This window comes from Pavona decussata, unplaced genomic scaffold, assembly GCF_977016875.1.
Source record: "Pavona decussata unplaced genomic scaffold, jaPavDecu1.1 SCAFFOLD_28, whole genome shotgun sequence".
In the NCBI taxonomy this organism is placed as follows: Eukaryota; Metazoa; Cnidaria; class Anthozoa; order Scleractinia; family Agariciidae; genus Pavona; species Pavona decussata.
In genome coordinates, this window is record NW_028145451.1 from 2,867,501 (window position 1) to 2,992,174 (window position 124,674).

The following is a 124,674-nucleotide window of genomic DNA, read 5'->3' on the forward strand; positions in this document are numbered from 1 at the left end:
TCCCAAATATCCCGTATCCCTACAATATTTTGTCTCAAATCTCATCGTTTATTCTCATCATTCATTCTTGAATAGTTCATTAGACAACCGTATGATATCCATGATTATAATAATTTGTGGTGAGCAATTTTATTAAAAATCCTTGGGGTTCTTTTTTTAAGGAAAAAAAAAAAATATACTCATGGCTTAGAAATACAAACAGTAGTTCACCTTGGTTCTGCATGTTTGGTTTCCGTTCGGATTTGACACAATTTTATTTACTTTTACTTTCTTTGTTTCTAGCCCTTAGACAACAACTAAAAGTATATAAGATTGTTTCATGGGATGAAATCCGCTTTTAGTGTTAGCCGAATTAAGTTCAATTAATTAAATTAACCTGGATTTCGCGTACGAGTTGTATGGAATAGTCTTGCTTTTCCGACCGATCTTTACATCGTTAACCGTTTCATTGAAGTTTAATAATGAATGACATTTGTGTCTAAACTCCACGAACTTTGACAGTTGAAACAAAGAAACAACTTGAGCTCAAAAAATAGTTTATAGAAAGACCCAATTGCCGCAACATAATTTAACATAATGAAGTTTAAGAGTAAAATACGTTACAGATCCAAAACATATTCATTTCGGACACGTGTAATTCTTATAATAACTTGATACCGTCTGTATACATATCGTAAGTAAGGCCCGAGCTCAATAGCCAGTTTTGAGAGCAACAACTTTAATTTAAGGAGCAATCTAAACATTGAAGTCTTCAGTGCTTAGCATTAGCATATTTCTGTTTATAGGTCTCGAAAAAATTCTTGAATGTTAAATTAAATTAACATCGTGATAACATATCGCTAGGATTGCAGTCTTAGTTAAGGACTTCAAACAGTCAACATGTTCGCGACAAATGCGTTTTGGCTTTATGTGTTTATCGCTGTACCACAAGTTATCTCGTTCACCCGAATGAACACAACTGGCTCGGCTGGGAAGGTCATTATCTCTGGAGATCGCAACAATGTTGTTGTGTCTTCAGCTCAAGAATCGACGGTCACGCTCGGGGATATCAAAAGTGGATTGGATTCGGTGGATAATAAAAACAAAGAGATCTCGACGAAATTGAAGGACCAACAAGTGCTGTCCTTAGATACGATTCGAGGAAATTTCAACATGATGAACCGTACCATCCAAGCATTGTCCCGAATGATTGAGAAAAAAGAAAGAATGGTTTCGAAAAAACTCCGCGCCTTTGATAAGCGAATCTTGGCTCTCGGGAAGATTAAAGGATTTCTGAACGAAACTACCCAAAACGTCGAGAGTGCGGTTAACAGGTCTATTGCCGGGCTGTTTGCGAAGATTCAGACAATCTCTCAGAGATTATTGGCTTTGGATAGACATGGTATATATTGCGTTTTTTCGTAGTTCGGAAGGCGTATCAGTTATCGGCGACTTTTTCCCGTTGCTTTGCCGTTAATATGGTTAATTCTTACGTATCCTCAAAGCCTTGATTACTTTCACTTTTTCTATTTTGCAGTGAATAATTACGCTCTGCAATTCCCGCGAAAAGGAACTAGTGATTACGTCATTACGCGTCGCATGCCTGGCCTAAAAGCTGTGACGGCTTGTCTTTGGATGAAAACCACTGACACGGGAAATGACGGAACGCCGTTGCACTATGCCGTGCCAAGAACAAACAATGAGCTGGTGCTGTTCGACTACAGAAAGTTTACGTTGTATGTGGGAAATACCGGCAGGTACAAACATTGTGGAAAAAAAATAATTTTAACGCCAGACAACTAACAAAAATGACAAAATTGTATCTACCTAGGAACGGCTTTGTCTGCTCTTTTTTACCTGAGGAAGGTCATTACAACCAATTTTTCAATTCTTATAAGGATTAAAAGGTAACTAAACTGCATTCAAAACGAATGTGGCAGCGGATATCTTTCTAGGCTTAATGTTTAGTGGGAAATGGTTATGTTTTAACTTCGGGAGTCTGCATCATACAGGACTGTTTTTATTCATTTCAACAGGCGGACTTCTGTTTCAGCCAATGATGGAAAGTGGCACCACATTTGCGCAACATGGGAGAACATCGCCGGGTCATGGAAGTTGTATAAAGATGGCAAGGTTGGAGCTGCTGGTAAAGGTCTAAAAACAGGTAATTATGACACAAACTTTCACGCGTATATTTGTTGGATAACCATTATGCTTAAACGCTCTCATAGCCTCAAAGAAGACTGCTACAATTTGTTTTCAGAACTATTTAGTCAGCATGGCGTTTTTTTCCCTGGAGTATTCTGATAGCGGAGGTCTGCTGTATTGGATTTTTTCTCCTACGTTTGAACTCATTTATTAAAATCTTCTGGCTCCTGAAAAGTGGTTGCAGCTGTTGTCGGTGGACGGCTTGTAGTAATTTCTGACCCTTAAAAATGGACACCAGTGGATAGTTTCAGGTGGTGTGAAAAATTGAAGAGATGGTTGCGTTTTGAAGCCTAAAGCGGTCTTTTACTTTGATAATATTTTCTGCTTTATCTTAAAAGTTAAAGATTTAGTGTTTTACGTCGCACTTGATCACTGTACTTTGAACTTGAAGAGATCTAAGGGCTGTTCACTTTTCAAACAAGCTTTGCTGCTCATCATGAGCCGATTTTTAACTCATAGGTCATGTGATCCGTGGTGGTGGAGCCCTGGTACTAGGCCAAGAGCAAGATTCATTCGCAGGGGGCTTTGACGCACATCAGTGTTTCATCGGTGAAATGACAGGTGTCAACATCTGGGATCACGTGATAAAAGAGCAAGAGATCACGCGCATGTCAAACTCGTGCTTTGCAGGGGTGGGGAACGTGTTCCAGTGGCGTGACTTTAAACGTCTCCTGAAAGGCTCAGTAAAGATAATTAAACCGTCATGTTAGGGTGGCTTGTAAGACCCCCAAACTAAGTAAAGTACAGTAGACTGGTGATATGACATGTAACCATCACTGAGCAAGAATCAATAAAGATGAATTTTAAAACGTCACTTACTTTTGCTTGATAATTGAAACCCAGTTCAAGACTGTTAAAATTATCCTGGCGGAGCAAACGGTCCAAGGCCATGGAACTGACCCCCAATTGGCCCCAAACAGGAACGGAAATGATCCTCGCACCAAAAATGATTCCTTCACGAAAAATTGATCTTCTTTTACACTGCAAAGACGCGACGTTATTGTTAAGGCAAGGTTCATGCAAGTTGGAGCGAAAGTCCCGAAACGAACGAATCCATACATACATAGTTGGTATCTAGAAGTTACATCTACAAGAAACCGTTTTTATTGAGAGTGAAAGTTTTCCCTTCCTCACAAAATGAGAAGCTACTCAAAAAGTCATGGTAGCGAGCGGAGAAAAATAACCCACTATTTAGTTTCTGGAGAAAAGAGGGAGGGGGTCGTATGTTTCCCTTAAGGGAAGGTTCATGCAAGTTGGAGAGAAAAGTCCCGAAACGAACGAATCCATACATACATAGTTGGTATCTAGAATTTACATCTGCAAGAAACCATTTTTATTGAGAGTAGAAGTTTTTTCCTCGTCACAAAATGAGAAGCTACTCTAAAAGTCATGGTAGCAAACGGAGGAAAATAACTGGCTATTTAGTTTCTGGAGAAAACAAAAGTAGGGGGTCATATGTTTCAACACAACTGTAACTTGTTATTGAACCCTAATTCACCGCGTCGCAATGGGAGAATCTTTGTTGTCGTCATTGTTTACATTTTGCCTCATTAGATATATAGCTTCCCTCCCCGATTTTTTTGGAGGGGAGGAGGCGGATTTACAGAGGCTAAAAATAAGCGTCGCCGACTGGAATTATTTACTCTTTCTGTCTTCATCTTCCTGAATAACAATGAGGCGTCAGACGCCGCATTTTGCGTCTTCATAATACAGTTATCAGTTTCCCCGGAAGACTTTATCATTTATTTCTTAACTCTGTTTGAAAAAACAACAAAAGTAACTCACCAATGAGGTTCGTAAACCAACTGGTCTCTTGAGTCATCACCTTGGGCGTTTCTGGTTAGCAAAATTTCTGGCTCAACCGGTTGAAATTAAACGCACAACTCTAAATTTCACGAAAAAAGTGAACTATCTACCGAGCTACTCCACTTTCTCCGTTCCAACTCGTTTGGAGAAATATTTGCGTTCCATTTGCGCAGCATTTGCATTTCTGTTACCCGCGCTGTTAAAAAATTCAACTTGACATTGAAAATAACGGATTAAAGCCACACCCTTTAAAGTAGACTTTGGCACCATTTCGGTATCCCTTTCAAAACTTCTATTGCCAAATCCTGGCGCTAACACCTAGCGACGCGAGCACTAGCACAATCATAAGGGTGCTCATTTCACCGTGAAAACGGCCTCGACGCAAGCGCAAGCCAAAGAAAATTTCCTTTCCTGAGTTTGTGCTTGCGTCGCGTTCGTTTTAACTTGAAATAAAGCTCTTAATTTTTATGCTTTTGTGTTGTGCTTGCGCTTGTACTTACGTCGCTAATTAAAACCAGGCTTAAGAGCTCAGGTGGAAGCAAATGCCACCCTTGTGATCTAAGGGTTTGTGGATTATAATAGAAGCTCTTCACACCTTTAACTTTTCCATTAAAACTACGCAGCTGGTTTTTGTCCATTCTTTATCTCCAGAGGATGGGGTTGGGATATGGCGACAGGTTTGAGGTCTTCTCAACACAAAAATTATAACAATAGGAAGCGCTTTAAAATAAGGTCAAAGCCCAAAGTCCAGCGGTACTGGAACTTAATATTGAAACTTAAAAGCACGTTATGATAATACAAATTCAAGGTTAAATAAATAAACAATAATGATATTTGAGTTTTAAGAGAGGCTTTGACCAATTTTAATTTGTGTAGGAAAGTATTTCCAGGATTTTTCATAGCTGTGAATGAAGAAGGTCTAAAACCACAGATGTCTAAACTTTATTTCACTATAAAATCAGCACATTTTTGTGACACTGACCACTAATCGACAGTTTTATTGCACTAAAAATTATAATTATGATAACAAAACTAGACAATCATTTCTTTGTTTCTGTTGGCAGAGAAGACATTTTTGGGTTTTGAAATGACATAAAATTCGTGTGATACTTCCCCTTAAAATATTTAGTTACAGAATAACCACAGTTACTTATGCTGTATTAACTACAAAATGAATTTACACTGACCATGAATGTATATTTTTCTGCTTAATTTGAGTACTGTAGTTCACCTCTGTCTACAGTACATTGCGGGTCTGCTTGTTATCCCATGGATGGGCATCTTCTGTGTCAAGACTGCAATGCTAAACGAATACAGAAGACAACAGAAAACCGCTACGACTCTAAACTCTGAAGTATGAGATGTGAACACTCGGAGTTATTCACGATCGATGAAAGAGGGAAGACGACGTTGCAAAAGCAAAGTTATAAATTATCGTAGTTATGTTGTTCAGAAACTGTATTTGTAAATTATTGTCCTTTAATTTTTTTTACAGAAACTCTCTGACAGCCAGAGATGTAGTCGGTAATGATTCGTGTCGGACAGTTTTCTAGCTATTTGCCATTATTGCCAAGAAGACTACAGGCGTTTCGTACACTGATATGGTGGTCAGTCGTGTCTTTTGAAAATATCATTAATGCATGTTATTCTACTAGCTAGCAATGTGACAGAAAGGTTCAATTCAGGTGTGAACCGGACCAGTCCGGCTAGCCACCACTGACATGTTGTTAGGCTGTATTTTTGGCAGGAACCAACACGACAGGCCAGAATCTGTCTGCCTGCCTGTCGTCTGTTGAACATTTGGACGATCTCTTGAGCTCGAATTGCCGCTATTCTATGTATTGTAACTGTTTTTCGTAGTGCCAACCTCCCCTTCATTAGGAATTTTAAACATTTCTAAGATTTTTCCTCATCGATTAATATGTGAAGACTTTTGCGAATACTCATTATCCCTTACTTAATTTTGTAAATTCGAATATTTCAATATTATTGTCCCATTGTAGTTATAGTACTCTGTAGTTATACATCTTGTTTGCCCGGAATCCAGTTGAACTTGATACACTTATTATTGACGGAAAAGAAGTAGAAGTTGTGAGTACCGCCAAGTTACTGGGACTTACTATAAGCGCTAACCTAACTTTAAGAAGTGGTTAAGAAAGCTAGAAAGCGACTGTTTTTCCTAGTACAGATCAAACGCGCGAAATTATCGCCAACAGATTTAATGCTTTTCTACAATACGTGCGTGAGGTCCGTAATTAATTACGCCGTTCAGGTATTTTACAACGTCTTGCCGCAGTATCTCATTAACGAACTCATCCACATCGAGAAAAGGGCGATCTCAATCATTATGCCCGACACAAGCTACAATAATGCATACGAAATTCTTGGCGAATCACCCATAGTGAATCATATTGATTCATTATGTGATAAGCTTTTTTATAGCATTACATCCGATAAAGACCATAGGCTGAACAGCTTACTTCCGCCATTATATAAGAATCCAAGGTAGATATATGATATACCACATGTCCGCACCAACAGGGCAAAGAACTCGTTTATCCTCGCAATGGCCCGCCGAACGAAACAATTTTAGAATCAATTTTTTAGAAACGTGATTAAGGTATTATTAAATTGATTATTATTTATTAGATTCCTTTTAGACATAGCTAACATTTGTATTATATTTTAATCATTATTGTGAAATTTTTGATGTAAATATTATTACGTAATCATTACGTAATTCAGCCTACGGGCTGCGATGTAATTTTAATAAATCTTACCTTTACCTTTACCTGACTTTATTATTGTGCATATGTTGTATGTATTTATTCCTCTTATTTTGAGGACCGTAAGCTAGAAAACTGTAATCCCTCTTTAAATATAGTCATTATATTGTATTGTGTTGTATTGTGAAGGTTTATTCGATGGAAAATTCATGTTAGGAAGGCCTTAATCGTATGAGGTCATGTAAATCCAAAATGGCGGCGCGTAGAAAGTGTTAATTAAAGCGAAAATGGGCGATAACAAAATCCAATATTGATTTAGAACACTGATAAGAGTAGCTATCTCCACTTTTAAAATCAAGCTGCGAAATTTAGACCGTCGTTAACAACAATCCTACGTCAAGAAGAGGTTCCCTTTAAGAGAGTTACCTCAAATTACTGCTAAGAATCTGAACCAAACATTCAAGTGAAAGAGTTCGAGTAAACAGACAGAAAGAAACTTGATCCGTCACATGACTATTGAAAAGCACGTCAATATTAGTATGCCGCGGCCATAAGAGCAATGTTTTACTTGCAAAGATAACGCGATCTGCTTTGAAAATAGAATTCGCTTAAATATAAATCGCATACAAGCCACCCCGCATTGGCGAAGCGACACCTAACTAACAAATTGCAGAAAAATGAACACGTGAAATGGGCGCGCCCTGTAAGGGGATTCTGTGTAGCCCATATCCTATTAATATTTGGCGTATATATATTTCGTATTCATTTTGTCCCAAATCTGTCCCAAATATCCCGTATCCCTACAATATTTTGTTCCAAATCTCATCGTTTATTCTCATCATTTATTCTTGAATAGTTCATTAGACAACGTATGATATCCATGATTATAATAATTTGTGGTGAACAATTTTATTAAAAATCCTTGGGCTTCTTTTTTTAAAGAAAAAAAAAAATAAATATACTCATGGCTTAGAAATACAAACAGTAGTTCAACTTGGTTCTGCATATTTGGTTTCCGTTCGGATTTGAGGCAACTTTATTTACTTTTAGTTCCTTTGTTTCTAGCCCTTAGACAACAACTAAAAGTACATACGATTGCTTCATGGGATGAAATCCGTTTTTAGTGCTAGCCGAATTACGTGCAATTAATTTAATTAACCTGGACTTCGCGTACGAGTTGTATGGAATAGTCTTGCTTTTCCGACCGATCTTTGATATCGCTAACCGTTTCATTGAAGTTTAATAATGAATGACATTTGTGTCTAAACTCCACGAACTTTGACAGTTGAAATAAAGAAACAACTTGAGTTCAAAAAATAGTTAATAGAAAGACCCAATTGTCGCAGCATAATTTAACATAATGAAGTTTAAGAGTAAAATACGTTACAGATCCAAAACATATTCATTTCGGACACGTGTAATTCTTATAGTAACTCGATACTCTCTGTATACATATCGTAACTAAGGCCCGAGCTCAATAGCCAGTTTTGAGAACAACAACTTTAATTTAAGGAGCAATCTAAACATTGAAGTCTTCAGTGCTTAGCATTAGCATATTTCTGTTTATAGGTCTCGAAAAAATTCTTGAATGTTAAGTTAACATCGTGATAACATATCGCTAGGATTGCAGTCTTAGTTAAGGACTTCAAACAGTCAACATGTTTGCGACAAATGTGTTTTGGTTTTATGTCTGTATTGCTGTACCACAAGTTATCTCGTTCACCCGAATGAACACAACTAGCTCGGCTGGGAAAGTCATTATCTCTGGAGATCGCAACAATGTTGTTGTGTCTTCAGCTCAAGAATCGACGGTCACGCTCGGGGATATCAAAAGCGGATTGGATTCGGGGGATAATAAAAACAAAGAGATTTCGACCAAATTGAAGGACCAACAAGTGCTGTCGTCAGATACGATTCGAGGAAATTTCAACATGATGAACCGTACCATCCAAGCATTGTCCCGAATGATTGAGAAAAAAATAGAATGGTTTCGAAAAAACTCCATGCCTTTGATAAGCGAATCTTGGCTCTCGGGAAGATTAAAGGATTTCTGAAAGAAACCAACCAAAACGTCGAGAGTGCAGTTAACAGGTCTATTGCTGGGATGTTTGCGAAGATTCAGACAATCTCTCAGAGATTATCGGCTTTGGATAGACATGGTATATATTGCATTATTCTGTAGTTCGGAAGGTGTATCAGTTATCGGCGACTTTTCCCCGTTGCTTTCCCGTTAACATGGTTAATTCTCACGTATCTTCAAAGCCTTGATTACTCTCACTTTTTCTATTTTGCAGTAAATAATTACGCTCTGCAATTCCCGCGAAAAGGAACTCGTGATTACGTCATTACGCGTCGCATGCCTAGCCTAAAAGCTGTGACGGCTTGTCTTTGGATGAAAACCACTGACAAAGGAAATCAGGGAACGCCGCTGAGCTATGCCGTGCCAGGAAGAGACGATGAACTGGTGCTGTTCGACTACAGAAAGTTTATGTTGTTTGTGGGAAATACCGGCAGGTACAAACATTGTGGAAAAAATAAATTTTAACACCAGACAACTAACAAAAATGACAAAATTGTATCTACCTAGGAATGGCTTTGCCTGCTCTTTTTTACCCGGAAGAAGGTCATTACAACCAATTTTCTTCAATTCTTCCAAGGGTTGAAGGGTAACTAAACTGCATTCGAAACGAATGTGGCAGCGGATATCTTTCTAGGCTTAATGTTTAGTGGAAAATGGTTAAGTTTTAACTTTGTGAGTCTGCATCATTCAGGACGGTTCTTATAAATTTCAACAGGCGGACTTCAGTTTCAGCCAATGATGGAAAGTGGCACCACATTTGCACAACATGGGAGAACACTGCTGGATCATGGAAGTTGTATAAAGATGGCAAGGTTGGAGCTGCTGGTAAAGGTCTAAAAACAGGTAATTATGACACAAACTTTCACGCGTATATTTGTTGGATAACCATTATGCTTAAACGCTCGCATAGCCTCATGAGAAGACTGCTACAATTTGTTTCCAGAGCTATTTAGTCAACATGGCGTTTTTTTCCCCTGGAGTATTCTGATAGCGGAGGTCTGCTGTACTTGATTTTTTTTCTCCTACGTTTTAACTCATTTATTAAAATCTTCTTGCTTCTGAAAAGTGGTTGCAGCTGTTGCCGGTGGACGGCTTGTAGTAATTTCTGACCCTTAAAAATGGACACCGGTGGATAATTTCAGGTGATGTGAAAAATTGAAGAGATGGTTGCGTTTTGAAGCCTAAAGCCGGCGGTCTTTCACTTTGATAATATTTTCTGTTTTATCTTAACAGTTTTTAATTTCATGTTTTACATAGCACTTGATCACTGTACTTTCAACTTGAAGAGATCTAAGCGCTGAGTGTTCACTTTTCAAACAAGCTTTGCTGCTCATCATAAGCCGATTTTAACTCATAGGTCATGTAATCCGTGGTGGTGGAGCCCTGGTACTAGGTCAAGAGCAAGATTCAGTGGGAGGAAGCTTTGACGCCAATAAGTGTTTCATCGGTGAAATGACAGGTGTCAACATCTGGGATCACGTGATTAAAGAGCAAGAGATCACGCGCATGTCAAACTCGTGCTTTGCAGGAGTGGGGAACGTGTTCCAGTGGCGTGACTTTAAACGTCTCCTGAAAGGCTCAGTGAAGATAATTAAACCGTCATGTTAGGGTAGCTCGTAAGACCCCCAAACTAAGTTAACATGACATGTAACCATCACTGAACAAGAATCAATAAAGTTGAACTTTAAAACCTCTGACTTACTTTTGCTTGATAATTGAAACCCAGGCAAGACTGTTAAAATTATCCTGGCGGAGCAAACGGTCCAAGGCCATGGAACTGACCCCCACTGTTGGCCCCAAACAGGAACGGAAATGATCCTCGCACCAAAAATGATTCCTTCACGAAAAATTCATCTTCTTTTACACTGCAAAGACGCAACGTTATTGTTAAGGGAAGGTTCATGCAAGTTGGAGCGAAAAGTCCCGAAACGAACGCGTCCATACATACAAAGTTGGTATCTAGAATTTATATCTACAAGGAACCGTTTTTTTGAGAGTGAAAGTTTTCACCTCCTCACAAAATGAGAAGCTACTCAAAAAGTCGTGGTGGCAAACGGAGGAAAATAACTTGCTATTTAGTTTCTGGAGAAAACAAGTAGGGGGTCATATGTTTCAACACAGCTGTGACTTGTTATTGAACCCTAATTCACTGCGCCACAATGGGAGAATCTTTGTTGACGTCATTGTTTACATTTTGCCTCATTAGATATATAGCTTCCTTTCCCGATTTTTTGGAGCGAAGTAGGAGGATTTACACAGGCTAAAAATAAGCGTCACCGACTGAAATTATTCACTTTTTCTGTACTCATCTTGCCGAATAAAACTGAGGAGTCAGGCCGCATTTTACGTTTTCATAATACAGTTATCAGTTTCCTGGAAGACTTTATCATTTATTTCTTAACTCTGTTTGAAAAACAACAAAAGTAACTCACTAATGAGGTTCGTAAACCATCTTTGAGTCATCACCTTTGGCGTTTCTAATAAGCAAAAAACTTCTGGTTCAACCGGTTGAAATTGAACGCGCTGCTCTAAATTTCTCGAAAAAAGCGAACTGTCTACCGAGCTACTCCACCTTCTCCGTTCCAATCCGTTGGGAGAAATATTAGCGTTTCATTTGCACAGGAGTTTCCATTATCTGCTACCCGCGCTGGTAAAAAATTCAACTTGACATTGAAAATAATTTTACACGCCTTCTTCTGCCAAAACTGACCTAAAAATGTCACTGCTATTGACACACAGAGTCCAAATTATTCCCACTACTCAAAATAATCTGAATTTTGTCGTCATAGTTGTCCACAAAGTACGTAGTAGCAATCTACTAGCTTTCTGTGTCGATTTATAGAGTTGAAACACAACAACAACGTATTCACATACCGCACAGGCAATCACGGGTTAATTAAATTTATCGAAGATTAATATTTATTATCTAGTCAATGACAGACGGCTTAGCTCACTTTCTTAACTGTTTGACTGTTAGGTTATATTATAAAGCGACAAGATTATTTGCATTTCTACTAAAGATTGTACCATCCATAATCGAATCCTAGCCTGAAGGTAGTAATTATAGAACAGGATACTCTGACTGATTACTACCACTAAACAGGAACGTATTCGTTTCCTTTGATCGATTTTATGACTCTTGAACCACATTTTACACTGCTGAAAATCTCTTAGTTATGCTTATCTGTAGGTTAAATCAGCACATGGCACGGTCGTTTTCATTTGATGCCGTTTGTGATCAGGAGCGTGACACAAAGAGCACTTCCGGTAGTGTGGGGAAATCCGAGTAAAACTGCAATAAAATTTCCTTTCACCAGTGAACTATCCCCTAACCGAAAAACAGTTTTTGAGTTTAAAAATCTACGTATCTGTTATTTTATCTTCCATCAGTGTGATCTTCTGTTCTCTTTTTGCCCCTTTAATTACGGGCTCAGTAAACGGAAGTAAAGGGGACTGAGGTGGAGGGGGGTGAATATAAGCGGGTGTTTCTTCTTATTGACCCTTATTTATGGGACAATTTTGGATTTCGTTCCGAGTTTCATAATAGGAGTCTCCAGTTCGAAGTTCTCTGATACGTAACTGAAGATTTCCAAGTCAGTTCCAGGCCTATGCCGTTCTTCACCATGGCGCAGATGCCGCGCTGGTCATTTTCTATGCGGGTCGGCAAGCAAGAGCCATGAAAGGATCTATTGTCAGGCCGTGGTATTTGCTTCTTCTTGAGATGCCTGGATGTTGTCATCCAGAGGATGAATCGTTTCGCGGGTTCTTATTGCAAGCAGGATGCAAAAAGAAGGAACTGATTTGCTGCGCTGTAAGAAATTCACATAACCGGCCCCATCTCCTAAGCTACAGCTTCCGGATATTTGCGGTCTTGAAAAAAATACCCACCACCAACACCCCCGCCTCCTTCTCGGTTCAAATGGAGACTGAGGACGAGTTTTAAGGTTTCCATTTAATCAGGAAATTAGAGACCATCACAAGAATTAGTCAGTTTAAAACAGATGCTCGAAATTACTAAGAACGTTGTTCAAAAGTTGCTCCTAAATCTTGTATGATTTTTCGATTTTTTGGAAACCTTAAAAAGCTTGGTTACTGTTGCTGATGTTGTCAATGTCATTAACTTTAAAAAGTTGCTAAGTACTCAACTAAACAAAGGTTCATTTTATTTTCACTGTTCCTGGGCTCCTGAGCTGTTCATGACTTGCTAAAACGAGATACATTTTCTCATTCAAGACCAATTGCAATAGCCAAATATACCCACAAGCTGACAACTATAACCCCCATCCCCTTCCAAGAGAAAATGTTACTCAATTTTCTGCCCTAAATCCTCCGACAACAAAAGAACAAACAAAAGCCAATGAAATAACAAATGACACCCGCTAATTTTCGACTAGCAAAAAGCAATGCCCCCTGATGCGCTATAAGCGTGAAAAATGCTACGCTTCTGTGCATTGGTCTTTACTTCCGGTGAGACGCTTGAAATCGTGCTATATAAAAGAAACAAATAATGTAAACATTTTGTCGATAGATGGAAAGCACTTTCTGTTTAGCGCAAAGAATTAGCGATTTGGATAAGATTCATCAAAGGAGACGCCTGAAATATTTTCGGAAACTGGATGTTGAAATATTGTTCTAGGTGTTTCAATTTTTCCAAATAAGCTAGCTAGCGCCAAGGTGATCATTGGGATCTCAGACGAAGAACTGAACGAAGAGTAAACCATACTCTTTGTACTATCACAAGTCAGGAGTGATGTAGCTCTCAATTTCGAAGCTAAGTGCCTCTGACTCGGCTTTATTCCGTTGCCCAGAAACACGCTTACGGCCAAACAGACACAACATTTCGATTTATAATATTCGGAAGTACTGTACACAGTCCCATACAAATAAAAAAATGCTAAGAAAAATTGAAGTTTCCCTTTTTGGTAATAATACAAGTAACTATCTGTGATTGATTAGGCGGTTTATTCCAAGGAAGCTCATATTCTGTTTTAAGCTGACCACAGATTCATTGGATTGTCCTGTGCAAAGTAATGTAATTTGGAATTGATTTCATTAATAAAAATAAAATATATAAGTCCAAACCTTATAGAAGCTCTACCAAATCACCGATCAGAGGCTAAGCAAACAGAAGCTAAAAGGCAAATTAAAGATTTGTTCTTGATTAAATGTTCTTCTCGCTTCCACTGGTTCACCCACTTAGTGCACTATTTGCTTTTAAAGAATGAATATGAGTTCTAATTGGTTTTGTTGAAGGGAATAAGAATAGGGACTAAGAGACTTGTGTACGTCGTATTTAATACTGAATTTGTATGGACAATCCATTAACTTCCAATTAAATAACCACCTTCAATCAACAGCTCACATGAGAACTGCACCCTTTCTGAGTCACATGGAAATGATGGCATCCCATTTTTCTGTTGAGAATTAAAAGCAACGTAACTGAACTGATAACCTCCTCAAATCACAACCCCTGATGGCCTGTTTACATGGAGGAAGGGTACATTTGTGGCTTTTCCGGATTCACCGCAGAGGTAGGATAGAGGAAGGATACATCCGTGGCTTTGCCACTGCAAGGGTCACCTGGCTTTAATTTGTTTCTTTTTATTGTTGTTGTTGTTGTTGTCTTTTGACATGTGCTTTACATGTATATGACACCTACCCACTTATTAGAGTACATCCCATCTGTTTGCCTCTTTTTCTGTGAGTTATCCTTCTTACTTGTTTTAAATGTTGTTTTTAGGAGAAGAATTTTCTCCCCTTGTTTAACAGTTACTACACTCAAGTGACACCCATCTCAGAATGAAAACTGTCCTAGAATTGAAAGGTTCTCGGTTCTTTTTTATTCAAGCCTGTTACTAATTTTAGTTGGTTCTGTCCTTAAATATTTTAATTGATGCTTCTTAGACACTTTTTAAGACATCTGAATTTGTTTTTCAATATTATTACTCATTGTATGTTATAACAATTTTTAAAGTTTGCAAGTATAAATAAATTTGCTTTGAGTTATTTATCTAAGTACATAACATTTTGTTCACATTTTAAAGCTCACATGGACTAGCAAAGCCCCAATGGTAGGTCTCATATTTTTTTGTAGTAATGTGGGGAACTTCTCTGACCCTATGTGCCTGTTACATGAAGTGGTTTTTAGTGCTCTCCGAGAGTCCTTAGGGACAGGAATTAAAAGCAAGGCTTTGTTTATCGTCGTTCGTTGTTACTCGTCTCCTTGAGTACTGCCACCTTTCATAGCGATAAACATGGTGTCAGAAGTGGGATTCGAACCCACGACTCTATTCGGAGACCAGATTCTGACCGCTTTAGGCAACCATTTCATGCCTCAAAAACATTTGTTGTTTGAAAGAGTCAAGTTTGGATTTACCAATCAAACTGAGCATGAAACTATTGATCAGTATGTTGTGCGATTGCGCCAGCTGGCAGAACCTTGTGAATTTGAGGGTCTCTGTGAAAGTTTAATTCGCGATAGATTAGTTATCGGTACCCGAGACTCAGCTACTCGTGACAGGCTACTTCGGAAACGCCCAGTCCCTGGTTTAACAAGATGCATAGAGGCCCTGAGAACAAGTAAATTGTCTAGAAAAACACAAAGAGCAGCTCAAAGATGCAGTGAGTGATCCGCAAAATACCGTACATGCAACAGACAAACAAAGTCCTGGAAAAAGAAAGCAAAGCCGTCGCAATCGTGGACATGAATCAAAGCAAGGTAAACAAGAAAAAGCAAGTGCAAAGCAATGCAAGTTCTGTGGTACCAATCACCCTTACGATAGAGCCAAATGTCCAGCTTCTGGCAAGACTTGTCTCAAGTGTGGCAAACAAGGACACTTTGCCATTAAGTGTCAGGAAAAGAATCGTGTCTCAAGTGCGCCAGCAAACAAGGTACATCACACACGTACAACGCCAGGATATACAGAAGGTGGCGAATTAGCATGTGAGTCAGCATCTGACTCTGATGAGTCTATCTTTGTCACTGAACGTGTTGGAGTTGTTAGCAGTAACATGGGCAAATTCTCTTTCATGGTACCACTCACATTTCACACTGAGTACAGCCCTATCATCACAACCCGACTAGACACGGGGGCAACATGTAGTGCTATGTCTTATACCGATCTCCTAAATATATTGCAGAGTAAGGAAGTCAAGTTGGACCCCCCTGGTGGGAAGATAAGACTTTACGATGGACGCGTGGTTGACCCATTGGGATCTTACATCTTCACAGTCAGCTTGAACAGTGGCTCAAAATGCAAGATATCCTTTGACATCTTGGAAAACGCCCCTTGGCCCATCGTCGATGGCAACACTTGCATCAAGCAAGGTTGGATATCTCTGGGATCAGACCAGTTCATTCACTCATTAAACAGTGAAACTTACGAACCCCTATCATTTGACAAGCTTATGAGAGATTTTGAAGATTTGTTCACTGGTCTGGGTTGAGATGGAAAAGCAATGGATCATCATCCACGAAACCAAGCCGACCGACTGGATAAGCAGCTTAGTAGCGGTGCAGAAACTCGGAAAGTTGAGAGTATGCATAGACCCTCGAGATTTAAATCGAGCTATCAAGAGGCCAAAATACCAAATGCCTACAGTCGATGAAGTTTTGCCAAAGCTAGCCAAAGCTAAAGTATTTACTGTCTTGGATACGAAGGATGGTTTTCATCAAGTAAAGCTAGACGAAAAAAGCTCCTTGCTTACTACATTCTGGACCCCATTTGGCAGCTACCGGTACTTACGAATGCCACAAGGTATCAGCAGCGTACCCGAAGAATATCAGCGTTGTCAGAATGAAGCACTTGCAGGTCTCAATGGTGTAGAAGTAATTGCAGACGGTATTCTGTGTTATGGCAGTGGAGAAAATATTGAAGATCCCCTAAAGGATCACGACAGCAATTTACTGAACTTGCTGGACCGTGCTCGCAGTATGAATTTGAAGTTTAACAAGAAGAAGTTGATGTTGAGGCTAGACCAAGTCACCTATGTGGGCCATTCGTTCACATCTGAAGGACTCGGGCCAGATCCCAAGAAAGTGGAGGATATTGCAAGCATGCTCGACCAGACGACAAGAAAGCAGCTCAACGCCTTCTAGGATGTGTCAACTATCTTTCCAGGTTTATGCCAACAATTTCAAAAGTGTCTGAACCACTACGGAAATTAACCGAGAAGAATGCTATGTTTGTGTGGGAAAGTCAGCAAGAAGAAGCATTCCAAACCATCAAGAATATAATCAGCTCGACACCAGTGCTCAAATACTATGACGTAGCCAGTGAAACCACCATCCAATGCGACGCATCACAGTCTGGCCTGGGAGCCACGCTTCTTCCGAACGGGCAGCCTGTGGCGTTTGCGTTAAGGTCATTGTCAGCTGTAGAGCGCCAATATGCACAAATAGAAAGAGAGTGCTTCGCGATAGTTTTCGCATGCAGCCGTTTCAATTAGTACCTGCATGGAAGAGAATCAACGACAGTGGAGACAGACCACAAGCCACTGGTACTAATATTCCAGAAGTCATTACACTCCGCACCAAAAAGGCTGCAACGAATGCTCCTTAGATTACAGAAGTACAATCTTCATGTAAAGTACCTTCCTGGATCACAGATGTATATTGCTGATATGCTAAGTAGAGCTTACCTCCAAGCTGATCACAGCCAACACGGAAACATCCCAGAGTATCAGATCTTCCATTTCAGCCAGGAAAAATTGTTGTTTCAAGAGATTGCTGACATCAATCAAGCTGATTACATGCGCTTATTACAAGGGACTCATCAGCAAATCATGAACATGATTATGACAGGTTGGCCAAGAGGAAGTTCCAGTTTGTATCCGCGAGTATTGGAACTACAAAGAATAGTCAACAGTTCAAGATGGAGTCTTGTACAAAGAAATGAAAGTGATTGTCCCTGCTTTTACGAGACCTCAGATGATTGCAAGAGCTAACTCATCCACCTTGGGCCTGATGCTTGAGTACGTCGAGCGCGTGATATGATGTGCTATTTTGGCCGAGCATGGCAGACCAAATCAAAAATCAAGTTCACAATAGTGAAGTTTGCAATGACTTCTTATCTAGACAACAAAAAGAACCATTGATGACCCACAAGATTCCTGGAACTCCTTGGTCAAAGGTTGGACAAGATCTCTTCACCCTTGGTAATGAGAACTACTCTGAGTGACTGTTGATTACTACAGTGATTATTTTGAGCTTGATCTCCTGTCAGATACTACTGCAGAATCAGTGTTAAATGCAACCAAACGCCACTTTGCACGTCACGGCATTGCTGACATGGTTACATATAATGGTCAACAGTATTCCAGTTCACATTTTGCCAAGTTCTCTTATGAATGGGAATTTCAGCACACTACCAGTTCACCTTTACATAGCCAAAGGAAAAGCTGAGTCGGCCGTCGAAATTGCAAAGAATCTAGTAAAGAAGGCCAAACGACGCAACAAAGATCTTCAGATGTCCTTGCTGGAGTGGCGTAACACACCTGACAGCAATGGATTAAGCCCAGTCAAAAAATTGATGTCTCGAAGGACGAGGACCACCATTCCAACAACTGAAGCATTACCAAAGCCAGAGGTTATAGAGGAAGTGTATGACAACATCAAAAGGAGGAGACAACAGACCAAAGCCGCATATGACAAGCATGCAAAACCATTGCCCGAGCTTCAAGTGGGAGAACCAGTTAGGCTTCAGCTCATCAATCCTAAAGCACCTTGGGAGAAAGGTTCGTGTGTGGCAAAAGTTGGACCACGTACCTTTCTTATCGAAACAGAGAACGGAAACCTGTACAGACGGAATCCGGAATCGCAAGTTCATTCGTCAAGATCCTAGCCTAAAGCAGCCCTTACCAGACATCAGTGGCACAGATCCGTCGGGTCAGACTTCACCCGATGCAGGGTCACCAGCTAAGGTAGATCTTCCTGTGAAAGAGGCACCAACAATGAGACAGACTCATGAAAGCCCTCAGCCAAAGTGTACTGCAGTAGAAGATTTTGACTTTGCAACCACAACAGACTGTGTGCGTCCTTCCATATTTGATGATTTTGTGACCTAGAGACAATGAACTTTGAACTCTAACATTTGTTGAGTTTACAGCACGGAAGGAAACAAGATGTTGAACTATGAACATTTTAAGAAGTGGAACTTTGAACATTGGTTGAGTTACTGCTAGAGAACAGTTTAAAATAAAAAAAAGTTTTAATTTTTCATGTTTAAGTCAGCTTTGCATGATTTTGATTTAACATTTTATTTCTGTTACTTGTTCGCTCCTTATCTTTTATTGTTACAGAAAAAGGCATCTTCGGAGACCCAGGGGCAGTTAGTCGGGTAGCAGGGAAGGGAGATGTTATATGACTGTAGTTTTTAGGGCTTTTGCAGAGTCCTTAGGGGCAGGCATTAAAAGCATGGTTTTGTTTACTGTCGTTCGTTGTTACTCGTCTCCTGGAGTACTGCCACCTTTCATAGCGATAAACACTATGAAAGACTCAGATCAAGTGCTTGGCACTGTAAAGGATACTATCAAAATGCCTCTGTGGCAAATAGACCTGTTTGATTTTGTTTAACCTACCTGTAGCTGCCAATGCCACATTAGCAGGTTTTATTTTATTCTTTATGAGAGCAACAATGGAAATTAATGGTGTTATTCGGTGGTAATCATTTCAGTTTTAAACATCTTAAGGAACCAAATGCTAAAATGTATTAGAATCACCCTCATCACTGTGAGTAAGTTTCTCTCCCCATCCACCTTTACCCTTTGGTTTCTGAGAGAGAGTAAAAATGACTGGGGTCCTTAAATTGGGTAACCAGAAACAAAACTATACTGCAGTTTGTTTGACCACTGAAAAAAAAATAATCATTTGCATCTGATCTTTAGGGATTTTAAAATAAAAACAGTGTGCCATTGTTGATCTTTACTCATATTTTACAGACGTTACAAAGCTGGTAAGCTTTTTATCTAAGATAATATATCTCAGAACACGAAGATGTAAGACAAATTAAGATACCCGAGCCATTCACTGAATGGCAATGGTTGGTCTTTGAACTAATATAGCAGCATTGTGGGTTCAATTTTCCCCCTTTCATATAAACAACACACAGATTTTTCGACATCAACAATCTGCCTCAGTTAATTATGGAACGTATTTTAAACATTACTTTAATGACACAAGGCGTAATTCGATAACAATATTCCACAACAGAGGTACATGAAACATGTACAAGAAACCACTAAAACATATTTTCTTGCCACGTTTCGTTTCCAATAATTTAACCGATAGATGAGACAAACTAATTCGGCTTTTGAGTTCCACTTCTGAGTAATTTTTCCTTAATTCTTCGGAAATCTGGTTGACTTTTTCGCATTACAAGGCGTAATAGATCAAGACCATAGTAAAAAGTACTAACTGGACGTGTGTAAACATACAACCACGACTGTATCCACAACGAAAAAGTTGTTGAATTATTTTAAAAGAACGCCTGAAAGCCGTTAATCGAAGACCTAGGCTGTGTTTCTTCAGAGTAGCGGCGGGTAGGGTAGTTAAAATCTTTTTTAAATTGGCCATGAAAACACTCTGACAACCTTCTATCGTTGTGTTGACAATCCTTCGACAAAATGTTTCCGGTTTCCTAATACTGAGCAAGCGCAATAGTGATTTATCACACTGAGCGTGCGTTACCGGATGGATGTCCATTCTCGTCCCCAGAGCCCCAACGTTTTTCTTTTAATTAATGAACGAGTGGCTCTGGGTTCATCCAAAAATATCTTTTTTTTCATTGGGTGTCGAAAACCTGATGCGCTATAAGGTGAAAAATGCTACGCTTCTGCGCATTTGTCTTTACTTCCTAATACTGAGGAGTACTGAGCAATAATAATACTGAGCAAGCGCAATGGTAATTTATCACACTGAGCGTGCGCTACCGGATGTCTTGAAATTCACGACATCCGGTAACGGCTGTTACCAGGGCCTACGATCCAACCGCTGACCAAAAGATCGTAGCCTCTGGGAACGAGGATGGTTGTATTCCCCCGCGCTACCCGAACTGTCCTTTGTATCACGCTAATCACAAATGGTATCAAATGAAAACGACCGTGCCATGTGCCGATTTAACCTGCAGATTTTAAAGCATAACTAACAGATTTTCAGCATTGTGGAATGGGGTTCAAGAGTCATAAAATCGACCAAAGGAAACGAATACGTTCCTGTTTAGTGGTGAGCCATTCCTGTTCTATAATTAGTACCTTCAGGGTGTTATGGATGGTATATTCTTTAGTAGAAATGCAAATAATTTTGTCGCTTTATAATATAACCTTACAGTCAAGCAGTTAAGAAAGTGAAGGTAAGCCGTCTGTCATTGACTAGATAAAATAAATACTAATAACAGCACGTAGGGTACAAAGCTCTTTTCGTATTTTCGGATAAATTTAATTAACCCGTGATTGCCTGTCGGTATGTGAATACGTTGTTGTGTTTCAACTCTATAAATCAATACAGAAAGCTAGTAGATCGATCTAGCTAGATGCTAGATGTCTTGAAAATGAGCCATTAATCTTTTGAAATATTTTTTTTATGTAGATAGCAAGAGTATAATAGTTAATTTGGTTAGGTTTGACAGTGAGTTTGTATAGTACAGTGCGTCATCAGCTGTTACTCCCGGGCGCTTAAAATCATGTAGATCGAGTCCGACGGTGGATCGGTTTCTAATATTTATTGCTTTCAAAATTTGAAATAATGACGTAAATTTGTAAAGGAACTAAAAATACCTGCCTTCGAGATTTGTCGTTGAGAACAAAAAACGTTTACTTTTGATGAATGGATTGTTTTAGTTATGTGGTTTGCGTGACGGTAATCGTGACAGGGAGCCATCGAACTAGTACACTTTTAATTCTGGATGCTTCGCTTTTAGCGGGCCAAAAAAGGCACTTTGAGGGAGTGAAAAGGAAGGACTAAGGTTAGACTTCACCTATAGTTCTGCTCCAGAAAACATATGCTAGGACAGATATGGGCCTCTGAAATCTGCCCTAATTTCAATTCGAAATTTAACCCTCGAAGATCGCTATCTTCAACTAGTGAATTAGCACACTACTAACAAGGCTTGCGACTTCATTTTTACACTTAACGAGAGATAATAGAAAGATTTACTTGCAGTCGAGATAGAAAAACGGGAGTAGTTCTCGTTGCTGTGTGCTGGCATGTTAAAGATGCATGATTTTCCCGTTTTTCCGATGGGCTGAATCGGGCGTGAAGCCGTAAATTCAACTTTTCTAATTTTTAGAAAAACGAAAGAGCGGTGGAACTTTACATGTAAATTGGTTTTTTTGAAAATAGTTCACCAAAGGGGACATTTAGGTGAAATAAAATGAAATCTGAAATTTCCTATTTGTCGTGGGATTTTTGATATTTACAGTCAGTAGTTCTTCAGTGCTTAGCATTAGCATATTTCTGTTTATAATAGGTCTCGAAAAAATTCTTGAATGTTAAATTAACATAGTGATAACATTTCTTATCGCTAGTATCGCAGTCTTACGTGAGGACTTCAAACAGTCAACATGTTCGCGGCAAATGTGTTTTGGTTTTATGTGTGTATTGCTGTACCACAAGTTATCTCGTTCACCCGAATGAACACAACTGGCTCGGCTGGGAAAGTCATTATCTCTGGAGATCGCAACAATGTTGTTGTGTCTTCAGCTCAAGAATCGACGGTCACGCTCGGGGATATCAAAAGCGGATTGGATTCGGTGGACAATAAAAACAAAGAAATCTCGACGAAATTGAAGGACCAACGAGTGCTGTCCTCAGATACGATTCGAAGAAATTTCAACATGATGAACCGTACCATCCAAGCATTGTCCCGAATGATTGAGAAAAAAGAAAGAATGGTTTCGAAAAAACTCCGCGCCTTTGATAAGCGAATCTTGGCTCTCGGAAAGATTAAAGGATTTCTGAACGAAACCATCCAAAACGTCGCCGGGCTGTTTGAGAAGATTCAGACAATCTCTCAGAGATTATCGGCTTTGGATAGACATGGTACATATAAATATATTAATATTGCGTTATGCTGTAGTTCGGAAGGGGTATCAGTTATCGGCGACTTTTCCCCCTTGCTTTGCAGTTAACATGGTTAATTCTCACGTATCCTAAAATCCTTGATTACGTTTCACTTTTTCTATTTTGCAGTGAATAATTACGCTCTGCAATTCCCGCGAAAAGGAACTAGTGATTACGTCATTACACGAGGCATGCCTAGCCTAAAAGCTTTGACGGCTTGTCTTTGGATGAAAACCACTGACAAAGGAAATTCTGGAACGCCGCTGGGCTATGCCGTGGCAGGAAAAATCAATGAGGTGGTGCTGTTCAACTACAGACAGTTTTCGTTGTTTGTGGGAAAGACCGGCAGGTACAAATATTGTGGAAAAAATTTATTTTTAACGACAGGCAACAACAAGAATAAGTAAGACGACTGATACTGACAAAATTGTATCTACCTAAGAACGGCTTTGCCAAATCTTTTTTAGTTGAAGAAGGTCATTACAACCAATTCTCTTCAATTCTTCCAAGGGTTGAAGGGTAACTAAACTGCATTCAAAACGAATGTGGCAGCGGATATCTTTCTAGGCTTAATGTTTAGTGGAAAATGGTTAAGTTTTAACTTCGGGAGTCTGCATCATTCAGCACTGTTCTTATTAATTTCAACAGGCGGACTTCAGTTTCAGCCAATGATGGAAAGTGGCACCACATTTGCGCAACATGGGAGAACACTGCTGGATCATGGAAGTTGTATAAAGATGGCAAGGTTGGAGCTGCTGGTAAAGGTCTAAGAACAGGTAATTATGACACAAACTTTCACGCGTATGTTTGTCGGATAACCATTACGCTTGAACGCTCTCATTGACTCAAAGAAGACCGCTACAATTTGTTTTCAGAGCTATTTAGTCAACATGGCGTTTTTTCTCCTGGAGTATTCTGATAGCGGAGGTCTGCTGTATTGGATTTTTTTTTCTCCTACGTCTTAACTAATTTATTAAAATCTTCTGGCTTCTGAAAAGTGGTTGCAGCTGTTGCCGGTGGACGGCTTGTAGTAAATTCTTACCCTCAAAAATGGACACCAGTGGATAATTTCAGTTGGTGTGAAAAATTGAAGAGATGGTTGCGGTCTTTCACTTTGATAATATTTTCTGTTTTATCTTAACAGTTAATAATTTCATGTTTTACATAGCACTTGATCACTGTACTTTCAACTTGAAGAGATCTAAGCGCTGAGTGTTCACTTTTCAAACAAGCTTTGCTGCTCATCATAAGCCGATTTTAATTCATAGGCCATGTAATCCGTGGTGGTGGAGCCCTGGTACTAGGCCAAGAGCAAGATTCAGTGGGAGGAGGCTTTGACGCCAATCAGTGTTTCATCGGTGAAATGACAGGTGTCAACATCTGGGATCACGTGATAAAAGAGCAAGAAATCACGCGCATGTCAAACTCGTGCTTTGCAGGAGTGGGGAACGTGTTCCAGTGGCGTGACTTTAAACGTCATTTGAAAGGCTCAGTGAAGATAATTAAACCGTCATGTTAGGGTAGCTTGTAAGACCCCCAAACTAAGTTAAGTACAGTAGACTGGTGATATGACATGTAACCATCACTGAGCAAGAATCAATAAAGATGAATTTTAAAAGCTCACTTACTTTTGCTTGATAATTGAAACCCAGTTCAAGACTGTTAAAATTATCCTGGCGGAGCAAACGGTCCAAGACCACGGAACTGACCACCAATTGGCCGCAAAGAGGAACGGAAATGTTCGTCGCACCAAAAATGATTCCTTCACGAAAATTTGATCTTCTTTTACACTGCAAAGACGCAACGTTATTGTTAAGGGAAGTTTCACGCAAGTTGGAGCTAAAAGTCCCGAAACAAACAAATCCATACATACATAGTTGGTATCTAGAATTTACATGTTCAAGGAACCGTTTTTATTGTGAGTGGAAGTTTTTTCCTCCTCACAAAGTGAGAAGCTACTGACCCAAAAAGTCATGATAGCAAACGGAGGAAAATAACTAGTTATTTAGTTTCAACAAAGCTGTGACTTGTAATTGAACCCTAATTCACTGCGCCGCAATGGGAGAATCTTTGTTGACGTCACTGTTTACATTTTGACTCATTTGATATATAGCTTTCCTTCCCAATTTTTTTGGAGGGGAGGAGGCGGATTTACACAGGCTGAAAATAAGCGTCACCGACTGGAATTATTCACTTTTTCTGTACTCATCTTTCTGAATAACACTGAGGGGTTAGACGTCGCATTTGCGTCTTCACAATACAGTTATCAGTTTCCCGGAAGACTTTATCATTTATTTCTTAACTCTGTTTGAAAAACAGCAATTGTAATTCACCAGTAAGGGTCGTAAAGCATTTGGTCCCTTGAGTCAACACCTTGGGCGTTTTTAGTTAGTTAGCAAGAATTTCTGGTTCAATCGGTTGAAATTGAACGCGCTGCTCCAAATTTCTCAAAATTAGCGAAGGATCTTCCGAGGTACTCTAGTTTCTCCGTTCCAACCCGTTGAGAGAAAAACTAGCGTTCCATTTGCACAACATTTCCATTTCTGCTACCCGCGCAGGTAAAAAAAAATATATTTTTTTACAATCCTTCTTCTGCCGAGACTGACAAGGAAAAGTCACTCCTATTGATACAGAGTAAATATTATTCCTACTACTCGACATAATTTGAATTTCCTCTTCATAACTGTTCACAGAGTACGTAGTAGTAAAGGGTTCATATTGATGGATATATGTTTTCAGTATATCAGACACAGGCATAGTGGGCGGAAAAAGAAAATCAGACATAACATCACGTTTCTTTCAATATCAATTTTGTTGGCGTCCTGCACACCTTCCCGGAAGCCTTTTAAAGGCTAAGAGCTTAATACCACCGCTCATTGACGCGCTCATTTAATTTAGACAAAAGGTGCTTTCAATTTAATTAAAATCAGTTTGAACTTTTTTGGAAACTCTCCACGTCTCGTGGAAAGGCTTTTTGCACCTGGCAAAAATCCTCTCATTCGCGAGTCGTTATATCAAATATTTAAATGATATAACGACTCGTGAATGAGAGGATTTTTGCCAGGTGCAAAAAGTCTTTCCACGAGACGTGGAGAGTTTCCCAGAATTTCAAACTGGTTTTAACTAAATTGAAAGCGCCCTTTGTCTAAATTAAATGAGCGCGTCAATGAGCGGTGGTATTAAGCTCTTAGCCTTTCCTCCTACATCCCTCTCCATTTTCTACTACATGCAGTTAAAATTTCATCTAATAGGCCAGGGAACGTTAAAGAACCCACATCACCGAATACGTCAACAAAACTATCACTTTGTACTTTGTACGGACCTATGAATTTTAATGCCGAGTTCTGCGAGAGACTAGCACTAGAATGGTTACGTAGCAACAAGAGACCGCCATTTTTGTTTTGGAACAGGTCTTCGATCGAAAAAGCTACCAAGGAATTCAGAAATTCAGAATTCATCATGGCCCATACTGTAATTTCCGTAAAGCTTCCTCCAAATATAGATCCAACGAAAGCTAGGCTTGCATATGGAGACCGTGCACTTCCAAAATTGGTGAGTATTGTAGATTCTGCTTGGCGCGCGGTCAGAAGTTCGAATTTTTTAATATCCGAGTGCCGATCTTTTTTTTATGTTGTCATAAGAAATTGAGTTACTTTCATGATGTGAAGCTGATGTGAAGCTGATCACATGATTATTTTGATTCTATTCTAAACTTCAGCACCATTCTGGTGAAGTTTATATAGCACAGTGCTGTGGAGTCAACCAGTATTTGATAACAATAAAAAATTATTGGTTTAATATAATTTCTTATTATTAATTCAAGCTCGTTGTTATTTGATACATCTAGAACCGTGAGCTAAACAGCTTAGACCTTTTAACACGCCAGAGAGCACTGATGTCTCTTTGCGATGTGATGCACAATCCAGAATATATATCGGAGGGACTGCGAGTTGGTAAGCACAAGATAATCAAATTTTATTTCTATTGTATGAATTCCACAAAATATTAATCCTTATAAAGCTGAGCTGCAAGGCTTGGATGCAAGGTGCAACATTACACCTGGTATTGTGGAAAACTTATAAATTTCACCATTTGTCCACCCCAGAATTACATGGTGCAACACAAAAAGGAAGTCAATTTACATGTAATGCATTATCAATAGTGAACTTACACAACAGGATGGCTGGTGTAGGAAGTTGGGATATTGTCTGTGTGCCAACCAGCGTGACTGATAAACGTACAAAATTCCTGATTGTAACTTCCCACCTCTTGCTAGTATGCATTCAATGATCAGAAGGTGACTAACATGTCATTACGGCACCTTTCAATAACATACAGGCTCTGAACTTCAACACCAGCTAACAATTTACATGTTTTACTGCTGTCAATCATAAATATGGTGACAACCGACTGACCACAAAAATACAGAAAACCAATAACATGGATTGAAATCCAGTCCAATCACAGCACACGAACGTGACCTTTTTGACCCTGTTGAGCCAAATGTTTTTGTTTTCAAAGAGCTGGCTGCAACGATTGACAGCAGTGAAAAGCGTAACGGTTTTTATGTTATTGAAAAAGGCGGAGAGGTTACTGTTGAAAGAGGTTACTGTTGAAAGGCGCAGTCATGGGAAGATTTCCTTAGAAATGCATTGGTAATCAGGTGTCACTTTGGGTCAACAATGATATTTTGCTGTCTTCTCACCACAATCATAATAATTATGTTGCATAAGTTGGCTCATGCAGGCTGTATTAGCTGCTATGAGGAGGGTCAGGCCACTGCCATACAACTTGTAGTTGGAATCTTTGGCAACAATTTTTGGCCCACAGTCAATACTTTTGACCCCCCTCCCCCATGCTTGTCTTCCCCTCAACAAGTAAAAATTCATTCAAGAAAGTGAAACTTCAAGATAGACAGTGGTAATTTAAAAATTACTGTTAACAGAATCCAAGCCAAATGTAGTTTTTGTTTGCGATACAGAGGTTACTGTAGAATGGTGAATTTAATTACTGAGAATGTCTGCATACTAAGTTTGTTATTTGTTGCTCAATAAATCAAGTTAAATTTTTTTCTTGCGACATGATCATGATAGTACTTCTCATTGAGAATTAGGTAAAGTCACACTTACACGCCACATTGCAAAGGGGCTGACACGGCTGGAGCTACATGTATTTATATGTAACCCTGGGTTGCTGAAGCATGAAGCAACTAGGGGTATTGCTTAACCCCTTCCCCAACCCCGGATGGGATGCTAGTCCATCATACGGTTATCCCCAGCAGTATGTCACTGGTACCTATTTATACACCTGTGTGAAGAGAGACATTTGTGGAGTAAAGTTTCTTTTGTAAGGAAACCACACAGCAATGAAGAGACCAATCTTAAGCCTCGAACCAGTCCAACTCTCCAATTTTCCGACTGTAAGATCAAAAGACTGATGTGCTACACCACCACACCATCACAGTACCTCCAGAAATGGGGCATTTATTGAGATCATGCAGTCACACCTTTTTAGAGATACAGATTCCACTGAGTACCTATAAGCGAGGAGATAATTTGAGATATTGACAGTTTGATATTTTAGTTACCTTTCTGTATGTTGTTAAATTCCAGGTGTTGGTGCAAGTTTAAAGTCTCTGCTTAAAGACCCTGATGCTACAGTGAGACATAAAACAACTGAAGTGCTCAGTATAATTGCAGGTATGTACATGTATGCAGTCAATCCAAGTTCATGCACCAGTAAATGTAATCTCCTGTATCCCACCACCCCACCTGACTGATGGCTGGGACAATTGGTTGGGTTTAAGCAAGGAAAGGTTTCTGTGATTTTTTTCCTGAATTCTTGGTTCAACAAAGTTAGTCTTTTATTGCCAAATTGAGGACAGGGATTTTAGTGGGGTAATATTCACTTCAATTTTTTAAATTATTCTGATTGTGGAACAGAACAATGCTTCCTGGCTACACTCACATCTGACAGCTTTTGAAGTATGTGCCAGACAATTATGGCACACTTAATGTTCCAGCTGTGAAGAGGAGTTGGGGGTTATGGGGTTTAGACTGACGGGTTCATAAAAGTCTTCCATCAGCAAACAGTTAAGCCTATAAAGAATGCAAGGATAATTTTAACCCTGTAGTGAAACATCAGACCCCCTGGGGAGATTGCATATAAAAGTCTTGCATATACCTTTTAGAAGTTAAAATTTGTGGTTTGGTACCGCTTATGGTGTTAAAATCTAAAATAACTTTCGTCAGAGATATGGTGGTACCCTTTAAGGTACTGAGCCGAAAAAGATTTTAGGAAGTAAATGTCAGTCAACCAAATTGGTACCCCTTATGAGTAAAACATTGTTTGGACCACACCCACAATATAGAATTCTGGTACGTTTAGGGGTTCTTTTCAAAATTACCCCCCCCCCCCCCCCATCCTAGCCTAATTACATCCAATTGTTTACTGATGATACATGTATTGGAAGCTGAAGCTTACTGTAAACAATAGCTGCTATAACTAGGCTTTTACATGTATTAGTCTACCTACATGTATGGATAACAGCAACAGTGTTTTGACACTGAGTCATAGGAGGTGGACCATACCATGGGTAATACCACTATTCATCAAGCCAGTGAATAACCAAGTCCCATTTAGTCACTTTATCTCGGAGAAATTGGTGAAAACCTAACTTTTCTGGAAAATAATCCAAGACAGTGCTAGGAAGTGAATAGCAATATTGCTCTATGGGATTTGAGTAGCCAATTATTCAAGTTTGGTATTTATAGAATTATAATGTTTTAACATATATGTGAAATTTAAAACGTTCTGTTATCGCGATTGTAGGCCATGCAGTTGGTCGAGATGCATTTCTGGATCACAAAATGATTGTTCCATTGTCAGAGCTGGTAAGCTTAAAGAAAAAAGTTTGACTCTACAGTTCCAGAAAAATGTCCATCATGCCCTTAAAGAGGTTTCACCTTCCAGTGCCCCCGACCCCCCCCCCCCCCCCCCAAAAAAAAAAAAAAAAGAAAACAACAACAACAACAACTCTAATTTAGCATCATACTTTCCTAAAAAAATTTTGGCTTGTCCAGTTTACTAGCCTGCGAATGCAGACATATTTCCGGCTGTCACTTCTAGGCGGAGAGAAGCGACAGCCGGAAATACGTCTGCATTTGCATGCTACTAGTTTATATTTCCACCAACAAGTCCAGCCATCAAATATCGCATGGGTGCGATATTTGCACTTTAGCTCTTAAGAGGATTCTTTCCAAAGTTTCCTAGTGCTTTTCTGAGGTATTTGGTCCCTCTTGTCAATTGACTGCCTGTTTAAAAAATAGCTCTCTATGTACAATAACCTTCTCTTAGACTCGCTTACAAGTCAAGTTCAGAAATTTGTTTTCTTGCTCTGGTAGGAAAAAAAAAACAAGTTTTATTTCCTTTAGACAAGTTCTTGTACAGCTGTATGAGAAGATAAATTGCGCATATTTCATGAAATAGAATTTTGTTCAGAACAAGTGTTCTCCTGTTTGATTTCACTCTAATTTGTTCTTGCAAAATACAGTTTGATGACAATGTCTATCAGGCAAGAAGGAATTCGCACAGAGCAATTGAGATGTGTGTACACATGAGTCCAGGAACGGAAGGCGTGGTTGATGCTAAGCTTGTACCTGTGTTGGTTGGAAAACTCTTAAAAGAGGAAGATGAAATAAAGGTAACATAAATTATAGAAGTACAGTCAGCTGTACCTCCAAATTTGGGTGTCTGTCTACAAATGTCAGACTTTTTATCCCTTTCATTCCCATGGGAAATGTCGCAGTTTTGTTAAACTGTAAAGTCTGTGAACCCCTATACTAAATGACTTATAATAATAATTATTATACCAATTAAAAGGTTTTGTCTTGGGCATTTTATAAATCATTTCAGCAAAGATAAAGGAAGTAACAGATAACATTGAAAAGTGTCCAAAACTCACTTCTCATATACGTATACTCAACCTCGTTCCCAGGGTCTCTCCTCTTCGCGTCCCAGGGACGTGAAGAGGAGAGACCCTGGGAACGAGGTTGACGTATACTGGGTATTAACCCCTAAACTTTAGCTTAATTTGCAGATCTCAGTACATGCAGGTTTCTTCTTAAGTGTTGATTAATGGTCTTAAAAGAGTAAGACGAAAAAGTTACTAAAATATGTGGTTAATCATGTCTCGTACCATGCATGTACATGTATAGGAGGGGATAAGATTTATACTTCCAATGTGCAGATCTCTCCAAAATATACAGGATTATGTTTACAGATTGGCCCAATATTGAGCGCAATATTGGCCCAATATTGTGCTATATGGCACACTTGGGAGTGAAAGGGGAAGGATCCATGTCACGTTTCACAGAAATAAAAAAAACTTCACTAAATTTTAAAACGGTTATTTTACTAATGACAGCAAGGAGCAACAGAACATTTGTTCTGAAGGCAAAGGCATTTCGATGATTAAGGTGTTGCCAGAGACTTAACTTTACTGGGCCCAGTTGTTCGAAAGGCGATTAACGCTAATCCCCGATTAAAAGTTAACCGAAGTTTGTATCTCGCTCGTTAAAAGTGTTTTTAAAGGCTGATTTTTGGCATAAGTTAAAGATTAGTAATTAAACTCGGATCAAACTTCACGTTAACCCAGGATTATCTTAATCGGGCTTTGAACAACTGGGCCCAGGAGTGGGTGTTAATGTGCTATTAATACATGGAGAAGTTGATTTTGTCACTTTTATCACAGGAGCTGATCTTAGACACTCTTCATTACTGCATGACGATAGAAACCCAGTCGGCACTAGAAAGCGGGGCCATGGAAAGTTTCACAAAATTACTCGCTCACAAATCAGCCACTATTAGAGCTAAAGCCGCTAGAGATGTCATGGACTTAAGGTGAATACTTGTGATGCGGTACATTTTAACATTGTCTTGTTTTTGATAAGACAGTAGTTTGTGTGTTAAACAGTGGTGCGCAACGAGAACATTAATTTTATGCAAAATACTTAAAATGTTGTCTCCAGTGTTCCTAGATCGTAGCCTGTGAACAGGCAGAAGCGACGACGACGATGGCAGCGAAAACGTCAGCAAACAATAGTTTGCTCTGCACGTGCATTATAAACTTTGATATATTTCTTTGCCGTCCTCTGCAAAACACCAACGTGAAATGACCACATTTAAGGTTTTATAGGGAACGTGAACGCGTGATGATTAATTTTCATTTGTCTTTCTGAAGGTTAAAGCCGCCCCTACGACGTTAGCTTCTTGATAGTTCGGCCACATTGCACAAACTAAATGATGAGAAATTATTTCGAATTTATCGAGAAAACGAGAGTGTAATTTTTAAGTTCCGTTTTCGTTGGCGTCGTCGTCGTCTCCCTAAAGAAAGGAAGCTCCCTCCCTCCCTTTCTTTCTCATCCCCAGACCGCGCTTGGCTCGCTCCGCTTGCCGATTTTTCTCTTCCCGTATACCCCATTTTGGGAGCCTGTTCACAGGGTACCAAATTGTTGAGTATATGTTATAAGCTGTTACAATCGGAGCTGCTCGGATGCTTTAGCTTAGCAAGTTTTAGGAAACGGAATTTTATTTCTCAAATTAATAGAAGCTGTTGTTGGTTTTACGAATTTTTCGCATTTTTAAGGACACATTTGCCCCTTCGAAAACGAAAGGAATTAGTTTTCCAGTGTTAGGAAATTTTGAACTGACATTGCGCCGGAGAAAACTTTAGATTTCTGTGACACTAAATCCGAATTTCTTAGGCGATTATTAGGGTATCCGAACTATTCGTTGAGTGCCGTCGGGTAATGGAATAACTCGTTTATTTGCCGAATCTCGAAAAGAGTTTGAAGAACTTTGCAACAGTTCGAGTTAAGAATTTGAAAATAATTTAAATACTCAGGGGCTAGACAGCTGGCTAGACCATTAAGGACCTAAAATTTTCCAACCTGGAGATTCAATCGGATGCGTTGCGTTAGCGTCATAGCTTGAAAAGGTTAAGAACTCTGGTTGGACGATTGCGGAGCCTTTGTTGTTTATCAGATAGATTTATGCCGCAATTTCTTCAAACAACATTGCGATAAGTAACGTGTGCATGTAATGGCGTCGAGGGGGTCAAACTGTCTGACCCGTTTAAATGCTGCAATACCACAGGCAATCTTTGGCCAGTTTATCGAACGAGTATGTACTTTACAGGGCAAGTATTAGAAATAGTTATTATTACCACGTACGCTTTACGTCGATCTGCACAGACTAACTGCCTCTGGGCCACCGAAGATGGAGAGATCAATTTTTATTCCTGTTTTGTTTTATGCAGTTTTCCTTTGGATGGTAAGGACAAGGCAGTGGATGTAGGGGCCATGCCCGAACTGGTATCACTTCTGAAAGATGACGATACTGACGTCAGAGCGCAGGCTGCTGGTGCCATTATGACGTATGTGGAAAATAAATTATCATAAATTACCTTAGGGCCTGACTAAACCAAGAAACGTTGTTGAGAAAAAAGGGTTGCTTTGGATAGACTGTTTACAGTGCTTTTTCTGATGGTTGAGAGGCCTAGTTATGAACGCGTGTCACGTACATAGTGACTTGAGGATTTTTCTTTTTTTTTAGGATTACGATAACGACCAAAGGAAAGTATTCTGCAATTGAGGCAGAAGCAATTCCAAACCTCGTCAAGTTGTTAGGTGACCCTGAGAGTGAAGTTCGGCTAAACGCACTTAAGGTACGTGAACATTTGAAACAGTGGAAGAGTCAGTGAAACTATCGAATTTTTTCGGGACGCGCGTGGCGGGAGTAAGTGTGTACTCCTTCCGCGCGCTTTCCTGAAAGCTCACACCTTCGCTCAACGTGAAAGGAAAGACATTTTTGGGGTGTCAAATAAAGTTCAACTTTCTTTCATTAACATCGAAATTTTCCCTGTGTTATATTTTAAGGCCATCACAACACTAGCAGAAGCTCCAGTAGGCAGAACAACGTTATTGGCTTCAGTGAATGAGGTAATGTACATATGGGAATTAGTATACATATAGCGGCGGGGGAGTGGGGTGGGATATATTTATTTGCAGCATAAAATTATGCGTGTAGTTGTCGTACTTGCCCATACGTAGAGCTAGGCTCAAGGCTCAAGGCTAGTTTCCTCACTATCCGTAACGATCACTTCTGTTTTAAAGAAACGTACGGAAACTAGGTCATACAAGTTTGTTCAGTGAGCGACGGATGTTTTAGGATCAAATGGAGACCAACCTTATTACGAAAAAATTCAGATGCCTTAAAGAAGGGAGTAGCAGGCGTATGCGGAGAGGGTCCCCTCTTTTTTCTCAATTTTCTCGCTCCCCCCTCCCCCTCCCCCTCCCCCTCCCCCTCCCCGATTACGTCTGCTTACTGTGGTGCTGCTTCGGTGGGGAGTGGAAATGACTGTATGTTTTTTTTCAACAGAGTTGATAAGATAACTTGGCCACCGTAAAGAGATTCGAGAGCCAACGTTTCGAGCGTTAGTCCTTCCTCAGAGCGGGTTCGCTAACGCTCGAAACGTTCGCTCTCCTCACGGTGGCCAAAAGTTATCTTATCAACTCCGATGAAAAAACAAACAAACAAACAAACAAAAAAAAACAAAAAAAAAAAACAAGCAAACATATATTCGTTATCTAGAAGAGACCGTCTTAAAGCAATTCGCATGTCAAATTTTCTTATAATTATTTCTCGTCAGGTTAAGAAGCTTATTCATGATGACAACAGTCCAGCTGTCCGAAAGGCTGCCCAGATTGCTGTCCAAGTGATTACCTGGAAACCATGATCGGAATCTGACAAGCAATATTTTAAAAATAATAGGAAAAAAATCTGTATTTTGTAATATAGTTTCATCGTACAATCCAATAAATTCTCCTTGTATTAAAAATATTATACTGTAACTGGAAGTGAAACTTGTCAAAGTACTGATACAACGGACTGAAGGAAACGGCTTCACCCGAAACATAGCCTAATGTGAGCTACTGGCAAGGAAACATGTGACACAATGTAAATACAATTGATATAAACGAGGAAACATTCAGTGTTGTAAATAAGGATTGTTTTATTAGTTACAAGTACATTGTACTTAATTGTAGTATTACACAATACGTGAGATGGCAGCTGACAGCTAACCATTTTGAAATCAATGCTTTGCCCTAACTAATGTAGATCAGTGCTTAACCCGAAAACGCTGTTCCCTGCCAAAATGGAGCTTTATTCTCTCAGTTCTCTACCTATCAAATAATCTTCTGTTCTCGTCCACGTCAGGACTATGAGAGATTTAGAATATTAAATTGTGTAAACATCATAAGGTGCACAACCCTCGTTCTCTGACGACGCTGTCCGCCACCCAAAGTTCTATTTGCTTGGACCGTTGAAATGAAAACCACTGGAAAGTTTCCAAAGGATTCTAAAACGTTCTCAATCTAAAGCAGTTTAAAACAAATAAACACTGTCAATAGCTCGTTTCGCAGCCCTGCAAGTAAAGCCATGCAGATAAGACTGCCCTTTTTGACTTGGGTCACCCTTTTCTCTATGAATGAATTTTTTTTTTTTTTGAATGAATGAATGTTAGTTACTCGGGATGCCCTGAGGGCAGCCCGTATCTAAAATTGGTCTCGGCAGAGTTTAGAATAAATTAATGTGCAGATTTGAAGCTACCATGAAGAAAAACAAAAGATACCGCTCTCTCCCAGAAGGGATCAATTGTTCTGATTGTCTTCAACACAAACGGCCCAATCAAAATCTATTATCGGCGCGTATATCACGAGGGAGGGGACCCCCTCATCCCTACCTGTGTGACGTCAAATCATAATTTGATTTATTCATTAAACCTGGATTAAATTCTGCTCTCTCTTAGAAGGGATGTTTTTGTCCTATATTGTTTTTGTCCTAACATGTTTTACACTCAACTATACCGTTTTCAAAAAGAAAATTAACCCTTTTGGAGTGGTAATAGAAATAACAACTTCTAAGAAGCACTTGACAGTTAAAACGATGGAAATTGGAGAGTTCCTGGCGAAGGAATCGTGCTTCGTTTGACAGTTGTAGAACCACAATGCGAGGAGGAAAGGTCATTGATAAGCTAAAACACACATCACATCACTTTGTAGAATTGATGCTTAAACCTTACTGGAAATCCACTTCACAAAAAGATTAAAGGTTTGATTGTCAAATTTTACTAATAGTTTTCACTTAGGAAAACTTTTTGCCTGTTTCTCTTTCTGTTTTTTTTTGGGTGAAACGAAAACAATTTGTAATCTTACACTTTTATTGAAATTACTTAACCAGAATCGGAAAACATGAGTCAGGCGATGTGTGTAGTCATTACGTCGTAATGTCATTTCCGGTATAACGATAAGTAGCGTAACACAAGGGAATACTGCGACAACATCACGCTATATTTGTGACTCAAACTATTCCATTAGCTAGGATAATTTTAAAAACCTTCGAAGATAGAATGGGAATAAATGAGGCCACATCACGCATCTTCCATCAGGGGCATCTTGTATGTATATATAAAAAGAGTATACTACCCAACAGCGACGGTGGCGCAGGGGTGGTTCTCCCTTATGTATGCTCCAGGGGAGAGTTGATGACCAAAGGTAAATTGGCCACCGTAAAAGAGATTCGTCCGGTGCTGACGTCCCTTCGTCAGACCGAAGGGCTAGCGCTCAGGACGAAAGGCTGAAGCTCTAAACGTCAGCACGTACCCGAATCTCTTTACGATGACCAGCTTACCTTAAGTTATCAACTCCGTTAATAAATCCAACATTCCCAATAAAATGGTTTTCGACCTGTTTTGGTCTGGAAATAGTATCAAGGGATTTATGGGAGAGTGTTGAAAATAGGCATTCATTTGGTATTTAGGTTGAAAAATATGGACATCCGTTTGGGCGTCAGGTCTGAAAATCGTTAGTGGAAGGCACATATTTAAAGCTGTCCATATTTTTTTATTTATTCATAACTCCCAGCGAACCTGTTCACTCTCAACGTTTTCAGTACCTGAGAGCGTTTTGGCGACCAAGTCCGAGTTTCTACTATTCATTTTATTCGTGCTGAATCCGATTCAAAACGCAAAAAAACCTGGCCGCCTTTGCGCCTTTTGAGCTTTATTGTTTCGTAAGTGGCAAAAATCTCAGCATTTTAGATTATGCTAATCGATACTGAACTGTAAAACACTTCAATGTAAAGATATTTACTTACACAATGGTTATTCATGATTTTCGTGACAGATGAACTGTACCAAAAATTTATTCACCCATGCGCACCTCAGCTCAATCGGGTTTTTAAATTCTTAACGGACATTTCGTTTGCTGCTTTACGAACCGAAAGAACTTAAATTTGGAACGAAAGTTGGTCTCTGAAAAGTTAACCCATGCACAAGTCTCCCAAGTGTTTACCAGACTTTGCCTGGAACTTTAGCGGACAGTTTGAAAGATTTACCTGAAAGGTTTGAGGCATAAAGTAACAGTGAAGGCCGCGCGTAAGTGCAAGTCCAAGAGTTGTACAGTTGAATCCCGCCTGAGAATATTGGAATAGATCATGGCAATGTCTATTTAATAAGGGAGGAGGCTTCGATTTGGTTGATTAATCCAATATAGAGGTAAGTTGCTAACGCCGGGATGTCAACAGTTGGATTGCAAAGTTTTGCTGCTGTCCATAGCTCGTTTTAATTTTCTATCATGCTCTAAAGCCACGGAATTTGCTTCCCCCCTCCGTCTCCCCACAAGTATATCAGTTGCGCACCATGCACCGAGTAGCTTCAAGGTAAATTAAAAAGAGACGAACACAGGAAATCGGCCAGAACTCAGAACTCAGCGCGACATTCAAAGGCCCTAATGGTTTATAAATCCCTGAACGGCCTCTCTCGATCCTCGCTCCTCGCTCCATACACTTTCCGAGATTCTGTGAATAAACTAGCTATTCCATTGCCACGAACTAATTATCTTGGTAATAGTTTTCGCTATAGCGGTGCTGTTCTGTGGACTAGTCTGGGGTCCCTCAAAATGTGAGGCAAGCAGGATCTCTGGGTGAATTTAAGAGACTTTGTTATAATTACTATATTTTAACTAACTAAAGGCACGGCATTCATGGAAAACAGGCGTTTTATTAGTAAGCGATTGACATGATATGTGGTGATAGCAATTAGAATATTTCAGTTAGAATGTTTTTTTTGCATTGGGTTATATATCTGTAACCTGATTGAATCAGTCCGTGGATAAATAAAGATTATATTATGTTTATTTAAAATAATTTCATTGTTTACTGTTTAACTTGTTCTTAGACAGTCAAAGTCGTTTTTGAAAACGCCGATTATAGGGAAAGATTAATTAACTACAGTGTGTTCACCGCCAATTGCTTGTATTAACGTGTACTTTGGGTATCTTGATTAAAGATTCAGTAACGATTGAAACTTCCAATTTTCCAGAACCTATATTTATAAAGTTACAGTTAGTAGTCAGCACCAAGAAATGATATTCGTTAATATGGAACCATATACTCTTAAAGAAGATTATTTCTTCATGTTTCTTATAGTCGTTTATTTACTCTTTGCTTTAGATAATACGCTGCTGTAAATCTCGAATCAAACAACCTCGTCCACCTACAAAACAATAAAAAAGTACCGTGATTTTACACTCGGAAGAGACTTGAGTGATGGCAAAGGTAAGTAAATTAATTTAAGTAAGTAAGTAACTTAATTTGGGTGGTTTCAGTTGTTTGTTCAGTTATTCTTAACCAAGGAAAATGCCTTTTGCTAGGCCAGCTCCGAAAACTTTTTACTCCACGATGATTTCACTAATAGTATCTTAAAACCCATTCACTCATGCTGCCGCCTCTAACCGCTCGGGACCAGGCTTCTTGCGCTTTTGTGGGATCATCAATTTTAAGATCCTCAAAGACTCAGGGGCAGCTAGTCGGGAGGAAGAAATTTTCGTTGTTTACAACAACAACAACCGCTGTTGTGTAAACTTTCGCCCACGGAAATCCTTTCCTGTCCACTTACTGCCCCTGGGTTTCCGAGGATGCAATTTTAACTACATGACCAACAAGGTTCAAGCCTGAATTTTTTTCAGGCTTCCTTTTCGCAACTGCTGCGGTTGCGTACTAACTGTGAGGATCTTTCTTCTATTTGATCTTTCATCCGCAGTTCAAAATATATGTTTCATATATTTACATTCAAAGTTAACCAGTTGATACAAACCATGCTTAGATGAGAGCGATCATCGGATGGATCAGACCAGGACTACATCCGAAGAATTTATTTAGCCCCTCCATGGACCCTTGTTCTTGCCAAAAATGTACTCTTTCTTTTTAGACACAAGGGACATTCATACGAGATATAGATGTATAAAGAGGGTCTCAGTGGGGGAGGGAGGGGGTAGCTTTGACGGTTGACGGTTAAACAGTTTTACCGATTTCGACGGTTAACGGTTAAAGTTTGGGGAACATGTATCTGGGAACATGGAAATTGGAAATTGGAAATTGGGAGGTAGAAGTCCGGGATGGGCAGCTAAAATAGTGAAATTTGAAAGACCTTGAAACTATTTGATGGCTAACAATATCTGCTTTTAATTTGACGGTTGACGGTAAAAATTGCCCTTTTTGACGGTTGGCGGTTAAATTTAGGCTGTTTGACGGCTGACGGGTAACTCCATTGAGGCCCTCCCTAAATGCATCGAAAAATTAACAGTTAGACCATGGCTTATCTTAGCTGAGGTAATTAGGGCGTCTTTCTTAAGCCACGACTTAATTTAGTTGCTCGTAAAAATGACAAAAAACTTCGCAACTTACCAAAACATCATAAGAGAGATTTAGAGTCGCTTTTATACGAAACGTCAAACGAGAGATTCGCGTTTATGTTTTCTTGGAAAAATGAGTACACCAATGACAGTAGCAGTGTAAAATATTTTGGCCTTTGATGCTAACGCAGTTATTTTATTGAGAAACTGAAAATAGCGAGTGATAAATGTGAACAAACATGGTCTAGTGGTCATTTTTGACGTAATTCTAATTCTCTCCATTATTACTATACTGCGCGTACGTAAATGTTTACCGTGATGACCTGGTAACCAGTTTTTTTGGCGGGAAAAACGCCAGCGAGCGCGCCGCACTGCTCGCGCTCCAAAAAAAAAAAAAAAAATTAACAACAACAACAAAAGACCGTTAACGATTCACGTTTACCTCAACAACCAAGGACCAATTAATGGCAAAGACAAGCAAACAGAACCAAATGGGTGCAAATGGTCTTTTTTTGCAAAGAAAACCATACAATGTAAAATGTTCGATGATCCAAAAACATCTACGGTGGTAAGTTTTTTTTTCCTTTCTGAGACGGTGTGTTTTCCGTCGTTTTCCTGCAAACAATGGCACATTTTGATATTCTTGGCGGCCTTAATAACTTAATTTCCCTTGTGAAAATGGCCAAAATGAGCGTTTTATTGATACCTCGCAAAGATCCCAGCAAAAAAGGGGGAAAAAAGGCGAAACGGGAAACGGTACTGAATACGAAAAATCCAACAGTAACTGTGGTGTCGCAGTTTTTGATATCCATAATTTACCTCAAAAAATGGTTTGTGCGAATGCCCGAAAAACGACAGCAAAACAAGAAGATGGCATTTGTCGCTTGAAAAACAAAGGCTGTACATAGTTGAAGTGAGCACCACAATTAGAACTAGAGAAAGTGTTGCCTTTGTAATGACATCTACAAACGGTTAGACTTCTAGTTTTCTCGTATAAGGACAATAAACCACATGCAGGTCCCGTTACCCACACACACACTGCTCGAAAAGATTAAGGGACGTAGTCCCTGGTGTGGTGGTGGTCTATCTCTATATCTGATTTCATCTTTCTTTCACATTCACGCGTGGGTTGGGTGGGTGGATGAGACCAGAACGTGGATTAATATCAGCTGCCAGTGGCGGCTTTACATGCTGACGTCCGATCTCACTCCACAGAAGAATTCTAAACCGCCATCAGATTATGTGATATGTGCGGTCTGTTTGTATATATATCTGAGAGTTTGTTTACCAAAAGAGGTGGAATCTGACTTAGATTAATCAAATCTTCAGTTTTCGTGGGTAGGGAAATACGCTATCAGAAACTGTCTCAGGAGTGACGCCCAGCTTCCAGGGATAATGCTGAAAAGAGTGCGCAGACGTACTATTTTGAAACTGGGACTAAGCAATAAACTTTCATTGCTGATTGAATTATTTTTCTTTTAGCTGAAAAGAAATGAGCAAAGGATTCCGAAATCCAGACTATGTTGACAGACTACGTTGGCATAATGCATATACAAATGTAAGTCCTTTTTGCCTTATTGCTAGACTGTTAATTGTCAGTTTTCATTCACTGCCTCAACCGATGATAAAGCTACATACCAGACTATAATGTAGATTTCTCTATTATGATTGTTAATGTTATTAATCCTTGAATTGTAATCGGTCAAGAACTCAGTCATTGACTGCAAATGACTAGAATAAACTATATTATTATTATTATCATTATTATTACCACTATTTCTATTATTATTTTACATGTATACATACCTATAGGGCCGAGGCGGCGTTGCATAGTGTTTAGGGCGCCGGACTTCCCATCCGGAGGTCCCGGGTTCAAGTCCCGCTCTGACCACTTGGATTTATTTCACGGTAGCTCCGTTTTCAAATCCAAGACCACGCTTTGTAAACAGGACGAGTTCTTAACAAATGTTATGTTCTGTTTGTGTATTTATTTAACAGACTTATAGTTTCCCCGATTGGCGTTACAGTGCTGAATACTTCGACTCTAAAATAAACTAATTAATTAATTAATTAATTAATTTGTTTATTCATGTTTCCCTAACACGTCGTCTTTTCGTTATCCTGGGGCCTTACTGTATCGTATCTCTATCCTGCACGACCACTTGTCCAAATTTGTCGTGAGCTATCCTGTCAGCATTTCGTCTATGATCATCTTGTGTGGGCAGGGTGCTTGCAGACCCCCTTTTCGCTTAAGATCCCTCATGGGTTAATCAATCCGTCGAAGGCGAGCTACAATAGGGGTATGGAGTAGGGATTGGGTCGAGACGCTTTCGCCTGGTCCCAATCTTCCTCGTCCCAATTTTCCGATGCGTGTTACCACTACACAAACTTCGAGAGCAATTAAAATAATAATAACAATAATAATTATAATAATAATAATAATAATAATAATAATAATAATAATAATAATAATAATAATTATCATGATCATCGTCACTAGCTATATATTGATTTACGTATTTATTCATTTATTCTTTATTATTTTGCTTTCCGAAGGTACTCAAGTATTAACCCAGGGGAAACGAACTTGTGATGACGCATATATAGCATGAGAAGAAACACCAAGAATCCATATGGATGAGCCATATATGAAGTGGGATTCAAAACAGGTATACTATTCTTATTTTAGTGCTGCTTTTAACCGAGCTCGGGAAATTTAGCATAAACTAAGGCAACAAACAACCCCCAAGATCTTTATTAACCAATAATTTTTACCTTTTCAGGTTGACCTTCACGAAAAAGGGCTACTTTCCACAACACTTGCAAGGTAGATATTAGAGGTCAGTATTAATGTTTTGCGGAGAACAACCACTAAATCACTGTATCTTAAGTGCGCAATACACTGAAGGAGGAAGGAATAACGAAAAGTCTTTTCAAAAGAACCACGGCTGGACCGGCGAAACACATGAAACCAACGGCACGTTTTTACCTAGCACAGTAAGTTTAAGGCTGCAACATCTCTTTCGACGGAGCCAAACTCCATAAATAAACTATAACTAAAAAAAAAAAAATAGTATCAAATACGAAAAGGTGGCCAATAGTTGCCAATCACGTGACCCCAAGCTGGGTGGAGGGTTTCGCGCGTTCCACTTGGTGCTTGTCTTACTTTCGCGCTTCCCGAGGCCCGTATAGTTGTGATGATCAACCCATCCCGGTCTGCCGTATGCACTCAACAGGCATTGCACACAGGTACAGTAGTCAACTCAGTTGAATACAGGCCGGATTATACCGGCAACTAACTGTACCGTGACCTGTTAGGGTGACAGGCAATATACTGGGTCGCTGTGTGAGAGTTCATGGCTGGTTCCAGAGGACCGTCTGTATTCAAGCGGGGGTCAAAATTGTTTTCAATTTTCGCGGAAACCAAATTACCTAAGCATTAGTTTTAAATTCATCTTGCGGTTCTTGAGAAGGAGTTGTTGCTTTGCAATAGAAGGGACTAAAAAACACTATTTATGGAACACGGGATATCAAATGAATTCCATTGATCCACGAAAATATGTGATACCATTTTAATAGCCTCACTCAAAGCCACAAAAAAAACTGCTTAACGTAAACGAAATTTATTTATGGATAAACGAGTTCCACTGATCTGCAGAAAAATGCGATACAGTTCAAATGGCTTTACTTAAAAGGCCAGGATGTTAACTAAAACAAGTTTCGTTATGACGTAGAACCCGTTCTCGACTGACTGGGCTATAGAGCCCCATGATTTATTAACAGCCTGCCTTTACAGATTATAGATATATTGGGGGATATCTAATGCTTCACAGGTATGTCTACCAAAATTAATAAAACTAATTACGCGGCTGCAAGAGTCTTAATCAATAGTATTTAATTTCCTTTGCAAAGAAGGAATTTCCTTTACAAGGTTCATGTCGACATAATTTTAGGAAATACGAATCACATTAACTCTCAAGAGTATTAATGAAATTGAATTACGGAAAATTATTGTACTATGCAGAAGAATAAAAAGAAAAAGAATTGAAAAATTAAAAAAGCTCAAATAAAAAAACCCGCCAAGGTTATATTAAGAATTATGTATTATTCAGTCAAAGACACTGAACTATACTCGAAAAAAGGATAACCGAGGGGCCCCAGTAAGTCGGTCGACACTCACACTTTCCGATTTCTAGTTCGATGATTTGCAGCAAGGCTAAATGTGATTAAATCTGACGGCATACTTTAATCCTGGTGAATGAATGAGAATGATGTATTATTCAGTGAATAACACTGACCTATACTCGGAAATAGGATATCCGAGTCCTCCTATGAGGAATCGAACTTAAGCCCCTACGATTACTTATTCGAAAACTCTACCACAGAGCTACATGTGATTAAATCTGATAGTATACTATAATCCTGGTGTCTGAATGAAAATGATGTATTATTCAGTGAATGACACTAAGCTATACTCGGAAACAGGATATCCGAGTCCCCCTATGACGAATCGAACTTAAGCCCCTACGATTACTTATTCGAAAGCTCTACCACAGAGCTACATGTGATTAAGTCTGATGGTATACTATAATCCTGGTGTATGAATGAAAATGGTGTATTATTCAGTGAATGACACTGACCCATACTCGGAAACAACATATCCGAGTCCTCTTATAAGGAGTAGAACTGAAGCCCCTCTGATTGCTGTTACTCAAGTTTTACAACGGAGCTACATATGATTAAATCTGATGGTATACTATAATAATGGTGAATGAATGACATTGATGTATTATTCAAACAGGATATCCGAGTCCTTCTATAAGGAGCCGAACTGAAGCCCCTCCGATTACTCGTTCGGAAGCTCAACAACAGAGCTACACGTGTTTAAATGTGATGGTATATTAGAATCCTGGTAAATAAATGAGAATGTTGTCTTATTCAGTGAATGACAGTAAGCTATACTCGGAAACAAGATATCGGAGTCCTCCACTGAGGAGTCGAAGTTTAGCCCCTCCCATTAATTGTTTGGACGCGCTACTACAGAACTACATGTGATTAAATCTGACGGTATAATACAATCTTGGTAAATTAAAGAGAGAATGGTGTGTTGTTAAGTGAATAACACTGAGCAATACTCGGAAACAGGATATCCGAGTCCTCCTTTGAGGAGTCGAAGTTTAGATTACTTGTTCGGAAGCTATACCACAGAGCTACAAGTGATTAAATCTGACGGGATGCTAGAGTCCTGGTGAATAAAAGAGAAGAATGCATAATTCAGTTAATGACACTAAGCTACACTCGGAAATAGGATATCCGAAAGCTCCTATGAAAAGTCGAATTTCTACCACAGAGCTACACATGATTAAATCTGATGGCATGGTATAATCCTGGTGAAAATGAATAGCAATGATGTATTATTCAGTGAAAGACATCCACACTGACGTATACTTGGACAAGGGACATCCAAGTCCTCCTATAAGGAGTCGAACTGAAGCCCTTCCGATTAATGACACTGAGCTAAACTCGCAAATAGAATATTCGAGTACTCCTATGAAGAGTCGAACTTAAGCCCCTCCGATTACTTGTTCGGAAGCTCTACCACAGAGCTACACATGATTAAATCTGATGGTATATTATAATCCTGGTGAATGGATAGCGATGATGTATTATTCAGTGAAAGACATCCACACTGACCTATACTCGGAAACAGGATATCCGAGTCCTCCTATAAAAAGTCGAACTGAAGCCCTTTCGATTACCGACACTGAACTACACTCGGAAAAAGGACATCCGAGTCCTCCTATAAGGAGTCGAACTGAAGCCCTTCCGATTAATGACACTGAGCTACACTCGGAAAAAGGATATCCGAGTCCTCCTATAAGCAGTCGAACTGGAGTCCATCCGATTACTAACACTGAGCTACAGTCGGAAAAAGGATATCCGAGTCCTCCTATAAGGAGTCGAACTGGAGCCCATCCGATTACTAACACTGAACTACACTCGGAAATAGGATATCCGAGTCCTCCTATAGGGAGTCGAACTGGAGCCCATTCGATTACTAACACTGAGTTAGACTCGGACAAAGGTCATCCGAGTCCTCCTATAAGGAGTCGAACTGGAGCCCATCCGATTAATGACACTGAACTACACTCGGAAATAGGATATCCGAGTCCTCCTATAAGGAGTCCAACTGAAGCCCATCCGATTACTAACACTGAGCTACACTCGGAAAAAGGATATCCGAGTCCTCCTATAAGGAGTCGAACTGGAGCCCATTCGATTACTAACACTGAACTACACTCGGAAATAGGATATCCGAGTCCTCCTATAAGGAGTCGAACTGGAGCCCATCCGATTAATGACACTGAGCTACACTCCGAAAAAGGACATACAAGTCCTCATATAAGGACTCCAACTGAAGCCCATGCGATTACTAACGTTGAGCTACACTCGGAAATAGGATATCCGAGTCCTCCTATAGGGAGTCGAACTTGAGCCCATCCGATTAATGACACTGAGCTACACTCCGAAAAAGGACATACAAGTCCTCATATAAGGACTCCAACTGAGTCTAACACTGAACTACTAACGTTGAGCTACACTCGGAAATAGGATATCCGAGTCCTCCTATAGGGAGTCGAACTTGAGCCCATCCGATTACTAACGCTGAGCTACACTGGGAAATAGGATATCCGAGTCCTCCTATAACTGGGAGTCGAATTGGAGCCCATCCGATTACTAACACTGAGCTACACTCGGAAATAGGACATACAAGTCCTCCTATAAGGAGTCCAACTGAAGCCCATCCGATTACTAACATTGGGCTACACTTGGAAATAGGATATCCGAGTTCTCCTATAAGGAGTCAAACTGAAGCCTTTCCGTCCGATTTACTGACACTGAACTACCGCTCGGTTATAGGACATTTGAGTACTCCTATGAATTGTCGAACTTAAGGCTCTCCGATTACTTTTTCGGAAGCTCAACGACAGAGCTACATTTGATTAATTCTGATGGTATACTATAATCCTGGTGAATGAATGGTAATGATGTATTATTCAGTGAAAGACATCCACACTGCCCTTTACTCGGAGACAGGATATCCGAGTCCTCCTATAAGGAATCAAACTGAAGCCCTTCCGATTACTGGCATTGAGCTACACTCGGAAATATGTTACTCCTATAAAGAGTCGAATTCGACTTGTTCGGAAGCTCAACGACAGAGCTACATATGATTAAATCTGATGGTATACTATAAGACTTGTGAGAAAATGAAAACGATGTATTATTCAGTGAGAGACACTGAGGCATACTCTGAAAAATGAAATCGGAGTCGATTTCTACGTTCATATTTTCTACCACTGAGCTTTACAGGAGACGCACAATAGCTAAGGCTATTAAACTACTGAAGTTTATTGGACAAACATCCCGTATACTGCCTTGGATTTGAATGTTAATTTGTGGCATATCCGTAATGGAATAAATATGATGGTCTACTTTAAGGCTTTTGAATGAATGAGAATGATGTATTAATCTGTGAGTGACTCATTTTGTCCGGATTCTAGCTTGGGACACAAGTATGGAAAGCTGTACTTTCGTTAGTCGATTACTTTGTAATTCTTGCATTTCTTCACAGTGTCACTTAGTACCCGAAATATTAAGGCAGCAGCATGTCTTTTTATGGAAGGAAACGCTAAACTGTGATAGGGAGGTTGGACAATAGTTGCCAATCACGTGAGCTCAAACTGGGGGGATATATTCTTACAATTTCTTCACCCATCTGAGTTAACAAGCCCGGAGCTGATTAAATGGCACGTTTCCTGCTGTTTTTTTTCTTCTGTACGTCATTTATTTGCTGTTGTAAGTCTTAAGTGTTAACGATCAAGTATGCACTCGTTCGTAATTTACTGACGGAAGTCTGATTGTTTTGTAGGTTTGTAGAGTATCACGTTTCCTTTACAGTAACACTGAGTGAGATGCCTCTATCCATCATTAGTAGACATATCTCCTGAGATAACAAACAAGATTTGCAAGGTATGTTGCTATGGTTTGCTGTCATCTTCCGGCCGTTGAGTCGACCATGGATCTGCGCTATGTACCCTGGACTTTCTGAGCGGCACATTTTCTTAGCTTGTTGAACTTGATATTCAACCAAATAGTTTTCTTGTAGTTCTTGAGTTGGTAGTTCCTATTCTGAAGTGTGTTTAATGAATACAAGCCTATCAGTCTTAGTCGTAGTATCAAAATCTCTTAACGTATTAACAGTATATCCCCACTTAATTCTTCCATAACCGCCCTATTTAATGGGAAATTTATTGGGAAAATATAGACTATTCTCCTCCTCTTCAGGGAAGACTACTCCAGATAGGTATGACTACCTCAACTATCCGCGGAGTTACTATCATAGAAATCCGAGGGAAAGCTGACGAAGGATGGATGAGTGTTTTCTTCTGATCAGTGTGAACTATCATGAAGGAGTCACTGTTAGTAAGCAGTTATCGCCATCGGCTCTCTTGAAGGTTAGTTGGGGTTAAGTGTACTTCCTCACTTATTTAACTATAAGGTATGCACAGCTCAAAAGAGTGTGACTCTTGTTTCGTTGGATTTTGAGAAGAGTATTATAGCAAGTTTAGATACCGTTTTTTCTCGATTAAACGCCCCGAGGTTTATTACAAAATCAGCAGTTTTGGTCCTGCCTTTGAAAACAGGCATTCCTGAATCGAGGTCCGGCGTTTATTGATAAAGTGCAGTCTTCTGACGTTTTTTCAGGCTAATTTCTTATTACCCTCCTCGGAGACCGAGCGGCAGGTAGCCAAGAGGTAGGACGATTTTTCCCTTCGTCCCGCCTTGACAAACTTCCCGTTGGTCTCCGAGGATGATTATTACCCAAACTTACAGCATTACATACGGCGAGTGTATGTTGCAATCAAGATTTGTAACAAACAGAAAATAAACAAGAAGGATCTTCAAGGCACAGCTGTGTTGAAAGAACATCGGCCTGGGAAAGCTTCCCAAAGGACGCATAACACAAGAAGGAGCGTTTTTCATGCGATCAGCAATACCACGTGAACGAAGATTGCTATGTTTTATTTTTGTACAACATCCATCCTAGCTATGCCAATGCAGCATAACGTACTGGTATGCTGTAGCAGTGCTATTCAAGAGAATATACTGGACCGCAAATAAACAACGGGACCTCGATCAAACGCTCCCGGCGTTTATTTAAAAACTATCAGTTTTGACCCGACGTTTATACGAGGCCGGCGTTCTGAATCGAGAAAATACGCGCGTAATTTTAGTGTTAAAAGAGGTTTTTTTTCCAGTGAGCGAGTATTGGAGAAGGGTAGAGATTTGTGCCGTTTTTCGTCTCAATTGGGAGAGGGTCTGGAAAATGGTCTAAAACAGTTTCATGGTTTGGCAGAACATGTTTGTAAGAAATAAGATCTCATGTTATAAGCCTGGTGAATAAATGATGTATTAATTTTTCAGTCAGTGACACAGGCATACTATCAGTCTAATAAAACTCTTGATCGTCTTATACTCGTATGCTGTATAGCAATAAAGTTAAACGTTAATGGATGCATTAATTATCAATTAACAATAATCAGACTTACAAATCAATTCCGATTCTACTTCTTACCTTTTAGGGTGTTTTCTGTGGTTGAAGTCTCACGAAGTTTTTGAAGCTGGAGTTTATCCGAGTGAAAACGGAACAGCAAGAATCTTCAGCCAGCCTTCACTCTACATCATTGGTTAAGAATCAACACCGAATGTCTTTAAATCTCAAGACGAAAATGGCGTAGCCTGAACATTGATATTCCATAATCAGATTATTTCCCATCACTGCGAAATAACATTGCGTGAAGACCACCGAGTGGTGATTACGACTGCTACGATTACTTTGGCCGTGAGGCGTTTGGCTACAACGACAGTGAGCAAACATCGATAAAGGGACTTTTTTTCCTCTTTGAAAATGAAACAACTTTAGTTACTTTGCTATACAGTAGATCTATAGGTGAAACTTTTGGTTACCTGACAACAGTTTGTGCCTCGATCATTCGTTGGCACCCTGAATTCGCGTAAATATTTCATGAATTTAAAAAGAAAGGCCTTTTTATTAGGCTGAGTTAGCGTAATTTCCTGGACCCTATTTTCCTGTATCTCACTGAACCATTGTAGGATTTAACGTACATCCATGTTTTACAATGATCTCGCCTATCGATAAGCGTTTTCACCACTAGATTTAGTTCGTCTTAGGCTACCAATTTTTCGACTGAATTCAAAACATAAAATGAAGGGCAAGAAAATATTTACAGAAATCCTCATTATTTAAGTTCAAACACTAAATTTTAAAGGGATTAAAATGAAATAAACATTAAACTAACACTAAAAATGAAAAGTATGATAAAAATAATAATTTAAAACTAATTTTAAAAGTCTAATTTCAAAATTAAAATGTCCATTTATCCTGCCGAGCCCGGCACACCTTTGTATATTAATGGTTCTTTTAAGTATGGGGTCTTAAAGTTTAATGTGGATTCCTGTAAAAATTGGTTGTCCTGTGTCTTGCTGATTTAGCTGACTTGTTAAATACTGTACCAGTTAAAAAGGTTTACTGCGTTGGCCTATTTCCGAAGAAATCAGTCAGCCTTTGAACTCGTTGATTGATATGGTGACACTTCAAAAAGTTTCGGTTGTTGTTGCTAACGAGAAATTATATGTACGTAGAGCTATACAACTAAAATAGAATAATGTACTTGTTAACTTTCGTGATATTATTCTGTGTAAGGTAGATGTGCAACATTTTTAATGAAGTGAATTTAAAATTAATAAAAATGTTTTCGACCACTGTAACTTGGGTAGCAGTCATTTCCGGGAGCACACATGCGATCAGTCAATATCAAATAAAATGCAGCTATTTAGCAACACTAGCCTGCAGAACAGGCGTTATTTTTATTTTTTTTTTGCGTTTTTCAAGCGAACGGCAAGCTTGCCTCTAATCGCTTGAATAATGCAAAACAAAAAAAACATTAGGATAAAATAACCCTTGTTCTACAGACCATAGCTTGCCAGTGGAACCTATTTTCCTGTGGCAATATTTTGGGCAATAATTCTTCTTGTGCCCGTTTTGATCTTAAATAGTCCATACTCCCTGGCTTCTGATCGCTTTCCTTTGCTCTCTGGAATGACTGTAACGCAGGTTACACCAGCCTCGTCTTATGTTGTTCTGCTATTTAGTATATTTAAAAATAACGACATTCGAAGCCCGGTAGAGATGTTCAATTCTGATGTTGGACAAATTGTAAAGATTGGATGCAACGAGAGCAGAAATGAAAAGGGGTTGTGTTTGATCTAAGCCCTCGTCCAAGCTAAATGATATGCGTCCGAGTCAATAACAACTTAGTGGACGTCCAACACCAAATTCTTATACGCTCCCATTCGAGCAATCTGTTGATCTATCTGAAACGGGTTATGTCGCCGGGGATTTTCAAGTGTTTTTCAGCGGAAACCTGATACCTCTTCTCATTTGCGAAATGCTTGTAGAACACAAATGGAAACATACCAAGTGATTTTCTCAAAGGGAGGACAAACCATTATCCGCTATTTATCAACTTTTCAAAACACAGGGGTAGGATTAAAAAATTGGCCTTTTCGTTTAACTTGCAATCTCACCATCCGTGGCTAAATTAAATTAAAAGACACTTAAATATACGTTTTAATACACTGGTATGATTACTTTTAACAACCCCCCCCCCCCCTCCAAAAAAAAAAAAAAATGACAATTATTTTGAGGTTTCCATTGGTGTAAGAGTTTATTCGTTACAAATCTCACAAAACTAAAATTGAAAACGACGCTTAGGTTGCATCCGGAGTCCCATCAGAAACCTCTGCAATCATTAAAACGATAGAGCCGCGTTTTTTCGCCTCAAATTGTTTCTGCTTTTTCAGAGCTGGAAAAAAAAGTAAATGTGGTCAAAGTCTCAACGCCAAATACAGTGTTCCGACGAACCAAGTTTAACTCATCTCACAACTGACTTGCTGGACTGGCAAACTGATAAACGGTATGAAAAATTGCGGAAGCCTGAATGGTTCAACAAGCCCTTCAATCTCCTTTGAAACTTCAACACCATTTGGAGAAATGTGCCATTTTGCCAATATAATATATTTTGCTCTCTCCTAGAAGGGATCTATTGTTCTGATTGTCTTCAACAAAAACGGCCCAATCAAAATCCATTATCGGCGCGTATAATAATTATCACGAGGGAGGGGACCCACTCATCCCTACCTGTGTGACGTTAAAGCAAATCATCATTTGAAAGGTTTTTTTTTCAATGGCGGCCACATGTATGAATTTAAGACCCTTATCTGCCGTTTTCAGAAAATGCCCTTAGGGGCATCTTATTTAGCATAGAACAGAGCGAGGCGTTTCCCTGTTTGTTCAAAGAGTTGGTAAACCGTATTACATGTAGCTTTCTCTAAGCGTGGTTTAGACACCCATTCAAATCCATGGATGGCACCTCACGGGAGAAGAATCAGTCTTACTGATGTTGCGAATGCCTTAAGTCAGTATCAGCCAGTGTTCGCAAACTTCACGATTTAATACCCTTGAATTATTACAGCACAATTTTTCTCTCTAGTAGCTAGTCTCAAATCTCAAGTCTCTTGTAAAATTACATTGTTTATCTGATCCTTTTGTACGTACTCACGCGCGACACACCCCTAGCGATAATTGATATGATACAAGTAACTCGATTCTATTGTCTTATCAAAATACCGGAAACGGAAGTCACATAACACAATCGCTGTCACACAATATAGCTGAAATATCGCAACACACTCCCCTATTTGTTTCCGTCACGGAAGCAAATACAGTTCGAGTAAAGTTCCTAATTTCTTTCGTTAATACCTTATATTCTGAAATCAATGTTCAAATCATAAAATCAATGTTCCTCTCTTTAACGGTCTAAACAAAACAGTATTCGTGTAAACAAAGTTTCTTAGTCGTCTTGGTCACGTTCAGCAATCTCTTGGACTCGTAGTCTAGCTGCAACTGCAGCATCTCGCCTTGGTCTGAACACGGTCGCTTCAGCATTCAAAGGAGGTCTCTCTGCTTCTTGAGACCTGTCAAAGGACAGCTCTAGCGGGTACAACTGCTGTACAGCTCGCTCCAGATGGTTCCTCCCCGCGCGCAGCTTCACAGCTCTTACGACGCCATCACGGCCTGTTATGAGCTCCTCCACAATTCCAAGTTTCCACTTATTTCTATCCTTGTTTTCATCTTTGATGATGCACACATCTCCTTTCTTAACTCCACAAGAGACGTCTTTATGCTTTAGGGCGTGACGTTCTCGCAGCCCACGAAGATACTCTCTTGTCCACCTGTTCCACATCGCGTCTTTGCACTTCCTCAGGTATTTCGCTCGCTGTCTGAGTTGCTGGTCTTCTTCGTGGTATGGCTCCCTTTCAGGTAGAATATTTGGCTGGGTGTAAAGCATTGAGTTTGGTGTTAAGACTGGCAACTGCGCGTCTTCTTCGACGTAGGACAGTGGACGACCGTTCAACGCTATCTCCACATCCAGTAGGACTTCTTTCAATTCGTTAAAGGTTAGGTAGGCGTTTCCGATAGTTTTCCTCATAGCTACCTTGACCAGCCCCACCATGCGCTCAAACTGGCCTCCCCACCAGGGAGCTCGGCTTAAATTGAACTTCCATGCGATCTGGTGTCGTGCTAGGTAATCGTTAAGCCTCTCGTCGTTCGTCACTTGTTTCATCCATGCTGCTGCTCCAATGAAAGTACTGCCGTTGTCTGAGTAGATCGTACTTGGCCTCCCGCGCCTTGCTATTAATCCCTTTAAGCTTAGCAGGAACTCGTTGGTCTCCATGCTCCTTGCAAGGTCTAGATATAGTGCTCTGGTCAAACTGCAGGCGTACAGGATAAGGTAGGCCTTCCCTTCGCGCTTGTCTGTGGCTTTAAACTTGATTGGCCCAGCATAGTCAACCCCCACAACTTGAAAGGGAGATGATCCTTCGGTTCGAGTCCAGGGGGTGGTACTGCAAGGGCTGTTGCCTGGAAACGTTTACATCCTGGGCATCCTTTCACGATGCGCTTCACTAGTCGCCTTTGGCGCGGGACCCAGTGCTCTTCTCGTACCTTAGCCATTGTCAACTGCGTCCCGCCGTGTAGAGTAGATTCATGAGCTTCTTCTACAAATTTCTCGGTGTAGACTGCTGTATCTGGGAGATACACGGGATAGACGCCTTGTATCCTTCCTCGACATTCAAGGAGATTCTCGTCGTTTAGCTGCAGGTTGAGCTGCAGGCGATCTCTTTCGTAGTTCTCCGATTTCGCGCCTTCCAGCTGTGCTCTCTTCTCCCAGAATCTTCTTTGATTGTTCAGTTCTTCAGTGGTCAGTGGTCCCGCTTTCCTCTCACGGGGTGGACTCCTTGAGTTACGGACAAATCTCGCGACCCATCCGCTGATACGCAGCACGCGCCAGAACCCATACTTGTGTAGCACTGCATCAAGTTTATCTGCCTCATGGTCGGTAGCGAGCTTGAGTATCTCTCGTACCGTCTTTGCTTCTGCTAGAGTTTCGGCTGTCGCGGTTGTGGTTACATCAACTGGCCAAGCACTTGGGTCTGACAGCCATTTCGGACCATGCCACCAGAGGTCGTTGTCTTGTGCTACATGGCCTCCACGACTCCCTAGGTCAGCTGGATTCTCTTTAGTGGGCACGTATCGCCACGTGATCCAATTCTTCTCTTGAATCTTTTGCACCCGGTTGTGCACAAATTGCTTGTATTCGCCTTCTCCTCTAATCCAGTGGAGCGCAACTGTACTGTCCGACCAACAGTAAACTTCTTCAACTGGGTAACCTTCCAGAGTTTCTCTTACGTTAGTGGCCAGATTTGCTGCCATGTGGCCGGCGACCAACTCCAGGCGCGGTATGGTAAGGCCCTGTTTGGCCAAACGAGCTTTAGCAGCGACAATGCCTTGTGTGATGCCAGAGGGTTGAGATACGACAGTAAACGCTCCTGCTGCTACGCCCTGTCCACTTGCATCTCCAAAGACATGTATAGATATGCTGTTGATTGGTTCCTGGTACTTGACCAGCGCCCTCTCGAATGTGACTCTCTCTGGTAATCTCGATTCCCATTTGGCCCACTTCTCAGCAAGGTCAGGAGGCAGCTTCTCGTCCCACCCGACCTTAAGGTTGCAGGCGTCTCGGTAAAGTAACTTTCCACATAGCGTGAGGGGGGACGCTACTCCGAGTGGATCGTAAATCCTGGCTACCTTGGCTAGAATTCCTCTCTTAGTGTTGTCGGCTTTCTCACCAGGCACAGCGACACTTAACACATCTCTTCGTTTGTCCCACTTCAGCCCGAGTATCGCTCCACCTCCTCCTTCTGGTGTCCCCAGCTCTGCTGTTGCTTAGCAAACGTTTGTTCTCCGGCATTCTGTTCCGTTTCAGCGGATTCTAGCTCAGGCACGTTAGAATGCCACTTGTGCAGTTCAAACGCAGCGTCAGCGAAAATCTCTGTGGCTGCCGTCTTGCTTTCTCTGGCCTTGGCAATTGAGGTTCCCCCACTGATTAGGTCATCGACGTATAGGTTCTTCTTTATTTCACTCACGATATCAGGACGCCTCTCGCTCCATGTGTCCAAGTGTTGGTCAATTACTCCCGCTAACAGGAAGGGTGAAGGGGCCAATCCGAACAGCGCTCTTGTAAAACGCAGTGTCTCGACTTCTTTCTTCTCTATGTCCTTCAACCAGTGAAACCTGAGCGCATCTCTTTCTTCAGATTTGATTCGAACTTGCAAGAAGGCCTTCTTGATGTCTCCAGTAACAGCAACTGGGTTGAATCGTCCACGAACTAACACGCTCCAAAGTTTGTTCTGCAGTGGTGGACCGGTGTTTAGGCATTCATTAAGTGATGGCGCGCCGTTCCAGGCCCGTGCGGAGGCATCGTATACAATTCTCAGCTTCGTGCTTTCTGCTGTCTCACGCACGACGCCCTTGTGCGGAATATAGAACTCTCTTCCTTCAACAGTGTTTGGGGCGCGCTCAACTATCCCTAGTGCTAACTGCTCCTGGATCACTGCGTTGTAATCGTTGAGGGTGTTGGTCTTTTCCAGTTTCCGTACAAGGCTAGCCAGTCTGCGTAGGCTCCCGTCTTTGTTAGTTGGCAAGGGAGGGTGGTCTCCTTTCCATGGGAGGCCGGTTTCGTACCACCCTTCTTCACTCCTTCGCAGCTGCTCCTTGAATTCATCATAAACCACGCTCTGATCCCCTGAAGGTGAGTCTGCCAACCCGAGAACATCCAATTTGCAGAGATCTTCATAGTCGACTCTTGACGTTTGTGTGAGGAGCATACTGGTAGTGTCGACTTCTTTGCCTGGCGAGGTGATGGTCCACCCCAACTTAGTGTAATTCGCTACGGGATCCCATTCTCCTCCTACTCGCTGAGGTTCGGTAGTACTGATTCTGGGGCACTCACTGTTCCCTAGGATGAGGTGCACGGGTAGGCGGGGTCTCTCATCGTTGTCATCCATTGACACGCCCTTTAGGTGAGGGTGTTTCTCTACGAGCTTCTTGTACCGAGGGTTGTCTATCAGCCTGAGGTGAGGTTTCTCTACTTTAGTGACTTCTGCTTCTATCTCAAAGTTTCCCTTCACTGAGTTTAGTTTGATGCGAAAGACTTCCATCACTCGACTGGTCGCGCCCAGCATCATCTCAATCTTGCGCAGCCCAGAATGATGCGGTTTCGCTCTAATTCTATCGAGAAGTGCAGCTGAAGCGTAAGAACTTCCTGCTCCTGAATCTAAAAGTGCACGACATTTAATTCCTGCGACTTCCACAACAACCACTGGGTACACAACAGGACCATCGCCGATTTGCGTAGCTGTCATGGAGTTATCGGTGTTTCCTCTGTCACAGATGGAGGTGTGGTGTCTTCTTTTGCAAAATAAACACGTTTTCTTGCTTCTGCATTCCGACGCCCTGTGATCATCACCAGCACAGTTAAAGCAGAGGCGCTTTCTCAGAAAGAACTTTCTTCTCTCGTTTGGATCAGGAACTTTGGTACATTCGTGTGGCTTGTGATCAGTGCTGTCGCAATAAACACATCCACTGGCACGAGGAGGGCGCGCGTCATCTAATTGGGTGTTGAAAGCATTGGAGTCACGCCAGGGCTTGTCACTTGATCTCATTGTACACACAGGATTTCGTTCTGTCCATCCTTGCAAAGCGTAAACAAACTTCGGGAAATCCCACTCTTGCCAGTTTTCGTCCATTCGGACCAAATCGCCTCGAATCCCTGGTAGTTTGTCGATTGACATGCGAACATAACCATTAACTTCTCTTAGTTTGCCCAGCGTCTCGAGAGCTTGAACATTGAAGGAGAGCGCTTCATAAAATTGATTGATTTTCGCTGGGTTTGCGCCGCTGATTACTGGTAACCCCATTATGTTCTGGACGTATCCATTTACTATCTCTGACATTTTCCCATACTTGTCCTTAAGAATGTTCTTGGCCCGTTCATACCCCTCGCTTGAGAATGGGAGGCCATCTATCCCCGCTCTTACTTTAGGCTCTAGCAGATCCTTAAGATAAGCGAATTTCGTCACCGCCGCCATGTTGCTGCATTTATCGATTTCTGCTTCGTAAAAGTTCCAAAAACGGAGCCAATCTGTATGAGTACCGTTGAACTTAGTGTTAGTTAGCTTAGGTAATTTCGTGCGCACTCCCTCGCTGGGGGCGGGGCTGGCTTTAGCTTCGCTCTTTGTTGTGTAATTCTTCTTTGCTTCTTCAATTTTCTGTTCAAACTCCAGTTTTTGTTCTAGTTGCGCGCGTTCAAATCGCAGCTGCTCTTCGCGATCCCTCGCCTTAATCTCCTTCTCGCTCTCTTGTGTTTTAGTGTCTTGTTCTAATTTTAAGCTAGACAAGCGCTCATTAATATAAGTTACGCGAGTGTCTACTTCGCCGATTTGCTTCTCAATTTCGTCGCTCCAGTCTCCGATATTTTCTTCTGAATCACTAGATTTGAACATCTCTTCGACTACTTGTAGCTTTAAAGCGTCGATCTGGTCAGCGATAGAACTAAGCGCCTCCCGATGGCGTTTGATAGTTTGTACATTTCCCGTTCCAAGGACGCTCTCCGATTTACCCAATGTAAACAACAGAAGATTACGTTTACCTTTTAAGTCTTCTTTCAGTTTCTCCATTTCCAGACGAGTCCCGTCGGAGGTGCCACTGTGTTGCGAATGCCTTAAGTCAGTATCAGCCAGTGTTCGCAAACTTCACGATTTAATACCCTTGAATTATTACAGCACAATTTTTCTCTCTAGTAGCTAGTCTCAAATCTCAAGTCTCTTGTAAAATTACATTGTTTATCTGATCCTTTTGTACGTACTCACGCGCGACACACCCCTAGCGATAATTGATATGATACAAGTAACTCGATTCTATTGTCTTATCAAAATACCGGAAACGGAAGTCACATAACACAATCGCTGTCACACAATATAGCTGAAATATCGCAACACTGACGAAAGACTTAGAACAACATTTGGTGAAGACGAAACGTTGATTTTCCGTTACTGCATGTTCTTTAGCTTAAGAAACTTTGTCACCTCTGATATATCAAGGTGGCATTGGTGGTTCATCTTCGTCGGAATCAAACTCCGCATTCTCGTCTTTGTACCATTTTCCATCCAAACCCATGATCCAACCCGCTTGTCTCAGTCGAGAAAAATGTTCTCTCCTCGCCTTTTCACCGGGACTAAGCTCTTTCTTCTGATTACTTGAGTCTTTGGAAAGTCTACCTGACAACGGAGCAAGTTGGTTGAAGCCTGAAGCGTTCGACTGGTTAGATTCACTCGCGGCTTTCGTTGAATCATCCGACCTTGATGAGGTTTCATTCGATTCCGTATCCTTTCGCTGTGAGTTGAAAGACCTTTTAGCCTGGAAGAACGACTGTTTTGGTCTTATTTTCATTGGATTTAAACAAGAGGATTCACTTGATCCTACAATTTTTGCATCGCCTGTTTTTGTTTCGCTCGGATCAAAATTAATAGGTTTTCTAGACTGGAAGAAAGGCAAGTTGTTTGGTTTTCTTCCTGTCTCAGCTATAGACTGAGTCTTAAATTTTCTTGATCCTTGCAGTGCACGCTCTGTTTGCTGTTGCGTGATTTTCAGTAGTGGCGCTTCATCTGTGTTGGAATCGTCCACGAGAGTCTCGATGTATTTCATTTGCTGTCTCTTTTGCCGTAATTCAGCGTCTTCCCGTAACTTTTCTAGTCTCACCTTTGCATCTGGAAATGGGAAAAAAAAGCAATCACTTTCAGAGCTTATGAGACCCTTGGATGTCAAGTTTTTGGCCTTATATGCAAATAGTCAAGAAGAGGATAATTATATATGAACCGTTAATCCTCGAATAAGAAACCGAGGCCTTGGTTTGCCGGGATGGAACACGCTCATCGAGGGGGGTGCTAACAGTGGGACCTCTAGTTTGAAACACCTCCCGTCCCAGAAAAACGTTTATAAAATCTTTCTATCAGTGACCACTATGAAAGGGACACCCCTATTAAGGGGACGGGGACAGTTTGTGGACGTCCCAAAATAATGCTATTGAAACCTCCATTGAGGGGAAGACAAGAAGAAACAAAATCGGCCCAACCTGTTTTCAAGGGACACTTCTCTCTGTCCCGAGGGTGTCCCCTTAATTGATGTTCCACTGCATTTACCTTTTCCGAAATCGTGGACAGATGGTCATTTACTATCTACTTGAACTTCTTGTTTATGAACATTAATCCAATATATTAGTCCAAAACAACAGTGTATATCTAGTGTAATAGGATGAAAAAAACCATAGTGTATATTAGGATGAAAATTAGACAAAAAACAAGAGTGTATAGTATTAGGATGAAAATTAGACCAAAAATCAGAGTGTATAGGATTAGTATGAAAATAAGTCCAAAACCCAGTGTATAGTATTAAGATGAAAAATAGACCAAAAACTGGAGGGTATGGTATTAGAATGAAAATAAGTTAGGCCAAAAACCATAGTGTATAGTATTAGGATGAAAATTAGACCAAAGACCAAAGTGTCTAAAAATTAGGCCGAAAACTACAGTCTACAGTATTAGGATAAGATTTACGCCGAGAACTAGAGTGAAAAGTATTAGGATGAAAATTAAGCAGAAAACTAGAGTGTGTAGTGTTATGATGAAAATTAGTCCAAAAACCAGTGTATAGCATTAGGATGAAATTTAGGCCAAAAACCAGAGTGTATAGCATTAGGATAAAAATTAGACCAAAACGCAGAGAGTATAGTATTAAGATAAAAATTAGTCCGAAAACCATAGTGTATAGTATTAGGATAAAAAAAATTAGGTGAAGAGTGTATAAAATGAGGATGAAAATTGGTTAAAAAAAACCAGTGCATGTATTAGGATGAAAATTAGACCAAAAATCAGAGTATAGTATTAGGATGAAAATTAGTCCAATCAGTTGTGCTGATTTGCAATGTTTGATTTTAGTACATTTAAATCATAGCTGGGCAGCATCAAGCAATATGCTTTACGAACTGAATTTTAATTGAGAATGATGTATTAATTCAGTGAGTGACACAGGCAAACTTGGAAAAAGGAAATCCGAGTGCAACTATCAGGAGTGGAACCTAAGACCTTCTGATGACTAGTTCAGATACTCTACCACTGAGCATATTTATATGTTCGACATATAAATGCTACTCAGGTTATTTAACTCTTGAGGCTACCAAATGGTGAAGTAATCGATGTGTTGTTCAGGAAGCTTTACTGGGTTTTATCCAACTAGCTCCAGTTTCTCTGCTATGATGACTTGCTAGGAGCATAACTAGAAACACTACAGTGCACTATAAAGGATGGTAGCTACCCCCTCCCCCTTCCCCACATACACACACGCCGGCAGCTGTTTTATTCCCCCCCCCCCCCCGTCCCCCAAATGGTTATTGGCACGTGCTGGCTAACTGACCTAGCCAGACGTTTGTCACTGCACAGGACAAAATGAACAAAGGGAAGAGTCCTTAGATGGTTATCATGAAGGGGATCAGAGCCACAGGGTCCCTGGGTTCTTTTATACCCTCTCTCTGATGGAAGAAATGACTGCCACTTGCCCCTGTGATGACAGATGTTTCAGGTGGAAATTAATGCTCTTAAGGACATCAGAATTTTACCACCTGCTGGTGAGAACACTCCAAACAAGGTGCTCTGAACAAGGGTTAAGTATTAGATTCTTTGGAATGTTTACAATGTTGAAAGCACCCATAAAGACTTTTTTCATAATGATGACGATTAGTTCAAAACAAGATGATATACTGGTTCATGTATCGCCAACTAAAGGTTAAAACATTTGAGAAAAAAAAGTTGCTCCTTTGGTGTTTAAATAGAACTTTTAACATGGAGGGCATTCATGCATTCAATGAGAAGTTCTATCCAAGAACATTTTGATGACACAAAATCAAATCCACTTTCTTTGAAAAAAGCTGTAAGTTTGCTTTCCATGACCTAAACATTACTTTTGGCCTTTCAAAATCCTGTTAAATGCTTTGGTCTTATTACACAAAACTTACTTGCTAAATGCTTCTTTCCCTGCCTGTGGATACTGAGTACTGCCACAGTGTCAAAGACAGGACAATGTTTGCACACCAAACAAGCAAGTCTGCCATAATTTGGAAAACAAAGAATAAAGTCAGCTGATGATGGATTATTAAAAAAAACAAAAACAAAAAACAACAACAACAACAACAACAAAAAAAAAACAAGGCAATAATCACTAATTGATGAGGTAGTCATTTGAGGGATTTGGTTGAAAACAATACTAAGATGGTGAAATCCAAATTCCTCCAAATTACCTCTAATTAACTTGTTAACTTGTTATAATATAAGAAACATAATTCTGTGTCTACCATTTAAGCTGAGGCTTTAAATTGGTAGAATTGACCTAGGGCTTTTTCCTGATTTAAATTTACAAAGTTAATTATTAAATCAGTGAAGGAAAGCAAAGCAATAAAAAAATTACTATAAGCCAATATTATTCTTAACATTTCAGCCTGAACTGAAAAAAATAAACATAGAACTATGATTTGCATCTTCAAACTCAAACTCTAACTAAAAAAAAGGCTCCACTTATGCCTAGGTTAGGGGGAGGGGATGAGGGGAGGATTGGGATGCAGTGGAATTGATGTATGCACTTTGTCAGTCAAAGAAGCGATACAGTTTCATAATAGCCCTTACTCACTTTGTCTTTTGTTACCTCACTACAGATCATGTGCCGGGACTCTAGGGAGTAGTCTCTTTTAGAATTGGTCATATTCATGCTGGCATGCATTCTTTTCTTCCAAAAATACGAATGATCGATTCTGCTAAGAATACCGCATGGTTTGTAATGGGCAATTAGCATATAGAGCGAATAAAGTCTATTGATGGTTTGCATGTGATGCCATGGCGGCCATGTTGGTGTACAGGTTTACCTAAATCCAGGAATCCGGAATCCGGAATTAAAAAACAAAAATGAAAATTCAATGACATGAAAATTTCAACCAAGGTTAAAGTCACTTGGGAAACAGTTTTTATAGCTCTTGAAAAATTATAGTATCAGTCAGTAGGCCAGTGAAATTTTCAAAAGTTTGCCTAAGATTTCAATTGCTGCAGTTAAGCCTATGGTGTTAGTATTCTAAGGCAGTCCCCTTAAAGCGTAAAACTTTAAAACACACCAGAACGACACCTATCTATGTTTATAAAATCAAATACACGGAATCCATATATCAGGAAAGGCTTTCTTTTCTTTCTATTTTTCTTTTTCTGTGTAACTTGCCATATGCTGATTGGCTTGTGAGTAGGGGATTTTCTTTCTTTCAGAAGAGCTAGGGGAGAGAGATGTGTACGATTGGTGGTGTTTTGACAGGTACAGTAGGCAAATTAATGCATTCACAATGGTGACGATGGAAATATATCTTTACACATGTCATAACATTGTGACTAACATATATTACGGCTCAACAAATTGTGTGGGCATAAGGGTGGGAATAGGGCTTAATATGTAAACTTATTAGCTCTAAATCAAAATCAATAGATCTACGGCTTCCAAAGTATCTGGAATTAGAGAATATAAAATACTTTGTTATCTACATCCTGCTACTGTGATTACTAAATTATGGGAAATCGTTCACAGGCTCCTGAAGTTCTTACTGTTTTTCAAAAAAAGGCCATCGACATTAAACGTTTCCTTTGTACCGGCAACTCGACACTCTTTTGTAAAAAGGTACATAAATGAATACGTGCATACATCCACGGCTGAACGTACGAATGACTATGCCAGCAGGCATGACAGGACCACGAGTGATCGCGAGTGACTGAGTGAGCGAAGGAATGAAGGGAATGAATGAATGAACGAATGAACCAACGAATGGATGAGTTGATAAATGAATAAATAACTTTGCCCGCTGTCTATCCAGGGTCGGTGCCAATTCGAAACTTTTTTTTTTAAATGAAATCTAAGCCACCCCCCATACCTACTTGTTTCAAGACTTTTTATATTATTATGCAAAGGCAGTGAGTCTTGCGAAGAGTTGATGAGTGATAAACGCAACACTGTCTCTTTTCTCTAGTTACCTTTCATTGTCTCTCTACGTGCTATGGCAGTAGGAAACGTTGCAAGTAGGAAGAGGTGTGGGGGTATTTAAGAGTACGTTTGATGATTAGGAACCTTTTATTCCAAATGAGTGGCTCAACTGCCCAAGCAATTGAAATCTAAGGGAAACTTTTGAAAATTTCACTGGGATCCTGACTGATATTATCATTTTTCAAAGCTATAAAAACTGTTTCCCAAGTGACTTTAATCTTCGTTGAAATTTTCATGTTGACGATTTTTTTATGATTATTATCATTCCGGATTCCGGATTCCGTATTTTAGGTAAACCCTCTCGTGTACAGGAACAATAAGATTTTTCTCCTCTGGGACTTAACTTCCATTTTTATGCAAACTATGTGAACAAATTTTCTTTTGTTTTGTACACCAACATGGCGGCAATGCAAGCCACCTATTAGACGTTATGAGTTAAAATGGTCGTTTTTCTTGTTGTTGTTATTATTATTGTTTTTTGTTTGCTTATTTTTGGCCTGGACTCCCTCCCCCTAAGACCTGTAATTGTATTCAATATTCTCGAAGCTTAAGTTTACATGTTACACAGAAAAATTAGAGTATTTCTGTACCTTCCGTTCTTCAGAAGTTTGGCTTCGTCCTCTGGAATGTCTTCTAACAAAAGTTCAGATACTCGTTGTTTCTAAAAGTTTAAAACGTAAGCTTTACTTCTGTGTAAGAGTGTTTCGTATACCGCGTATACGTAAGCTTATGTTTACGTACGATTTGGAGAAAACAATAAGGAATAAAAACTAAAATCACCAACACAATTGACAAAAAAAATAAAGCAACCGATTTCTAGATAATCAAATGTTGACTTTTGACCCTTTCCGAAGAACGTACAAACCTTCTGTACTCTTAAAGCAGTAGGATCATCACCGACTCTTTTGAAAGACATATTTGTCCACCATGTTGGCTACTGCGGGCGCAACTCTGTCAGCAGCTGCCGTATCCTCGCCCCAGTCTCTTATGCTTAGTGGACCACGGTTATGAACGAATTCTAGGTCTAAAGGTCGTCCAAGTATTTCGATTCTGCACTGTTTTTGTATGGACGTTCTTTTTATCTTATCTGCTTTGGGAATACTAGGCCAGCAAAATATTAGCCTGTTACTGTGGCAAGTGGCACGGAGTAATTGCGATACGTGCGCTCCCCACTTTCTGAACGCCTAGCAAACAGGCTAGCAAAATATTTACATGTAAAACTGATGCGAGGCTTCGTGTTACTGTATTGGGTGGGTAAAATTAGAAAATCATTGATAACGCTATTATTGGAAACTTGACAACTATTACAGCTATTAATTCCTACTGAAAAAAATAAGGAAAATTCGAGACGCAGCACATTTGAACTGTCTGCCAAAAGATACCTGTAAAAACTGAGCGAAGATTTAACTTTCAAAGTGTCTCTTCGAGGGATTGTCGTTATCCATGTTCTCATTTATCATCAAAGCAATATTAAGAGCGACAACATTTCAAAGCAAGACTAGAAAATAATATCATCAACAACAGCAAATCTTGCGAAGATCAGTTGAAGTGCTAATTTGATCAATCTACGCGATCGAAGGGCTTTGTGGAGAGAGCACGGAGAGACATACGCGCATGCACTTCTTATAAAATTGGCAAGTAGAACTTTGAAAAATAACTTGTAGAGAAATGAGGTCAGAAAGTCCAGATGTTCTCAGAGGATAATGCAAAGGTAAATAGCGACAATTCCGCAAAGCTTTAAAGACACTCAGACACTCAGACCGCGCGCCTTAACTGGAAGGCACAAGAACTGAACTGAGTTTCGCGCTTATATAGTTCCAGATTGAAGTAGCTGGAGCAATTTGTTTGGCCTGTCTCTAGAGCCAGCTGAAAGTAAATTGTGATCTCAAGTAAAGTGACTTAATTTTTTTTTTGATTTTTTTGGATTATAGCCCACACTTTGGTAAAGTGTGGGCTATAATCTTTAATTACCAATCAAACAATTTTAATTAAATCTAAGTGGAATTAAGGTATCACAGATTCATTGCATTTCGCAATTTCCTCTTATGCTAAAACACCAAAACTAATTGCTTTCATCACTTGACTTCCTTGCCGATGTATAACACGTCCCTTTCACCTTTAAAGGGCCTGATTCAGTTATAAAATAAAGAGTTAGTTTATTTCACACGCCTGGTAGTTCCGTATCGTAAAATTTGTCCAAAAGATCCCAATGGAAAGGGGTTAAAAAAAATTCCCACTGCTAAGTTTAGTAAACTTTTCTTATTACGTTAGATGATATTTACCGAACCAACCGGCGTTGCTCAGTGATCAATCTGGCTAGTTGCAATTGCCAAAGAAAACTGTGGTGCTGCGTCGCTGGGGAGCGAAAACGAATGTCTTGTTTTATCAACTGAGTTGATACGGTAACTGATTCGCTCTGACGAAGGGCTAACGCTCGAAATATCAGCGCTCGAACCTCTTTACGGTGGACAAATTTCCTTGTCAACAATGTTGATAAAACCAAACGGTTATTTCCGAGGTTCGATGCGTTACAATTACAAACTGTATCATGAGTTGCACACTGATGTCAAGGAAAAGAGAGGTTTCTCTAAACTTCTTTCATCAGTCAGCATGTTCTAGAAAATATTTTTGGGTCAAAAGACCGCATGAACTTTGTACATCATTAAATCGGAAAAAGCGTTATCGCAACTACTTGCGAATTACCGTCCTTTTTACAGTTAACCATAAGCCATAGGTAGATTCATAGATCTACCCTTAGCCTAATTTTTGCATATATTTTTTTGACGTCTTTAGACGGCGCCCTGGCGAAGATTTGAAATGGTAATCCGATTATTTGAACTACTCTGGTCACTCTAAGCGATCGAATTAAGGACTTACGGCACAGAGAGCAGGGAGTCACCAGGGAAAGACACGACTGCGAGAACGGCGTGTATGCACTCCTCATGTGTTTGTCAAGTAGAGCGTTCAAACAAACCTTATATAAATGGAGAAAGGCGGTCAGGAACGGTCCGGACGTTCTCAGAGGATAGAACAAAGGTAAATAGCGGCAATTCTGCAAGCTTTAAAATTAAAAGACAGACCGCCTTAATGAAGGTTCAAAAGTGAAAGTTTTGCATTTAGTCGGTAGAGGCATCCTCTTTTCAGAAGTAACTGGAACAATTTGTTTGATCTGTCTCTAAAGCCAAACTGAGAGTACGCGGTACAGATCAGAAGAAGATGATTGATGTTTGGATCCTCTTTAGTGAACTATGCGCTATGAACTTTAATTACGATCAAGCACTTTAAAATCGAAGCGGAATTACGTTATCATAGATTCATTGCATGTCCTAAATTCCTCTTATGTTAAAACTCCATTGAAATCTCAGTAGGATTCTCTCGGGAAAATTGCTGATTCTTAACTAACACTCAATTTCCAGCAAAGAGACTAATTCTACCGGTTAAAAACATTCTTGAAGAATTTGAAGAATCAAAGATCAAATAATTCATTAAAACCAATGCGATTTTGCTTAGAAGACTTTTCACAGACATAGTTTCCGAAGTAAAAATAAAGACCACCGAGGTCCCATGAGGAGTTCTAACATAATTTATTACTTTTTAAAAGAAAACTATTTTGATAAACGAGAAGAACCTGAATCAAAAGCTCCACAATGTCTCAGCGAGCAGGACTGATCTGGATACTCAGAAAGAGAAGAGTAAAAGCATTGGAACAGAAATATTCTCTACTCCTTCTTCTACTTCCGACTTTTTGAAATAATATTTCCTTTTAAAAATATGCTGCACAGTGGTCGATGTCGTTTCCGAAATAGCACTGCTATTTCGGAAACGACATCGACCACTGTGCAGCATATTTTTAAAAGGAAAATATTTCTCATGTCGTCCGTTTGTTCCAATTATGTTTTCCGGCGTCAGTAAAAGGGATATTTGTGTACGGTAGCACAGTTTGAACTTTGAACGCTGAATTTTTAAGCCACAGAACTGAAATTCTAGGGAACAGAATTCCTTTACCTGAATTTACGGGACTGTTGTTGGCTTGTTTCGCACTACTGTAACAACATTTGTTTTGCCTACTAAACAAAAGTAGAATTAACTCACGCAGAAAACGCTAGTTTATCTTCACAGTTATTGAGTACGAATTTCTAAGCAGATTTACTGAGTGTTTAAAACAGATACTCACAGAACTGAACCGTTGGGTCTCCTGTCATATTGATTGGGATAAAGAAAAGGCCTCTTTTTTTAGTGACAAAGGCTCTAATCATTTTATTTATGTGCGGTGTAAGAATGTAAAGAAAAGCGTGTTTGCCACCCGAAACGGAAATATCATCTAATATTTTTATTTATGTGCGGTGTTAGAATGTAAAAAAAGTGCAGTTTGCCACCCGAAACGGAAATATAACAACGAGCCTGATCGCGGCGACTTTTTGGTTAGGTAGTTATTTAGATTTAGTCGATGACACAGGCATACTGATCGGAAAAAAATGTGAGCTCTCCCAAGAGGAGTCGAACCTATGATCTACCCGGTGATTACCAGTTCGATCCCTGAGCTACAGGAGACTCATGAGAGCCAAGGCCATTAAACTGCGTTCAGAAGAAGAAGAAGAAGAAGAAGAAGAAGAAGAAGAAGAAGAAGAAGAAGAAGAAGAAGAAGAAGAAGAAGAAGAAGAAGAAGAAGAAGAAGAAGAAGAAGAAGAAGAAGAAGAAGAAGAAGAAGAAGAAGAAGAAGAAGAAGATCAGCGATTCTCGCTTTGCCCTTCTCATGATTGGCCACTTTTGAATTACTAGCTTGAAACTGTCGTGTTTAGCACTCCATTTTTTCGTTGTTACTATACGTGCAGACCAGCAAACGCTTTTTAGCTTTTTCCGAACATGTCTCAAAAGACAACAAATCGGATTATCATCTATTCCGAGCATTTTGTCTGAGATATTCCTAGAGGGACTCTCCCTAAGGCGCAGAAAGGATGCGAAAAGGAGGTATTCAAGTGGAAAGGGAATTGGGAAACAACAGATTAAAAATAATTACAAACGACAAATCTGAAATTGTAGGCAAACGTTTTTTTAAGATGTGCCAGCCCTGTTACGCAGCCGGATAGCTTGATTACACGGAAGCGGTTTAAACTGTGGACAACTTCAGACCAAAGGGATAAAAACGTTGTTTTTCCTCGTCATTTTCACCAAAATTAAAAGGGTGTTTGTGGTCTGTATTTTTTTTACATACCCTGGTTAACACCCAATCAAAGCATCCAATCTCATTTGCGTTTCGGCTACTAACTCAAGCCTCAGGAAAGAATAGTGAAATATCGGGCGCTAAAAATAAGTCCAACAACTACACCATAACGTGCATACTTCTTGAGAATGGCTTAATTTAAGTCGAACATACCGCAGATTTGATTGTTATCTGTGATTTTAATTGTATTGGACGCGACGTCTTGCGTGCAACTGCATAGACGATTTTTCCGAAAAATCAGTCAAAAACCGGAAACCGCAAGCCACGACGGCATCTTTCTCAAATTGGTTCCGTGGCTCGCGTGTCCGTTTCGTCCAGCGAGAAGTAATTGGTAACTTTCAGCGTTAACAGCCTTATTGGAGAACGAAATGACAGAATAAACAGAGCTATTAAATAGCGGATGTGAATAATAGCAATCAGAGAATTGAACTGTTCGCTCTGTACATCGTCTCCGCCCTTTCAGAAGCACGCCGATAATTAATCGCCTTTCAATTCAGTTTTCTAAGTGCCAAGTGTTAGAATCTTAGTTGCTTAACTGACTAGTTTCTAGCTATAATAAGTTTAAAGGAGTTGTGAATATTTTAATTTGAATTAAACTCACATCTGCTGAACTTGGGATTTGAACTCGATTGTCGGACATTGTCCTCAACCAGGTATCCAACAAACAGTTTCGGCACAAGAGGCAATCGGAAGAATTAGAGCAGTATGACAAAGAATCCAAACTTTCCAAATCCGATTATACGATTATAATTAAAGCTTAATGTTTATCCCCTGAGAATCACCGAGGGGTCATTCTAGAACGCACAAAGAGTTTTGACGAGACGTATGGAAACAGGCTCATGTTTGAATCTATTCAGTTTTTTTGTTTTTACTCTCCAGTTCAACTCCTTTAGTGCTCCAAAAACAACAAACGATATAGGCGGATTCTTTCTTCTTCTTTCTTTTCTCCTTAGTATCAGTCACGGGGTAGACCGATAAATGTGTCATAAACAGTTCAAAGTGAGAAAATGTGCAGTTCTAAGTAAAAATCCAAGATGATGGAGCATTTATGAAAGATTGACTTCAAGCATAGTTGCCTTTTTGCAGGCAACGCCGTATTTTTGCATCATTCTGCTCCATATTAATGTCAAGTAGATCTCTTTTACTAAAACATACGCAACTGCTACAAAGCAGAAAATCAGTAGAAACTGAAGATCTTGAAGTTTGGCATCGAGCGATCTACCCTCAAGGTTGAGTCTTTGGCCACGAATAGCCTTGAATGGATTCATGGAGTGTACAATGTACGTATCTGTGAAAATTGGGTTGAATTCTGTCGCGATGTTTTGAGAATCCTCTCTCGAGTAAGATTTCAGTTGCCTTCCTTTCAAACTGTATAACGTGATATCTCAGAACTTGGCCAGCGTTGTAGGACTTTGTGTACAAGCAAACTAATTTAGCCGAAGTCATAATTGTAGCCAAATTTGTACCAAAGATATGTCGCCAAAATCGCGGCAACCTAGCACAGGAAACGACCAGAAAATAGGTAAATTTTCAAAAAGGAAAATTGTTGAGGAATGTTAATCCGAGAGAGATTATGAACCGATCGAAACGTAAAAAAAGGCCGTTCAATTGTTTCCCCAGAATTGTGCTAAGTAGTTGCCCGGAAACGATCAAAAGGAAGATGCCTTCAAGTGTCTACATATTTTTTTTACCTGTATGAAATGTGTTGCCTGCGGTTTGGAATTGGCCGAATGTGGCCACGATTAATTCTTTGACGCAATTAAATATTTTCCAGTGTATTTCAAGAAACTAGCCCGTCCTACAATTAAACTGAATGAGAGAACTGATAGCAACAGTAGCAACTGACGTGAAATATAACAGCAACAATGAAACATTAAACCTCAGGAATCGGCGAATTGACCATGTACCGCGAAATATCGACACTCCCAGTTGCGTTTAAGTTTTCCATATTGTGCATTTGTCTTTAAAACTTTCTTCGATCTGCGTTAGTATGAAATTCAGTTTGTGCCGGCCATAGATTTGTAGAGACTATGACACTTCCAGGAATCAAATTTTACGAAAATCATTTCAACTGACATTGCGTGATATCAGAGTCCATCGACCGAACCCCTAAGAACGTCTGCGTGGGAGGCTACCCTGAATAGCCAGTCACCAAACAAGCAAGTGGAGCTCCCATAGAAACAAATTCCGAAAAACACTTGTTCATAACCGATTTTACCAGTAGCTTATACGATTGTTAAATGACTCAGTAAAATATGGTTAGGCGTGCTATTGCAGACACGCACAAGGCACTTACCGCACTTAATAAAGGGAAAAGCGTGGGGTGTTTGATGCGAAAATCCGGTGAGTGGTGCAGTCCCTTGGACTGGATTTAACCGAGTCCCCGACGAAACGTGAAAAATAAATGAAAAAAGTAGACAGAACGAAAGCAAGATAGACAAAAAGGACGCAATACCCACAGCAATGGTTCCTCAGCCATATTTTGCAGAGGAGTACTTAAAAATATGAAAGAAAGAAAGAAAAAAGCGGTTCCTTCAAGTCTATTCTGAGTGGCTCCACTTCCATTTGTTGCAGAGGGTACTGAGAAAATATTAAAGAAAGAACTAAACAGGGTTCCTTTAAAGTCTATTCCAGTGCAATCGATAAATCATATGGTACAAGACATTCAGATGACTCGAAAGAAGAACCTCAGTGATAACAAGTATGTCAAAGATTTTACTTCGGCCCAGATGAGAAAATAACAATTCTTTCAGCAGTCGGGTTATGTTATGCTACAACTGCTACTTGATTTGCATGACAGAAATAGAACAAATTTTATGTAACTCTCAGTTTACTCATAATTACTTCAGACTCAGTTTGCAGACACAAATTAAACATGTTGTAATTGGAGGACAATTCTATTATAATTGATTTATAATGTGAATATGTCTGTAGTCACTTCCTTAATTGAGTATATTGGAATTTTCACTTATGCCCGCCTTAACGCATCAGCACTTGAAGCCTACCTCAAGAACTCGCCGAAAATTATTTTAATATCCTGTACGCAACATAGTATCGTACCCTTCCTTCCAACAGCCAAGCCTCCATGGTTCCCTCGGTATACAGTCGGCCAGCCTTTGAGTCTGGTGCATGGCCTTTCAAATGAGCCATTACTTTTTTTTTCCCCAACATTCCTTTGTTTTTCGTGGCAAACAAAATTAAATCTTAAAAGGATATTTGTCTGATGGGCTGAATTTGAATTTCGTTTCCGTCTTTGTCGATTAAAACAGAGTTGTATTTTTGGAAAAGGCATTATGAGAGTAGTTGGCAATGTCGTAATTCGATTGTTGGTGACGTCTTTCGCGATCTGCATTTCCTCTGGTGAGCGGAGAAAATTAAACTGTCTAAGGTGGCCTAGATATAGATCACATTAACTGATAAAAAAGTAAGTGTTTAGTTTGTGGGTGGGACATTTAATTAGTCTGTGACATTTTTGTAGTTATCACACAAAAATAAATAATCCAGTGAAATAACAGGAGCACCCAACAGCGGTTCATTTCGGTGGATATCTCTTTGGAAGGCGTTAATCGCCCTCAGAAATTCTGATTTACTCGTGAAGAAAATCTGGTATCATGATTTTCTTCGAAAAATTGTCACTTATCACTTCAAAACTAATTCCTTTCATTTTCGAAGGGGCAAATATGTCGTTAAAAATTCGAGAAAGGTCAGCCAGCCGGCGTTTCTGTAAAACCAACAAAAGCTAGTAAATCTGGGGAATAAACTTCGTTTCCTAAATAGTTCTGCCACTTAGAGTTTCAGCTAAAGCATCCGAACAAATTGCATTAACTTGCTCAAAAAAGGGCAGAAAACGATCTGGGACTCACAGGAGACAGCATTTTAAGCCAGTTCTGCTTATTAAATATTCTCGTGCCCCTGAAATAATACCGTGACACATGTAAATTGTAGCCAAACGAAAGCCTTCAATGCCATCGCACATAATAATTCAGTTCCAATTGGTCTAGTTGTGCTTTAAATCGACCTTTCATTTGGAAATAAACAGTTCTTGTGCTATGCAGTGGAAAAGATTCCGCCGGGCCATAAATGGTCATAAATCCCTATCCAGACAAATCGATCGTCAGGATAAGCCGATCGAATTTAAACATTTAATTGCCAATGCAACTAATAGTTTTACCATAAGCTGTTTTATTAGTTTTTTCCCTCTCATCCCCATCCGTTTTATTCATTTGAGTTGGTCACCGTAAAGGTGTCCACCCCTCTGGAGGCCAGAATCACCCATCGAGTTTTATATTTTTGCTCCAACCCGCCCGGGACATAACGAATTGCGACAACAAGAGTCTAACAGCATTTTAGAAAAACGCATTACATCATAGCCAAAGAAAATTTCCAAATATTTCATACCTTTCTATTAAAGGAGCCAGCCTCCGTAGAATTCAAAAAACACGATTTATTTTTGCAGACATCCGTCAGCAGGCTTCCCCAAGCGTTTGGGATTCAACCGGATACCCTGAGTAAATAATAATCAAACATTTAATGTGTGTAGGAGGTCTTTATCAATCCCCGCCTTCTTGGGAAGAATAAGTGACAACAAAATGGTTGTATTTTTCTCTCGGCTGTGATTTCGCCAGCCTCTTTAATCGATGAAGTTTATAACTATTTTTTCGACAAACATCTTTTTTCTGCTCAGACGACAGATGAGGCCGACATTTTTTGAGTCCTTGATGCCTCACCTCCAATCTGAGCAAAGGTTAAGGAGACTGCATGAATTGAGAAGCACTTTTAGTGATTATCCGGATTAACGTTTCTAATCAAGCGTTTTTCAAATACCTGTGAACGCCTAACGTCGTATAAAGGTAATAACCGAGACGCCTTTAATCAGAAGTGTACAGTCGTTGGCTGAAGCATTTTGATGTTGCAAGATGTCGATAGTCCGAGTCTTGTTTCTCGTAATTATAGCTTTTCATTCAACAGATGGATTTTTTCATCCATCTGAGAGGTGCGAGGAAATTTTTATTCCTCTGTGCGGCAGTGTTCTACCGTACAACCTTACACAGTTCCCCAATTTGCTTGGTGACCGAAGCCAAGTTTTAGCCAACATATCGATGCTGCGATATGGCTCGTTAATTGAGCATGCCAACTGCTCCAAGAACGCTGTGTTTTTTTTCTGCTCGTTCTTTCTGCCCATCTGTGTACCAGGAATTCACGATCACGACGACTCCGAAGAGAACATTTTCAAACCCTGCCGTTTTCTGTGTGAGCAAGTACGTTCCGACTGCTTTGAGAAGATGGGGCCAGATGAGTGGCCGAGTTTTGCGAAGTGTGAGGAGCTCCCCCAGTTCTCGGCCAGTGTTTGCATCAGTCCGGAGTCATTTATTTCAGCCCCCAAACCCTCAAGTAAGTTAAAAGGTGTTTTATTAATATGGTTAGTCTCATGATAGAGAAGCGGAGAAGTACACAAAACAGATAAGCCTTCAGTTTAAGCGTTTATTTGAACGTAAAGAAAACTACACCGACAACACACTTAGCTGAATTGCCTAACTTTTTTTATCCGGCGCACTCTGACCAGCGATAAAAAAAATTGTAAACTAGAATTGAAGATAAGAAACATTAACATGAAGTATTAGGAAGCTTCAGTTACACCATTTGACTCTATCAATAACAACAACAACATCAACAGCAGCAACAGCAACAGCAACAAACGGGCATTTGGCATGTTTTTATCGCGAGGCATTTAACCACAATCAAGCTTATACTCTTGTTCAGCATGTTTATGTTGTTGACCGCAGAAAGAAAATCCGCAAAAATTTTACTGCAGAATAACTACCATTTGTTATGACTGAGTTTCTTGTTTCTGTCAAAGAACTGAAATAAGCCATACTGGCAGCTTAGTTTAGACAAACTATTTCATTGGGTAGGCAATGTAGTTTAATAGCATTATCCAAAAATCGTTTCATCTGGCTCTTAATTTGCAATTACCCAAATAGAAGAAAAATGTATATATCACATTTTACCGTCAATGTCTTTCAATTAAACGTATTTTTTGCACTACTGTAAATACCTGTTTGCGATAAACTGCTTCAAATTCTCTTTTCTTCCATGTGCCCGTAATTCAGGTTTTACAGAAACGTTGGCTGCAGATATATCACGGCTCTGAATTGCATTGCATGGCCTCATTTTTACAATATCTAAAATACATTCAAATTGCGGGATTTGTGTTTAATTTTCTTCGACACTCTCTTACAATTTGAATCGTAATAAAAGCGATACTCGTCACTGCCGTCAACAACCAATCAAAATGGATGCCTGATGTCCACTACATAAAGTCTTTTTGCTATAAGCTCACAATCTAATCATTCTTGCACATGGAGGATTTCATCCTTTATTCCTTAAAAATCCGATAAGCACCTCCAATCTCCAAGTAGGGATTCTTGAAATTTGCAAAAGCGCTGTTACTATCAGCATCTCACTTTTGCGTTGACAGGGTGACACACCCAGTCTCAATTGCCACTTTTGGTTCATGTATGCAGTTAAATATCCTCTGTTGATCGGAAATGCGTGTTTTCCTCTACAAAGTGTTAGATAAACTAATTGCTTTCGTTATCTTGATCCAGACCTTGGCCAGATTCATTGAAATGCAATTCTCTTTTTTAAAATTCCTTGCTGGCTTGCGTTAAACGATGTAGAAACGAAAGCTACTGAGACTTTCTAGCGGTACAATGTGCTCAGCTGTTTTGCCGAGCAAAATATGATCGTACGTTTTGGGTCTGTAAAAGAAATCACAAAATGCTACCATACAAACGACAGCTATGGAGACTGAGTACCTTCTTTTAATGATTGTTATATTCTGGTTGTTAAAGATGATGTTAACCTCTGGAAGCCACTGATAAGTACTTTCTTATCTTACCGTGTTGGTCAGTATGACGTTAGCTGAAATCGTAGAAATTTATCGGCCTCCATGTTTATTAACAAACCAGAAATGTGGTTTTACACCCACGTCCTTGCATTCTGAAATGTTGCCAAATCGAGATACCAAACTTTCAAATGAAAAGGATTATCATTGAAATTTATACGACGACCATAAGTATACAACGATAAGCCAGCATGTAAGCAAAGTAATTGGCATCTTGCCTTTTTCCTCTCTTCTCGCCGTGAGGCAGTTTAGGATAAACTTTTCAGGATGGAGTTTTACCGCTGCCATGCCGCTATCGTTAATCGTTTGCGCATAAGCCAAAGTGAATCATATTCACAAAAATAAACGCAAACAACAATAAAAGAAAACTATTCAGAATTTGGACTCATCACCGTTCATCTTTGAGTTCAAGAGGTACACATAAAACAACAAAAGCAGCTATAGCTAAACAAAAAACCCAATAAATACATAAACAAACAAACAAACAAACAAACAAACAAAAAAACAGAAATAGTGTTGTCACTGTGACAACTAGTCTGGCTACGTATCGAGTAAAATTATGAAGGAGCTCGCCTCAACGACATCGCGCTCTTCACCGGAAGGATCTAGTTTCTAGTTACACTCTAAACTTAGTAGCTGAAAAAATACAAAACTACCTAAAAAAATGACATGAGTGTAATCACAGAGCTTGGCACTGTGTTTGTCTTCTTCAATAAGTATGCTTTCGTCCAATTCGAGAACGAGGCTCTACTGTGCATGTTTAACAGGCAAAGCATTTGCACACGCACTTAGTTCTCCCTGAGAATTTGAACGTGATATTCAGGTTAAATACTTTCTTGGAGAAGTGCCTGAATCTTAAAGTGTCAAGATTTTACTTAATCATGACGTATAGATGGTTGGCAACCGCTGCAATCCAGCCATTAATTCATTCTTTCTAAATTTTATAGTTTTTGAAAGCTAATTTCTCCGCAACATATCATTATAATCAGTTTAAAAGTGTACCGCCTTGTTAGTAGCGCATTGTTTGATGCAGCTAGTACACATTAGTCAGTTAATTTGGGTAGAAAAGGACAATAACAGAACATCGATTACTCACAGAATAGCTTGAGAAAATGCTTAAGTATACAGGTAGGAAAATTTTAAAAAATATGTAACTGAATTATCGGATTTGTTAATTAGCTGAATTATTAGTTTATTTAATCATGTATTTTGCGTCTTGATGATCTTCTAAACTATCGTCTTATCCAATCTTTGGGCATTTAGATGCATACCAAGGAAATCCTGCAGCTGATTACGACCAATTTGATTATGGTAAGGGCTTACTGGGTTATTTTTCGTTTTTTCTCCTGCCCCAAAACAAACATTTCTCGTTTCTCCGGTTTACCCTTGATGTAAATGACCCGCTTCGACCACTTGTGGGAGTTGCGGCTTTCGTCTATAACATGAACATTTCATCTTAAATGATGGATTAGTTTCACAAGGTTTAGTGTACATACGATGGGGTGCTATTCATGACCTATATAAGTCCATATAACATAGCTAGAGATTTACACAAAAGCTTGACGTTCTACCCACAAGGCGGCGCGCCAGCAATAAGCGGTTACCGTCGATCTGCGTTTGCGGTTCGAAACGAAAAATGCAGTTGTGGTTTTCTTGAGATGTTTTGACGTTGCGCCATAATTTCGTTGAAGGAAGTTTTCGTATTGAAGAATGTGACAGCTATAATTGCACTAAATTCTTCATATTTTGTTAAGTGTAAAAAGCTGGCGGGTAACTAGTTATCAGTCGCCTGTAATATAAAAAGACAATAATTGGTTTAGAATTAGGCTAATAATTATAACAGAACGATTTAAAACTTCCAAATAAATACCCGCGTTGAATTTGAAGAACACATCAAGAGTCTCTCTCGTATACGCGTAAAGAAAATTAAAATGGCGGGAAAATCGTGACAGTGAGTTTATTTTTACCATTCACTTAAAACAGTGGCGCTTTATTCGCAAACGCGAACGGTAACCAGAAATCTGGAACCCCTCCTCCTCCCCCCAGAGTTTGCTTGACCTGTGTGGCGGAGGAGCGCGAGTACAAGATGCAAAATTCCTGCGCTGCAAATGACTTGGCGCAGTCAAAAGTCATTCTCTCATTCATTTTGCCACCATAAGTACTCATGGCGATTTCTCGGGTATCTTTCAGTTATTAGATTCAAAGTTGTCCTTATCGAGAGACTTGAAAACAAAACGATAATACGAGGACGAGTCAGGGAAGTGTTCAAACAAAGTAACGTCACCATCAGCAAGGGCCGGCGCCGTGTGAAGATTTGGAGCAGCTCCAACTCTACTGGCCCATCCCTTATCTCGGGAAAGTCTTTCTTGATTGGTGGTCACGAGGATGCGTCAAAACGAAAGCTACTTTTGTCATCAACAAGTTTAATTGTGGCTTGGAGTAAGCAGACTTGTAAAAGGATAAGAAAATGGCAAAAGCAGGGAACAAATGGGGGGAAGAAAGGAGGAAGAAGGTGAGCTGTACGTCATGAGTTTGCTGGAATAAACTTAGGGATATGTCTAGGAATGCACGCTAATGAGATGCATAAATGTATGATAGGTGTCCTCTTACTAAAACTCAAATAATTCTGTCATACATGAAGTCGTATGAAAATGACAAAAAGGCCTGTCTTATATAAAGTACCCAAATGCAGGGTTAGGTGCATTTCTGGACATCGGTGAAACTTAGTAGCGAACTTTGTGGAGTTTTTGCGTAGTAGTGAGCTAATTCACCACCAACTTGCATATTTTAAGAAAATGGTGTGATTTTGAACTCAGCATTTTCCTGCGATAAATAGTGTTTGTTTGAAAATATTTTCCAGAATGGAATTTGAGATTTTGAGATTGTTTTCAATCAGCAGTTTGATTTCGTGATTTCGGTTACGATGATTTCAGTTGCAGAATTAACAGTTGCTTGAATTTCTGCTGAAATGTGTACTGGCATACTGTTACTCTCTTGATTTCGGGGCTTCACAGCCATCATAGTGAAAACTATACCAGTGCTGGTATGGAAATGGTTTTTAATTTGCAACACTAGTGCAAATGTTTACCTTTTCCACACTGACACTAGTGCAAGCGCCACTGAAAGAGTGTTCCTTGCCATGTTTTTTTCTTGAATTCCTTTCACTCTCTCCTTTCTAAACGCTTGGAAAAAATGACAACTTAGCATAGGAACCCATGGCTAGGAGAATTTCAGGGTGGTCGCTTATTCGAAGGTGGGCGTTAATTAAGTTTTTGGTCTTTCAGGGTGGGCACTTATACAGCGAAAAACGCACAACCATAAACGCTTGCTTCGCAGGTTACTAACATTAAGCCTTGATAGCCGAGTGATTTACGCCCACCTTCGAATATATTCGAAGGTGGGCGTAAATCACTCGGCTATCAAGGCTTAATGTTAGTAACCTGCGAAGCAAGCGTTTATGGTTGTGCGTTTTTCGCTGTTTGACCGCGAGGAAATTAAGAAGAGAACGAAAAAACAACAACAACAAAAAACGGTCGCCCCATTTCGCGCGCATCCAAAATACGGAAATCGGCTTTTAATGCAGAAAACGCCACGCAAACGCTTGCTTTGCAGCCTAAGTGTGAGAGATAGACGCTCCTGCTTACCATTATGTATCGCTCTGGCAATCCAAAATACCAGATTTTTTCATTGTTCAGTAGTCTATGACCGACACAATGGCTCATTAGAAATTTCAGCTGGAAATTGCTGTAAGAAACAACTAACGTACCTCTCTTTATCGTTTTGTTTCTGTTTCAGCTGTTTCAGAGTGCCAGATACATAAAAGCATTCAGTTATGGTTGGATTTAACAAAGAATCTTAATTTAAAGGCGAATCCTGCCACAAGTACAAACTGATGAACTAGCAGAGTCAAAATGTAGAGTTAAGTCCTATTTAATTTAATGGGCGGGTTATAAAATTACGCGAGGCAATGTTATCTGACTGAAGTGTCGGATCTAAGGAGAGGCCGGATATCGCCGTGAATCAGGGGTATCGCCGTGAACCCCTTTTCAACAGATCCTTTAAATTTACAGTGTGACATTAGCCAGGAGAAAGTCACGACCTCTTGCATTGAGAACTTTACGTTGCAAGGATTTCTTCGAAATAAACCTCAATCTTTCCCAAAAATAAAAAGAATGGTGCACGTAAATTAGTTTCGTATTGTGTACTAAAAAACGGTAATAGAAATTTTCCTTAGCAGCTACGGTTTGAAGGGTAACATTTGCACCCCCCCTCCCCCACCGTCATAACAAAATCCGGCCCCCTGTATTGCAACCTCGTTTCCAGGACTTTTCCCTTGGAACGAGGTTGCCTGCATTGCCCAATGTAAGTGTTCATTTCTTAACCTGTCCCCAGCTTCCGTGATAGAAGTAAATACAACGCATAGGACTATAAACAGCGTTATTTTGATTTGATTTTAGACTATGCCATGTGCATAACGCAACAGCAGTAACGGCATTTTAGTGTTACCTTTGGTTTAAACTTTTTTTCCGGAGTAGTTCCAAGAAGTTCAGGCCTGGACAATTTTACATTCCATTTACTAAATGATGGCAAAACAACTAGCACTAAAGAAAAGTCCTGGGGCCGGATGTACGCAGAGACTGCATAGCTCTCTAAGTAAAGATGCACAGCGAAGCCCCGTTAGTACGGCCACCAACACGCCATGACAAATTTAGTAGGGAGCAGGGATGGCACGGTGGTGAGAGCACTCGCCTCCCACCAATGTGGCCCGGGTTCGATTCTCGGACTCGACGTCATATGTGGGTTGAGTTTGTTGTTGGTTCTCGTCCTTGCTCCGAGGGTTTTTCTCCGGGTTCTCCGGTTTTCCTCCCTCCACAAAAAACAACATTTCCAAATTCCAATTCGATCTGGAATCCGAGGGCCACAGGTTTGTCAGTCGTCAGACTGTTAAGTGTCACTCTCCTTAAACAAAGTTGAAAGTTGATTGGCCGTACTAACGGGGTGGCTTCATTAAAGAGGTAGGATCGAATTTCACGCCTGGTCTCTTTCATGACAGTTAAATCACAATCCAACGTACGGACAAAGATGGCGGCTGTACGTCTACTACAATACTTTGGGAACCAAACACAGCCAATAGTCTCTTAGCCAGCCAATTTTCTTTACGAAAATCGTCCTTGTACTATCAACATTGTGTATGCATTGTTTGAAGTTTTTAGAAATTTTTCTGTGCGTTTTTACGAGCGTTTTAACGTTTTCGTTCGCTCGAGAGTCAGATTATGGGCTATGTACCAGTCGCCATCTTTTTCGGTACGGTGGCTTGCACTAATCTAGACAAATGTTATTAAGCATCCAGAATGCAGATACAATTCAATTATTATTGTACATAGTAAAATAAACGTAACTGAATTTTACAAACAGGAACAACCTGCTTTTCGTTTGTCACTTATTTGTCCTCCTGGCGCCAGTTGTTTAAAAAGTGGATAACTTTATCCACTGGATAATTTAGTCACCATCCATCGGAGCAAATTTACTCCAAACAACGCTTTTGTCAAGTTTTCCACACAACCACAAATTTGACATACGCTTCTACTCTATCGACAAATTATAGGGCTATCGGGAAAATCTTGTACACATTTCATCTGCCGGATGGTGACCTATCCAGTGGATGAAATTACCCGCTCTTTGAACAACTGGGGCCTGGGGGCCCGTTTCTCGAAAGTCCCGGTAACTTACCGGGTCCGATAAGTATATTTTTAAATGTTTTTTCGCCGATTGCACAGTGATTACAGACATAGTACTTGGCCAATGTTTTCATAGAATTATAATATTTAAAAATTTAGTATTCAAAGCTAACAAAAATTGACTTCTGTTAAGAAACATTTATAACCAAAATCACTTATCGGGCCCGGTAAGCTACCGAGACTTTCGAGAAACGGGCCCCTGGTCCTTTACTTGATCCGTGTAAATTTTTAACGAGGTGAATTTATGAAGGAATGCACATGTTGGGATATTTACTATGTGACCGTTGGCCACATTAACAGGTTCTCTTAACAGGAAATGTGTCGGCGTTTCGCCTGGACAAAAAATGTGGTCGTATTAACGAGATGGCCTTATGACGGAGTTCCACTTTATCTTAACTCTTGTTTCCTAACAAAGCCTATTGTTGTAATAATAACATACTATTTTTCAGAAACACTGAATACTTAGAAAACCTCTTAACTTGGGAGGGCTTCGCAAATCGTGTTCAAAGATTGCATAACTTTATCCAGTGCATAAGTCGCTATCTGATCCAGCTTGTGATCTATCCACTCTTTGAGTGATCGCCAGTTCAGTTGAATAGCTTTCATTTGAATGGTCACACCGTACCGGTCTGTACAGCCCTCTAAATAGCACCACTCATTGATTGAGAAGTTTTATGATAGCTTGTACTTCACTGGCAATAATTCGGGGTTTCAAACATTACAGCAACCTGTTAACTCAACTGCCAAGTCCCCACCTTGAGCTTGTTTTGCTGGTTCGCTTGCTTAGCTTACCCTCTCGACTGCCACTTCCTCCTTCAGTTTTCCTTCCCTTCCCATTTCTAGCGCCTGTCAATGATGCAAATAGTGTCATAAGTCGTGCTATAATCACTCCTCACGCAACACTACTCGAAGCGATTAAACGCCCGGTGCATAGCACGTATCGATGGCAATCAATCAATATCGATAACCGGCTTTGTGTGTAACCTATTGATTGGGAATCGATCTTTAGCTTTCTGGGAAGTGAAGAGGAGAGATGTTGAGTAATCGATATCAATCGAGCAATTGGTGTTGATTGGTATTTATTGGTCGTTTGCCGTTGTCGTCGATTGGATAATCGGGAACTTAAGCAACAACGGACGGCGACGGTTAAACGGCAACGCCGTAAAGCAATAGGTTTAAGAAATCGCTCTGCACGTTTTTTTTTTTTTTTTTTTTTTTTTTTTTTAACTTTTGGTACATTACTTTGCCGCCTTCAGCAAAACAATAGCGTGAATGACCAAATTCAAGGATTTGTGGAGAACGTGAACACACGACGGGGAATTTTTCGTTCTCTTTCTTAACTTGAACGCGACTCCAACCAATTTGGTTCCTGGGTAGTTGACCACTTCTGTCAAGGTTGAACGAGTTAAAATTATCGAGAATTTGCCCAAACAGAAGAAAGTTATGTTTTCAAGTGACGTTTGCGTTGGCGTTAAGTTGCCGTCGCCGCTGCTTAAGTTTCCTAATATCTCCTGCCTAATATTAATAAGGAGGCTGGGCTTTTTTCCCCTAGATAGTAGCAATTAATTGGCAGGTGGTTTTTATAGAAATAAAATAAACAACATTTTACCATGTTCTGTGATTTGGGTCTTGAACAAACAGCATCATCCACTTACCCACTTTGTAAGCCTTTCCCAGCGGTCTAAATTCTATGCATATCACGCGCGGATCTTACATGATAATGATGTGCGTTATTCTAAAACCATTGTGTTATAAATACAAAACTATATTCAATAACTCACTGTTGTATGTCACCACTTAAAGTAATTTCCTACCAGCGGTGACGATGAAAAACCAGCAGAATCCTTTGAATGCGGTAAATTAGTTTCATACGACTTTTTGGGGGGGAAATGTTTTTTTTTTTTGTAAATTGTGTTGTGTAATGTAATTTTTTCACGGGACTTTAGGGAAAAGGAACAAATAATAACCGGCTTTGACGTCACATCCAAAAGAAAAAAAAAACATTAGTCTGTGGAAACGAATATATGAAGAATAATTGCCCTGATAAACAAGGTGTTGGAAAATGTGTCATTAATTCGCAAAGAATACAGAAAAAAATAATGAATTTAGTCCAACGAAACTAATCAGTCTACTTTTCAGCAAATTTAAATCTTTTAAATGAAATCTATGTTCAGATGAACCATTTTAACCCGTCATTATCGATTCCGTTCAGTTCCATTACTAAACATCTTGAAATTGAACAATTGTAAATAATTCATGTGCACAGTCAGAAACGTATGGAAATCACCCCGAACTCTTTGATACCCTCTTGCAAATCGAACGATTATCAAAACAACGCGCCAAACTGTCAACTGAAGATATGACGCACTGTTTACAAAGTAGCAAGGAAAATTATCAGGCTCCACTCGAAAAGAAATATTCAACGCTTGTTTTGAGAAATAAAAAAATGAGATTCTTTTTGTCTGTGTGATATATAAGCAGAGGGGAAAGATTGAAATAAACATATAAAGCAAGCTGTCTGCTTTTAAGACCGCGTTCGCCAACGGACCAATCACAGAGCAGCGAATGACACATCAGTTGTTTTACGATTTTACGGCTTTGATCAGCGTGCGCGAGTAGCATTATAAAATAGAATACATTGCGGATCACCTATCACGAAAGACATTTTACTCCCGATTGGAAAGCATGCGTCGAACCGTCTGTTAAGCTAATATTTACATTGAAAATCTTCCTTGAATTTTCGACGTTCGAATGAATTTTGCGATCACGGAACGCCAGCGATGGATTTTCAAAACAACGGACCTCTCTCTCCTCCGGTGATTATTACTCCAGAAGTTTCAAGTTATCCCACGAAATTTCGCGTAAAGAAAATTCAATCTCGGACTTCCTTGGCTACCGATCGATTTTCTTGCATTTCTTTTCTTACCACGAGCTATCAGAGCGATCACTCCGTGTGGATTCCAAGATGGCGAAGCTTGCCTTGCGATCTCGACGAAGAAATCATCTACGACGATTGCCCCGAGTTTTTAAAAGCTTGGTCGCGATATCGCATAACTAATATGGCTCGCCGATACAAGACCATGGATTACATACATATGGTTGTTGACGACAACAAGAGAGAAATATATACCGAATTGGACGGCTGTGGCGATTTGTCTGCGTCTGTTGGTATCTCAGTGAGTAGAGATTTATTGAACTGCCCTGCGGAATATACCGAAACTGGCTCTGGAATCGTACCGCGGAGCGCATCGGACGAAAATATACAATATTGCGACCACGAAAGCGCCGATAAACAATGGAATTTGACTCAAGTGAATTTGAGTCATGCCTTCCCTTCCTCGCGATCTTGTTCCAGCGAAAATCTGACAGCCGACCAGAAAAACTTTAACAGGATCGAGAAGTGGCTGCGACGTTGTAACAGTGGGACAACTTGAGAAGTCTATGTGAAAGCGCCGTTCGGGTCTCCGAAAACCCAAAGTCTTACGATAGAAACTATTGTGTTATCGTTATAAATACGGCTGTCAAGGCAGCTGTTTGTCTTTTAATCAGAGGAAAATTTTTTGTTTCACAATCCAATCGTCTTTGAAAAAGCGATCCATATATTTTTTTATGTTGAATGTTTATTATCGTTAAGGCAGACAATTTATTTAAACGGCTGTTCACAATTTTCGGTAGGACGCTCAGGTTAGAAAAGCCTCTATAATCCCTCTTTTAATTATTATGGATATAGGAAAGTTCAATTTTCTGGCAGTGGCTCTCAATCTTTGTGTATTTATTCTCTAACCCGTGCTGCAGGCGACTTTACGTTTTGCGTGGTAAAGATATTCGCTTTGGTAGAAGCACAGGCGAACAACAAAAACAAGAAAGTGACATCGATGTTTTAAATTTTCTTCATCAACTTTCTTTGGTTGCTCCGCACTGTTTACCTTACAATTTGCATTTTATTTCACGCTAGCTAGCGTTGTTTAATTTCTTAAGAGGCTTTGCACCCTATTGAAAGATTAAATTTACAAGTATTCCTACATCAGTGCTACATAAAGAATATTACATGTTTATTTCAGACAGTTCGTGAATTATTTTAGTAGTGCGAATGTCCGAAGCAATAAAATGCATTGGTGACGTCAAAAGGCAATATAAATGCTGTTTTTGTCTGATTATTCGTTTCAATATCAGATGCTTCCGGTTAACTGATTAAAAATTGTTGAACAAAGAATATAAGGTATTTTTCCTAGCACAAAACAGGTAGATTTGTAAGGAGATGGTATAAAAGTTATGAACCAGAACTTAGGTACTGATGTATCGTTTACACTGCTAGTTCGATTCCCGGCCTCACGTGGATGACCGCATGTCAACCATGATATTTCTGCAGCTACAGATATGCCATTTTGCATTTATTTACCGCACGCCTTGGCATATGGGATCTTTTATTTCAAAACTGCTAGTATACGAAGGCACGTTAAAAATTAACCATTATTATTCAGCATAAGATCAAGAGATTTGTTGCTGGGTTAATAACAACAGTGCGCTAATTGCTGAACTCAAAACTGGTACTGTACTGACAGTCAAGTCAACAACAACAGCAAGTTTTATTTGCGTGACTGTAGATTCATACACCATACTCAAAGCGTACATTTGCCGAGTTGAAAAAGAAGGAACATAATAATACCAAAATATAGAAAAAATACAAGGGTTCTTCGCCAGGAAGAACAGGGGCAGGGGCACCCACAGCGAGCATCTAAGCAAACTACTTTAAAAAAAAAAAGAAAAAAAAACTTACTCAGATCGCTTTGTGTCCTATGATCTGTTCGGATGCTTTTTTCTGAAAATTTAGGTATCGGAAAGTTCTACGGAAACGGAATTTACGAGCTGTTGTTGTTTTTACGAAACCACTATCTGACCTGTTTTCGCATTTTAACTACAAATTTGCCCGTCCAAAAACAAAAGGGATTAGTTTTCCTAGTGTTACAAAAATACGAGCTGACATTTTGCCGAGGAAAAGTTTAGATTTTCTTTACAACCAAATCCGAATTTCTAAGGCCATTAAGTCCATCCGAACAGAAATCCATCCATATGAACCGTTGGGTGATCCTGATGAAGAGTTTATGAACAAGTATAAACTATCTTATCGTAACCAGTATGGTATAAACTAGCTACAATTAAAGTGGCCGGGTACAACGGTAGAAAACAAAACTGATTAAATTGCTTTAAATGAATTTTATCGCTTCGACTGATAACACCTTTAAATAATCACCAACTTGAGTTACTGGTTTTGTCTGTTTATTTTTGTTGTTTTTTGTTTTTGATTTTTATTGTATATGTGTTTTAATTATTCAAAATCCGGCACGTTGAATAGTATACTTTTGGGCAAAACAAGCGATTTATACAAAAATTAACATGAAATTCTTTCATTTTTATTTATTTCAGGTGCTATGTATACACTGACCTGACAATTTGCCTTCCGAAAGCGAAAATTAAAGTACTTGGCGCACTAAAAATCCATTTGCGGCAAGTGATTGATCACGGTCCTTAACTTGATTATCCGTGCAGGCACTTAAATTTCCAATTTCGAGTTCAAATATGCTGTTTACCTTTAGGGACCGTTTACATCAACAGCTCTAATGGACTATCAATCAACCTCTTATTCTGTTATTTGCGATCAACTGAATGGACTCAAGACAAGGACTGCCAGCTCAACTTTGATGTTGTGACGGTTGTATGAGAGGATGGTAAGATGTAAAAGAACCTATCATTTAATAGGACCATTTCAGGACCGCTTCCACTGGGAAGTTTAAGGATATTGTAGGCTTGTAGTGGTGCTTCATTTTAAATGCGATCCCAAGTCACTGACTGTAAACTAGGTGTAATTTTGTAACGATTTCGCGGCGATTAACTTCTGATTTTGTTGCGAAGATAACCGCATTGGTCATGTGATATACGCACTCCTCCAATAGTACGAAATTAGAATCAAATCATCGTAATCGCTACTAACCGATCGAAAATAAAATTTCCCGCACGTTAAGGGTTTGTGAACGGCTCTTTTTAAAATGATAACACTACTGACTCACTGACTGACTGATTGAGCTGTGGCTTGGCAGAATCGCAAGAACTAAAGTTGAGGACGCTGAGATAGTAGGGAGGAGTGAATATTTTTCTCAGTCCTCACGGCTTCTTCACTGTCTCGTGTTCTTTACCCTACCGCTGCAACTTAGCGTTTGTATTTAGTTGAATGTTATTTCTTTGTGACCAATGTAAATCGAATAAAGGTTCTGATAAAAACCCCAAAACTTTGCTGCACTATTCGAACAATAGTGGGAAAGCATATCAACAGCCAAGGTAATTTCAATTGAAACAAATAGTAGTTCTAAATATGCGTCTTCCCCTGTCAAGTGCATCACAGACGTGACTGATCGGCTAAAATCGTGACACTATTTTTAATAAGAAGATTTTTTTTCTTTTTCACTTAACTGCAAGACATTGTTTAATCAAAGGGATTGACAATAGCCAATAGATCCCTGAAATTTTGATGCTCCAGGGACGTTTTCTCAAAAGATGAAATAAATTAACGTAACGATCAATCAGTTGTCCATTTACATTGGCAGTTGTGACTGCAGATTTCGCTCCTAAATTGCGCTTTAGAAATGAACAAACTTGGGCAAAGAATTAATATCAACTATTTTCATGCTGGGACACAAAACTGCGAAATAACAGTCACTTGCCATAGAGTTGATTTTCTTGTTAATGGGGATTGCTTATTGCACCGTAATAAACAGCACGGGAGGAAAGTTTCATTCAGCGAATTTTCACACATGAAAGATTTCATCCACAGACTCAAAATCTAGAGCCACCTTGTATAACACTCAATAAACAACACTATTTAGCAGTATTCAACGGGTCACCTGTTCAGACTTCATACACAGACTCAAAAGACATCAGCGTGGTGTTGGACAGTATAAACAGCACCACAGGCAAATATTACTGCGCATGCACGAACTGATTACTGGACAGTACCACTAGTACTTCTCGGTTGAGGACAATGTTATCAGTTTGTATTTGTGATCCACGGAGATGGTTACATAAAGAGCCAAGTTATTCCATTCAGGCCCTCTTGGAGGAAAAGGTCAAGGACTGATTGGAAATGAACTCAAGATTAAAGAGCGTGACTGGGTTAATTCCTGAGACACTAAAGGCATAGTCACTAGGCAATTTGTCTTGGAACTTCTTTGAGCAATTTCTTTGAGCCGTTGCGTATTGCAACATGCACATGCCCTGCAATGAACTTGCCTCGCAATGTTTTTCTTTGTTGCAATTACCGTTGAACGAAATAGAACCGACCTCTACTTTTCGCAACGGTTGCGGTACTGAACAAAAAAAATTTCGAGACATGCTAATTTCATGGCATGTTACACTAAGCAACTAAACGTGCAACTTGAATGAAGTATGCGAAATGAAGTAGGTAAACATGACAAGTTTTATAGACACAGTGAATGTAATGTTTAAACATTATTGAACATACCGTCAGAAGCTAAATAACTGTAGTATAAAATCACCCATCTATGCCTTTTTTATTCGTACAAAAACGTAACCATAGCGAGTCCAAAGACGTCATTAAAGTAAATCGATTGAGTTCATTGTTAGGTACTGAAACGCTCTTCCACTGAAACGTGCAGACGACTGACTGAATCCTAATGCTAATACGGTACATATAGTCTGAGCTAAATAAAGAACTTTTCAATCAACCTTTGTGCGTGATATGTCACTAATCAAACAATGAATTGATCAATTTGAAAACACAAAGCGTGATGGCTGCGACTGAAAAGCGCTTGAACAACGAGAATGAGGCCACTTTTATAACTTGCGCAACAGATCCACTGGTCAGGTCCTGGTCGACCAACTTTCATTTCTGTAAAATAATTATTTATTATTATAAGAATTTATGGGATCTCTCTGAAAAAATTAACTTGCGACGTGTAGTTCATGTGTAAGTTACATGTTTAAGTAGAAATCAGTGTTGACGCCTGTGAGACTGATTTTCCTGTTCGTTGTTTGCTGTGCCGGTTAAAAGACCCATTTTGTGAAAGTCTGAAACGGTCTCTGTTTGCGCTCACTTGCGTCACCGTTACTAAAAAGAAAATTGATTAATTTGCATTCAACCGGAATACACTTTTTTCTTCATTCGGTAACAAAAATTGCCAATTGACCGAGCTCTTCATCAAGGAGTGGAAGTCATTTTTTTCTTCCAATTTCTGGAGGTTTGGAGCTCAGAAGAAAATCGCCAAGTTTTTCTTGAAAGGTCAAAGAGAATCGAAGTTACTAAGTGAAAGGTGTCGCACGTATACAAAAACGCTATCTTGGACGGTGGTGGACTGCAGCAAAATTATTGTAAGCAATCTCTTGGCATGGAAGAAAGCGTTCAAAATAATCCTCCGTTTCTACCAGAATTGTGGCACACGGCAAGAATGATCAGCTTTGGAAATGATGGAGGGAAAGCGGCGACTGGAAGTTTTCTAGTAAGTGCGCCATCCACCTGCAGGCCGGAAGCGCAAGGAAAGGTTGTTGCATTTCGGCGACGAAGGTTAAGAGTTCAATGTCCGCAAGGGTCAAACAAAGTAGAGTTTTGTTTTAATAATGCAGAGATGGCTTCAAAAACTAACAAAATTAATCTTCGGGATGACAAAAATCGTCGCACAAGGGAAATCTCTGTTGACGATTTTCCAGTCAACGTTACCGCAGGTAGAGAGGTGTTAAAGTGGGTAACTCAGGCTAATGGTGGAGCTGAAGAAGAAAAATGTGCACGTGAAGTGAATAAAGCAGACGAAGAAGATTACGGAAGCGAAGGTACGAAAAGAGAAGACGGATGTTCTGTTGATTTATCCGCCGTTAGCAACGTGGGACTGACTTCTTCCGTCACAAAAAGGCTGACCAATAGGAAGCAACTAAAGTCTTTCATGGAACTTGACGCTTCACTCTCACATCATGTTTTTACTGACACTCACTTGGAGAAAATTAACAAGGAAAAACAAAGACCAAGTCCCAGTTTTCTTGACAGCTTTGAGAGGGGACTGGGAAGTAACGTAAACTTTTGCCGCCAAAGAATGCAGATGACTGAGAGCCTCGCGCGGAATCCCTGTACGAATCTTGATATAACAAAGAAAGCTATGATTAACAACTGGCTTATTGATGTTGCTATAGAGAGAGGTAGATGCACCGAATAGCTTTGAGAGTTTGAGAGGTACTAATTTCCAAATGAGTCTATTTTGTTTTTAAGAAGACAACCCATACGTTTGCTTGACTGATTTTCAAAATGGCATAGACATATATACCATCCCGGATCATTCAAACCCGCTAAGATGTCTGAATAGTGGAGTTATGGTGACTATTAATAATTTATCACTATTAAAAAGGCTGGTGACGTGAATCAAAAATTGACACAATGAAAGTGTAAGGCTAAAAGTTTATAGTTTTGATTTTTTTTTTCGTTGAGCTACTGATCGTTTCCAAGACAACATGACTATTAATAAACCAGGCCAAAGAAATGGGTTTTGTTTTGTTTGTAGAAAATTCTTTTATTAGATTCGTATACGTCATTTGTCTGTTATCAACGTATAAAAATGCTCTTGCGTTTACACTGTCGTCTCCTTTAATTTCAACATACCATTTTTTCGTAAATTGTTCTATTTTTGTTCCAAGATATTAAAACTTCCTTTGAGTTTTTATTTTATTTTATTTTATTTAATAGCAACATACAGTGCACAATCGTGCGGAGCATAAGGGAAAGTAATAAATAATACAAAATAAGAGGGTAACAGAAAACATTACAAGCACAGTAAGGTACATATTGGCAAAGCTAAATATTGGATCCTGCTCACTAACAGTGATCGGCGCTGACTTAATAATTAATAAGGTGGTCTTCCACTCAAAATTTGAAAAATTTCCCTGTTGGTTGGCACAAATTCTTTTTGTACCAATGGTCAGATCATCACTTGGTGATACAAGTGATTGGTGATGACAACTTTGATTGACATTCTGTTGGTATGGTAACCATGCCACGGACCCCAACAGTGAAAATAGTGGTACTGGCCTCGGAAAGGATATCTCTGAAAGGTATTGAACGTTTTGAGATGAACGAAACATTAATATAAAGTACAATAATAGTTCTATACCGTGAACCTTTTAAACCCAATATTTTTAATGTTTGTAGTACTTTATCTAGCTACTTTTTTCTCAGTTTTGGAAAAATTAAAGGCTTCAAGATACTTAATGAATAAAACGAGAGTGATAAGAGGAGATATCAAGACTTTTTTTAGCTTCCCAGCATGAAACTACATTATGAGAAACAACTGTGAAAGTTCGGTGTGAATCAGGGAAATAATTTATGAGATATTCTTCAGAGCATTTTGCTTTAAAGTTTCAGAATAGGCTACGCCCTCTTTTTGTTGTGCCTTATCAGTTATTCTCTTCCTTTTTCCTCAAAGCAATCTTGTTCTTGTCTTGTTTTATGGACGTTTCTTATAGAGTTTGCTTTTGCCACTCAAATTCTGTCAGAATGTTAACAGCCAGTCATACAAAACTCTCCAGGAGAGATTCCAAGCTTGTCAAATACGTTGGTACAAGCCTGGAATCCAATGTTAATAAGGGCTATACAGCGTCATAAATGCCCAGCTGTAGTACTTCGGCACCCACAAAAACACCTTTAGGTACGCGCTCCCAAAACATTCCATTAAGGCCTCATTTCGGTTTTGAGTTTTGCCATCTAGACATCAGCTACTAATGAAAGTCATCCTCACTCAACTTGGCATAAATAGGTTTTCGTTCAACAATTATGTCTAAGGGCAATCAATTAAATTCAATTCAATTTTATTTACACTTATTCAACTGAAATACAATATATTTTTATAGTAAAAAAATAGACATGCAGAGCATTGTATTTAAGTGATTTTACCTTCTAGGAAAGAAGTGAGTAGTGGCCAAAGGAGCAAGACTTTCGTTTTGGCCACTACCTCTGTGCACTTACAAAAATGGGGGGAAGTAGAATTTATAAAACTGTTTGTAGAGCTCTGTTAATTAAATTAGGCTTGGGAGAGGAAAATACATCAGTAAGGGAAAAAGTGTTTACAGTAAATAGATAAGTATATAGTGTAAGTTAAATTAATATATATTATTCATGTTTGGCTGTACATGTCAAGTAGCAAAAGTTTGTCTTATAGCAACAGGTTTGAAACAATTGGTTCTGTTGGCTCTGTCCCACATAAACCCACACAGTCAAGCTGTCTGCTCCTCCTGGGCAATATTACAAGTGCAAACTCCTATCTGCTGAGGAGGCACAACTGAGCGCATAACATATCGAACTGTTAACCTGAAAGGTACGATTATGTTGAGAAGAGGTGAAGAAATCTTTTTTCCAATCACATGAGGGACAAAACAAACGGAGGCTTGACGCACATCCCTTCGGGTTGGCAGTCTGCTCTTGCAAAACTAAGCAGCATTCGAAGCACTCCCTGTAAGGAAAAGCCTTCGTATTAACAAACCTAAATACGCTGGTTCGTGCACTCTTCTCACAATCGTTATTTTTAAGCTTTTTGGTCCCTTTACTAGAGAACATTTTCCCGGCAGAAGCAGAATTACTCGTGTCTTTCTAAATCGAGGGGCCAATCACTCGTGCCAGTAGTCTTGTTTTCCTGTTAAGAATGCCGATTTCCATAAAATTCGCGTTCCTTTGGGTAACCAGTGCGGGCTTTAGGTAAACCGAACAAAAACGACAAATAATGAAGCTGAAGTTCCCAAAGTTCAACACGCGTTATAAACACCTTCAAAACGGGTCTTAAATGCGTTCAAAACGAGTTCAAAACCAAACGCGTCAAAAACGCGTTTAATACGCGTTCAAACCGCGTCCAAAACGCGTTCAAAGCGCGTAAAAAACGCGTTCAAAACGCGACTTTGAACGCGTTCAAAAGGCGTTCCAAGTTCGTTCAAAACGCGTTCCAAACACGTTTAAAACGCGTTTTGAAAGCGTTTTAAACGCGTTCGGAATGCGTTCTAAACTCGTTTAAAACGCGTTCAAAAAGCCTTCCATAACGCGTTTGAAACACGTTCTAAACGCGTTTTAAACGCGTTCTCAATGGGTTTTTTGGAACGTGTTCCAAACGCGTTTAAAACGCTATTAAAACGCATTCAAAACGCAATTCAAACGCGTTCCAAACGCGTTCAAGATGCGTATCGTATCTTTGAGAATTGGTTCATGCTTAGTGTGCGTATATCGAGTTATGGATGCACGAGGGAAGTTGGGAGAGCACGAGAGAAGCGTAAGAGTTACTCGAGGCGTAGCCGAGAGCAACTCTAGCTTCTTGAGTGCTCTCCAAACTTCCCAAGTGCATCTATAACTCGATAAACGCGCAGCTAAAAGTATGAACCAATTCTTTTATAACATAGTAAAGATAAAGAAAATGATTCCTGGAAAACAGGTTTCGTTCCTAATTAATTACAAATTCTCTGTGCAAAAAAAAAAGGTGAAAGTAGTTTCTCATGGTTTAATCTTAACGTTTCATTAAACTTCGACAAGCTCTTATAAATATACATTTTTTTTGGTGTTGTCTCTCCGTAAAAGTTTTTTATAACACAGCGCGCGCATGCTTCTCCATCTGACTTGCACACGTCATCGGATGGACGCACGGCCGTGCGTATGTTGAGAAATGGACCATAATGACGCCAATAGGAGTAAGATTAGGATGTACGCGCGCTATGTTATATAAGAAGTTCACACTTCTTATCTAAGAATTACGTAGGGACTAAATCAGTCTACTTGCAGAACCCTTACTTAATGAAAAGTAGGATTTTAAAAAATACGTAAATAGATGAAAGAGGACAAAACAAAACAAAAAACAAATAACAAAACAACCAAACAAAAACAAAAACAAAAAAAAACAAAAAAAAAAAAAAGAAAGAAAGAAAGAAAGAAAAATAAGGGGTTGGATAGTTGAATGACTGTATGTAGTTCCTTCGATGTACTCTGTGTTTGGTTCCCTGCGTTTTCCCCTCTTTTCTTAATCAACGGGTTTGAAATATCAAGAATATGATTATTATTAGAATAATGATTCTCCTTTTCCCTTTTCATCTCTTTTTCTGTTGTAATGTTAATGATAATAAAAATTATATTAAATTTACTTTAATTTTGTTGCATACCCTTTTCTAAATCTGCGTTGTTATGTAAAAGTTAAGTTTCTTATTCCTTCTTTTCCGTTTTTCCAGCATGTTTTGTAATTTATTGTAATTTTTTTTTTCCATTATGTTCTCCTACTCGTCTTGTCTACTCGACTAGCTTTGGGGCTATTTGCGGGACAACCAAAATTGTTGTTGTTGCTGTTAATTAAATAATAATAATAATAATAATAATAATTATAATAATAATAATAATAATAATAATAATAATAATAATAACAATAATAATAATAATAATAATAATATCATTCAGCCTTTAACTGGTGGCCAAGACTCATTTCATCCTCTTTCCTTGCAGTAATTCTATGGCAATCTTTCGGAGTGGGACTTAAAGGGAAAGTTCATGGGAATTTGGTGTTATATCAAAAACTCCAAAACGTTTTTTTATCAACAGAAACCTAAAAGTACATTACTCAAATGTGTTGTAGATTGCCACAACAGTGTACTTAGACTATCGACAAGTGTCTCTGGCCACAGATGCACTGGGTCAGAATGGATTGCGACTTGAAATAAGTCAGGTTAATACTTTGAAATTCTCGCGTTTCTTAGTTTTCAAAATGTACTAGAGCATGTCATTGTTCCTTTCAAGAATTCAGCTGATTTCTTTTTCTTGATGTTCTAGAATTATTTTGTAACTTAGTGAAGGTGTTGTCGCACCATTTTTACCACAAAAGGTGAAAATCCCCGTGATACTTTCCCTTGAAGAAAAAGAATGTTGAAAACAGAGGAGGTTTTTAGCTGGCTAAAACGTACCATGTTCACTCCTTTCACTTGAATGATAACATGCTAGCGGTTAGAGAGTTGAAGAGCTCGAGAGAGTGGCACTTTATATGATTGCTTTCTGTTTACAAACTTTACAGAGATTGAAGAAACTCTCTGGTCATCGCAAAAGATCATTCTCTTGGTCATCGCTAATGTTACCACGTCAGGTTGCTGACATATTATTTATCTAGAGAACTTTCTAGCCTTTCAATTCCTAATCGGTAAGAATCAAGTCAGCGACGAAGTGCTTCCGGCGGGACTCAAAGATAGTTCTTTATTGCCCGCCCTATAGTCCTAAACACGCCAAAATGTTTAAACATTCGTTATTAATAACAATTTTGCTTTCCATTCGGCAGTAAAACCTGAACCTAGTTAAGAAATTTTTAATTCGTTTGAATATAACTTTTCTGACTGAGAATCAATGGTCTTTGTAACTGGAAAAAAAATCAAGGCTCCTGCGCTATAAACCTCGTCACTTTTATATAGATGTGCTTACAATATAAGTATTTCCTAGGGTAACAGTGTGTTCGTGTGTGTTCTGCGCATTCCACAAGAGGTATGTCAAGAAAAAAACTCCGCTTTTAGGAGGATTAACTTAATCACCTTGCACCGTCAGGTGATATTTATTTCAATTGTCAAGCCCGCAGCATTTTCTTCTTTCTTTTTCCGATGATCGCTAAAAACGATGTATCGGTGCTATTTACACGCATCATATTATCCTATGACGAAGTCCAGACGGGAGTTCTATCGGACTTATTCCGCAATCCGCTTTCTCGATAAAAATATATCTGATGGACTGGTTGGTGTATTGCACAGCTTTCATGTTCATTCATAAGGCGAGAAAGACTTAGAAACTTTATTGCACGTTATCTCTCTCCTCTCCTGAGTGGGTACATACTGCTAGGGCAACTGTGCTAGGGACTGAACCCTTCGATGGACTGGCATCCCATCCAGGGACCCGTTTCTCGAAAGTCCCGGTAACTTACTGGGCCCGATAAGTATATTTTTAAACGTTTTTTCGCCGATTACACAGTGATTACAGACATGGTTCTTGGGCAGGGATTCATTAAACTACAAGATTTTAAAATTTAGTATTCAAAGCTAACAAAAATTGACTTTTATGAAGAAACATTTATTACAAAGACACTTACCGGCCCGGTAAGTTACGGGACTTTCGAGAAACGGGCCCCAGGGGGGAATTGTTAGCGAGATTTCTAGTCAGTTAATGCTAGACCGGATGGGTCACGTACGCTCGAAGTCCAACTACGCGCGAAGAGTACTACAATAGATCAAAAGCAAGCGGACAAGAAGTTATCACCCCTTGACGCACATTATTCCTAAAAAACATTTCGCCCTGTTCAGGCCCGGGCGGTAAAAATCTTTACTCTTTATTACACACATAGAGAAATAATTCTCCGTTTCGCACCAAAATGGCTCAAAATTCGAAAACCCCCCACCACACCCTGTAGCTGGTATAGAGGATACCCTGTCTTTATAGATGGTTCCCGCGCAGTTCAACCCCCTCAACTCCCTCTACCCGCCCCAAAACCTTTGGTAAAGAATTTAATCAAAAGTAGCTTTAACAGTCTGGAGCGTAAATGTATTCTAGTGTTGATAAACATAAGATTAACGCTATAAAATTTCATACGTGTTGCATTGGGAACTCCAGTAACATTAAACCTTGAACAAAAAAAAGGCTTATAAATGGTCAACGAAACAGAGTCATTACAAATGTTTCGAATAGAACTGAGGAATGACGACTTATAAATGTTCAACATTTTCCAGAAGAGGATGCTGCAAGATCCCTTTACAAGAATGGAAATCTTATGGGCTTACCGTTAGAGCCCCTCCAGTTAAAAATGCCTTCCTATGTGCTAGTTATCATACGTGTTGTATACCATTAATCCTCAGCTAAAACAACAACAAAGAAAAAACATTGGTTTAATAATCTTTGACAACAATTAATAAGGATTAAATTGAAGGCTTACACTTTTTCCCACTTTGTTCCACCTTAATTAAACCACATTTTTCTCTGACTTGAGCTCTGGCAATCGTCTTTGGAACAATGGTTCGCTTTTGTAACTTCAAGTACTGGCACCGCTGCTTTTCCATATTGCCTGGGGGATAACCTACTGGTGCTGTCAATGTATTACATATGCATGTGGTAGGCCATAAAGAAGAGTGGGAAAAATCAGCGTTGAGATTGCGGGATTGTGTGCTGGAATCTCCGGCAGCTATAAGTTAAATTTTCAGCAAATTTCAGCTGTCAGTTTAAATTTAGCCATTTCTCAGGGATATCTGGTTGATCGGCTTTTCCGAGTTCAAACTAGCGGTCCTTCTCAACTGATTGTTAATCACAATCCTCAGACATCAGTTTAACCCCATCGAGACCCTCATTTTTCAACAAGATTGTGTTTGTTATGTGTTAATGCAAAACTGATCCAAAACTGGGAATAAAACGTAGCTCAATAGTAGATCTTTTCCCGCCTGTTCGCCTCTAGGCCGAGGGCAGCTAAGACAGCTAAAATTGCAGTAAATTTATGCCAGATTTTACGGCCGACTTTGAACCTATCAGTAACTCCGCTCAAAACTGACAGGTCAAGTCCAAAATCTAAAATTATGCCTCTCAGTTATACCTGAATAGAACACCGCACATTAAAATCATAGACCCGTACAGCGCTCGTAAACCATGATTAGAAATCTTCTAAATGTCGCCACATTTTGATTAGAAGAGTTTGTAAGCTAAGTTTTTTTAAATTTCGTGTTTGACACTGGTTTATAGCCCGAGTCTGTTTTCTATACGTTTGTAATCTCATGAGGGCGATTACCCTTTGAGCCCCACATATAATGAGTCCCTTCCTCTTTCAGCATTGATTTTCCCCTTCCCTTTTTCTAGTTTTCTTCCTATACTTAGTTGGAGAGTGCGTCCAGATGAACGTACTTTGCACGTCCTCGTGCAATACGGCAATCATTGTCGTGATTCCGAGGAAGCCTCGTCGTGTCATATGTGCGTGTGCTCTTCGAAACTGCTCTAATCGCGTGCAAACTAAGGAAAATAAAACATCTGGTGCAGTTGAAATGAAAGAAGTTATTAGTTTTTTATCCTTTATCATTGAGCTCAGGTATCAAAAAAAAAAAAAAAAAACTCACCAGAACCCGGCAGGGAGTACTCAGTAATCCTTTTAGTGGAATTAAAGATAAGGTTACAGAAAAGGTTTTCTGCTTTTTGTCGGTTAATTTCGTTAGAAAAACGTCCCGTTTATTATGTCCTCACTGATGTATCTTGTACTAAGGGTCCGGCTTGTTTGGACTTTAAAATTATACCTTATCCAAGGTACTATTTCAGCGACTTAAAATACAAAAGTTTTTAGTTTCTTCATAACAGAGAGATTCTAAGTCCATTCGTATGGGGATGGCCCTGGAAACGAAAATTTCAATTCTTTAGGACGCACGGTGTACACCAACACGGGAAAAGCAGATCATAGCAAGGGCTACTGAAATCCAAAGAGAAACTTGGCGGTAAACCACGCATTTTTCAGGGATAAATAAGCTTCAATTTGGAAAAATTCCATAGATTCATTGGGTTCCCTGTGTGCATACCACTGGACTGTTCACAGCCAATGATCAATCGAAACAGTTCTGTCATAACATTAGAAGTCGTTTCCGGGTCTTTCGTTTTGGAATACGTTCAACAAGGAATTTTACATAGGTTAATCGAGTTTTAGCAACATTCAAATGCTGTCTCCTGTTTCAGTTAGCCCACTTAATTCCTAAGTTTTGGTAACTGAACATCAAATTGGAGTGTAGTTACTTTATCTAGTTTGCTGGCTCTTGAGAAACGAAACATTGAACTGTTCAAAATGTGTAATTTTGGAAAGAAATATTGTTATAAGACATGAAGCAGTTACCTGTGACACAAAACTGACAAAGATGTGTAAAGATGAAAGCCGAAGAGATATTATGATAACCTGCAAAATTAAATTTGGTGTGTTGGAGAATCGATTCAGCTCTCAATTCCGCGCAGCCCATAGCTTCATATGCCCTTCTAGTCTGCATACTTCCTCCTTTCTCCCTGCGATTTTACGCTTTTTTTCGAACAAATGTACTGATGGCGCAGGATACTGAAACAGTCATAATCACATCTCCACGATGATTTTTATTTTTAGGGGAAAAATGGGAGGGCGGGGTTCAACGAGAACTTCCTTCCGGCTGGATATCTTTACTGAATAAAGAGCTTATCATCGGGGGATTAAGAACGCCATTGTTCCCACAGCTCGATCAAAATCGAACGTTTTATCGCTTTTATTGTTTTAATGTTTGTCGTGCAAAGGTCGCTTTCTGCTTCGAGATAGTTCTCTTCTTTTTTTTTTTTTTTATGATGATCAAAACGTGCGTTCCAACAGATAAAAATCCAAACCTTGTCCTTTTTCACTTACATAATCAGAGAGGTCTTGCCTCAGAGATCTTTCTTTCTCAAAAGTCACTTCAAACGCCAGGCCACGTCGTGAAAGACGTTTAAAGATATCGTTCCGCCGTTGAATTATCAATGTTGGTCCGTTTCTGTAGCTGATAAAAAAGTTCTATCGCCTCCTCAGTCTGTTTTGCAAACACAAGAAAAGCTTGCCCAGTTCTTCAACCCGGGGGGTGGTGGGGGACCGGGGGAAGGTACTCCCATGGGCCATACAGGTATGTGCAGCCCCAAAGGGCACGGTTTTTCAACCGTTCTGGTCATAAATGGGGCATCGATTGAAGCCTTTTTGCCACCATTTTGGTAATAAATAGGGTATCAATTTTTGCACCCTAGTCTTAAATGCGTTTTTTAAGAAGAAGCTACTTCTTCATAGTGATATTTACGGCAACTGTGTACGTGCCGTAACGGCTTGTCACGCCTTTAACAATGGCCTGAACTAGGGGAATAATTATAAAGCAGGTCTGAAACAGGGTATTGATTTAAGGGTCAGGACATAAATAGGGTAGGGAAAATCGCAGATTTTGGTCATAAAGAGGGTAAGGGCTTTGGGAAACTGGCCGCACACCCTTACCCCGTGATTTTCCTAGGAGTACCCCCCGGGCTCTTCCGGGTTCTACTTCTCACACTTCTGTTGCTTGTCTCTCAAGGCATGATGCCTTCTCTTCGATAAATACTAACATCGTTTGCTTAAGAGTGTCAAGTGAAGAAAACTCAAGTATCATGTCAGTTGTTTAAATTTTGGTTTGACTCTAGTTAGCTTCGTCAGTTATTCCAAGAAAAGATGTACTCATTGCCGTGATAACAGCAGAATCTTAGGTAGTTGTATTACTCTGTTACTGGCTCTGAGATGCACAGACACTTTGAGTATTGTGCACAGGCGCAGTAACAAATTGCATGGCAGCAAGCTCTTACATTATGACTATTTTTGTCAAACTGATTCCAGTCTGCGCTACAATTTTTTTTTATTTTTAATCTCGTTAATTATCGAAGACACTTGACTTCAAAAGTCCAGTGCTAACCATGTTCTCACTGATCAAGCTAGAGAGTGTGAACTGACAAAGACCATGAAATAAGAGGAAGCCTTGCATGTATGCATTTCGTTCGTTTAACCCTTACCGGCAAATTGAAACCGTTCACATCTTTTGCAATATTTAATAAAAATAAGGTAGTACCTTATGAAGGTCTGCTCACCAGATTTCGTTCCGTTTTGGTTGGTACTTGTTCTTTCACACCATTCAAGTGTTAAACATCTTGCTCCGTCATAGTAGGGTACTATGCTCAGTGCTGAGCTTCATTTGAATTGTCACACTTTAGGATTTCAGTTCACAGACTCAATAGTTAGAACCACCTTACCACATAGAAGTGCAAATTCGGATTCCCGTATGAAAGCTGAGGGAACAATCACTAGAAATGTTGAACACTAAAATCTACGTTGCTCGAGATGGGTAAAACCCAGAGGTACTATTTCGTATGAAAAATGATAACATTAACTGGGTTGTCTTGAACACGAATGAGTAAGTCTTCTTCTTTACGGCAAACCTTAACTCGTATAAAATGGGGTTGAGGGATACGTTAGGTTCTGTCCAAGATGACGAGCTACAGTTCAGAGAAAAAGAGGTTCCCCCTGTTCACGGTTATTTCAACACACTCGGTAACACTGCCCAAATATGGTCATGGTGCACTGAATATTCATCGTCCGTAGTCAACCGATAGCCTGCGATGTACGTAATTTCGACTGTCGGGGAGAAAAATGGCAAAATAAAGATCGTCTCCAGCATTCTGCCATAAAACTGTTGTTTGTTATCAATGTGTTGAATAAAACAATTTTTCTGCTCTATCAGTGCGGAATATCTCCTGATTTTAGCCCACTCCGCCTACGGCCTCATCAGCTAAGCATCAGGTGCGCGATTTCGCATGATTTTTTTTTTTGAATTGTAGTAAAGTGCACAGACCAGTTCATTCTCTCAAGCCTTTTTCACTACTACAATTTCGCGTGCTTCACGAGTTAATTAAAACCAGAAGCTCCTTCATATTGAGTATTATCCCACTAACAATCGATTAAAATACACAATGAATTAACAATGATTCTAAACATTTATTTCCGTAAAGGCAAGATTTTTGAGCTTAACCACAATCGTTACTGAACTCATGCTAAAACTAAACCTTACACACACTTTTGATATTTCGATATGTACAGTCAACCACAATAACGCCTTGTTTGAAAAAACACATCGCACGCAACAATCGATGAGAGTTTGACCTTCTTTTCTTAATAAAAGGTAAATGTTTTAAGACCACCCAGCAAAGGAAATGCTTTGAGAAAGACAGCTCTGTCCTGTTGTGGGCAGAAAACAAACAAACAAACGCCTACATCTCGATAGCGCGCGGGCGAGATATAATAACTTAGCGGAGAGCAGAGGCCACTTCCTTTGTCTATACTAATTGCTGAACATGTAAGCTAACATACTAAGATGGAAATGAAATTTTACGGAAATCACACTTTTTCTTGTGTTTCGGACGTAACAATATAATTTTGAACACCTTACATAATTAGAGTACAAACAGCTTGTCTTTTTCTTGATCAATCTTCGACGCCGGTGCGTGAAGATGAAAATTGTTGGCGGAAACTATCGGTCTCGAGCAGGCGCAGACATTTTCTCTACCAGGGAAGAAATAAAGAAACTATTTGTAGTCTTCACAGAGTTTAAAATACTGATCTCATACCATGCCCCGTCCTCGTACCAGCCGCAGGGGTGAATATAGCGTGAGTAAAGTTCGGATTTTTAAATCGGACCATTTACACGTTGCATCACGATCTATGAATGCAAGCGCCAAGCGGTGGGAAGAATAGACCTTAATCCACTTGACTTCTCCATATCTAGCTTGCTTCGTTGCATATCGTATTCAGATCAGAAAAGATTATTTCAAGGAACCAAACTAAATCCACGAGATCTGTCTGTAGCGGTTTAATTTGACCCTATACATTTTTTTTGTGGTCTACTTGATTTTCTAAGAATTGTATCGGAAAATGACTGAGTTTTCTATACGTCTTAGCCATTCTCTACGTTTTCAAACCAACACATGGAGTCTTTGCTTGATTCAGTTTTAAAGCTCAAAGTTCGGAATGCAGCTAATTTAGAGGAGCTCTATTCTATTCACTAGGGTGATGACAAAGCCATAAAAAGTCTATTCTTCCTAACAACTTTGACGCGTTATATAAATATACTTAACGACAGAAACCGAGTGTTCATATCCTGCTGGATGCCGACGGCACGCACATAGAGACCTTTTATTTACAGATAAATTTCCTGAATACTTTTGTTTTGCAAGCCAGCTGTTATGTAACTTTGGCTTTTTCGCACTCTTTTAACCAGTTACAGATCATGGAGACCTTTTCTGGATCCTGCTCCTCCTCGTCTTCATCAAAAACTTGATTCACGTCTTCTATCTCCTCTAAATTTTCGTCAAACGGCGACCGCGCGCGTTCAGACTCGTCCACCGCCTTTTCCCGTCTGATGACTGCGGATTTTGTGCGGTTTCGAAAAGGGGAACCGTTTATGTCACTTAATCCATTTGTAAGGGCAGAACACGTTTTAATCACAGGTAGAGAATTCGTCTTTCGAAGAATCTTTCCATTTGCCAGGTTTAGCGTAACGAACGCCTTTCTCGCCCCAGACTCGAGAAGTAGTTGGCTGTCACAATCGATTGGGCGGGAAAAGCCCCCATTGGAAACGTTTCCGCTAAACGCAGTTTTAACTTCTCCAGACGACTTTCTAAAGAAATCCTCCGAATGACTCGGCGGTTTTTGTAATGGAGGCAAAGACGTTGCTGAAAGCATTTTAGGTAGCGTCTGACCCCCTTTCTGTGCTTCCAAGACTTCGAGAAAATGCTCTGAAGGTCTTCTCACGCGGAAGCTTTGCGCGGAGTTTTCCCGAATATCGCAATTTGCCGGTGGCGTGAATGGCGGTGTGAGGCATCTTTCGGACAGACTTGTTTCGTACTTCAAGCTTGAAACGCTCCTCGATGAAGCAGATGACAAGCGTTCTCTTTTGCCTAAAGCGTTCGTGATTTCCTTATCGCCATCCGCTTGTTCAATAGCGTGAGCTTCAAAGTTCAAAATCGTGGGAGGTGATATCTTACGTCGCAATGGAAGTAAGCTATTCTCTGAGTTGTACATTGGGGTTTCCCTCATTTTAAACCAGTGTTGAAGAATCGGGACGATTTCCTCGCGTTTAGATATTCCAGTCACCGGCCGGTAAGGCACATCACCTGATAACGAAAGAAAAATGTAGCTTGTTCAATTGTTGTCACCTTAAACCAAGACAAAAAGCGACACAGCACGACCTTTAAAGACCCACTGTGTACCGTATCGATTACATCTCAAGTAAACTACATTCCCACATATAAACACATACAGTGACATTGACTTATGTTATATAATTCTTATTTCCCGTTCATATCACGTGGACTTAAGCGTATAAAATGCACCAAACTACAACTCGGTTTCGACCCCTCATCCTTCTGAAGAAAGTGTTCACTGTCTTAGGTCCTTGCTTTCGAAGAAAAGAGGTTTATACGGGTTTCAAAATCTGCTTGCGTGATTTCCCGCAGCTTGTGGGGCGATGCTTGATTAAACAAGTTTGTCTCAGAGCAAAATAAATCAGATAAATTTCTTCAATCCATCAATCCACCGTTTGTTCTCAAGAGCTTCATGAGATGACTCCACCTACCGGTAGATTTTTTAACTCGTTAATTTACAAAATTCAATTAAGCAAAGGACAGGGTAAATTCTCTTATAAACACTCTCGGCTTTAGGAGCCTTTCTATGGTGATTTGTCGCTTGAAGTATTTTTTTAAGGCATCAAGACAATGATCTGTTTAATCGAGCAGTAGGACTTGTGTATTTTAAGGGGTCATGATCTTACAACAAAACTGCGGATACAAGCACAACGAACCGGGTTAGCTTTGCAGATGAATCAATTAGAGATAAATACAGCACACGTTCGCCCGAAAAACTGAATAGAATAGTTGTTCACCTTAATCTGAGAGTGAGAATTTAAAGAATTAACTTAAGTAGCTATTGATGACCTACATGACAAAGTAAGCAGCTCAGTCTTCGGGTGCAAACTATTTAACTGATGGCGTGATGCTGTGATTGCATTTCTCGAAAAAAGATTTTTTAAGTAAATAGCAGTTAGCCCTCACGAATTAGAGAGCAAAGGGCAATACACTCAAAGCTTGTCGATCAAAGTAGTAATACCACGTGAATGAATGTATACGATTCACATGTTTTGCACATGCAAACACTCGATCCCGATCAAAGTGTGAAAGTTACGACCTACTGGAATTATGGGGTGATTTAATTAGCATACACATATTTCGCGCCTTTTTTCTTGTCCTGTGTAAATGTTAAGCCCGTAAAACCTTACGTGCTTTTATTTTCTAGCAAAAAAAATGTAGTTAGGCTTATACATGGTGAAACACTTCGCTGAAAGCTGTTGGATCTGTATATACTTTTTACCCGACAAGGTTTTTTCAATCAACTGTAATATCTTATATCCGAAGTACAAAGACTCTTTTGTTATTGTTTTACTGCAGTTACCATGGTGATTGTGAGCAAAAGGAGTAAGTATGTGATTTGGCAATGAACAACTCTGATGTTTCCTGTTCTGAAATTTAGTTTTGCCACTTAATTTTTTTTAGGAGCTTTTCATAGTGGAGTTAAATTAGCACCTGGTGGATTTCAATTGCTTTTTTATGACAGAAATCAAAGACTGAAGTGGGCGTGGACATTACGACGTAAGCACGTTTCATTATTGTTTTTGTAAATGAAGGTCTTTTTCCTGCGCTAATTAACAATAAAAATTTACTTTCATTGAGCTGCATGCAAAACTCATCAATGGCGACAAATGTTTTGTTAGTTAATCTTTTGTCCAACGTATTTGCGATAGTGAAACAACCTGGAACAAAAGCATGTCCCCAGGCAGTGGAATTATGTTTTACTGAGTGAAATCAGTTCAAGCATAAAGAAGAAAACGGAGTGTCCAAGGCGAGGCAGAGGGTTTTCAGCATGATTTGCTCTGTTGCTTTTCACTTTTACTAAGTTTTGGTGCATGTATGATCCAGGGCTTGAACTCAAAGGGCAATTTTCCAGTCCAAATAAAGATTTCACCGGCCGCAAGTTCTGGTATTGCCGATTATCTTGACCAGTCACGTTCGCTTCGTGATAAATGACAAAATAAGTACAATTCCACATTTTTCGGATCATTTTAAAGAAATGCAGATGTCGTTCATTACCCAAGAAAAGAAGTACTTTTGTGCGATTCCTAGCGCTAAGAACTTCAAAAGTTTAACTTAAACTCGCCTTCAAATGTTTAACTTAAGCCTGAGGCTTATTCCGACCGCGGAAGAGTTGAATACTAACTCATCTGGGAAAAATTATTTTTACCAAGTACTACGAAAACATCTTTAAAAAAACTAATCTTTTTATGGTCCTTATTTACTCTAAATATTTTACTGGGAAGATTCAAATCATTTCTATTGTTTAGCCAAAGGAAAAAAAAAACGAAGATGAGATTACGTAAATTATGCAAATACTTGCAAACATTTCATCTAATTACGCCATGTTCCCTTTTTTACGATACGTTCATTTGACAGAAAAGTTCTATTTAACTTTTCGATGAAATTACGAATTTTTTAGTAAAAGAATTTTAAGTAAAAGCAAACTTTTTCTGAAAGGCAAAAACAACCTACTAAACGAAACGAAAACCTTGAATGACTACATATTCGCCTTTCCAAAGACTCGGTCCCGTAAAATATTCATTTGGCAAAATTTGTCGCTTAGTTCAGGCCCGGCACCCTGAACGGTTCATCTCGATGGATGGCCCCCAGTAATTAGGATTTAGTCAAAAAGAGTTAGGATTAAGCTGATTTTCTCAGTTCCGCGGTAAAAAAGAAAACTACGTCCTTTCGTATTGAAGGGGCGAACATGGCGGTTAAAAATGCGAAAAAGGCCTGCTAGCATAGTGATTCGGGAAAAAATTCTGCTTTAGCTTAACTTTTCATCTAAAGTATTAGCTTATACATCGAACACAGGAGACAACATTTCAAGTATTTTGTTCAAATACCTCGTTCAGTTTGTTTGAGTTTGTTTTCCGGATTCCTTATTCATCTCAATCCAATTTCTTCGGCTTTCTTCTTCTTAAAACGAATTGAAATCTAAAAGCGCCGACCGACATCGAGTCGCGAAACAGCAGAAGCAAGTCTTCTTCTCCTAACGCTTCACAGCCAAATTGCGCCGGAATCGAAGGAGCAAAGCCGTCATACCTTCTCGCACAAACTTGACCGGAGGACAGGTTCTAAAAGCTTTGCAGGTGGAAAAATCTAGACCCTTAACTCATTATTTGTTTATATTAAACAATCTAGAGTTTGGCCGTTCTGGTTTTCTTTATAAGTAAGCAGCGTTTTCCACTAGTTTCTAAAGAGTTGTACTAATTTATATTCGGACCAGCCAGAAACGAGGCCGCGCTACTATACCGAGCAAAAACTTGTTTTCATCGGTCACCATCACGGCAAAAATAACTTCAGTCAATCAATTTTATTTTAGTTAAGTTGTGCTCTTAATTTACGAGGCAATAGCGCAAGCAGCAGATCACGAAAAGTAGAAGAAAACGGAAACCATTATACCTTAGTGTAGCTTGGAGGTTATAGGTCATAAACAGATTAAGTAACTATTGTCATCGTTCTCACTTTGTTTACTGATAATGGCCGAGAGGACGGTGGAATAAGCTAGAAACAAGAGAGGATCCTCTCTTGGCTAGAAACTAAGAACTTTTAGGGCGAGATCGGAAATCCTATTGCAGGAAACGAGATCTTTCAAGAACAGACAACTGAGCAAATAACGGAAACCCTTGTATCTCACATCCAAGGAAAGATTTCTGACTTCCATAAGATGGTGAGATGGGACACGTATCATGGACAGAATCGTGATTGAACAAGTCAGCTATGCTGAGTCCTGAGTGCAGCATCAACGTATTCTTCTGTACGCGAGGACTGATTCAATTATTCCATTGCAACATTTAAGGTTCTTTAGATTTGGGTTGATGCTAATGTCGCGTTTGTTTGGCAAACGCAAGTTCATTGAAAGAAAAATACAATTTGTGGCCATTGGTGAGTTGTACCGATGCATGAATTCAGGTGAAGGTTAATCCCGGCTATTGTGCTTTAAGCCGAACAAGAACTGAGCCCTCTAATATTTTAAATTAATCGGATCAGATTTCTGAGAAGGAAACAGCGATCTGAAACCTCTAATATAATTGATTAGCTTGCAAAATTATCTAGCTTGATGAGCTTACTGTATGTGTCGATACACTGATGAAAATAGCCCGATTCAATGTATTTAGTATGTACTGTTTGGCACAGAAATACTAATAACTGCCGATCTAAAAACTTGAAAAGGATTGCCATGACATTAACGATCATCAGTTTCTCGACCTCATTTCTTTACTCCGACACTGAGAACAAAAACAAGCCATTTAGAGTGAACTTGTTGTTCTAAATACTTTGAATTAACTCCTCCATTTCGTGATCAGTGAAGTTCTCTGTGGTTTATATGTCAGGAAACGACAGGAAACGCGCGCACGCCAAATACAGCCTGACCTTTGCTCGCGCCCACATCTCAAGCCTCGACTGAGAAAGATAAATTTTGCAAAAGTGCGTACAAACATCACGAGCGAGTACATCCGGCCTACTAATTTTATATATGGATAGTCACACCTCAAAATTTCGATTTTTTTAAAAAAGCCGATAACTATGTTGCACGGCACAACAACAGAGTTACAGTAACTTCCTCTGTTCACAAGGGCTTCCATTTTAAGAATGGTCGCAGCAATTCAGTAAGGATTTTATCCAAAGACTCACACGATCGACTCAACCACATTGCACAGCATATTAAATGGTGCACAAGCAATTACATAGTCACACCTACTTAGTCATCTCAGTTTTTTAAAAGAGCCAAAAATCGTAAACAACATGGCAACACGACATGATCCCGCGGTGTAGCCCACACGAGAAAACGAAATTGCCTTACCTTTCCTTCGCTCACCCTCCCGTGTCTCTTCCCAAGTTGTCTCAAGAACTCTCAAACAAGACATCTCAGACTAACAGCGAATGATGCGAAGCACTACCAGTTAATTAGCATTTCACGGGCGACTGGAAATATTTGTGTATCAACTTCGCGTGGGTTTCAACCAACATGTATTAAAGTACACAGCCTCTTCCGCATACCGCGCCGTAAGAAAAACAAAGCTTGAGGCTAAAAACATCCCTTTTGGCTGAAACGAGGATCGTTCTGTAATTATCACCATAGTATCTAGACCGTCTTGGCAACTCGAATAAACAAAAAAGACCAACAAACAAACAGAGAGACAAGTACACAAGCCACGAAAAGGCTCGATGCTAGGTCTTCCGCAAAACCGCAAAATTCTTTTGCTTAATTGATTACATGAATGTATAATGTACAACATCCGGCGATGTCGTTTGATAAGCTCTTCACAGGCATAACAGTTGTAGTACTGTACTTTCAAGACTTCACATTTGAGATCCTAATCAAAAAAGGATAATAGACTTGCCAAGTTTTTGAGTATTCGGCTTCATCGAAGTGCCACCTCGAATTATTGACGCTTGGACGCTTCAGTCAGGCTGGATAAACACCCCGCGGGCGTGATTTAGAACTTTTAAACTTTTAACTTTTAGCATTTTACCCCTTCTGTCGGGATGAAATTTGCAAATGTTCTCGTTCAACTGGTAGATGGTTATCTCACATTTTATTTCTTTCTCATAAATCCCAGTTTTCCCTTACGAAACAAGCATGCGTGCGAGAACAGACTCCGGCCAAATAAGCTTCTTCAAACGCGCCATTAATGACGGTGTGCATGCGCAACAAGCGCAAGCTGGACAACTCTAGGCTGCTTCATTGGCGCCTTGATCACAGTTTCACCACTCACTTTCTTTTTAATCTAATCGGGACTCTTACGATTGCGTTTCTAATGCATGAAGACGGATGAAAGATGAAATCAGAGATGAAATATAGTGGCATCCGTCAACAGAGATACCAATATTGCGTCATGCAAGAGTGCTGAAAGCATCTTAAAATTTTAAGTAAACCATTTATCGTGTAGGGTCACGTGACGAGTAAGGTGACGTCCGTCACTAGTTGATACGCCAGTTCCAGAACTAACAATGTCCGTTGTTCAGTAATTTCAAGTTTAGCAGCCCTTTCCTGTCGCCACTTTCTGTAGTTTACTATACCACATTTGAGTATCAGCACTGCCAAAAAATTAAAAAGTCATTTTTTTGTCTTGTTACGCTACACAATAAAAAATGAAGGTACATGTACAGTTTTCTTCTGCTGAAGCGATCCTTCAGGCTTTAAATCGGGTATCTAGGTTTACAGCATGTAAAGTATATATGTGTACGAAAGTCCTCAATGTTTTTCGTACCGAAAGTCCAGTCACTTTGGAGGTTGGTACCTTAGGGAAGTCGCTTACATTCGAAACTTTACCGTATCCACTTGTTTCGAACCTGAACGTCTTTTCCGGATGCGAAGAATACTCGAATAGTAGCAGGAAAAGGAAAAAAATTTATTTTTTGTATTACTTGCACAGCGTTATACAGCGTTTTCAGTAGGTTTTCAAGTAGAAGTTGGACCTGTCAAAGTAGACGTTGCAGGCACGGAGTCATTGCAGACACGTAGTGTCTGCGCAAGGCCCAGAGGGCGTTGCTTTCTAGGGGGGTCTGGGGGCATGCCCCCCCAGAAAATTTTGACGTGTTATACTCTCTGGGATGCATTTTCCTGCATTGTGAAGCACTAAACGGTCAGTTCGAGTCTTGTTGAAAACATGGCAATTTTTCACTTTATTGGTTATAAAAAAGCTATTACAGGCTTAAACAGAAAGCAAAACCAAAGGGCCTCAGTACGTCACCCTTCAGAATGTTCATGTGGCTGTTGCCTCCACTTGAGAAGACTTTGACTAACGTTTGTCAGTCTCACAAAACACATCATCAGTGCTGAAGATAACAATCAATGACTAACGTAGTTGTTATCAGCCTAAACAATAATTTCCTGTATATTTAAAACAACTTTACGCGCAAACTTTACGCAAACTATACGCAAACGTTACACGAAGTTCGCCATGTGCTTATAATGAGTACTGCATGAAGTATTGGCTGAAAGAAACCGCTGCCTAGCAACTGAGCCATTCTACGTTTGATCGTCGTTCATTCTAGTCAGTTTATGTGATTGTTTCTGCGCAATGTGAGCCAGGCTTGTTTGTTTATTGCTTTATTAACTCATTGGTAAACTAGTAAGTTATTTATCAATCACTTTATTTATTTTGGGAATTTATCAGAGTGAAAAATAGGCGTCGCAAATAGAAAAGTTGCCGTCGCATGCGACGGCCGACGGCTTATTTTGAAAACACTGGTTATAGCGTTAAATGCGTGTAGTCAAACCAGCAGGGTATAAAAAATATACAATGATTTGCAGTTCTGTACTCTGAAATATCCGTTTTCCGCAGGTTTGAAGTAGCCACGCGATTAAATTGTCGGTGATGCAGCTTTTGTTTGTTGCATCGCATGTTATATGTGTCTGATGGAGTTTATACGATGAACTTGTGGCTCACTTATGCCTAATTAAGGACAGTGCGTCAGTCCTTTTCTTACTGCGCATACGTTCTGCGCATCTCGAGACGGTCTGAGAACTCCAATCTCGTTCCCAGACGCCCACGTGTCTTTTGGTCAGCGCCAAGTCTGACCAAAAGACACGTGGGCTCTGGGAACGAGATTGGAGAAACTCGGGTTTCGTAATGGTGAAAATAAAGTTAGGGGTAACCACGCATTTTTCAGAGATATATGATTAAGCTTTAATTTGGGAAAAAGTTCCATACATTGTTTTGTATTTTAACGCTTTTTAGAATTATTGTTGCTTATCTCTGAAAAAAAGCGTTATTACCCCCAGTTTTCTTTTAGGATCTAATAGCCCTTGCAAAATACTTCTATGTTAGCAGGCACCGTCCTTGATTGGGGACACTGTTAACGTAAAAAATACGAAATAGAAAACTGAAAAATAAATGAACACGCAATATCTGAGAAAACAGAAATCTTGCTTCATGTGAACCAGATAAAGACTTCCGGAGGGATTGAAATCATGAATTCCTTTATGAACTCTAACAACCTGGAGTCACGTTTCCCTACTGACGACATCCGTGCCGCTGTGCACGCTTAAAGCCGTGTGGTTAATGTAGCCTTTCGATCTAGCAGACGGTTAAATGCAGGTGTATCAGCACACCAAAACAAGATTGAATGTTGAATGTGCAAAAATAAGCAGCATTAAGATCTGCTGCTGCTGGTCAACACAACACTATGTGGCTTGTACGAATTTTAGATGTCTCTGGAACCACAGACGTTCTTTGGCTCGTGACGACGAGCCGAAGAATGTCTGCGTAGGAGGCTAGAGTCAAGTTCGAGTCAAGCTCAAATAATTATTTTGTCCCACATTTTACCAGTCTTGCTGGTGGTGATTATAGTTAAGCAGTTCCGTTTGACTTCAGGTTAAAAGCCATCTAATGGTAATTACTTCTCCAGCTGACTAGTTGCTGTCCAACTTTCGGCCGAAAACTGATTGCAAACTGAGGTGTGAGCTGGCAACGTTTCGAAATTGAAATAGCTCATAACCTTCTCCTCGCCATCTATTACAAGTTGGAAGGATTGTATATTTACTAACACGTTACTGAGGCATAAGAGGCCGGATTTTTGAAGCAGATAATAATAGCAGGGTTAGCATCTTTATATGAATTAATGATTATATGAAGTCAGTTATAGTGCGAATCTTGTTGCGGGCAGAGTCACAGCACCCAATCGGAACCGTAGTGTACTACAACATAACAGCACGTTAAAAAATGTTATGTGCTTTTGTCTACGTGCTTTCATGGAAAACGTTTTTCAGTAATGCTTTTGACATCTGCTCGAGGAATGTTTCTAAAAATACCGACTCGGGCTAGGTAAGGATTTCTGCTGAAAAGCTGCGCGCGCGACTCGGGAAATAGTATAGTGATTCAAAGCGGATGGGCCTACACGGCCTGTTGACTGTTCATCATCTTCTTGGAAAACAAGAATTACAAACTATGAAAACATTTCAAAATTAAAGTTAGCAGAAACAAAAACAAAAAAAAAACTACATCAGTGATCTTGAATTTGAACTTAACTTTGTGACTCGAACTTCCCTTGGACTCATTAGTCTTGCCATGAGAAAACTAAAGCCAGTCTGCAGATGAAGAGCCGGTTTCCACATTGCCGGTTCTGAACTATGCATTTGCCTAACAAATAACATAGTGGCCCTTTAAGTCGAGAGAGTGTAATAGTTAAAGGCGCTATTAAAGGCAAGCCTTAAGCAGCTTTACAAAGAAAAGATGTTTTTGGATGAAATTAAACTAAAAATCCGCTTTCAAAATATCTGGGAACATAGAAAAGATGAGAGAATTACATGAGGTATAAAGAAATATCCAGTAAATGATGTCTACAAACATTTTAGACTCACCAAAATGGCTCACTGTTCGAGAGAAGCCGGGATGATGAGAAATGCGGACACTTCTGCCACTCACATGTTACACGTGACAAAAGAATTCATTTTTTGTGCGGTTTGCCAGCTATGCTCAAGTTAAATGAAGTGTCATTCAAATATGTAGATGCTCGAGAAAGACAAAAAGATGTTTTCCTTTATCGTGACAGTTTACAACCAATATCAATGATGACACAGTCAAAATTTATTTGAAAGTTTATTGTATAGACCATTTTAATTAATTACAAACAGGACCACATTCTGGGAAGGTTTCAGTACATGACATTCCTTTATAAACGCTCGCTTGAGTTGATTGACTGAAGTAAATTTTATCACATCTCTGAGAACTTTTATGGCCAAGCAATTAACAGAATGGAAAGTTATTCTGTACGTGCAAAGGAACAGAAATAACAGCGATTAGGTAAACAAACAAACCGGTACCGCAGACAAAAAGCCGACGAAAAATATGTTGTAGAGAATTCATTTAACGTTTTAAATTTTACGACTGTGCGCGGGGCCTTGAATGCCAAGTTCAACTTGACTAAGAAAGAAAAAAACAAACGATATCATTTTCAGTATTTTCATGGCTTTCCAAAGTTTCGAAAAAGCTGTAAAACGTATAAATCATTGTATGCTCAGCGCTACTGCATAATCGCGAGTTTTAAAAAATGGTTGCATCCAAACTTTTTGTAAAGTAAAAAGGCAGGTACCAGATAATGGCACTGCCTGATAACTTTTATCTAAATTGTCTCACTTTAGGATTTTATCAACAGACCCAAAAATGATAGCCATCTTGCACAACAAAACAAACAGTGTTACGGGAATGTACTAGTCAGTGACTTTGATTTGAATTTTTACGCACAAGCACCGTTTATCAAAGGCTTAAGTGTTATCTTAGATTGTTAAAATAAAATCTGTTGTTTCAACGGACGTGACCCTGCCATTTTATCCTTCTTGTTGTAGTCAAGAATTTAAAACTGTTTAATTGGATACTACTACTACTACTAGCATTTGCACATTAATTAGCCCGAATGAAAAGAACAATAGAAATTGATCGGCTATAACGTTTTAATAGCCTCCGGGATTATATGACGTCTGTAAAGATCTTTGAAAAAACCGGCGGAATGCAAACTCATTCACGTACGATTGTAAAGTTACACTTAGGTGCACAAAAATATTAATATGGATGAGAAATTTCTTCAGATGGGACTCTTGTATTGAATGTAGGAGAATTGCTGTTTTAAAAGTACACAACGAGAGTAGTAAAATGACTTACCCACTAAACTAGCGTGCGTGCTGTTAGGAAACATCTCAGTGGATCAGTTGCCGAGTTACTGTTTGGTTATTTTAACAGCTGGAGTTCTTTTTGTTTTTCCTTTTTTTTTAGTCTCGTCACCTTGAACTTATCAGTTTTCTTACAGAATTGCCCTGTCACTGTCATTTAATCACTTTACAGGGCACAAGAGTTTATATCATTCTTGGCAGTATGCGATTATTTTTTGTTTTGGCTTGGTTGTGGTGTCAATGGAGCGATTAACAATGACAAAGTCCATTCGATAGAGTTCCGGTTGTCTTTAAGGTGATATTAAAAAAAAAGAAAGAATTTAAACACTGCAACATGTTTTCTTTACAGATTTTTTTGTTTCGTTGTTTTTCTTTTGTTGTTATGTAATTTTCGGCTGCCGCTAGACGTCAGCTATTTTTCGACGGCTTTTGATCGAAGGGAACTGTTATCTTCTCTATTGTCTAAACACATTTCGTTCAGTACACAGTAAAAATCGTTGGCCATCTTTAAGGCTAACACAGTTTCATCCCTAATGCACTTAGCTGACTTGCTTAGAGTCAAGCAAAAAGAATTAAACACAAGGCATTGAAAACTGAGCGCGAACTGTCCCAAATTTCATGTAAACGTGGAGGGTGGTGAAAGGGTGACCCGAATTGGCATGTAACCGGCTGTACTCTTGTCTACCCCCTCCCTTGGGGAAACTAGAATCTGGCTTCTGCTCATGTGTCACGTGATTTGTCATTGCATCTGATTTGTCCAACAGCCTGAATTCATTGCATTTTTCTCCCTTCAAGCGGCGGTGCTGTTTAACTCTTTATGGGAGTTTAAGAATGTTATCACGGAATGGCTCCTATCCGAGATTGATAGTTTCAATTCTGTTCTATTTGGAGAACAGTTCTTTCTGATGACGTTGGGATTTTTGATGCGGTTTCTGTGTCCACCTAAAGGAAACTTGAGTTTGTTTCGCAGTCAGAAGGCAACGAAACCTAGAACCTAAAATCTCCGCTCTTTTTTGGCTTAAAATATTCGCAAAATTCAAACTTACGGACATCCGTCCAAGACAAAACGTGCGAAGAAGAACGTACACTTACTTGAATGCAAGTTCAGGACAGTGAGACATAAGTTGAAGTATGTACTTAAAAGCTTATTAGATTTCCTGGTGGAAATTTGAGTACAACAGTCCTAACCCTAACCCTTCAAACCACTTAAAAACGCCTCCCACGGATTCAAAGCACCACACTTGAACAATTCATTCCTTAGTCGCAAAAACGGGGTACCTTGCCGTTTTTGGTCGTATTGGAACAGCTTTTTGATAAAGCCAGTAAGCGCAGCTCTAGTTCCCGATACAAATTCGTCAATATACGGAAGTCGACCTTCCCAGCTGACTCATCAAAATCGTCTTATCTAGCGTCTTTTGGTATAAGTGCTGATTAATCATCAGAAGTTTTGAATGAAAACACAATATATCCTTTGGGTTTTTGGATTTGATTTCACTCATATACCCCAAAGTTGCTTGTCTCTGATTTCACTCAACATGGGTCAGAAAGTCCATGAAAAATTGAAAAATGTAATCGAGTGTTGTTTTCATCTTATAGATACCTATCTTGAACCTATGACCATGCACCAACCAACAAATTCTTGCCGAAAATTGAGAGTATTTTTAAATGAAGTCTTCCGTCAACGCTTTTCATATAAAATTTATTTCAAATTTTCGAACTGTCCCCCACCGGTCGTACGCTTGAGCACATAAAAGGCATTGAATGTAAGAAAATGCCGATAATGTTACGTTTAAGTTAAGTTATTAAGATTATCAAGTTACTTGTTACTCACCTCCCCTGATCAGTGTGTTTCCCTGTTGTTCATTTATACTAATTTGGACAGGCATCTCGACCAGCTGGAGTCGGATCTCTGGATCAGTTTAATAACTGTAAAAGTAAATTTCAGTTAGTCACAACAGGTCTCGCACACAAAAATGACATTAACGGGGGAGTGAGATGATTAGTTTTTTCGCTCTTGTACTAAGCGGGGACAAGATGGTTTAATTTTAGTCGGTTCGCCTCTAACCTGCGAACAGGCTTCCTGGGCGTACTCAGACGACGAAAGCTCTCGGCGCTTCCGCCGTTTGAGCGCGTCCGGGAAGCCTGTCCCCTTCTAATTCGCCTTCAAATCGTTCACACATCCCGAGAAGCCCGGTTGAAGTGAATTAACTTGGAAAATGGAAAACAAGACACCTCCAGAGGTTACAGTTCAACCCACTGAGCAACAGCCATGTTTCAACTGGATTTAACTACCCAACGGTTAGAAAATAATTTACAGCGCTAGCAAACCGTTAATCAGCACTACCTAATAGCCTTACATGGACGAATGCTAACACTTTAAGATTTCCTATACAGACTTATTAGGGTAATAATCACCTTGTACAGCCTAAAGGCCGGGCAGCGATGAGAAGACTACGGTAGGTGGAGCTGATTAATTTTTCGTTCAAGGATCATGTTGTAATATACAGACTATGAACTAAAAATTATATAACGGAAACTGAATAAGAAATATTTGACCCGAGACACGTCCACGTGAGCTGCACATCATGAGCTCGCCTGCGATGGAAATACATATTTTTTATTACATCACAAACTGCGCAATCGCAATTAACACCTTATTCTCTTAAATCTGTTGTAAAGGCTTGTGACTGCAAACAGAATTTGGACAATGGATAAAATCCTAAAGAGTGACCATTGCAATAAAAGTTATAGGCAGTGCATTCCTGAGGTATACACAACAAGCCTCCTTATCTTTCTGCGGATGGGATTTTTAAAAGTGTGACATTCCGAGGCCTGTTTGGAGCTGAACCAACTGAAAAAGTATTTATTGAAGACATAAAAACTCCTAAATTTGTACTGCAACCTACTGAACAACGGCCAGTGTGAATTTTACTTTAGAACCAATGCACCTTGCATTGTGTAACACTAGGGTCACATAGCAGCACCATTGTGAACATACCGTCTCTAAGGCGTCTCTAAGGTGGATTCGGCGATAAAATGTCACCAAGAGAGGATGATGTCATGCAAAGACTAAAAATTTAGAATCAACTTAAAAGGCAGAACAGACAGCGCGAAACTGCAAGCTCGCTGATAATTTTCCGCGTAAATACTTAAGATTTTATTCAATGCATGACTGTACAAAATCAAAACTATTATATAACTCAAGAAATGGTATGATCGCAAGCTCAGCCACGTGCCGCTCTTCAATTTTCATAATCCGCAAGACGCGCGTGCATTTCACGTGCGATGAATATGTGAAGTCATACCCAGAAACACAGGCAAGAGCGTGGCAATAGAAACTAAACTGCCTCTCGCCGGTCGACCTCGATCGTTGCAACCCTCTTTGTGCGAATCCAAACTGGCTGTGAAACAGGAAAAAAATTATAACTAATTCTTCCCCGACCCTTTCATAAAAGACGTCCTCTTGGCAGTCAGTAAATTCTAAAAGCATTTTATTCTTCTTATTTTTGTAAAGCAAATAAGTATTAAAAACGAAATATCAATCATATCATGAGAGACACCCGGCTTGCATTTGATGCATCTTTAAATTCTCAGTTCTTATATTGCAACAAATCTTTGCTGAACCTGTAGGGAGAAATGGTATTTCGACCTTGTGCGCTGAGTCTTAAAGACACCAATAGCATTCTTACTCCAACGTTAAAAAGAAGTGCTTTTCAGTTGCTGTGCGAGTGAACGTCATACTTTAACTATGCGGGCTACGTTCGTTCATTTCAGTTCAAAATCACAACATGTTTCCCTCTGATGCGCAAATAGTTTCCCACCAAAAGGTTAAGCCTTTTGGATGTGGGAGCTCTTCGCGCTGAGAAACGCGTGGAGTTAATTATAATTGTGGGGATTTAATCTTATACAGCGTTATGTCGAGCAGCTTGAAGTAAAAGATTTCCTAACAAATTATAGTTATTGATCAAGCAAATGCAAAATTCCTAGGGAGTGCCTTTTGTCGGCTCAGAGTCCTATTTCATGGTTGAAGAACTAACCCTACGGAGAAAACTAATAAGACGGTGTACTTTTAATTAACAATGAGATAAACGAACGCATGGGTGAATTAATAGGTTCGTTAATGGAAACTATTCTTTTTCGATTTTTTTTATTAGTCTGAAGCTCCTTGATTGCCGGGGTCGCATCAGTGAAACTCGAGCACCCAGACAAAAGGGTCTGTTCGAGGTCTTTCTTTCGATTGACACTCGCATCGATCTTTTTTCACAACTATTCCGTTAAATAAAGCACTGAGAAGCTATTATTACGAAACAGACGCGTGAATTTGCACGAGACCCCATTTCTGATCATTACTGGGCTCAGCGGATTTAAGAGTCTGTCCATGAGAGGACCAGGCAGATGTAACACAATGCTATCACCCCGATTTCTTTCAAACTTTCACAGACTTTTAGGCCCATCAAGCTATTTAAAAATCCAAAGTGATTTAAACTCTCCCTGACTTTTCTCCGTGGTATCAGCTCAATTTCCATGGATAAACCCAAATATTTCCCTCAAAAAAGCAATGAAAAGAGATCACCTCTTATAGTTACAGAATGCATTGGATTTTAATCTCACTTCATCATAAGACTGTTGAAACATTTCGCAATCTTTAACGTAACGCTTGATCAATTGGCTACTATCGATCAAGAGCTGTCAATTATTAACCATGTTACGTAACAAATTAACATATCGTTGGCTTGAATTGTGTAAAATAATTTTTTCCCGTTGCTTCGTACCGTCTCAATTTATGCAGGTTTACTTACTCTCAGTCCCCTACAAGTTTTCTAACTTCGCTTCCCTTCAAGTATACGTCACGGCGTTATGGCTAAACTAGTAATCATTCTGGTGTTTAGGCTGCACCGTTTGAGAACTGACGATTTGTAGCATACAAATCCATGGTCCCTCTTTTGGACAAGGATTCATCAGATCTGAGAGATCCAAAAATGGATCATTGGAACGATTCCGTTCGAGAAAAGGATCAGAAATTAATAACGATGACAGCGGTTTTCACTTTGAATGGTGCGTGCATTTCCCTCGTATTTGGAGCTGCCATAAAATTTGTAGAAAGTAGTCGTTAAAATTAGCGTTGTTCCTGCCAGTATCGATTGAAATTTATCAAGAAATGGACGAAATTTCAACTAAGTACAAACAGTTGAAGTGGCTTGTACATACCGATATAAACGTTCGCTTTTACCACGAAATTGACATTTCAAAAATTGACTCTGAACGAGCCACCGTGATTGCTTCAAATTGTAAACATTGTTCGGTAATTATAGCTGAGCGTGATTGTTGTTATTTTTAATTTCAAATTTATTTGTTTTCCCACTGGGTTTCCGCTGAAGCGTGCGACTGAATTTCAAGCCTCGCTGTCATAGTAACTGATCCTATACGTACTAAATTCCCGTTCCTTTGGTGCACCATGATCCGAGTTATCTTGGATCAAAACTGATCCTTATCCGAATCACCCCAAAGGAACGCACCCTCAGTAGTTATATTAATTAAATAACGATATATGCCTTCCCCAAAAAGGGACAAGGGAGTTCTGTAGTAACTGAAGAAGACCAATGATCTAAAATTCTACTTAGTATTAAACTGAAAAGACGTGCTCTTTCGGCTCGCGCGGCTCAATTGTATTAGTCTTAAACCGTATAGGTTAGACAATGCAGCCTATAGCCTAAAGGCCCATTTAAACAGTTTCGATGTTTGGTTCAAAACTTTGTTGAACCAAGTGTTGGGAGCGTTTGAACAGGTCGTCCAACATCATCCGTTTTTTTGTTTGCAAAATATATTAAAATATATCAGTTTAAATACTACACTGTACTGGATTTTAAAATGTGACTATGAGAGGTGCCTCTTTTCATTTCTTTCTTTCTTTTTTTCTTTTATTTTTTTTTTGGGGGGGGGGGGAGGGGTGCCGGGTGGTATATTTAAGTTTATCCCCGGGATTTGAGTTAGGGGATTCTAATACCCCAGGGAAAAGTCAGGAGCCCAAACCACTTTGGTTTTTAAAATAACTTGATGAACCTAAAGATCTCTGAAAGTTTCAAAGAAATTGGTGAGAAACTTCGACAACGTAGTCTAATTTTACACAGGTCATGACATGGAGTGTGATAAAATAACTTAGGATAATAAGATATTTGTAAAATATAACATGTTTCAGTAATAACACAGTCGCACTGTCTGATAAGTCTTTTGTCTTCTCATCCCCATCCAAATTATGGTCAATGGGGTGACGCGGTGGATTAAAGATTAAAGACAATTGTTTCATGTCGTTCTATGAAGGTTTTCTTTTCTGGTTTTATACATAACAGTTAACAGAGAAGAAAAGTGAAAGAGTGGCACGACATACATGTAAGCTATCATAGTAAAACGAAATCCTTGACTCGGGTTTATCCCTGGGATTTGAGTTGAGGGATTCTAATGCCTCAAGGAAAAGTCAGGAGCCCAAACCACTTCGGTTTTTAAAATAACTTGATGAACCTAAAAGTCTCTGAAAGTTTCAAAGAAATCGGTGAGATAGCATCTATTACGCCTGCAGGTACTCTCATGGGTAGACTACTCTTAAGCTCTTTACTGATCGTAATGATGTCCGGTAAATAACAGATATTGGACACTGAATCGTTGCATGATTAGACATGAATTACTGGCCGAACAACTTCCTTGGTGACCGTGAGTACAAGGAAAAAATAAAGAAGGATATATTCCTCTAATGAGTGGTATGCGCTAGTTTCTTACACATCGGGCTTACCACAGACATGTGCCTTGTTAATGAAAAATAGATATATATTTCGACAACGTAGTCTAATTTTACACAGGTCATGACATGGAGTGTGATAAGATATTTGTAAAATATAATTTCAGTATTAACACAGTGGCACTGTCTGATAAATCTTTTGTCTTCTCATCCACATCCAAATTATGGGCAATGGGGTGACGCGGTTAATTACAATTGTCTTATGTCGTTCTATGAAGGTTTTCTTTTTTGGTTTCATACATCACAGTTAACAGGGAAGAAAAGTGAAAGCAATTACGAAACGTTTGGATGCAGGGGACCACACGACGCAAAATAAACTGTTTTCTTTTCTGGTTTCATACATTACAGTTAAAAGGGAAGAAAAGTGAAAGAGTGGCACGACATACATGTAAGCTATCATAGTAAAACCAAACCCTTGACTCGGGTTTATCCCTGGGATTTGAGTTGGGGGATTCTAATGCCCGCCAGGGAAAAGTCAGAAGCGCAAACTACTTTGGTTTTTAAAATAACGTGATGAATCTAAAAATCTCTGAAAGATTCAAATAACTCGGTGAGATAGCATCTATCAAGCCTGCCGGTACTCTCATAGACAGACTCGTAAGCTCTTTAGTGATCGTAATGATGTCCGGTAATTAAGAGATATTAGACACTGAATTGTTGCATGAATAGAAATTACTGGCTGAACAACTTCCTTGGTGACCGTGAGTACGCAGAAAAAATGAAGAATAATTTATTCATCTAATGAATGGTATGTGCTAGCTTCTTACACATCGGACTTACCACGGACATGTGCCTTGTTAATGAAAAATAGATATATATATATTTCGACAACGTAGTCTAATTTTACACAGGTCATGACATGGAGTGTGATAAGATATTTGTCAAATATAATTTCAGTATTAACACAGTGGCACTGTCTGATAAGTCTTTTGTCTTCTCATCCACATCCAAATTATGGGCAATGGGGTGACGTGGTTAATTACAACTGTTTTATGTCGTTCTATGAAGGTTTTCTTTACTGGTTTCATACATTACAGTTAACAGGGAAGAAAAGTGAAAGCAATTACGAACCTTTGGATGCAGGGGACCACACGACGCAAAATAAACTGTTTTCTTTTCTGGTTTTATACATTACAGTTAACAGGGAAGAAAAGTGAAAGAGTGGCACGACATGCATGTAAGCTATCACAGTAAAACCAAATCCTTGACTCAGGTTTATCCCTGGGATTTGAGTTGGGGGATTTTAATGCCCCAGGGAAAAGTCAGGAGCCCAAACCACTTTGGTTTTTAAAATAACTTGATGAACCTAAAAATCTCTGAAAGATTCAAATAACTCGGTGAGATAGCATGTATCACGCCTACAGGTACTCTCATAGACAGACTCTTAAGCTCTTTACTGATCGTAATGATGTCCGGTAATTAAGAGATATTAGACACTAAATTGTTGCTTGATTAGAAATTACTGGCTGAACAACTTCCTTGGTGACCGTAAGTACGCGGAAAAAATGAAGAAGAATATATTCATTTAATGAATGGTATGCGCTAGCTTCTTATACACCGGACTTAGCATAGAAGGAAAAAAATTCCTTTAAAAACATGTATATATTTCGACAACGCAGTCTAATTTTACTGATGATATATAAGAGAAGCAGAGACCGATACAACGTAGAATTACGTTTTGAGGTTACTATATTTCGGCTGGCCAAACCAGCCTTCTTCAGGTACAATGAGAAGTTGCATTGGGACATACGCTCATATAACAAATATTTGCGCAGTAGCGGAACTACGTAAAACTAAAGTGGTTGACAAATGAAATAATAATAACAAAAAATAAAAAAATAATAAATAAATAGTAAATATCTTAGCAATAAATTTCTTCGCGAATATTCTAATTTTACACAGGTCACGACATGGAGTGTGATAAGATAACTTTATTTGTAAAATATAATTTCAGTATTAACACAGTGGCACTGTCTGATAAGTCTTTTGTCTTCTCATCCACACCCAAATTATGGTCAATGGGGTGACGCGGTTCACTGTTATAACTGTTTTTATGTTTTTCTATGAAGGTTTTGTTTTTCTGGTTTCATACATTACAGTTTAACAGGGAAGAAAAGTGAAAGCAATTACGAAACGTTTGGATGCAGGAGACCACACGACGCAAAATAAACTGTTCTGAATACGTTCCGTTGCCGGATCTCTTGTAGTAGAAATGCACATGCCAGACGTCACTTTACGTGTAAATAATGAAAGAGTGGTACGACATGTAAACTATAATAGTAAAACTAAAACCTTGGCTCAAATCATCTTAATCATTCAGATACCTCTAGCCCGACAGGTCCCCAAATAAAGACCGAGTCAATAATTCCCATAATCAACTAAAGAATACTTGAATACTCATAGATACTCGAGTTTCTTAGTTAGAGCCTAACACACAAACACCTGTTTCAGTTACACTTCCCACTTTTTATAAGCGCAGGGCTTTCAGCAGTACTTTCCTACTAGCACGGTTTTCAGTAACAGACTGTGACTATCTTGTACTGAAACTCGCACATGCGTAGTTTTAGTTTCTGGTTGCTAAGGTAGATAGCGGGGGTATATTCGTTCAAGAAGTAGTTGAACAAGATGGCCGCCATAATGTGCTTAAGTCCCGAACTTAATCGTCCTTTGTACACGAATGAGCTAAGAATGCGCCATAAGATGTCGATGATATACGGTGATTTAGTTCGAGACTGCAAAGATACTGAGTTACGCATGAATATAAAAACTTACAGTGGATCGGCATCTTCGTTGTATCGATCTTGTTTAGAACCAGACCTACCAATAACCAGAAGATATCTTCTTCTTTGTCCTTTCGATATCACAGTCACAGGGTTACAACGATAAAACGAAACGGGAACTAAGTGGAGAAATAACGCGGAAAATGAATGACCAGTTCACTGAGGTTTTCCCTTGACACTGAGCAGGCAAAATAACGCAATTTCTATTATTTGCTGAACGGAAGTACTTAGAATCGACCTTTATGCAAGACTGCGGCTATAAGATGTCGTTGATCGCGGTGGCGGATTCGAACTGCGAATACATTGATAAAAATATGAATGAAACCTATGGTGGAGCGACGTATTCCTTGAATCATGTTTTTTTTTAGAATCTGTCTAACTTATGACGCCATTTCTATTATTTACTGAACGGAAGCCTCACTGGCGTTTCAATTTCATCAGGCAAGAGGGCACCAGGCTTACTTCACCGGCTAATTTCTTTCTTTCTTTTTTGTTTTATTTCGTCGCTAGATTTTGAAATGAGGCCGGCTGAGCCTGGATGAAACGTCCTGCGTCATTTCTTGGTGATTTGAGCCTAGAACTCGTATAGTTCTTAAAGATGTTCTCAGAATTTACATAAC

The 124,674-nt window shown here is 39.5% G+C and overlaps 8 protein-coding genes, 1 long non-coding RNA gene and 1 pseudogene across 17 annotated transcripts; 7 read left to right on the top strand and 3 right to left on the bottom strand.

Moving 5' to 3' along the window:
• Positions 1-821: 821 nt before the first annotated feature.
• On the top strand, positions 822-3,293 carry LOC146485118 (C-reactive protein-like). The gene is made up of 4 exons (XM_085104064.1): positions 822-1,381; positions 1,517-1,736; positions 2,016-2,143; positions 2,647-3,293. The coding sequence occupies exons 1-4, from the start codon at positions 880-882 to the stop codon at positions 2,895-2,897; spliced, it is 1,101 nt and encodes a 366-aa protein (XP_084960190.1). The 5' UTR covers positions 822-879; the 3' UTR covers positions 2,898-3,293.
• A 4,913-nt stretch (positions 3,294-8,206) lies between these two features.
• LOC146485119 (neuronal pentraxin-2-like) lies at positions 8,207-24,478 on the top strand. Of its 3 annotated transcripts, XM_085104065.1 has the most exons (5): positions 8,207-8,288; positions 22,263-22,834; positions 22,985-23,204; positions 23,504-23,631; positions 24,124-24,478. In XM_085104065.1, the coding sequence occupies exons 2-5, from the start codon at positions 22,357-22,359 to the stop codon at positions 24,372-24,374; spliced, it is 1,077 nt and encodes a 358-aa protein (XP_084960191.1). In that variant the 5' UTR covers positions 8,207-8,288; positions 22,263-22,356; the 3' UTR covers positions 24,375-24,478. The 3 variants fall into 3 exon arrangements, with proteins under 3 accessions (XP_084960191.1, XP_084960194.1, XP_084960193.1); XM_085104068.1 differs by lacking the exons at positions 8,207-8,288; positions 22,263-22,834 and adding an exon at positions 21,671-21,758; XM_085104067.1 differs by lacking the exon at positions 8,207-8,288 and having other exon boundaries at positions 21,847-22,834.
• Positions 8,330-10,432, top strand: LOC146485120 (neuronal pentraxin-2-like). The gene is made up of 4 exons (XM_085104063.1): positions 8,330-8,878; positions 9,014-9,233; positions 9,515-9,642; positions 10,157-10,432. Exons 1-4 carry the CDS (start codon positions 8,704-8,706, stop codon positions 10,405-10,407), a joined length of 774 nt encoding a protein of 257 aa, XP_084960189.1. The 5' UTR covers positions 8,330-8,703; the 3' UTR covers positions 10,408-10,432.
• A 1,755-nt stretch (positions 24,479-26,233) lies between the features above and the next one.
• On the top strand, positions 26,234-35,013 carry LOC146485121 (radial spoke head 14 homolog). The gene is made up of 10 exons (XM_085103762.1): positions 26,234-26,407; positions 26,703-26,808; positions 28,468-28,554; positions 29,687-29,748; positions 30,408-30,557; positions 31,608-31,756; positions 33,174-33,290; positions 33,470-33,581; positions 33,793-33,855; positions 34,566-35,013. Exons 1-10 carry the CDS (start codon positions 26,315-26,317, stop codon positions 34,650-34,652), a joined length of 1,026 nt encoding a protein of 341 aa, XP_084959888.1. The 5' UTR covers positions 26,234-26,314; the 3' UTR covers positions 34,653-35,013.
• Positions 35,014-51,403: 16,390 nt separating this feature from the next.
• On the bottom strand, positions 51,404-64,241 carry LOC146485122 (sodium channel modifier 1-like). 2 transcript variants are annotated; one of them, XM_085104082.1, is made up of 5 exons: positions 64,140-64,241; positions 63,865-63,935; positions 61,224-61,312; positions 58,243-58,923; positions 51,404-51,560 (listed from the first exon to the last, which is right to left on the bottom strand). In XM_085104082.1, the coding sequence occupies exons 1-4, from the start codon at positions 64,188-64,190 to the stop codon at positions 58,253-58,255; spliced, it is 882 nt and encodes a 293-aa protein (XP_084960208.1). In that variant the 5' UTR covers positions 64,191-64,241; the 3' UTR covers positions 51,404-51,560; positions 58,243-58,252. The 2 variants fall into 2 exon arrangements, with proteins under 2 accessions (XP_084960208.1, XP_084960207.1); XM_085104081.1 differs by lacking the exon at positions 51,404-51,560 and having other exon boundaries at positions 58,235-58,923.
• On the bottom strand, positions 52,173-58,147 carry LOC146485123 (uncharacterized; annotated as a pseudogene).
• Positions 64,242-73,284: 9,043 nt separating the features above from the next.
• Positions 73,285-81,888, top strand: LOC146485124 (secreted frizzled-related protein 3-like). The gene is made up of 4 exons (XM_085103764.1): positions 73,285-73,886; positions 76,666-76,713; positions 77,593-77,914; positions 79,198-81,888. The coding sequence occupies exons 1-4, from the start codon at positions 73,412-73,414 to the stop codon at positions 79,220-79,222; spliced, it is 870 nt and encodes a 289-aa protein (XP_084959890.1). The 5' UTR covers positions 73,285-73,411; the 3' UTR covers positions 79,223-81,888.
• A 1,826-nt stretch (positions 81,889-83,714) lies between these two features.
• LOC146485125 (uncharacterized) lies at positions 83,715-85,278 on the top strand. Its single transcript, XM_085103765.1, has one exon. It carries the CDS (start codon positions 83,921-83,923, stop codon positions 84,572-84,574), a length of 654 nt encoding a protein of 217 aa, XP_084959891.1. The 5' UTR covers positions 83,715-83,920; the 3' UTR covers positions 84,575-85,278.
• A 16,382-nt stretch (positions 85,279-101,660) lies between these two features.
• Positions 101,661-124,284, bottom strand: LOC146485126 (uncharacterized). Of its 6 annotated transcripts, none has more exons than XM_085104085.1 (3): positions 124,047-124,284; positions 116,316-116,410; positions 101,661-103,854 (listed from the first exon to the last, which is right to left on the bottom strand). In XM_085104085.1, exons 2-3 carry the CDS (start codon positions 116,368-116,370, stop codon positions 102,923-102,925), a joined length of 987 nt encoding a protein of 328 aa, XP_084960211.1. In that variant the 5' UTR covers positions 116,371-116,410; positions 124,047-124,284; the 3' UTR covers positions 101,661-102,922. The 6 variants fall into 6 exon arrangements, with proteins under 6 accessions (XP_084960211.1, XP_084960210.1, XP_084960214.1 ...); XM_085104084.1 differs by lacking the exon at positions 124,047-124,284 and adding an exon at positions 116,900-116,961; XM_085104088.1 differs by lacking the exons at positions 116,316-116,410; positions 124,047-124,284 and adding an exon at positions 114,477-114,601.
• On the top strand, positions 103,861-106,157 carry LOC146485127 (uncharacterized). Its single transcript, XR_014863505.1, has 2 exons — positions 103,861-105,688; positions 105,768-106,157. It is a non-coding gene; the product is annotated as an uncharacterized LOC146485127 (long non-coding RNA).
• Positions 124,285-124,674: the final 390 nt, after the last annotated feature.

Coding starts and splice junctions, on each gene's coding strand:
- LOC146485118 (XM_085104064.1), top strand. CDS start 880: ATGTTCGCGACAAATGCGTTTTGGCTTTATGTGTTTATCGCTGTACCA. Junction 1,737..2,015: donor TATGTGGGAAATACCGGCAG/GTACAAACATTG, acceptor TCATTTCAACAG/GCGGACTTCTGTTTCAGCCA. Junction 2,144..2,646: donor TGGTAAAGGTCTAAAAACAG/GTAATTATGACA, acceptor TTTAACTCATAG/GTCATGTGATCCGTGGTGGT.
- LOC146485125 (XM_085103765.1), top strand. CDS start 83,921: ATGGATTTTCAAAACAACGGACCTCTCTCTCCTCCGGTGATTATTACT.
- LOC146485122 (XM_085104082.1), bottom strand. CDS start 64,190: ATGTCTTTCAAAAGAGTCGGTGATGATCCTACTGCTTTAAGAGTACAG. Junction 63,936..64,139: donor CTGCTTTAAGAGTACAGAAG/GTTTGTACGTTC, acceptor TTAAACTTTTAG/AAACAACGAGTATCTGAACT. Junction 61,313..63,864: donor AAACTTCTGAAGAACGGAAG/GTACAGAAATAC, acceptor AAATTATGGCAG/ACTTGCTTGTTTGGTGTGCA.
- LOC146485119 (XM_085104065.1), top strand. CDS start 22,357: ATGTTCGCGGCAAATGTGTTTTGGTTTTATGTGTGTATTGCTGTACCA. Junction 23,205..23,503: donor TTTGTGGGAAAGACCGGCAG/GTACAAATATTG, acceptor TAATTTCAACAG/GCGGACTTCAGTTTCAGCCA. Junction 23,632..24,123: donor TGGTAAAGGTCTAAGAACAG/GTAATTATGACA, acceptor TTTAATTCATAG/GCCATGTAATCCGTGGTGGT.
- LOC146485126 (XM_085104083.1), bottom strand. CDS start 108,737: ATGTCTTGTTTGAGAGTTCTTGAGACAACTTGGGAAGAGACACGGGAG. Junction 103,855..108,673: donor GGAGGGTGAGCGAAGGAAAG/GTAAGGCAATTT, acceptor TTTCGTTATCAG/GTGATGTGCCTTACCGGCCG.
- LOC146485121 (XM_085103762.1), top strand. CDS start 26,315: ATGGCCCATACTGTAATTTCCGTAAAGCTTCCTCCAAATATAGATCCA. Junction 26,408..26,702: donor ACCGTGCACTTCCAAAATTG/GTGAGTATTGTA, acceptor TGATACATCTAG/AACCGTGAGCTAAACAGCTT. Junction 33,582..33,792: donor TTCGGCTAAACGCACTTAAG/GTACGTGAACAT, acceptor TTATATTTTAAG/GCCATCACAACACTAGCAGA.
- LOC146485120 (XM_085104063.1), top strand. CDS start 8,704: ATGGTTTCGAAAAAACTCCATGCCTTTGATAAGCGAATCTTGGCTCTC. Junction 8,879..9,013: donor ATCGGCTTTGGATAGACATG/GTATATATTGCA, acceptor TCTATTTTGCAG/TAAATAATTACGCTCTGCAA. Junction 9,643..10,156: donor TGGTAAAGGTCTAAAAACAG/GTAATTATGACA, acceptor TTTAACTCATAG/GTCATGTAATCCGTGGTGGT.
- LOC146485124 (XM_085103764.1), top strand. CDS start 73,412: ATGTCGATAGTCCGAGTCTTGTTTCTCGTAATTATAGCTTTTCATTCA. Junction 73,887..76,665: donor TTCAGCCCCCAAACCCTCAA/GTAAGTTAAAAG, acceptor TTGGGCATTTAG/ATGCATACCAAGGAAATCCT. Junction 77,915..79,197: donor GGGAAGAAAGGAGGAAGAAG/GTGAGCTGTACG, acceptor TTTCTGTTTCAG/CTGTTTCAGAGTGCCAGATA.